Raw genomic sequence first — 144,179 nt, 5'->3', positions numbered from 1 at the left:
TGGCCGAAAAATCTTTTGTTCCGGAATCGATTTGTATGACCATCTCTAGAGTAATTCGACCCCCAGGAACTCAGAAAACACATCAAAAAGAGCGTAGGACCATCAGCAGAGAAATGACGATGAAAATCTGCAGTTTTTCGGCTGTAACTTTACAGGTGTTGCTCGCAGCGCATTGGGACTGCGATCAATCGATTCCTCTCGCAAAATTACGTCGGAATAGTGCCCTAAAGAATTAATTGCAGCACTTTTCAAAGTCGTCGAAATTTTCACCAAAAATGCAAAGGGGTTAGCCTTGGATTTTTTTTGGCCGAAAAATCTTTTGTTCCGGAATCGATTTGTATGACCATCTCTAGAGTAATTCGACCCCCAGGAACTCAGAAAACACATCAAAAAGAGCGTAGGACCATCAGCAGAGAAATGACGATGAAAATCTGCAGTTTTTCGGCTGTAACTTTACAGGTGTTGCTCGCAGCGCATTGGGACTGCGATCAATCGATTCCTCTCGCAAAATTACGTCGGAATAGTGCCCTAAAGAATTAATTGCAGCACTTTTCAAAGTCGTCGAAATTTTCACCAAAAATGCAAAGGGGTTAGCCTTGGATTTTTTTTGGCCGAAAAATCTTTTGTTCCGGAATCGATTTGTATGACCATCTCTAGAGTAATTCGACCCCCAGGAACTCAGAAAACACATCAAAAAGAGCGTAGGACCATCAGCAGAGAAATGACGATGAAAATCTGCAGTTTTTCGGCTGTAACTTTACAGGTGTTGCTCGCAGCGCATTGGGACTGCGATCAATCGATTCCTCTCGCAAAATTACGTCGGAATAGTGCCCTAAAGAATTAATTGCAGCACTTTTCAAAGTCGTCGAAATTTTCACCAAAAATGCAAAGGGGTTAGCCTTGGATTTTTTTTGGCCGAAAAATCTTTTGTTCCGGAATCGATTTGTATGACCATCTCTAGAGTAATTCGACCCCCAGGAACTCAGAAAACACATCAAAAAGAGCGTAGGACCATCAGCAGAGAAATGACGATGAAAATCTGCAGTTTTTCGGCTGTAACTTCACAGGTGTTGCTCGCAGCGCATTGGGACTGCGATCAATCGATTCCTCTCGCAAAATTACGTCGGAATAGTGCCCTAAAGAATTATTTGCAGCACTTTTCAAAGTCGTCGAAATTTTCACCAAAAATGCAAAGGGGTTAGCCTTGGATTTTTTTTGGCCGAAAAATCTTTTGTTCCGGAATCGATTTGTATGACCATCTCTAGAGTAATTCGACCCTCAGGAACTCAGAAAACACATCAAAAAGAGCGTAGGACCATCAGCAGAGAAATGACGATGAAAATCTGCAGTTTTTCGGCTGTAACTTTACAGGTGTTGCTCGCAGCGCATTGGGACTGCGATCAATCGATTCCTCTCGCAAAATTGCGTCGGAATAGTGCCCTAAAGAATTATTTGCAGCACTTTTCAAAGTCGTCGAAATTTTCACCAAAAATGCAAAGGGGTTAGCCTTGGATTTTTTTTGGCCGAAAAATCTTTTGTTCCGGAATCGATTTGTATGACCATCTCTAGAGTAATTCGACCCCCAGGAACTCAGAAAACACATCAAAAAGAGCGTAGGACCATCAGCAGAGAAATGACGATGAAAATCTGCAGTTTTTCGGCTGTAACTTTACAGGTGTTGCTCGCAGCGCATTGGGACTGCGATCAATCGATTCCTCTCGCAAAATTACGTCGGAATAGTGCCCTAAAGAATTATTTGCAGCACTTTTCAAAGTCGTCAAAATTTTCACCAAAAATGCAAAGGGGTTAGCCTTGGATTTTTTTTGGCCGAAAAATCTTTTGTTCCGGAATCGATTTGTATGACCATCTCTAGAGTAATTCGACCCCCAGGAACTCAGAAAACACATCAAAAAGAGCGTAGGACCATCAGCAGAGAAATGACGATGAAAATCTGCAGTTTTTCGGCTGTAACTTTACAGGTGTTGCTCGCAGCGCATTGGGACTGCGATCAATCGATTCCTCTCGCAAAATTACGTCGGAATAGTGCCCTAAAGAATTAATTGCAGCACTTTTCAAAGTCGTCGAAATTTTCACCAAAAATGCAAAGGGGTTAGCCTTGGATTTTTTTTGGCCGAAAAATCTTTTGTTCCGGAATCGATTTGTATGACCATCTCTAGAGTAATTCGACCTCCAGGAACTCAGAAAACACATCAAAAAGAGCGTAGGACCATCAGCAGAGAAATGACGATGAAAATCTGCAGTTTTTCGGCTGTAACTTTACAGGTGTTGCTCGCAGCGCATTGGGACTGCGATCAATCGATTCCTCTCGCAAAATTACGTCGGAATAGTGCCCTAAAGAATTATTTGCAGCACTTTTCAAAGTCGTCGAAATTTTCACCAAAAATGCAAAGGGGTTAGCCTTGGATTTTTTTTGGCCGAAAAATCTTTTGTTCCGGAATCGATTTGTATGACCATCTCTAGAGTAATTCGACCTCCAGGAACTCAGAAAACACATCAAAAAGAGCGTAGGACCATCAGCAGAGAAATGACGATGAAAATCTGCAGTTTTTCGGCTGTAACTTTACAGGTGTTGCTCGCAGCGCATTGGGACTGCGATCAATCGATTCCTCTCGCAAAATTACGTCGGAATAGTGCCCTAAAGAATTATTTGCAGCACTTTTCAAAGTCGTCGAAATTTTCACCAAAAATGCAAAGGGGTTAGCCTTGGATTTTTTTTGGCCGAAAAATCTTTTGTTCCGGAATCGATTTGTATGACCATCTCTAGAGTAATTCGACCCCCAGGAACTTATAAAACACATTAAAAAGAGCGTAGGACCATCAGCAGAGAAATGACGATGAAAATCTGCAGTTTTTCGGCTGTAACTTTACAGGTGTTGCTCGCAGCGCATTGGGACTGCGATCAATCGATTCCTCTCGCAAAATTACGTCGGAATAGTGCCCTAAAGAATTAATTGCAGCACTTTTCAAAGTCGTCGAAATTTTCACCAAAAATGCAAAGGGGTTAGCCTTGGATTTTTTTTGGCCGAAAAATCTTTTGTTCCGGAATCGATTTGTATGACCATCTCTAGAGTAATTCGACCCCCAGGAACTCAGAAAACACATCAAAAAGAGCGTAGGTTCATCAGCAGAGAAATGACGATGAAAATCTGCAGTTTTTCGGCTGTAACTTTACAGGTGTTGCTCGCAGCGCATCGGGACTGCGATCAATCGATTCCTCTCGCAAAATTACGTCGGAATAGTGCCCTAAAGAATTAATTGCAGCACTTTTCAAAGTCGTCGAAATTTTCACCAAAAATGCAAAGGGGTTAGCCTTGGATTTTTTTTGGCCGAAAAATCTTTTGTTCCGGAATCGATTTGTATGACCATCTCTAGAGTAATTCGACCCCCAGGAACTCAGAAAACACATCAAAAAGAGCGTAGGACCATCAGCAGAGAAATGACGATGAAAATCTGCAGTTTTTCGGCTGTAACTTTACAGGTGTTGCTCGCAGCGCATTGGGACTGCGATCAATCGATTCCTCTCGCAAAATTACGTCGGAATAGTGCCCTAAAGAATTAATTGCAGCACTTTTCAAAGTCGTCGAAATTTTCACCAAAAATGCAAAGGGGTTAGCCTTGGATTTTTTTTGGCCGAAAAATCTTTTGTTCCGGAATCGATTTGTATGACCATCTCTAGAGTAATTCGACCCCCAGGAACTCAGAAAACACATCAAAAAGAGCGTAGGACCATCAGCAGAGAAATGACGATGAAAATCTGCAGTTTTTCGGCTGTAACTTTACAGGTGTTGCTCGCAGCGCATTGGGACTGCGATCAATCGATTCCTCTCGCAAAATTACGTCGGAATAGTGCCCTAAAGAATTAATTGCAGCACTTTTCAAAGTCGTCGAAATTTTCACCAAAAATGCAAAGGGGTTAGCCTTGGATTTTTTTTGGCCGAAAAATCTTTTGTTCCGGAATCGATTTGTATGACCATCTCTAGAGTAATTCGACCCCCAGGAACTCAGAAAACACATCAAAAAGAGCGTAGGACCATCAGCAGAGAAATGACGATGAAAATCTGCAGTTTTTCGGCTGTAACTTTACAGGTGTTGCTCGCAGCGCATTGGGACTGCGATCAATCGATTCCTCTCGCAAAATTACGTCGGAATAGTGCCCTAAAGAATTAATTGCAGCACTTTTCAAAGTCGTCGAAATTTTCACCAAAAATGCAAAGGGGTTAGCCTTGGATTTTTTTTGGCCGAAAAATCTTTTGTTCCGGAATCGATTTGTATGACCATCTCTAGAGTAATTCGACCCCCAGGAACTCAGAAAACACATCAAAAAGAGCGTAGGACCATCAGCAGAGAAATGACGATGAAAATCTGCAGTTTTTCGGCTGTAACTTTACAGGTGTTGCTCGCAGCGCATTGGGACTGCGATCAATCGATTCCTCTCGCAAAATTACGTCGGAATAGTGCCCTAAAGAATTATTTGCAGCACTTTTCAAAGTCGTCGAAATTTTCACCAAAAATGCAAAGGGGTTAGCCTTGGATTTTTTTTGGCCGAAAAATCTTTTGTTCCGGAATCGATTTGTATGACCATCTCTAGAGTAATTCGACCCCCAGGAACTTATAAAACACATCAAAAAGAGCGTAGGACCATCAGCAGAGAAATGACGATGAAAATCTGCAGTTTTTCGGCTGTAACTTTACAGGTGTTGCTCGCAGCGCATTGGGACTGCGATCAATCGATTCCTCTCGCAAAATTACGTCGGAATAGTGCCCTAAAGAATTAATTGCAGCACTTTTCAAAGTCGTCGAAATTTTCACCAAAAATGCAAAGGGGTTAGCCTTGGATTTTTTTTGGCCGAAAAATCTTTTGTTCCGGAATCGATTTGTATGACCATCTCTAGAGTAATTCGACCCCCAGGAACTCAGAAAACACATCAAAAAGAGCGTAGGTTCATCAGCAGAGAAATGACGATGAAAATCTGCAGTTTTTCGGCTGTAACTTTACAGGTGTTGCTCGCAGCGCATCGGGACTGCGATCAATCGATTCCTCTCGCAAAATTACGTCGGAATAGTGCCCTAAAGAATTAATTGCAGCACTTTTCAAAGTCGTCGAAATTTTCACCAAAAATGCAAAGGGGTTAGCCTTGGATTTTTTTTGGCCGAAAAATCTTTTGTTCCGGAATCGATTTGTATGACCATCTCTAGAGTAATTCGACCCCCAGGAACTCAGAAAACACATCAAAAAGAGCGTAGGACCATCAGCAGAGAAATGACGATGAAAATCTGCAGTTTTTCGGCTGTAACTTTACAGGTGTTGCTCGCAGCGCATTGGGACTGCGATCAATCGATTCCTCTCGCAAAATTACGTCGGAATAGTGCCCTAAAGAATTAATTGCAGCACTTTTCAAAGTCGTCGAAATTTTCACCAAAAATGCAAAGGGGTTAGCCTTGGATTTTTTTTGGCCGAAAAATCTTTTGTTCCGGAATCGATTTGTATGACCATCTCTAGAGTAATTCGACCCCCAGGAACTCAGAAAACACATCAAAAAGAGCGTAGGACCATCAGCAGAGAAATGACGATGAAAATCTGCAGTTTTTCGGCTGTAACTTTACAGGTGTTGCTCGCAGCGCATTGGGACTGCGATCAATCGATTCCTCTCGCAAAATTACGTCGGAATAGTGCCCTAAAGAATTATTTGCAGCACTTTTCAAAGTCGTCGAAATTTTCACCAAAAATGCAAAGGGGTTAGCCTTGGATTTTTTTTGGCCGAAAAATCTTTTGTTCCGGAATCGATTTGTATGACCATCTCTAGAGTAATTCGACCCCCAGGAACTCAGAAAACACATCAAAAAGAGCGTAGGACCATCAGCAGAGAAATGACGATGAAAATCTGCAGTTTTTCGGCTGTAACTTTACAGGTGTTGCTCGCAGCGCATTGGGACTGCGATCAATCGATTCCTCTCGCAAAATTACGTCGGAATAGTGCCCTAAAGAATTATTTGCAGCACTTTTCAAAGTCGTCGAAATTTTCACCAAAAATGCAAAGGGGTTAGCCTTGGATTTTTTTTGGCCGAAAAATCTTTTGTTCCGGAATCGATTTGTATGACCATCTCTAGAGTAATTCGACCCCCAGGAACTCAGAAAACACATCAAAAAGAGCGTAGGACCATCAGCAGAGAAATGACGATGAAAATCTGCAGTTTTTCGGCTGTAACTTTACAGGTGTTGCTCGCAGCGCATTGGGACTGCGATCAATCGATTCCTCTCGCAAAATTACGTCGGAATAGTGCCCTAAAGAATTAATTGCAGCACTTCTTAAAGTTCCTGAAATACTCACTACAAATGCATAGGGGTTAGCCATGGCATGTTTTCCGCTGAAAAATCTTCACTCTCCGAATCGATCGGTATGACGCTATGTCGATCAAGTGGACTTCCAGGAACTCGGCTTTGACCTCGAAGAAAGTGAAGACCATATCATGACGAGCAAGTCCTCATAGTTTAGGAAATACGAAGCAAATACGGTGAAATTCGATCTTTACTTCATTTCAACATGATATACAGAACCCAGAAACAATACAACATTAAACAAGGTACATGGTAACGTGCAGAGGTGTGTCGCACGTTGCACGCTAAAACCCAAGCTATATCTCAACACCACGATAGTAACAATATCATAAATCACTTTTTATATTTAGCATCTGACAATGTACATACTGCATGCCCATTTCTGTTCATAATAATTAAATCTTCATTGCAGTTACTTACTATGCTTTTATATCTTCGTTTGTCCATGTTTTTATCTCTATTAGTTAACATGGTCAATCACTTTACACTGACACCCGAACACTTGTATTATAAATATGACACAAGGAATAAACTGATACTTTGAGCTACAAATCTGACATTCTTTTCCCCCTCCCTTCCGAGAAGTGGTCACAAATTCTATGCATTACGGACGTATCCTCTCACTTGTTGTTTGTTGGGTGAACCTTCCTGTTTTTGCGATTTCTAAAGACTGCTCGTACACTGAGTCATACAAAATAGATATGCAGAACAGCAAAGTAATAACAGCTGAAGAAATTATTTCTAATATCCTCGTTTTTGAGTGTTACTCTTGATTCCTTGAATTGTTAATTTACGTTTTGCTCTTTGTTTTGTCGGAATGCCAGCTGTCCTGGAAATACTTTCCTGAATAAAAAAGCTTCCAGTTAAATCAATTTCGGCAATACAATTATTCTACTGTGTGATTTATCGAAAACCCCAATTCTGTATACTGATCACTAGTTATTTCAAAATTCGTATGTTGAAAATTTCGGGTTTCTGGCTCGTCCACTTTATGGTCTTTCAGGATTTTGACCCCTACTCAAAATTTATTCAGCCGTATTAATTTCTAGAGACTCACCTGTTCCGTACTAATCTCTTGAAGATTGATTAAAGCACCCCGGTATTTGAGTATTTGGAGCAAAATTATCACACCCTTCGAAAGAATGGCCGTAGATTCTTTCCAACTGCAGTAACTGATAGTAACGTATCTGATCTATTCGACCCGAATTGTTTTCCAGGAAACGGCGGCAATCGTCGCCGTCCGAAGCCCAAACAAGCGTCGAATCGTTGGGTAGTTCGTTCGCCGGAGCTGATGCTAATGAAATTCCTCTACTAGCCTTACGAATGAAGTCGAGGAGGACGAGGGATATTCGCCTCTGTTCAAACGTCACTTTCAAAGTCACTTTGTTCGAGTACCGGGAGGCGATTTGTTTGCGGCACGAGTTGCACTCGTCGAGACGGAATCGTAACACTTTATTAACGATCAGGTGGCGAAATTCTGTACGAAATAATGGGAGGAAAAAAAACAGCAAATCGAATGACGGAGGAAAGCGTTGAACATGGAATCCAAGTTTCACTAACCGTGTAAAGCCCGTAACTGATGGCACAAATCAGCTGTTAAAAATTTAATGAAATTAATCAAAACTGTCGGCAACGATTCCGCCTGGAATCAAATACCCTGAGGACGTCTACTGAATTTTTAAACAGCCAAGCACCACCGTCTAGTTGAAGCCGTGTTGCACCGTTGAGCAGCAAGTAGGGAGAGTCAACCGTTCGGGCGGCCGTAAGCGACTCGTTGGAGTCGTAAGTGGTCAGCAAACTGTTCGCTGTTCGATTGCCTCGTTGCAGTAGAAATTTCGAACTGCAATACCTTGATTTATTCTCAACACGGCAGTTTCTTCATAATTTGTCAAATTTATTAGGTTATTATTAAGTTAGATGTTTGTTTTTAATGTCATATCAAGTACAGATCAGGCATAAGGTATGTGCTTTAAGAGCACTTTTCGCACTCTGTAAATTATACTCTTGCGTTATTGAGAATTCGGTGGACGAATTCTTTTTTCCTCGTCCGTTTCAGTCTGGGAAATTTTTAGGGGGATTGAAAAGGTGACTTGGTGTTTTAGGACTATGTCACATTTTTGTCGACGATGTTTTTGAAATTCCGAATTTCAAAAGTTCCGAAAGTGCGAAAATGAGAAAATTAAAAAACCTGAAACATCGGAAATCCGAATGATCCAAGATTTTCACAGTTCTGTAAATTTCTGGCTCGATGAAATTTCATGCTTTGATCTTTCTTTATTTTGGATTTTCTCGTTGAGTAAACTACGCTGTGTGAGTATATTCCAATTTTCTTAATTTTACTCTATCGAAACTTTATTTCTCGGTATTTTGTTTTATCGTAACTTCTTGCATTTCGGAATTTTGTGCCGTTGGCTTCCCAAGAATTCTAAACTTTGTTGTTTCTTCAAAGTTTGATTTCGATAATTCAAGTTTCGCCAGCAAATAATTCTCAAACTTTGACTCCGCTCCTATGTCTGCAGAATTCTTCGTAACTTTGAGCCACAACACCTTGTCAAACACTGAATATGCGACTATGATAGAAAATTAATCCAAAGTATCGATTTCGATCAAAGCAACGTCTTTAAGAAAGAAGGTCAACGCGATTCTCTGTATCCAAGGCGTCCGTATTGCCTCGATCCTATCTGTTGTAGAGAATGCAAGAGTCTCTCTCCATCTCCCCAAATCTCTGGCAGACCGTTTCGGGATGAGTAAGGGTTGCGCCCAGGTCAGAGGGGTTTGGTCGTCGGTGAAGGGAAGGGTTTTGTAAAATGAAATGTTTTGACACGAGCAATTATTCATCTTGTCCGCCTTTGAGTTGGGCTGCGGCGCGTATCCCGCGTGCTATTCATTAAATGCTAACCAAAGCCCCTCTGACCAACATTTTCTCCCACCCCCGCCTGTCCTCACCTTTTCAACCCTTAGGACGCAGCAGTCTATCCGTCCCGACGAAGACACGTATCTGTGCGAGGTGAATAAACGCGACACGAAACACCCGCTCGATGAAAACGCATAATGCTGCAGCCGAGACGCCGCGGCACGGCGACGAAGACACCCTGCTCCACTCTATCAGCTTTCTATTCAGTTTCAGACTCTCTACAGGTAAGCAACTACGAATTAACAAGGAACTGTCGTCATGCGAAAGATTCTACCCTCCCATTGCGACCTTTCGAGCCACAGAACCTCCGCGCTATTCAATTCGTCCAAGGTTTCACTCACGGTGCAAGCTCCTTGGCTTCCACATGATTGCTCAACTTGCACGGTGTTACTGCAAGATGATGATGAAACGACGACTGTCATTCTGTGACTGTAATGTTGGAGGTGACTGAATTGACGATGATGAACAAGTGGGAACAGAACCTGAAGCTGCAGTTGTGAAACAAGAGGCAACAAGCCGGAAAAACAGTTTTTTCATCACCATGTAAAGCGAAACTTCTGCGATCCTCTCGAAAACAGCCGGGTGAAAAATCTGAAATTGATAGAACTTGGCAGCAAAATGAGAAAGTTTTGGAACGAGAATTGGAAAAAAAACTTCTGAAGAACAAAAAAAAAACATTTTCAAGAATGAATACATAAATTGGGAAAAACATAATCGTTTATTTAAAAAAAGTAATAACGAGGACAAAGTATACATATATATGTTTGTTCTTAAAATATTGGGAACTGATTCATTTCCAGTAAAACCGGAAGTTCGAATTAAACTGTACACGACAATTTTTCATGCCCATCACTTGATGGTAAAATCCTGTAAGTTTCAAATTTTTTCACCCAGACTGACATTCTTTTAAAAGCCTATTTTTCAGATTCCAGATGTAAGAAAACGTAAATATTCGGTTTAATGAGTAAAAGTATTTCTTATCGAAACCAATACGTTTTTCACATCACGAAAGGTGATGAAAGTGATCAAATTTACAAAACATTGAGCATTAATTCCAGACTATTTCTTGCGACAAATATAATTGAACTCTTTTTGTCAAGACTATTTAAAAAATCTGCACAAGGCATTGGCGAATAGAAGTTTCACAGTAAAATCAACTTTGAATATAAATATAATATACATGGTGTTGAAAAAGTGTAATTAATTTTCCTTCGCCCAATTTTCCTCCCTCCCCTTGAAAAAAAGTAAAAAAAGAAAAAAAAAAACCATTTTGCAAAATGGAGAAATATTTTCGGCTATCCATCACCATCCAGAATATACCCATGATAATCCAGCAGGTCTGCAGGGGCCTCGGTGTTAGTTGAGTACTTCTCGCATCGATTAATAACCGCAGCTCTGCGACCTGGACGACGCGAGGTGAATGTAAAAGACGAAAAGCTGCAGGTTTTAGTGGCCATTCGAAGTGCAGTTGTGGGTCCGGGTGTAAAAAGCGGACTTCTTTCTTCTGGGAGATACTCGGATTGACACATGCACCGGAGAAGGGTGGACGCAGCCTTATTCTCTTTTCCCTCGCCCTCACGCGTGCGGCTTGTGGGGGTGTAAAACGCTTAAATGGCACCGTCGGCTTTTTCCTTTCGCCGAACAGTGCACAAGAGGTAACAAAGCTAGGCGACCACTTTGAGGTCGTAAACTCTCGCAGGCCTTCTCAGCCTCGGTGTTAAGACTTTTACCGTTATTGGGGACAACTTTCCTTCCTCCGGAAGAGCTTCTTTGAAGTCTGGCTAATTCTAGACAACTTTTTCGTTCCTTTTTTTCAACCCAACGTCATTTCAGCCCGGCGTCAAGTAGTTTTTTTTACCTTTTTTCTTCTTTTTAATTTTCCTTCTCTCTCTCTTTTTTTTTCCTCCAGTTTACACGTGCTCCGCTTTTTGAACCGGGAGAGCTTTTTCGACTGTATCGAATTAATTATTATTTTAATTACAATCTTGTACCAAGATTCTGACATTCCCCCTTTGGCCTTTGTGCGTTATTATATCATAACCGTGGAACGGGTCTCGGGTATTATAGATTCCTGGAGGGCAACTAGTCCCGGTATATCGGAATAAAAGGGACGCGTTTTAGGCTCTCTCCCCTCTGTTCACCGTGCAATCCGGAACGCGTGGCGCTTTGATCAGGCCTTGCACAACGTGAACAATTTCGGCACCGTCAGGCTCTTTCGCTCTGCGATATTTCCCCCCATCCCCCAGAATTCCTCCCCCTTCCCCTCTACTTCCCTCGAGATATTTTTTTCTTTGTGCCTTGATTTTTTTTATTTTCAGCCTCTGAAATATGGCGCCGAAGACTCTTTCAGGCTTAGACGCTGGCTCTAGGATCGGCTTTAGGGTACGAGGGAATCCATTTTCAACCTTGGTGAACAAAGTTATCGAGATTACCGGTAATGAGAGAGTTTCTTGGCTCGTGTTGGCACTGAAATGCGGAACGCACCTGCATAATTTAACGTCACGGATATATTACACGTATATATATATACATATGTATATGTATATGTATATATGTGTCTACCCTGGCGTTGCTCTATCAGAACCATCAGCTGATTTGATACGCGGCGTTACACACGCAACACGCTCAGCTGACGGAGCTGGGATAATCGCGTACCTATTTCCTGCAATACCATATCCGCCCACCCATCCCCCGTCCTCTGCATCCTGCACCCTCGATCCTGCCGCCCTGCTTCCTGCTGCAGACGCGGCTGCAACGGAACTCTGGAACACTGCTCACTTCCATGCAGATAAATGTTCCCACGGACACGCGAAACGATGTATGCGTGTGACGTTTCACGACGGATCAGCGATAAACAGGTATTACTATCAGGAGTTGTTGGTTTTGGCGGAGAGAGAAGTGAGGATGAAAAAAAAGCATCGGAGACGAGACGTGAGAAATCATTTAAATCCGCTGCTTGATTCCAGAGATAATTTATTTTAATAGACTGCGTTATATAACGAGGGAATAATCTACTTTTAGACCTGTGTTACTTGTTGTATTGACTTTCTTTCTGACTTAACTCTGGTCTAAGTGTGATCTATCGGTCTAAAAACTATGATATTATTGAAAATTTGAGAATGAAAAAGAAAGAGAGAAAAACTAGAAAACTAAACATGATGATGAATATGAGGGAAAAAAGAAAAGTGGGAATAATTTGTGCCATTCAGGTGAAAAAAGGGACCATCATGGTTAAGTTGGGAATATAGTCAATAATCAATTATGCATACCTATATTATTTTATTGATATTTTATTTCCTATTATATTTATTAGAATACTGTACAAATGAAAAATTACCTTTTTATGGACTAATTGTATTCACTTAGGTTTAACGAATTTATCTGTTAATTTATCTTTATCTGACACAGTTCTTCCGGAGAAGAAACTTGAATAATCTTCTACAAATGTTCACATCTAAAAATTTTTTTTTTTCTATTTGAATAAGGATATAACCACAAAAGGCTAATATCAAGCATCTGAAAGTTGAAAAAGCTCGCGATCTAAGAATGTAAAATGACAGACAATCGTCGCTTAGAGGGTGTGAATAAAAAAAAGAAAGGCTACGTCCCGTTCGGAATCAGCAGACGTTTTCGAGGGAAAAAATGTGAGTATACTCGTTGGCCGGTCGGGGGTTAGACACAAGATCGTCGGCGGTTAATGTCCGAGTGAATGTGTGTGTGTGTGTGTGTGTGTGTATGTGAGGGTGCCGAGCACCTGCAGCTGGGGATATCACGACGGTGTTGTAGGGGGAGGGCATCCAAGGTCGTGCACATCTTGTTCCTTGGGACAAAAAGGTTGATAAAAGGTGGGTGGTGGTTCAAGGTGTCTCGGGGTGGCTCGGGGCGTGTCCCGCCAGGATAAAAGTGGACGTCGCACTCCTGCAGGCAGCCGACGGTCTACTCGTCGCCCGGAGAGCCGACGACGACAATAACGTCCCCACTATTACCCAGCCCGTATTAAACACTTGAAAAGCTTTTATGCACTCACCAACAAATACTATTCACCGTAAAAAGTGGTCCTCTGACCAACAACCTCGCGCCCAGGCCGCGTCACCACTCGAGTTCAGTCTGTACCTCGCGATGAAGTATAAGAAATGGGACCGACCGTCGACGTGTACCAAATATCAAAACCCTCACCAACCTCAAGTGCCCGTTTCTCACTTTGCATGGCGATATAATCTTTTCTGTGCCAAGTGTCATGGTGATCTGGAGAAAAATTAGGAAACAAGAAGTTACAGTGTAACGTCCAATAAGAGCTTTTATTTTAGTAGATACCAATGATCGATAGAATTCTGAAAAACAGATTTTTGAGTTAATCAAAAAAGTCGATATTGTGACTCGTCTGTTTTTTAATCTTCAAGTTATATGTATAAAAATAGTCCCAAAAAAATTCTTCCAGGATAAGCGAACAACTGGAATTAATCCCGATACTAGTTTACAGCTACACGTTATCTCACACGATGTGTTATACCTATAATAAGCGGGACACGATCTTTGGGGGGTGGAACGATTAATATTGATGGGGTTTGGAGGTTGGATACAGGCTACATGGTAAACCTGTGTTTGTTGGTTTAAGGAAAGTGAAGGGGATAGACACAGACGTAAATCCCGAATGATATCTACATACGAGGATTGATTGATTGATTGATTTTCGTTTTTTTTATCACGCCACGACAAGCCTTTGGCAAATAATAAAACAGAAAAAATAACACAAAAATTAAGAAATTAACAAAACGGAGCTGTACCTACAGCAGAAAATCATACAGATATAATTAGCAAACTTTTATCAGAATTTATAGTATCGCGTACACCGTAAACACATATATATATATATAAAACGTAAAAAATATTACCATATCGAATTCAATTTACATTAGACAATAATAAACATTAATTCGTATGAAAATGTGCACAAAGCAAATAATTGAGGATCAATCACAGGGCGCAGGGGGAGAAAGCGAGAGTTCAGAGAAGACGAAAAAACCAGGCGGTTTGATGAAAGTAGGCAGAAAGGAAACCGCTCGCGGTTATACGCGGTGTATCAAGTACTTCGGTTTGTACTACCAACTGTATGTACATACCTGTACAGTGTAGGTACACAGATCCAAAAGAGACACAGAGTATGATACGTTGGCTCGCCTCTCGTCTGTAGGCGGATAGCTGGCGGGGTGGGTGGATAGGGGGTGGGTATACACGAGCGCGAAGATGAAGAAGCAATTATTCTAATGGAGGCTTTGGGAGGATTGTGGGCGAGACAAGTGAGGTAATCCATGAATAATACGAACCACCCCCTTCCAGCCCCCCTTCCGAGTACAGTGAGGTCCCCATTTGCACCCCCCGTGTTGTCCTCTTCTACCTGCTAATATTATGCTAAACTCCATAATCCTTAAATACCCTTCTCAGACCCCGCAGATACATTTTGAAGGTCTTGAATAACAACACGCTAACCCCGCCCTCTGCTGTCCGAAATCACCCCCTCATTCCTCTGTCTCTTTAAATAACGTCGAACGTCATCGCGCCGGGGTTAAAATTGTTGTTCGTTATTATAAATCGTCGATTTGTAGAAAAAAATCGTATTTTAAAACGGTTCAAGATTTTCTTTTCATCCGTTTCTAAGAGATTAATATGTCCAGCGTGTTGAAGATAGTTTTGAAACTTTTTTCACTGTCGAATTTCTTCTCAAGTTTTTAGCTCCTATTCGACTGTCGAAAAAGTTGTATGTATACATACCTGCGAGAAGTGCAGATTAAGTATGAAAAAACCTGAAACCTGCATGGTTGTGGAAAAATTGGGGTGAACGAGGTCTCGGGATGTTTAGACGGATTTCGAATCAAGGGTCTCAACTTGTAGAAAATATTTCCGCGTTGCTCGCCGGAGGTAAGATCGGAAGTAATCATAGAAAGTGGTGAACAAAGGGTTTCTTGGTACCGCGCTGCACCCGCACGCGGGAGGGGGGGTAACTAGAGATGCACTTAGCAATATTAGTATTGCTTCTGGAATCAAGAAACGCATTTCCCGTCCGGTCCAGTTCGCAAGCTGCTCTGCTCTATCCTCTCCTCTTATTTTCCCGTTTCGCTCAGACGTCCGACTTTTTAAGTATATGCCAGAATCTTCTCGATGCTCGATCCCGAGCGTTTCACCGATTCTAGGTATGTATATATGTAATCGATGCTCTTGACCTCTCTCTACTGCAGAGTCGAGAGAGAAAGAGAGAGAGAGAGACGAGAGAGTTGCATAATTCGGCACAAAACAGAAGGTTGGATCTCGAAATTAATACCCGGGGCTCAGGAAACTCAGGCAAGAAAGACAATGAACGAGGAATTTGAATTTGGTGTGTAACACGCTGTAAGATTCCCTCATGGCTCCGCGTGTATGTATGTGTATAATGTATATATATATGTGCGTATATATTATACGTTTCATTCGTCGAGGGGTGCGGGGATGGAAAACGGTCATTATTCTAATTGGGTGGGATTCGTCGAGTATAATAGCCCGGACTAGCAGGTTGCCTTAGCTACCACTCGGCTCGAGTAAATTGAAACTTTAATACCTGGTCAAATGTTACCGAAAGCTCGAATATCTATCTCTGTATGGGTGGGAGGCAAAATCTCGAAAGAGGAAAACGTCGACTGATCGAAATCCCGGAATTTTCTTTGACCTACGAATTTTAAATTAACGAATGATAAGTGGATCGAAATTGGGATTTTCGATAAATCCCAATTTCCCGAACGCTCCTTGATTCAAACAAGTATTTTCAGAACAGTCGACATTACGAATGAACAAAGCACAGAATGTGAAGGTATAGAAAAACGGAAGTTACGAAATTGGAAATTGAGAGCGGCTGATACTTCGAACAGCCAAAGAACGAAAAAAATGATCTGTTAAAAATCAAAGTTCAGAAGGAGCAAAATCTCCATTTGCAAAACGCACCAGGCCCAGAATCTGAAAAGGACGAAATACAGAATCACCTAAGAATTGGGAATTTGTGAAATTGGTCAACTCGATGCTAGCTTTATCAAAATTATCTTAATGTATCAGACAATCGTCCGTATCGTCAAAGAAAAAAATAAGGCAAAGGAATAGGCAATATATTTTTAATAACATTTAAACGTTAAATCTTTTCTCCAGCATTCTTACATTAAATCATTTTCCAGATTCTTTTCGACACCTCTTCGTATTCACGATCTTTCTACTTTTTTAACTATCGGTAATTTCGACATTTCGTCCCGTCGAATTTTAGTTCCTTTCCAATTTTCGTATATACGCCACCCAGTTCGTAGAAGGATATAAGATCCGTATATAATATCCATCGTATATAAGAAAAATAAAAATTCACAAAGATTTCTATAAATCGAAGAAGCAATAAACAAAGCTCGAGACTGGCTCCGAGAGTTATTGATGCTTCGAGTGGTACCTTGGAGAGTTGAGAAGCCGGCGAGATGTTGACCGATATACTTATCCGCATTATATGATGCCCCGTGGGGTTGAAACTTTGAGCCGCACTACAAACAGTCCGCGGACTCTGCGGGACTCTGCATCGGTCATAACTCGTTACCGTCAATTCAAAGATCCAAGAGACCCGAAAGGACTTAATACACATCCCGTATACAGGATGGTCAGAAAAGTGGAGGATCTCTCGATCCGGGTCCAGCGTTTCGGTCATATTATATGGATACTTGATACTGAATAGTGGCGCGCGTTTATGACCGTCGACGAGTTGACACGCGAGTTTGCAGACGGAGAGCAAACGCCGCTAATGAGAAAGCAATTAGCTTAATATATCGAGGCTCGGGACCCTGGCGGACCTTTACAAGGGCCACGATCCCGGTAGGTACTTGAAACCCTGTATCAAAGGACGAGGATCGCCGGGTGACCGGCGAGTCTCGATCACCGAAATAAACGGATTTCGCCCCGTGAAGTTCTGGGGATAATTGCCGCGGCCCGGCCGCAGGCCGCATTCGGTCAGTATTCCGCGTTGGGCGCGCCGTTTTCCGTCCTATTATCATCGTCGCGGAAATTTTCCACCCGGAGGAACTCGCCGACACCGCGGCAATATCCATTAGCGGTGAATAAACAGTAAAACAGCGGTGGAGAAGAGAAAAGTAGGAGAATAAGAGCCGGATGCAGACTGCAGCCGTCGCTGCATCCTCGCGGTGTGTTGAATACACGGAAAGAAGAGATTCGCTCGCGTCGAGGACCGAGATACAGAGACGAACAATGACGTCTCCGTACATGGGCCGCATTTTCGACTTGGAGCATTCCCGTTTTTATCTTTCCCTCAGGCTACGGCCATTTCCTTTTCTTTTTGTGTACACACTGCATATTTAAGCTCGCTAGGAATGCTAGATATACATACACGAAACCCACAAAAAAAAAAAACACACACACACACATGTGTAGACATATTATCATCGCTGTATACGGTGATATTATTTTTGAGTGGTTGTAAACTCTCAAAAGAAGTGAAAAATTCTTTTTACACCAATTTTTTAACATCAAAGTTGTGTTAGGATTGAAAGAAAAGGATTTCACTCCACGTTTTTTCGCTCACTTTTCAACCACTTCAAAAGCAAAAACTTTCCATTGTTTTTGATTAAGGTGACTCACGACAGTGAAGTTGCAAACTTTTTACATTGAGGTGAAATTGAAAAAGCTTCTTGCGTTACACTAATTTAAATAAAAAAAATCGAATTAACTACGTATAGTTTATAAAAGCAAATTATGCCACTTGTCTGCGATTGAAATTATTCAGACAAATTTTCGCAATGAATATGGATTTTATATGACTTGGGAAAAATTCAATTTCGGAAATAGTGTTTTCATATTTTCAAATTCTTTTCTTTGTTGGCTGATACCGCGCATAGTTAAAATCGTAGGCGCGTAAAAAAAAAGTTCGAAGTTTCACCGACGCCGCACCTGAAACCTAGAAGACCCCGTGAGACCTTGACCTTCGTTAAATTCTAGGACCGATCGTCCTTTTTGGGGTGAAAAAAGAAAATATGATAAAAATCTTGTCGACTAATGGTTACACCCTGGATCGACGAAGGGCTGATCGATGAGGCAAGAAAGTCGGGAGTGGTTGGTTGGATGGTTGGTTGGATGGTTGGGTGAGCGGAGAGAAATGAGACCCAACAAACGGGCAGCTCATCGCGCGTCCGTCAGCCGTTCCTCGGCAGCACGTTTATACCCAGACACGTTCGGCACACCCCGCAGAAGCACCTCAAAGGTAGACCAAGAAAACCCGAAGACCAAGAGGGAGAGCAAAGGCCCGCGGCCCAGAACTAAATGGAAGCTTCTGTATGGACTGAATCAATGTCAGATCTCGCCTGCGCCCATTTATCACCCCCTTCCAAGCTCACCAAGCTTCTCTCTCTCTCTCTCTCTCTCTCTCTCTCTCTCTCTCTCTCTCTCTCTCTGGCGTTTCATTCTATTTTCCGGGCAAATTTGGCGATGCATTCGAAGTATAGTATACCTACCTATAACCCAAGACGATATCGCTGTGTAGGAAAATCCGGAAAAGAGATAAGCGAGCTCTGATTCCCTGGGAATAAACGACGGCGTTTCAGGATCCCCCGAAACGCTATCCCACGGGTTTATATCCTGCGTCTGTAACTCGTGAAAAGGAACCGAAGTCTGCAGGTACCTGCCATTCGACTAGACCGGGAAATTTCGCGGAGCGTATATCGGCGGTATATTAGCATATTAGTCGCGTCGGTATCCGGCGAGCTCGCGAGCTCGTCGACGGATATATTCACCGGTTAACCGCGGCGAACGTAAAGAGCCGGGAAGCACCGGGTTTCCGGTGAGCCTTGTACATGGAAAGAGGAAAGGTCGGCTACGTGAGCCGCCCTTTTCGTGTCACGCGCTCGACCGACCCTTCAGCTATTCATCCTCCAGGATCCGCTGCCACCGCCGCGACTCCTGCAGCACCCGTCTGACCCGCGTGGCATCCCCCGGGACTATCTGCACCTCGTCGCCCTTAGGCCCCAAAAACTCTCGACGGCAAATCGTTCCGGAATAGATTGCGCGGCTCCGACGGATATGGGGAAATCCGACGTCGCCATTGTCCCGCATCCGAGTATTATTCTCGTCCTTTTGCCACCCCCCACTTTTCTTCAGCCAGTCTCAGTGTCTACCTCGTTGCGTTGTACAAATAAAACTTGTTATGTGTAGAGGTTCTTTATATATTGGAGAACAGGAATAACGATTTACTTTTTGCTAATTCACTCTCGTCTACGTGAATTTTTTCTTCTTCTTCTTCTTCCGTTTCCGTAACTCTTTATATCTCTGTTTCGACTATAACAGAAAAGCACCCGAGGCGTATACTCAGCGCTTTTTTTCATCCTATGACATCACGTATGGTTTTTGCCCTGCCAATTTGATCGTTTAAGGGGTGAAAGACGTTCCGGAAAATTTACCCACGTAAATAGACAAGTACGTACGTTTTTGTGTGTTTTTATAAACTTCTCGGGTTGGATATCCTGTTTTAATCAGAGGGATGATTTTCACCTTTGAAACTACCGATTTGGTATGTAAAAAAAATATTCGCTTGATGAATATTTTCCGCGAATTACACGGAATTCTAATTGTCTCAAGACAGATATAATAATTGTGTGAAAACTGGTGAAAGAAAAAAATTCAGGGCGACGCGTAGAAAGTGAATTTTCGTGGAAGGGATGTACGAAAAGGAAGTAGAATCGACTTCGACGGACTACAAGATATTCTGAAAAAAGGATCGAGTAAGGATGACGAGATGAACAATATTGAAGGAGGGATATTTGACTACGCAGACGGAGGATTGTCATTTTTCAAGCGAGTTTACCGAACCTCGAAGCTCTTGAGAGGGTTCTTGATACACGAACCGACCACGTATGTACAGGACGAGAGAGTAGATACATAAAAGAGAGAATAAAGTATATAACAAAGTGGAAGAACCAACGGTTCGTAATTTTTTTTCCGCCAAACATGTACGGCCGACTTAGACTGCTGCAGGATGCAATAAAAGATTCGAAACTGCATTCACCTTTTCCGTAACCCCGGAAGGAATTAATTACCGCGATTGCAGGATACGTGTAAAATACGGGAAGATATCCTTGAGGTAAGTCGAAGACTAGCTTCGATGAAAAGGCCAAGGAAGCAAGCGATTCCACGGATTGGGATATCCTCAAGGGCGCAAAGGACGAGAGAAAAAAGTCGTGGATTGGATGAGTCAAGTCGCCTCGACTCGACTCCTGCGGGATGACGAGACGTTGGGCACGATGATTTTATTTTGCAGTTCGGTGAAAGAAAAGAGAAGGAGAAAGAGAGGTTACGGATAGCGGGGGAGTCAGGGAGACATTGATAGCCCCCACAAAAAGCTGGAAAGATTGAATCGCTCCGCGGGGAATTTCTGCGGAGTGACTTTCACGCTCCTCTCTCGTCTTCGCATCTTCGCGTCTTCGAGAGCCCGGCCGGTTCTCCTCCTTCGTCGGCACTCCATTCGCCAGGGGTGGAAAAGAGTGAGTGACTGAGCGAATGAGTTGGACCCCGGAATCAAGTGCGCTTAAGACAGCCACCACCCCTTACACTTGAACTTAGCACGTCCCCCTCCCCTGGCGTCCAGCTCTCAAGCTATGACAAATGTTCTCCTCCCTTCCCCTCTCCTCTCCTCTCCTATCGCTCTCTCTGTTTCTTCCCAGTGTTTTCCCACGTTTCTGATCCGTGAGATGGCTTCCGGGTAAACATCACCGCGTTTAATCTTGTCTAATGAATTCGACGATGCGATCCAGGAACGACCCGCCGTCGCCGCCGCCGCCGCCGCTGGCCGCGGTGATCCTGGGAGCTCGATGTAAGGGAAGCTACGGTTACGACCCCCGCTTCCAAGGAGGCCTCGCGATACCGATGAGAAACCATTAATGAAGGCTTGTTATGTAGCTTTCGGGTACCTGGAGAACTTACGGCTGAACCACCAACCAAGCCCATCGCGATTCTCCACACCCACACAAACTCTGGAGGAAATTCCACGGTCCATGCAGACCCAATGAACCGGCCGTTTTATAGCGCCATTGCTTTACGAGCCTATCGCTTAATCACCTAAACCTAGTTCCTAGTTCCAAGTACTAAAATTTCTGCGCTCACCACCTGCCTCAGTTAAATAGGTTATTCAACCTCGATCAAACGAGACTGGCACGTGCGAGGCGATCAACGTGTGATTTAGTTCCGTTGTAATTACGATTTGATTGATTGCGTTTTTAGTTTCAATTAACGCAGGATACAAGAATCAAGGAAAAACAACCGAGCAAGTTGTTCCGCTTCGCGTGCTGGGTCAAACAACATGGCGCCGACAAGCTCGATCAGCTGATTTGTACTTTCGGTAAATTTTTCCTCTATTAGCGCGTAGATAACTTCGTGCAAGCTGTCAGACATCTATTTTCTTGCGGAACATCGATGTGGAGTGGAAAATCCAGTTAATAACGAGTTTTATAATCAAATACGTACCAACAATCCGCCATCTTTCCGAACCACGTAGGTATATTCTCAAATCGTTAGCGATCGGTTTTTTTTTTATCGACTTCGAGAATGTCTCGCCGTTTTTATTATTTCAACTTTCCTCGGCTGTAGGACGGGAGTAAACCAATTTATTCGGGGAACCCGCGGGACTGGCTGCTATAGAGGGACCGGACTAGCTAGTTACGAGAGGAAAAAAAAAAACAAGAAAAAAAAACACAGGGCGCCAGGGAGGGTGGAAAGGGGTGAAAGAGACACGTTTGCGGGGGGCCAGAGTGTATAACCAGAGGGATAACGTATTGGGGTGGCGTATGGGCATCGATTGACAAGGTAATGCAGTTCGCGAAACTAGGAGGGCATAAAGGAGATTGGACGAGGTAGAGCCGGGCCTCGGGGTTGGGGTGAAAGTGAGAAACTGAGAGAGGCGAGGAAAGGAAAGGAGAGAAGAGGTCTTCACTTCACAGAGGTCGCGCAAAACCCCTGCGGATACATCCTCGAGAGCCGATATAGATACAGGTTATCCATATATATATAGAGGCGTACGCAATGTGCCCAATCGGATATCCTCCGCAGGATACGTGAGAATCCTGAGATCCTGTAAGAAGTAGAGAAAAAAAGAAGAGTGAAAAAGTATAACAGGACGGGAAGAAATCAGTCCGTGGGGCGAGATTTTCCTCGCAAAAGTGAGTGACAGAGGTATAGATATCAAACGATGACTCAGATCGAGTTTCATATACATATATATATATATAGATTTCTCAATACAGATGTGAACGAAATTCGATCATTGAATGATTTCCCCCCAAAAAATTTCGATTTCGCGAATGCATACGAATGGCCTCGCGTTATTGTTTGACGAAATTCGAAAAATCTGAGGAAAAACGTACCGAGATAAATAATGATAGAAAAAAAAAGAAGTTGCAAAGAGGGGCGGAAAAAATGTGTTATATACCCCACAGCGACTACTGTTTTTCTCCCTCAAGCGGAAGCGATGAAGATTCACGATTTATCTAACTGTTCGGATTCCCTCCATTATTCATATACCCGCGGTGGATCGGAGTTCCGTATTTTTTCCTCCCTCCGTATATCCTCGCCGTATTTTTTTTTTTTTTTTCATTTTATCCTGGTTCAACCGTCGATTACTCATCAAAGGTCAGAAAAATATCGAGTGTCCATTTCAGGAATTACGTTGCACCGGGATTCTCGGAGTTTACGATTGCACTTCAAGGTGTTGAAAAATTTTCACCCCCGTTTTGCGATTGTATGAAAATCGCCAAACACCGCGCGCATCGACGATTAGCCTACAGTTCCGATCGCCAATTTACCCGCAGGGTGATATTAACCGAGTGCAAATAAGACTGTATGTATCCATTTCCGCCTCCTGGTTGCTGCTGCTGCTGCTGCTGCCACCGTCGAGTATATTGCTCCAGCTCAAACAAGGATATAACGAGCCAACCGGTATCCACAGCCTCCGTTTAGTTTCCACAGATTGTAAGCGCGTGGAAGACCCTTCGGCTTTGCCCACGTGCACAACAGAACCTGAAGCTCTGTGCTGGCAGCTATCTATTCACTATTTGACGCAAATAATCGCGCGACTATCGATACCAACGCAATTAACCGTTCAAGTTCTGCGCACCCTTGGAAAGCACCGAATTAATTTCAAATCTGTCAAAGTACTAAACGGAATTTGATTTTTCCTTTTTTGCACTCAATTGAAACAATATTTTCCTCACGCAGAATAAAATTTTAAACCGACTAATCATTGACTTTTGAGCAATTACATTATTGTATCATTTTTTTATAGTTTATTTATTCATCGAATTGAATTTCGGGTGATTAGCGAAGCTCATTTGCTCGATAAGTAAATTCTCCTCAAATTATCTTTATTGTCAATTATAAAGTTATACTCGATTGAAAAAACCGTCAAACCAAACAGCGTAAAATAGGATTTTGAAGTCTTAAAAAGGGTGCAATAAAATGACACGTTTTTTATTTAAATTTGTCGTTCAGTTGCGTTTCTGATTTCATCGCTCGTTTGTTGCATAATTTTTTTTTTTTGTGTGACGAAACAAAGTTTTAAGCTACGTTTTAATTTTTTTTTTTTTTTTTTTTTTTTCTGCTCAAGATCGTCAGTACTTTGTACAAGAACGAGTTTGTTTAATCGACAGATTGAAAATTCCAGTCTTACTTTCGAAATTCCCTGAGATTTCCAGGAGTTTTCCAGGTTTCCCTGTGTGTACGAACTCTGTAAATATATCCTTGATTTCCCGACTGCCTAAATTCTTTTGTTAAATATTTTTCCTCCCCTTCATCTTACGTTTTTTTCACAAACAGAGTAAAAACCGCGCCGAGGGGGTTGAAACATCGGAAGAAACCTGGGTAATAAGACAACGCGATAAGACGTGACAAGGATCCCTCGCACATCGGCTAACAAGTCGAAAGAATCCTGCACTGTATCCTGGAGCCCTAGCTCGTTGCCAATTAGGTCTGATCGTGAGACCTCTGAACTTTTCTCTAATCTCTTTGCTAGCTTATAGCTGTCCGTTTGCGCTCAGTCGTGCGAACCTATCGTTGTTAAAGTGGACGGATTAGCCGGAAGCGATTTTCTCCCGTACAAGGTGCACACCCTCTACCATCCCCTCATTAATTCCCGTGCACCCCTGTCGTATGATCCCCAATCTACACGCAGGTTACGTCGCATAAATTTCACCCCGTGATGCACGCGCTCTAATTGATTCTCCGCTAAAACTATCTTCTTTTCTCTTACGTTTGTTTTTTTTCTACTCTTTTTTTTTTCTAGGGACGATTGATCCGGGGTGAAACGATTCGGTCGAGTCACTCTCATCTACCGCAGTCTCTCCGATAGAGGCGTAGAATAGTGTCACCGAAGTGAACGTTCTTTTCTATGTTTATACTCGCAATCCTCGTAGAACTTTTATCCTCTTTCGTCGCAGTTTTAACAACCAATTATAGTCTCAGCGTAAAAATTTCCTACACAATTTCCTTTTCATTTATTTTCAGACACTATATTAAAACGGAGTGCAGTTATACGTATATGCCATTCGTGTTCAGGGTGGCGGTAATTTTTCTCAAATAAAATTCCCTGCAGAATTTTCCCCTCAAAACATTCACGATTCTCTGAAGTTTGAAAACGATTTGTAACAAAATTATACCTTTTTCTCTATGGAATATCATATTTCCCTGAATATTTCTGGGTTTCCCGGTCTTTCGCCATCCTAAGTGTTGTATTTTTCATCGCGACAAATGTCACATCGGGCAATAGAAAATAAAAAAAAAAAAAAAATATTTCTCTTCAACTTGGAAACACGTGTCGTTATGCCCGTGTACTAGCAATTTCACGGGACTCTTTCTGGAATTTGACAAACAAGCTTTTGTTTTCAGTTTACTATAATTCATTGCTATAGATATAATTCGTTAAAAAACGTTCCATACGATTGTTACAATTGTTTCTTTTTCGGTATCATTTACTACTTCGAAATTTGAAACATTTACAAACTGAACTGAACTATCGAGGATTAAAAATGCGAAAATCCTAATACGTCGAAATCCTAGATACACGACGATAGCGATAAATATGATTAGCGGGTGGGAAATTATTAGATCTGTTCAGTTTGGCTGAAACGATATTCTCCGTTTATGGAAAGTCAAGAAAAAAATAAAAAGTTGAGAAATTCGTTATGTTGAAATGTAAAATTATGATTTAAAAGAATTTTGAAATGAATTGAAATGAATGAAGGAAAAATATATTTCATACAATTTGTAGATAATTAATCACCTGACGAACAAGATGATTTTTAAATGATTGAGATTGCAACAATATATTACGGGAATAATTTTATAATGAGCTAAAATTTGTAATAATGTAATGATAATAGTAATCGCATCACTTAGCAAGGATTCACTTTTGTCGTATCTTTCAAATCTTCGTTTCCTAAGACTGTTTTCCCCGATCCCGAAAGCTCATGTTTTAGTATTAGCAAGGACATCTGTCAGACGCTGGCTGAACTTCGGGGTGATCCTGATTTTACGAAGGATTGAAGGACGCTGACGCGCGTAATCCGATGAAAAGAAGAGAATATTGTCTATACTATTTACGAGAATAAAACAAATAAATTGTTTCAATACGGTTTTTTTAGAGCTGGTATGGAGGCGTTTATTATTTATCATGCGTATTCATTATTATCCATTCTGTATATATTGATAAATGATCGTTAGACTAAAAAACCTCCCGACTTTTAACTTCCTAATTATGAACTTTAAATTGGAACGTAATAAACACGATCGATTAAATAATGCTTGTGTACGAAACATGAAACTATCGTTTGACGTAGAAAAAAAGAAAACCATTTACGGATCATTAAACGTTTGAGTACGGACGGATAGCGTCTTATCTCTGTTGATTTCTCAAATTTTCTAGTAAATGAGAAAATTCGTAATCAAATTTATGATCTCTATGATTTCTAAGAAAATCTTTTACCTGTTTCGCATGATCACGAATTTGGTAAATACCGTATAGAACTAAAATCGATAAGAGTTTTACGAATATTCGCAAAAAAAAAAAAAAAAAAAAAAAAAAAAAAAAAAAAAAAGACAGATATGTAGGTAATATAACCGTATATAGGTGCAATTATGAATGATGATAATTACAAATTGTTATTATTATTATTTTTTTCAACGAATAAACCGCTACACATGTAGTCTCACACAAATTCGCCGGATTTTTTTGGCGATAATTAAAAAAAGTCGCTATAGGATTTGTTTTTTTCATTTTTCCGGACTAACAATATTGATAATATATTTCTATATATACGACGATTAAGTATTCGTGTGTAATGCAATACCTTTTTTCTTTTTTTCTTTTTCAATTATATCAATAAAAATTGTATCCAGAAATTATTTCAGAAGGAATTCTCCTCGTTCAGCTCTGCCGATTGAAGATTTCTATTCAATACTCGAGCAGAAGCATTAGTAGTATAGCCCTTCTGTCGACGTTGTTACGTGAACTTGACAATGAAGGTTGAAGACAAAAAAAAAAAAAAAAAAAAATAGAAGAAAACAAAGAGGAAGAACAACAACGATTCTGCTCAATTACAACATTCGCCCACTATTTAACTAGTCCCATTTTTTTAGCCTCAACTTCGTAGATCAGTAACCTCCACATTTTTACTACGAAAACTTCGGCCTCTTCGTCTAGCACCTGTAAGGAGATAGTTTTTTTTTTGTAATTTTTTTTTTTTTTTTAAATCCTCTTTAACAAATCAAAATTTGAAAAACGAAAATATTCCACTTCTCACCATTTGTACGTCATCCAGTATTCCCTGAGGAGAACTGCCCGCCATTACTTTGCTACAAATGAAGTCGACCAGCGTCGGTTCCGGCTCTCCAATATACTCGATGATTTTTTTGTTTATCCACGGTCGTATTCTCTTCTCCATTAGCATCTGAAAACAGATGTTTTTTTTTTTTTCAAACATGTTTAAAATTGAGATACCATTGTCGCACGCGATGTTCTTTGAATCGATTCAATTACACAACTCACATTGTCAATGACAGCCCAATCGAGCTGATAACCGAACAAAGCATTTTTGTCAGTTGGTATTTTGTCTATTAGTGATTTAATGTGCTTTCGTTTTTCCTCCTGACTCTTGGTGCTCTCTTCTTTACCACCAGCCTTGGACGCGTCCTCGGTACCTTTTTTCTTCTTCTCCTCGCCATAATCTACGACAAATGTAAAACAAACGGTCAAACATTTTTCTGGTCTTTGTTTTAAAACGACAATTTATTCCAACACCTAATTCGTCCTACCCAGAGGAACTAGTTTCCGTTTCTTCGTGTTGTTGGTACCGTCGTCGTCATCGTCATTGTTGAAAACGTCCTTAACATCTATCCGCCCCTTTTTCTTTGGCTGATTAGCCTGCTGAGGATTAGGATTTACAGCGGAACTTGGACTAGCCGGAGTTTTGTTTCCCGGAGTGTGATCAACTCCGCCACCTCCTTTCGCCCCTCCGCTGCCCATTGCAAAGGGTACAAAGTTTCCTGAAAGGATGCGAGATGCTCATGTGAGGATTATCAAGAGCCAAAATTTAACTGTGCCAAAATCGAATCGAGAATGATTTAGTATTTCTTACCGCCGCTCGACTTCTCCGGTTCACTGACAAGCGACATGCGAGAGTCTTCGTCATGATTAACGGGCAAAGATTGAGCAGTATTTGGCTGAGATTGCAAAGACGGTGAGTTGACTTTGTCCTTAATACTATCCCTGTCAACTTCACTGATGTCGTCGTCGTTTCCGTCGTCATTATCATCGCGATGATGATTCTGATGATGGCGATGATGACGTCTGTGGTGATGATGATGACGGGGAGGTGTCCTCGAAGGAGCCTCGGTAGGCGGGGCATCGTCAAAGTGAACACCGTCGTCACTGTCACTGTCGATCGGTTCCGTTTCAATCGGCGGCATCGAGGTCTCCTTTTCCTTTTTCACCGACTTGTCATCATCCTCGTCGATTATTGTTATTACAGGTTTAGGCTTGTACTGTTCCTCTCGCTCAGCTTTTAACTAGAAACAAAAAAGGACAGATTAAATGTCGTCACAATTGATACAAAACTGTTTAATAATGATTTACCAAACAAACAATTCGGTCGAATAACTGTAGACAGAAATATCATATAACAAAGATTTGTTTGTGCAACTGAATGAACTAATATTTGTTTGACACAGTCGTTACATTAAAATCAGTCAAGCGACGCGATTTTTTCATTTAGAAATTTTTCAATCATTGGATTTCTTTCAAAGTCATAAATACTTGTGCTACTGTAGCTGAAACTGGTGATTTTAAAGAAAAAGTTTTCGAATTAAAGGAATATTGTTTAAACTAACTTCCACTGGATCAACTTCAGTCACATTTTCAAACCTTCGTTACATCATATTTCTCACTTGACAGCTTTTTGACTGGACTGGAAACTGTGCGTGTGTTGCATCCTTAAACGTAGCATAAATCAATCGGTTCCTTTACCCTCTCAAATTCAGCAGCCGGATCTGTGTAGGTCGAATCGGCATAGAGCTTGTCTCTGAGGCGCTGGAGCTCCTGGCGTTCGGCGCAACGATCACGAGAGTCAGCTTCGGCCTCAAGAGCGCGCTCCTCAAGACGTCGTGACAATTCTTTGCTCTTATAGTATTTAGTGTCGTCGCGATCGTCGTCGTAATCCTCCAAAAATTCTTTTAGTCGTTTCGCCTCTCTCTCCCTCGCCTCTTGCTTCGCCCTATGTTTCTCCGCCTCCTTTTCCCACTCCTTCTGCTTCCTGCGTTCCCTAGTTTCCCAGGCGCGCAACCGTTCCTGATAAGCTGCCTCCTTCTCCCTTGCTCGTCTCTCGTTCTTTTTCCTTTCCTTGGCCTCCTCCTCTTCTTCTCTCTCCCGCAATATTTCCCTTTCGCTTTTTCGCGCCTCCTCCCTCTCTCGCTCTCTCTCCCTTTCTCTGTTGTCTCTGTCCCTTTCTCGATCCCTGTCTCTCTCCCTTTCTCGGTCTCTATCTCTGTCCCGCTCTCGCTCCCTTTCGCGATCCCTGTCTCTATCCCGTTCTCGCTCGCTTCTTTGACGCTCTCTTTCCCTGTCGCGTTCCTTCGATCTGTAAATTGATTGGCAAGAACGGAGTTAGCTTTGTGAATTGAGAAAAAGAAAAAAAAAAAGGTAACAAATGCTCTGATTTATAAAATATCAATTTTACCTGGACTTTGAACGACGTTTGTCTCTCCTACTGCTGGCGCTGCTGCTGCTGCGACCTTTTGAAACAGCAGAACCAGATCCACCGGTCGGAGGTGTGGAGGGACTGCCAGGTTCCAATCCGTCATGATCATCCTTGTTGTTCCCAGCCTCTTCTTCTTTCCTGTCCTTGCGTTCCTTCTCTCGTTTCTCCCTTTCCTCCTTTTCGACAGCTTCCCGCTTTCGCTTCACTTGAGCCTTCTCCTCTTCCTGCTTCTATAAAACACAACGAAAGAAAAACGGCTGAGTTTTTGAAGCCAGAACAAATCTTTAGAATTCCGTGTTGTTAGAGAAAAAAAAGATCAAAAAAAAAAAAAAAAAAAAATTATTCGAAAAAAAAAACTAGAAAATTAGCAATCGCGTTTTATTTTTCTCTTTAATTTTTTCGTTTCGCCAGGAAAGGCAAATACCGCTGTACATTAGATAAATTATAAACTGACAATTATTTATCCACCCGTAAAGAACCATTAGCGAAAATACGTGCCCAGAAATTTAACCGTAGAACCCGGCAGCACATGTATTTGAATATAAAGACAAGATTACGGTCCTTCAAGGGTTGATTTTTTCAGCGATTGCTAATTTGTTTTTATGTACAGTAATGAATAAATATCATATTATACATATATATATATATATCTATATATATAAATATTGTAAGAATTTTTTCGTGTCGATGAGGTATACTCACTCCGCTGGAGCCTGCTGAACTCACGGCATCTTAACACGATATCTCGTTAACATATCAAGTACCTAAGTGCAGGTACAAACTTTTGGAGACAACAATTTGTGAGATACTAAACTTACGATAAATCTTACAATCTAAGCCTTCTTTCTCTTTATCTGTATGCTCTATTTTTATTTTCAATTATCTGTTTGTACTTTTACCATATATCCCAAGAAAATAACGCAACAATATAAAATGACACCCAATGTACTCACAACATTGCATATGTGCCAGTTTGACTATTTCAATACTTTCTACACAATAATCATTGCAGTATCAAAGAGGGTGATAATAAAAATAAATGCTAGCTGACTAACATTTAGAGAATATTTTCATTTTTTGAGTATTTACAGGTAAATGATATGTAATAATTGAAATAAAATAATTATGTATTAGAATAAAATTTTGATATACCGATCAGAAGCTGAGTTGTCGCAATGAAGAGAACCATCCGTCAAAACGTCAATCATTTGATTTTGCTCTGTATCTGTCGATCAGTGACTCTGTGTCTCACGACTCTTTTTCTCAACACTGAATCCTTCTCTGGCTATTGGCTATACGCGGCAGCTGATGCAGCAAACTGTTGGATATCAAATGCACAATAGTTTGCCCACCCCCGTAACGCCCCCAATCTCTTACCCTATCAACGCCGTTCTTAAATTAATTTATCAACATTTTTTTTTTCCTTTTTTTTTTTTGCTCTTTTCCACCTTTCTTTAACACATAGGGAGAGACCAATCGATCATGGGTTACTGTTTGGTTAGTTGCACCAATCTTATCTTGACGAAAAACTGTAAATTACTATTGAATATTTTTTTTTTTTTTGTAAAAGCTTATACATTGAAACAGAATATTGTCGTCACAGATTAGAAAGTACTTTCAAGTCTTTTAAGTTTGTCTTTATTGTTAGAATAATTAGAAAAAATGAATACTAAGACCGTCGATTAATTTGCTTAGAATGACGGCAAACTATCCGCGCATCCATACAATAACCCAAAATATTAGGCTAACGATAAGAAGACAGTAATTGTGCGAGGAGATGATGATATGGATATGATGAATAGCGGTGGAATTTGGATTTATGGGGGGAAAAACACGCGAGAATTGAATATTTTAGGATAAGGCTTGCAGGGATTGGCTAACAGAAAAACTACGAGAACCGAATGATTCTGTGGTGATTCATGGTTGTGTACTTTTACTCACGGTGTGAAGTTGACACGGTCGGTCAGTGTGGCGGTACCGAAGAACGTAGGAGCGCGTACCTAGGTACTACGTACATGTCTGATCGCAACGTTGACAGAAGCTGTTTACACAAAATAAAGACAACAACTGAACAGTCGCCACTTTGATGATAGAGAATTATTGTCAAATGAGATTTTTTTTTTTTTTTTTTACAATATTTATAGTAAGAGAACAAGTAATTGAGACAAAACTCTTCAGTTCGATTCGTTCCCAAAGCTTGTATCCATCCATAGACTGATACAAAAATTGTGGATAGAGAGAGAAATAGAGAAGAAAAAAACAGGACAAATTATATCAAAACTGAATATAAAAAAGAAATAATAACATTTCACGCGACTATAAAACAGGTGATTAAAATTAATTTCAATCCGTGTCGATTCAAAGATTTTTCTGTATTATATTTTGAATTATTTACCTATTTTCAATCTACAAGTTCAATAAAAATGTGCAAAAGTCTATGCTAGAATTCAGCTAAGACTGGCGCGCTAAGTTTAGCTTATCTCGTCTACGAGACGATCACATGTTGGATTTTTTAGCTGGTTTTAGTTTTCTTTTCTTTTTTTTTTTTAATTTTTTTTCATCATGGTTTGTTTTTTGTTTGGATATGCACTGACTTACCGACGAGGCTGAGGCTGCCTGCGAAAATACGAGGGCTGTGCTGTGATTAGCTCCCTTCAGAGCCAATGAATGAGCGAGTAAGAGGGTGGTCCCCACACACAGCATTCCTAGACGTACGTGTGCTTTTGCTGTGTGCGACGCACGCTGCCTGTCATTATAATATACAGCAACGAGTCACGGCTCCATTTATTCAGAGCTAACGTACCACGCATTCATTCCATACATCAATTAAAAGATTTACTTAATTACTCACGAAAATGAAAAATAAACCAACTCTCCGATATCATTGATATTCAATTTATTCACCCACTCGCGCCAAATTTCAGTCAATCAATCGCTCAACTATTAACTCGTCTCTGTTTCCATTGAACTTGGGTACTGCGCGTGAAATAATCAGCCGGGGGAATGTAATCTTCGTTTTCTTTTTCTTTTGCTTCCTTTATACTTTGACATCAGATCACACATAATTCATTGTTTTATTTTCAGATGAAGCCCAATACTTCATCGCTATTCAAATATCTATAATTTTGTTCCACCGATCAATACCAAATGCTAAGGGCACGCAGAAATATAATTTCGACTGGATATTTCCGAATTCTGAATGTTTCCTTCTGAATATACTTATATGCACCTTTCTACACAGTCATATCACTTTCATTTCATCAAAATCACGCATTACCAAAGAGTGGTCAATTTGTGGAGCAAACAAGCAAGAGATCAGGATACGACAGGCTTGGGATCGTTACTTGCAACAATAATTCTTAATTACCTTCATGACTTCCCGAAACTTGCCAATTTCCCTCGTTATCAGGTCCCGCTTGCTTTCTTCTATTTCCGCGTCGTCAAGATTTAACGATTTTGCCACCATTTTCGTTTGATGCTCCTCTGAACAGTCAAAACAGTGTTAGTTCAAATATTTCTAAACAACTGGTGACGTGATGCCGATCTTTATATGAAGCAGACAATTAAATTCCGAGTAATTCATCACCTGGGGCAACTTGAGCCATTTCAAGTTCTGTCGCATGCTCGGAAATGATTTGGGAGATGCGAGTGGTTGCATCCGCATCCATGACCCTCATTCCCTCGTCCATGTAATCGTCACCCTCTTCACCGTCCAGACCTTCACTAGGAGTCTCATCTTGCAGTGGTGATTGTCCACCTCGTAATTTCTTTCGCCTTTCAGCTGTGAATCGGTATTATTCGATTTTGTCAATAAAACATCCAAACATTGAGCAAAAGGTTTCAAACACATAGTCAAATAAGTGATTTGAACTTGGGAATCAAACATTTAACAGTTCCAAAGAATTTCACGGTGTGTAAAGACGCGAAACAAATATTTCAGCAACTTTTCCGCACCTTTGAACTGGTCCAAGACAACCTTAGTCTTGGCGTCAACTTTGACGACTAATTTTTTAGTTCCAATTTCCATATCGTGAAGCAGTCTGACAGCCCTGAGTCCAGCATCTGGTCCAGCATATTCGCAGAATCCAAATGCTTGGACTCGTTTCCAGGAGAGAACATGACCGCATGCACCTAGTATATGACGTATCATAACATCGGGTGCTCTGTCCATAATGTTACCAACGAAAACGGTCACTGGAGGTCCCGTTTCTCTCTCCCGCCGACGATTATTGTCGTGCCGGTTTGGATTTCGAGCATAACGAACGGCAGGTGCAGAGGTCTGCATCGCAGAAACTGGTGTCGGAATCATCTATATAAGATTTGAGAAAAAATCGTGACGTATAAATATTAATGAATCAACACAAAAATGTGTAGAAATTAGTTTGAGGCCTTTAATGGATTTACAAACTTACATGAGGCATTGGCATAACACTTCCAATTATAGGTGGCGGAGCACCGACCATATAGGGCATCGGTGGCATGCCTGGGATACCCATAGGCGGTTGCCCTGGGTACGACATTTTCCAGCGTAACCGATCAGGTTGTGCGTCAGCTGAAATGGATAGACTCTACTGTTATTGCAGTTGTTATGGTCATAATAATTGGTAAATATTTAGCATCGGCTGCATTGGTCGATAAGTACAATTGATAAATTGATCTCTTTAAGCAAAACTTGTTAGCTTCACTCAATCAAACGTAGCAGATAGTTGTATTCAAGTGAAGGTCGATGCATGAGGAGACGGTTGTCGAGGCAAGTATGTGGTGATAATGGATGCAGTAAAAATTTAGGAGGATGAAAATACGTGGAGAACGAAGAAAGTCGTGAGATGAAAGTGAAAAGTGTATTTAGTACACGAATGTATGCTAAAATAGTAAAACTAGGGGGCGGTATTACGTAGAGCAATGCCAGACATAAAAATCAATGGAGGACCAGCGACAACCTAACCACGAAATTAGACAGTGTAATGAAATTATTTCTGTCAACTTACCGCTTCAAGTTATCGACTATTATTAATAATATAGGTATTTATCATCACCGTAGAAATAAACTATATTCAGCAAGTTACGTCATATCAATAAAACTGGCGATATGGAGATACAAACTTTACCGAACTTCACCACACTGGCAATTATCACAGTCGTCGACCATTGTGGCTTTTAATTCAACGATCTAGATGGCTGTGAAATATGTCTATAGCTCTGAAGTGAGCGCGACTCCCGCCGGCTGTTGAGCAATTTTTCGGTATGGCAATGGCATAAGCAGTTTAAGCAGTCGGCGTGGCTAGAGGAGGGGGGGCTGACGACGGTTGAGTCATAAACCAAACAACATCAATAGACGGCAGCCTCATCCAAGCAAGCCACTTGAACATCACACGAATGAAAAACACGCGGAAGGCAGTTCTCTTTGTTATATTTTATTCGATGGCGTAAGGCAGCTGCTGCCAATCGTCGTATCGCCATAATTTCATTCTTCCGTACGTATATATATATACGTTTTGAATTGTTGATGAGTGAAAATATGCAGAATTTGAATACCTATCGTATAATCGCTGTGACGATAATGCTACTTTGATAATTATATTGCGAAGATATAAGAGGCGAATCGGACGCCGCCATTTTGTCATCACTCTTGTACGGTCGTCGGTTTTCGCTTCTATCGTCACTGCATTTCTATTTGGTTTAGCAGAGGGACGGCCAGGGGACTTTTCGAGAGAATTTTCGTTCGATAGTCGAATCACGGGACTGACTGCTGGCGTCTTTCTCTGATCATGGGGATGTAAATGGTGTGCTGCCCACAAGGAGGAGGAGGTTGTTTCTCTGATATTTTTGGTCGCTGCCAATCTCTGGGGTTGACGAGAACTAAAGTTACAAGTCAGTGCTGGCAACTTTTTATATCTTCATTATAAACTTGCATGTAATTTAACGAAGCTAAATATATTTTTTCGCACGAAATTTACTCCTCTAACACCACGTACTTCACCCGATATGTATAAGTCTTTCGATCGTAGGGTTATTTCGTGCTCTACGTTGCACTTTGCGATTCCAGTTTCTCGCTTTACTCGCTTATTTACACTAATCAATATGAAAAACCCGAATAACCTCAATGCGTTCCACTTCCTAATACCTCGTTATTTATCAAAGGTAGAAATAAAAAATATCACCGAAATGAACCGCACCTTGACTGAAGTCAGGTTAGCTAAAATTTTCCTAATATTACATATTTCCTCAGTTTCATTTAACGATACCGATTTATTCCTAAAGAATTATACACAATTTGATACTCCTTATGCGTTAAATTAAATTTTATATCTCCTCTACGCTTTTTAGCAGCATCAATGATGACAGCCGATGGGGAAAAAGATTGTACACACTGTTTGATATGCAACAGCAAAGTTGGAGTATCGACAAGAAACAGTGTACGAATATTTGGATCGACGTCAGTCGGGTCTACAGAGAAGCCTTTAGTGGATACGATATGTTCCGTACTCGATGTAGAATTAACCGAAGATACGGCGCATTCTCTTGTTATGTGTAAAAAGTGCTACAAGTTATTTAACGAGGTGAGTATAATTAAGCGATGTTAAACATAAACAATATATTAGTGAGGAGGTCTTTCAATGATTAAAATTATTTATATTTACTACAGATTGATGAACTAGAAGGCAGACTAGCAGAAGTAAAGTTGGAAATATTTACCAATTACAAAAGAACAATTGGGAAAGTGTCAAATATAATTTATCCAGAGGAAGAAGATTTTAATGACCATGATTACGTTGAAAATCCTGAAACACAGAGCTCTGAGTCACCGGAGAAGATTAAAGTCAACCAGAAATTGAAGAAGAAAGATATCAGCGTGAAAAAAATTCTCGACAATGACGACGTGGATAAGGTATGCGATAACAGATGCGAATTAAATTCTTGTTTGTATTTTAAAAAGGAGAATTCTATTCTTCTTTGAAAACCAATTGTTTTGTACTCGCAGGACGATGAGACGTCCAAAGATAATCTGGGAGATTTTGGAAGCGAGGATTTGACGACCGATCAATGCAGCGAGGTCGACCCTATAGCCATAAAGACTGAAAGTGAGGAGAATAGTGAGAATACGGAAGGGCGCAAAGCTAGTTCGAAAAAAGGCAAAAACATCAACAAGTCTTCAGAGTCTGTTCAAGAGCCGGTAAGCGATCGATGAATTGAATCACTGGTTTAGTTTTTTTATCGAGTATATTTTTAGATGGTGGTAAGAGTCGGCAGTGTTTACACGTGTTTACTGTGTACAAATGACGATGAACGAGGGACTGGTGACGCGAAATCAATCATGACGCATTTGAAAAATGTACACGACGCGCGTTTGTACATCTGCGACATATGCAGCATGGAATTTCGAAAACGGAACGAGCTTTCGGTTCACCTTGATGATCACGTAGCAAACGAGGAAGGAGACTTTCAGTGCGAGGTCTGCAATAGAATATTCAGCAATTTACGGCTCTTCAGGATACACAAACGAATTCATTATCCTCAATCTAAATCTTGGCCCTGTGAAACATGCGGAAAAAGATACAGGTCAGATCTTTTTATTTTTTCGCGTAAGCCTGCACAATTTTACTCTACACCCTTTTTACTTTATCTTCAATTCGTTTACAGTTCGAGAAATTTACTTGAGGAGCACATCAACACTCACACTGGAGTTCGTCCTTATGTATGTGAAACTTGTGGCAAAGATTTTGCCTCAAAATACACTTACAAGGCGCACGTAAAGACTCATGAAGTACGGCCAAGGCCTTTTGAGTGCAGCCAGTGTAGCAAGTCATTTTTGAGCCAGCAGAACCTCACTCAGCACGAACGAACGCATAATGGAGTAAAGGAGTACGTCTGTCATCAATGCGGTGAGTTTGAGCAAAAAATAAGACTGACGTTTCTTACGAAATACCAAAAGTTCAACGGTTCCAATAACTATTGACCTGATTTCATTTGTCATCAGGAAAAGCGTTCGGCTCACCGCATAATCTCGAGGTTCACAATATAGTCCACACCGGTTATAAGCCATACACATGTAGAATATGTAATAAAGCTTTTGCTCGCAAGGCGGAGATACGGGATCACGAGAGAACACATACCGGAGAAAAACCATACCAGTGTGAATTCTGTGGAGCAACGTTCAGGTGATTATTAATGAAAGGAATCGGTTCGGAGATTTTACTTTCACTTAGAGAAATGTGGAGAGGAAATAATCACGAGCTTCATAATTGAATTTCGTTTTCAGTCAAAGGTCGAATCTGCAGTCTCACAAACGTGCAACGCACTATAACGACAAAAGATACAAGTGTAACGATTGTGGGAAAGGATTTAAACGACGTAGGCTTTTGGATTATCATATCAAAGCAGCTCACACAGGAGAAAGACCGTTTAAATGCCCGACTTGTACAGCGACGTTTGTTTATCCTGAACATTTTAAGAAGCATATGCGCATCCATACAGGCGAAAAACCCTATCTCTGCGAAGTGAGTTATTCAGTCAGCGCATCACTGCTCTTTTTATTTCAATAGCCTAATATTCATTTTGACATGATTACAAAATTCCAAATGACCCTTTTCAGGTGTGTGGAAAAGCCTTTAACAGTAGGGACAACAGAAATGCGCATCGATTTATACACAGCGATAAAAAACCGTATGAATGTTTAGTGTGTGGAATGGGATTCATGAGAAAACCTTTGCTTTACACCCACATGCAAACACAGGTAGAAAATAAATTAATCTATATTCTTTCGGGTATTTTGAAAAATGAAAAACCTTTCGCGTTAATTACATCTGACATTTTTCCTCCACTCAGGGGCATTTGAACGATACGATTGTCGTGAATCAACCGCGATTAACAACAGATGACGACCAAGTTATTACTTTACCCGATGCCGATGTGGAACTCTTGATGGAAGGCGATGACAATGAGCAGGTGTGCTTTTTTATCTTTATAAATTATTTATCTTTATTTGACTTCTTCATTTCATTCCTAATCCATCGTCCATTAATATCTTCCTGATTTCCTATCCTGACCTAAAAACAACTACCCCTTTACTTTATAGTTTTGATAATAAGATGAGACTGATCCATGCAACTTTGCTTCCGTGACGCAGGAGACAGAATTGTATATAACCGAATTGAAAGATCACGTGATCATACAAGACGGTCCTCAGATATATCAGGACGAAAATGTTTTGAGCATTCCATCGGAAGAGAATATTGCTGAAGAGGCAGTTGAGCACCTTGTCGTTGACGGGCAGGTAATAAAAGACTTATGATTCGAAATGAAAGCTTAAATCGTATTGAATGATGAAACACGATTGAATTTCTTCTTTTCATAGATTGATTTCGCTGAGAGTGACGTAATGGGATGCAAAACCGAGGCAGCCGAACATATCGAGGAAGTTTACAGTTACAACGACGGTGAAGATGGTCCCACCATAGTTGTACCCACCACTGCGGAGTACGACGAGATGGCGGAGGATAATAAAAATTCCGTTCGGCTGGTCCAAATCAGAATCCCGGCTTCAGCGGCCGACGATGGTCGGAATTGGTTGAACTTAGTACAAAATACATGAAGAATGTAAATTAACTTTTATAGTACGGCGGCGAATTAAAATTGCAATGTCAATAAACTGATATAAATGTTCTTTTAAAACAAAGATAATATACCACTATCAAAATAAATCGCTTCAAACAATATTGTAAAGTTTCTTTTTCATTCAAAGCCTTCATCCGGAGTTAAAGCGACAAGAAAATTCTTTATTACCGATAGGAAAGTCGGAAACTACTTAAAACGAACCTCCGTTCACCTCCGTTGTTCTGTCCTGAAATATTGCACTGTACTATCTGTAATCTTGAACGAAATTTACTCCATCAATTGCCGGTAAACTAGCTTTTCTTTCATCGTCCGATAAACCGATGATCATGTTTTGGTAACTCGCATGCCAATATTGAAAGACATGTTTTAATAATTACTGATTATGAATATTATCAACTTGTATCAATACTTGAACCTTCAATCATTAGCTCTTGTCACAAACATCGTCTTTATATTAATTTTAATGTAGAATCTGGTATCCCGATAATTTTCGTTCTACAATACGGTTTGTAAAATCAAATATCGAAGGATAGGTAGTTTAAAGCTAAGAGTTCGACATTGAAATCTGTAAAAATGATAATTGGGATCCAAAAAAGAGGTGTATTTAATCATAAGCAACATGGCATCGAAAAGATAGTAAAAGGTTTTAGCTTTAGAAAAGGTTTATGAGTATCAAGGTACGGTAAACCAGGTGCAAACTGTCAGTTTCATATTTTGTAACATTAAATCGGTATAGAAAAAAAAAACGAGAGTGACAAATGAGTTTTATAATTAAATAAGATTCACTTGTAAGTTCCGATATAGCAGATGTTGACTTTCAATAAACATACGTGGATATTCGCGAATGGTATTCGAATCGAAACTATATAAGGGAGTATATAACGAAGGGTTCGGTGAAATAGCATAGCTAGGGTATGAAAAACGTGTTGAGAAATCCGAAGAAGAAGAAGAAAGAGAAGGAGAATGAGAAAAGGAGCGAAGTGCGGAAGGTTGGTAGGGTGAGTTTCTATTCAGTGATCAATTATGCCGAAGGATGCCTTTATGCCTTTTGGACGGGTAAGAGACTCGCGTTGGCGGGCGTCTCTATAAGTTAAATTGAGCGTGAGTAATAATCAAACCTTGGGAAATTTCATGTCACCTCTTAATGTCTTTTGCGATGGCGTCGCCGGCTTCTTTGAAGAGTTCGAAGATCTTTAAGACTTTTGGACTTTCCTCTCTCTACTGCCGGCGGAATTATTATCCGGGGAAGCGTATTATTCGCCCTTATGCCCTTATTATCGAGCCCCGGATGTATAGAAATTATCCAGATAGATCCGCAGGCAGCGCATCGCTCTTCAAATCGAGGAAGAATCTTCCCGCCCAGTCTTATTCCACTTCAACGGCTCCCACGTCTTCAACAATGAGCAAATTCTGGTCTGCGGACATAATACGCGACTAATGATCAAACCACAATCGCGGTCACCGAGCACATCAACCCTTCGCTTCGCCACAATCCGGTTGTCTCCTCGAAACTGGTCATAATTAGCGAAAACTATAGAGAAACCGAGTGCGGCTGAAACGTTTGAAATTTAAATCTTATAGAGAGAAGCAGAAACTTCTTGTACCTTTGGATGCTGCAGGATACCGCGAATTACGAAATTTAATGAGCTTAAAAGTCAACCTTAATATGCACAACGTATAGTACATCAGTGCATGATGGCTCGCTCGAACGAGACACAGGATTTTCAAAGTCAAATTCTACGCTCGCAGGCTTACATAGTGCACGAAAACCACCGATAAAATATTCTTGCCATTATTTCTTTTCCCGAAAAATAGCGCTCGTTACCGAGCAAGTTCTAAATATTGTTGTACAGCTGAAATAAAACTTGAAACGGGACGACATCGGCCATATTGATTCTTCGAAAGCGATCAAATTCGTTCGGGAATAATTGGAAAAATAATTTTCTTACCGTTTTCAGAGATTGAGATATATATTATTATGGTTGATTACGAGTTCGCAGAATAAAAAATTCAAGCAAAACAATAACTTTCTGTGATAATAATATGTTATCTCCGTTAGTATTACAGCGTTGTGGTTTAACGATTTCACAGCGGTGAGTCCGTATTATTATTAGTTGGAGTCTGGTTTCCCTTGTTATAACTAACTGTACGCTTTTCTAGTCACTAACAGGAGGTCCAACAGCGATAATTAGATTATCGCACTCCGGGGTACACAGTGAGGTTATAAGCGTGTGTAATTGTTCTATAAACGGGTGGGCATACCACACGGCCACTCACCGTTTCTGAATGTAAATTTAAACCTGAATTTATTCCTGACCCTTGAATGCCGGACGATAATTCCAATCTATTTCACGTTCAGTCGAAAGCACAACGCGGGCATAATTCCTGTGATAAAAGAAAGAAAAAAGTGAAGAGAAAAAAGATGCAAAAAAAAAAAGAAGAAAAATAAGCAACAACAACAGAAAGAAAATAACCGTCGAGGAAACGCTGACGAATTGTTTCCGTGGGTATCAAGTACAGATTATCCAAACGTTTGTACGCGGCAGGGTTAAAAGATGGATATTCGTACCTACCCCTGCATTCGTCAAGCTATGAGGTCGAGTCAAGGGATCGCAATCATTAGTACACATCACCGTTTGATTAATGGCGGCGTATGTATAGTTTTTATCTTGAATTAATCAAAAACGTTATGTAAATAAGCTATTAATTAAGAGAGTAGGGGAGATCTTTCATTTTCTTACATCTCGGTATGGGATGCCAGTTTTTCCTTAACATCCCCCGCCAGCCCCTGAACCGTTAGTTTTTATGATTGTTCACGACGGGTTCGCCGGCTCGGAGGGCTTCGGTATAAGCGAACCCTCTTTCGCTTTTTCAAGCACACTCTCTTTCCACCCTTGCTCGTCTTGCTGACTGACCCTTGAAATTGATGTACTTTATGGACACACTCGCCTCCTCGCATGTATTGCGCATTTATTCGCAGATAAATATGTATAGAAGAGTTAAAAAAAAAAAAAAAAAAAAAATTGCCGGTTAAAGCTGACAACATTGAGTGAAAATCTTCGTTTCAATATTTTATTTTTATTTTTATTTGTAATTTTTTTTCTAGCCAACGATTCGCTCCTTCAACTTCCAACGATCGATCTTAGAAAGATTATAACGATTAAGAGCCCCGCGGAGAAGAGTGATTAATTAATTTCAGATCACGACGAGAGTTTATTATACCTCTAAGCTATTGCCTTTGTAAAAGTTTGAATGATATAACTCGGATATCTGTACATAAAATTCTACGTTCATGCGGTCAAAGTTAGACGTCAGACGCGAGATTATAAAATGCGAAAGACACGATTACGGTGTTCTTTTTCCTCTCCATTTTCATCTCGATCGTATTTCCTCCCCCCCCCCCCCCCCCGCGCCCCTTTTTTTTCCTCTTTCACTTCTTTCTTTTTATCCGTGTTTCTTTTGCCATTTTTCCTCCCCGTTTTTTTTTCGTCTTCATCGCTGGCACGCGGTTCATCAGATACAGTGCAGAAATTGCGTGGACAGCAGCTCGCTCAACTTGGTGTGTATAACGCGGTTATAGGTATGTAGTCATACCTACTATGTACACGCGTAGGTACAATAACTAAGTTAAGTTGGGATGTCTATTTTTTATTATACGGTTAGTGCGAAAGCGTGTTACATTGTCTGAGGAATAATATTAATGATCCTTCATGATGTCGGTGATAATGAATCATGCTGGAGAGGGGTTTACTGGCATTAAACAAGGGATTGATTAAAACCGAACAATTTATAACACGTATTGAAAATTTTTGCCTATACCGCCGCCGAAGTTTTCACCCCCGTGAATTATAATCCGTGGATTATTTTTACCACGAAAAAAGAAAACCCGTTTCGAATAGAAAAGATATTAACAGACAGAGATGGGATGAGATTGAAAAATAAGACAACGAGATGCGCAACAATTTATTAATTCTGGTTTTGCAGACATCTGAAATCCGCACCAAGCTGTTCTCGATCTTTAATTGAACTTTAATCTTTCCCTTCTGCAGCAATAAGAGAAGAAGCAATTTACAGTAAGAACTATATATTTTCGACCGGCTTTCAACCGGCTTCGCCAACTGGGAAAAATAAAGAGCGTCTCCTCCAGATGTTCGGTCGCTTTTGATATTAAACCTCCTCAATTTTACTGCGTCCCGAACTAACGTAGATAATTATTAATACATCCGATAATATCTTTCATAATCCATAATATCCAAGGCAGCACGTTATTCGCGATATATTTTTTAAGATTTTTCAGATAAACTTCCTTTTATAATTCCACTGTATTTAAGATTCTTTATTTTTTTAGACAAACATTTGGATAAATATTCAATGCGCGATTATCTTCTAATAAAATGAATGAAAGCTTAAGTCCTAGAGAATCGAGGCGTATCTCGGATTCCTTCGAAAAGCTGAAATTGTTTTTCAGCCTTCACCTCGGTGCAGCGAAGGCTTTTAATTCTCTCTTTTTAAATAACAGATTCCTGCATTAGTCCGCTTCCGCGACGGATTACGTAGAAATAGGAGCAGCCTCTCAGAAGTGGAGAGACATCGAGGGTGGATCGAAAGGGGGATGAGGTTCGGGGTGCAGGTGGATTAGCATATTATTTACACTCATCTTGCACGGAGCTGGTAGCGCACTTCGCCAGCTTTCTTCCCTCGAAGGGGAAGGAGGAAAACTCGGACCAAGTTCGTCGAATCTTCTTTCAAACAATGCTTATTCCCTGCGTCGAAACGTCTCATTTTATTAAGTCGGCACACGCTGTGCCGAGATCTTCTTCTCACTGGAATTTCTCCCACGCGAGTATCAAATATATAATTTAGCGTACGAATAATGCCTGAATCAATTTAGGATTGTCGGAATTCCCGGATCTTGATCATTGGGCCAATTATCAGGGATGTATAAACCGATAATTGAGATAATATATCTTCCATAGAAATTATCACATGTACCGAGAAGTCTGGATAATCAGTCCAATTAGCTTTGGCAATTGGTTATGTTACCTTTGACATTTCACATTTGTGTATTCTCAGTAAGATTTCATGCCTCGATCCCAGAAGGAAAACGTAGTTGTTCGAAATTGGCGCCAGTTATTTATTTTATCGAGATTTTTATATAAGACTGAAAAAAGCAATATTTTGTTGAAAAATTCGTTCTTCTTTCACTTTGATAAATAAAATTTTTTTTTGTTACACTGGTTATATTTGAAACTATTTACCTCCTTAAAGTACAACAATAACATAAAAATTAGTCTTATTCGTAAATTCTACGTTTCTTTTTTTTTTTTTTTTTCGTTCTTCTTTACCTTTGTAATCGCAAATGCGGAATTTGACCTTTTTTTTCCTACAATAATTTTCTATCTCATTTTTTCGTTCCTACGCATAACTTCTTAGTTATTTACACATTTGATGATTTTAGATTATTTATTTATGTTGTAAAATATTTCATTTTATTATCCACAAGGTGATTTTTAATGGGGAGATGGAAGGTTCGGAAACTTAGGTTCGTAAAAAAGAAGTTTATAATCAATGAGTGGAGTATTCGGTTCTTAATTTTCCCTGATTTCGCATACCCGTATTGTACCTCAGTTTGTTTATTGCAGAAAACAGAGCTTAAGTAAGCTCAACTTGGATTTCTCCGCTGATCCAGATTTGATACCTTAATTGAGAAAATACCGACTTGTTATACGCGAACTGAAGCTATAACATTGAATTTAGCGAAAGACTTGATGAGACTTCATGAGATTCTAAAAATACTCCACCAAACCCAGACTTGGTAAGAATTTATAAAACTCCGTAGGGTTATAGAAAATATTTTCCGAACTTCGGGGGATAAACTCGACCTGATTTAAAAATAATTTAGGAGATCGAATTTAAAAAACAAAACTTGTTAGTTAATTAATAAAGTGTTATAACGAGAGAGATTAACTCTTTGAGTCACACATTATTTTTCTGAGTTGAATTTTATAACAAGATAGTATTCTATGAATTTCTAATTTCTAATTTGAAATTTGATCGAATCCAGTCAAAAAACTCTATTTTTCTCCGGATTCGACCGAACTTGAAATCTGCGTCCGCCATATTGAATTTTTAAAATCCGATTTCAGATTCGCAATCATCGACCCCGAAAACTTAGAATTTAATAACTTCCTTGGAAATTATTTATTCCTTAAATTTTCACGATTTGTTTTTAACAACAATAATTTACATTATATGAGAATAATTACCCTCGAGTATTAAAAACAAGAATATTAAAAAACGGCAAAGAAATATGTTTTCAAACTTGTCCAAACATAAAAAAAATTGCTATAAAATAGGTGGTAAGAAACTTAAAATTATGACTCGGAGAGTTTAGAGATTCGAAATTCTCAAGGCGAGGTGCCAGGGATTAGAAGTAATTTCCGGATGACTTTGGAGAATATTGTAAACCGCGGGTGCAATTCATCAAATCCGTAAAGTTTTCCCCAAAAAAGCGAAGACGAGCGGCTCTTCACCCCTCGGTTTTCGAGCAGATAGTTAAGCGGGGTAATTCTCAAAACATTCCGATACGGATGTCGAGGGAAGGTTGCAGCCCGGAGGGTCCTTGGGCAAGGACGAGGACGAGGGGAGGAGGCGGCGAGTCCTGGCAGTGCTTCAACTTCCTCTCTTCTATCCGATAGCTGCTCCAGGTGCAGAAGGTACAGCACGAGGGGGCTCAGAACTTTCCATGAAAGGTACGTCTACAGTGGAATGGCAGGGAGATCCTTGGTTCTGACGGCCGTTCCTTCGCTTTCCGTCCTCCTCCTCCTCCTCCTCTTCCTCTTAGGGAAACAGGCTTACAATTAGAGAGGGCCGAAGGATCAATGCGCATGATGTATGGCTGGTAATTTTTTTTTTTCCACCACCAACACTTGCAAGCCTGGGGAAAAGTTTTTGTTTAAATTTGAGATAAAATTTTCTTTCATTGTCGAAATACAATATTATGTATGCAGTAGAAGAAATGTACATACAACTTTTAATTGTGAAATAATACGCTGTTTTATAACGTTTTGATTTAAGATCGATGAAGCGATATTTGGTGCCTATTTTTGCGGTAAAATCTATTCGGTAGAATTTGAGAAGTAAGGGTAGTTTTTTGGTTTTCTGTAATTTTTCAAAATCGAGAAAACTTGATCAACTTTCATTTTGTGAAAATCGTGTCTTTTTTCTTCTCTTCAATTTTTCAAAATCGAGAAAAACTGATCAACTTTCATTTTGTGAAAATCGTGTCTTTTTTCTTCTCTTCAATTTTTCAAAATCGAGAAAAACTGATCAACTTCCATTTTGTGAAAATCGAATGAAACTTCGATTACTTTGAACAAACTTTTCCCTCCAAACCGAACTAAGGGATACAAAATAAAATGTTATTTTACACAAAATAAAAAAACTTTTTATCTTCTCTCTCAGTGAATCACAACTAAGTTATTTGTGTAATATTAACGTTTTTAACACATTCTTATTTTTCTCTCACCGTAACGCTTTCTTTCCCGAGGTTAATCTCCCCTAAATTTTCCCGAGCTTCGCGTCATCCCTTTTCATTTTATTCTTACATTCTGATTATTATTACCGTCATGATTACTCTTTAATAATTTTTTTCTTCTTCCTTATTTTTTTATTTATTTTTTTTTTCCACCGAGATGGAACGAAACGAAAGGTTACCAATGAACTGGACCCAGGAAAAAATAAACATAATGCACACTCGCAGGGGAAGATTAGAGGTGTGGTGTGTATATAATAATATAAGTATTGTTGTAGCTAATAATAATAGCTGAATAAAACAGAACCACGAGGAAACTCCTTCAGCCGGCAGTTATTAGCAGAGTTTATCGCCATCTTAAGGAAAAGGACGAACCCTGCCGCCAAAAATCGCACCGCGCTTCGCTGCCGCCTGACAAGGGGTGGGAAAAAATTAAAAAAAGGAGATAAAGTGAGAAAAAAATAAATAAATAAATAAATAAAAAAAAGAAAAGAAATGAACACGGAGAAAACTTTATTCTTTTCTCGCCTTGGCGCCTGCGGCAACTTTTGAAGAAGCTTTGCCTCCTCGGTTTTTACGCTCTTATAAATACCGCCCCCTTCCAATAATTTTTCAATCTTACGGGAAACCCGTTCGCAATTTTCCTCCGTATCAATTCATATTTTCACACTAATTTTACCGCGATTCGATGCAAAAGAGAGTAGAAAAAAAAAGAAAGCGTTTCGCAATCCCTTGGTCAAGTGATTGGTTTAATTAATAATTGCCTCGAATCACGATGACTTGTTGATAAAATTGTGTAAAGTAAATTTCCTTAGAGCGGTTTATAATTATTTTTTTTTTCTTTTTTCTGTTTTATTTTATTGATTAATTTTATGCATAAACATAATATTTGTTTAAGGTGATCAGAAACTTGAGGCAACCACTTTGCAAAGGATGTATTTATATGATAACTACTGTCTATACAACAACAAATGTGTTCTTTTGGTAAAATTGATTCTAAACAACAAATTGAATAATTATGAAACGTTGAATAATAATGTTGGCAAAATATATAACGCAAGTGATTTTCGTACCATCGTAATTACGTTGACGCCTTATTCAGAGAGATAGAAATAGCGACGGTCGCCAGACATGAATCTGGTTAATTGATATTACGCGATATGTAGATTCCACCATTGTTTATAAATGTACGTCCTCATGTATTATATGAATTTATATGGGTTAATCCACGCCAACTCGACCAGTATTAAAAAATTTAAAAAAATGAGTATTCGCAATCGACTTGAAATATTTATAAAAAATAAACGGTTTAATAAAAAAATTTGAAAAAAATTCAGGTCACGTTTTTCACCGAGTAGAATGTTAGAAAAAAAAACATGAAATGATTTTGAAATGGTCGGGGCTCAAGACTGGTCGAGTTGGCGTGGAATACCCCATACACATGTATGTATAGCTATTCGTATAATATCGATACGTTACACAGTGCATTACGTCGCAGGATTGTGCGCAACCCCCGACTACCTAAATTTACATTAATCATTCCAGCATCTGCGGTCGTACGCAGCTCCTTCGTTGAGGGATAAATTTTCGTTTGTCAGAAGCAATCGAACAGTCCTTTATGCCTACAGTTAATTAAGTTAAATTCCGTATTACATAACACGCTCGTACGAATCTCGACGGTGTCATACCAGAATTTACTCATACTGATATCGATCACCGTCCCCAATATTATACACTTTATAAAATATAAATCTGACTACATTATTGCTTCGGGTAGTTTAAGAACGACGATAGAAACGCACCCTGTGTCCTAAGAACTAGAACTTTTATTAGTAAAAATTGGATTGACTTTGACAGATATTCGGACTATTCTATTTTCCAAAATTTTCGCTCATCCTCAAGAAGAAAATAATTATCAAAATTCAAGACGACAAAATTAACGAGATGGAGAAAAATATGAAAAACAATAAACAACAAACGGAAATAAAAATCGTTCTCACATCTGTTTTTTTTTTTTCTAAAGACAATGATTTTGGCACGCGCACCTTGTTGTCATTGAAACTGGCAACCTGCAGTTTCCAGATCGGCGCACACGTCTAGGGGTGGATGTATCGTGTATAAGGGTCGTCAAGGGTGCGGAGAGAAGCATGTACGCGGATTGAAGACGCACTGGTTGCAGTATATTCTTATAGAGAGTGAGCTAAGGGTGGGGGTGGATGGTTGGAAAGTGGGATGGGGATGGGGATGGGGATGGGGGTGGGCGTCGGGATGGAGTCGGTCTCGACCTGGAAGGAAAGGAGGTCCGGGGATGGTGCGGAGTTGAGTTTCGGCAGCTCCTTGAAATTTACGAGCCTTGAGGTGATGGGGTTTCCATGCTGCCTCTACCTAATATCTTTACACGGCTCCTGAATCTTTCGCGGTATCCAACCGCCCGCCGAGGTATGGGTATAGGTCCTATAGGTACCTACCTCCGTCGGTATACGGCGACGACCCCAAAACCGGGTCTCGTTGCAGGGCGGAAAAAAAAGAGAGGAGAAAAAGATCAGCGGCAAAAAGCGTAATACAATGGGAAAACAAAAAGGGTAACCCGCAGCCGGGATCCGGCGACGCGCAGGCAAAACGGAAAGAAATGAATATACAAGAATAGACCAGTGAGTATAGGGTGTAGAAAATAACGCAAGTGAAATCGATACGCCGGCCAGTTCACTTCTGCGTTTTATAAATATTCCCTTCACGGAATAAGTACCTGAGAAATTTTTTTTCGCGCAGTTTAAACGCCCGAAACAACGATATTTCAGTTGCAGGTGGCGCTGCGCGCGTGAGCTCTGACGTCATAGGTGCACCAGCGAATCGCTGCCCGCGCGGGAAATTCGAACGGTGAAAGGCTAGTCCGGGAGAAAAAAAATCGACGCTGGTACGGCTGGAGATTAACATATTTTTCATCCGCGCGACTAAATCGTCTTCATCGTTTGCCTCGAGACAGAGAAAGAGAGAGTGAGAGAGAGAGAGAGGCGCGGGATGAAAATAAGGATCAGAAATAAGCGATGGAGTGGAGTGGAAAAAAATTCGACTATCCTATTACCTGCCACGTTTTTTTAGTTACAATTGTCTATTGTCCTTGGAGACGGCAGGCGGTTCTCCCTTTTTCAAGACTTGAATAAACGCGATTTTCTCTCTCCCTTATACCCTCCCCCCCCCTCGCTCTCTCTCTCTCTCTTTCTCTCTCTCTCTCTCAACTCGCCTCGTCGAACAAGATCGTTCTATACAGTCGAGTGACTTGTAGTGGCGCCAAAGGATCAAATTATTGTCGATTTCGTAGCCCTCAGCTCGCGCCGTGGAGACCCTACTTAGATTTGAGGGGTGGTCTGTATTCCATGGGCCTATAGTAGAAGTTATATACACGTGTAAGTATGATATATATTTTATTCGCCTTTTTTCCCCGGCCTTTTTCCCTCCTTCATCTCTCACGGCCCCGCACACTTCTGGAGGGAAAAAACTTTTCTCCCCCTCTTTTTCCTCTCCGTCTCCCTCTCCCTTCCTTCTCCCTTATTATTGTTCATTGCTCATTTTTGTTCCCATTTTTCTCTCCTTCTTCTTATCATCCCTTTTTTCTCACTTCAGCACGCGGGGCTGCTCATTATTATATTTCCGTACCGTATACATATATATATATTAATATATAAATATATTAGGGTAGCGCAAAAAAAATCGGCTATTTTTTTTTTCTTGAGTCTCGTGTGACAAAATGTTAGTTTTTCATGTTTCAAGAGCCCACTCCAAAGGACAGCTCAAAAATAAAAAAATTTTAAGAGGTCGCTTCGAATTTTTTAAAATGTAAAAAATCGTCAAAAAATTAAATTGAAAAAATTATATTTTCGGTATTTTGTTTGATTTTTAATTCATGTCGTGGTGTATTGTTATCGATTCTTTCTTACTAAATTGAAGAAAAAATGTTTATTAAATTTTAATATGAATATTAAAAGGTCGCTCGAAAAGATCTAAAGAAATGCACCAAAAAATTGAAAAAAAATTATGAGCGACCTTTCAAAATTCAAATTTTGAACTGAAACTTTCGGAAACTTGTTTTTTTTTTTTGTCTATAAAATTATACCGTAACGAGGAAGAAAATTTAAAAAAAAAATCGATTATTGACGATTTCTGACGTTTTAAAAAATTTGGAGCAACCTCTTAAAAATTTTTTTTTGAACTTTCCTTTGGAGCGGGCTCTTAAAACATCAAAAACTAAAATTCTGTCACACGAGACTCGAAAAAAAAAAAAAAAATCATCGGTTTTTTTGCGCCACCCTAATATATATATTAATCCGTACTTTCGCTGGCTAGATAATTTAGTCAAAATTTTTCAACCGATCTCACGTTGATACAACGAATGCAATTCTACATCCCGCCAAACGTGTTCCCTTAATTTAATAAAATACCAAACCAATTTCTTATTAGCGGGGCGTAGCGAATACACATTGCATCTATACATACCTTATACCTAACTCCACCTCTCCACCCCTCCACCCAAATTACCACAAACAATTTCGGCTAATATGAAGATTATCAAGTAATTATTATAAAAGCCTCGGCTCAATCAATCACGGAGTGATAACAACGATAGCCGGCTGATTGGCCGCCCTCCTCGTTGGCCGTACCCAAGCCACCACTTTTACCCACTCTGCGCCCATCTTCTTTCCTTCCTTCCTTCCTTCCTTCCTTCCTTCCTTCGACGTTAAACCCTATTTTCAGAACTCGCCTCCCTCCCTGCCTCTCCCCTTTCATCCCTCAGAACCACGCCCATTGGGTAACAGAAAAAAATATTGGAAAAAGAAGCGTTGACTTCTTTTTGTTTTTTACTTCTATCTTTCTCTTTCTCTTTCTCTCTCTCTATTTCGCTCCCTGAGCACGAGCTTGCCAATTATAAAATTTTTCAACAAAAAACCATCGAGTTTCATCGTAATCCCTGTATAAGCTCTCGTTCATCAGTCTAATTAACGTCTGAGCATCATTAAAGCACTTCCGCCAGCTGTTTACATAGTTTATTTCACGCCCGTTATAGCTTGGCAATAAATTACGAAGTCGATTTGCCGATGAGTATGGACAATGATTTTCAAGTTTCACAAAGAAAGACAGAGAAAATCTAGAATCTGAAAATATCTGATTACTTCAGTCTTCCTCTGTAAAATTCTTTAAACGCACGGTAAGAAAATATCGAGCTTGCAGGAATAGAGTTTGCTAGATATTGTTCATAAAAGAACAATAATTTTCTCCAACCAAATATCACCTTAGAAATTTCTCCAAGAGCTTTACTGTACCGTATTTAAAAAAAAAAAACCGCACCTTACGCTGCTTGAAAAAACTTCACTTTTGTAGAAATTTTGACGATTGAAAATTTGCGGAGTAAAAATTTTGAGAAATAAAAAGTGGAGAATCTAAAAAAAAAAAAAACGAAAAAAAAAACCAGGATCATTTTCAAACAAATTTTTATACACGTCTCGTATTTGAATTTGTATTAAAAATCGTATCGAAAGTTTAAAATAACGTTGCTTGAAAATTTTTACATTTGTTCATATTTCGATGTTCTCAATTAATCATTCGTTCTTTCTCACGAGGATACGAATTCGAAAATTCTGTAAAAATTTTCGAGCGGAAAAATTAAAAAAAAGGAAGAGAACAGTTAAAAAATGAACAAAACCACGAGAGTTTTTTCAAAAAAAAAAAAAAAAAAACAACCAACTTCTAACCGCAAGACTTACGTAATTAATATTAAGAATTTTCATCGATCCTTTCTGACCTTTGTAATTCCTTTGACAGAGATGAAATTAAACTAACAGATAGAAAAAGAAAGTTGTTCAAATGTGACGACGACAACGACGACGGGCTGTAGCAGAGATTGATTGACAAGTCAAGTCAAGTTGGTGGAAAAAAGTTTTCTCCTTGGAAGTCGAGGAGGACGTCACTCTCTCTTTCTCTCTAAGGGTGGGTTTCGCTCGCCCTCGTCGCCGAGAGTAGCTGGTTGGCAGGCAGGGTATATAATTCGCGTGATCTGGATCTGGATTCAAGATTCGGGATAAACAGTGTGAGGGGCGTCGTGACGTCGGGGGTGGGGGTGGGGGTGGGGGTGGGGGTGGGGGTGGGGGTGAAATGGCTCACTGCGCGTCGCCCGGCGTCGCTACACTCGGCTACCGGCTCATTGAGACTCGAGATAAGCCCGTCGCATCGGGGCTGCGGAGACGCGTCCCGATCCCACCCCCAGATAGCTGCACGAGGATATTTCTCAGGGGTAGATTTTGCGTGCCTTTTTGAGACTTCGGGACATCACCGGCTCCGCGCCTTTTTCTTCCCTTTACATACATATAATACACTCTCACAGCTCTGCATCCCCCTCACACACCAAAGGGATGGGTGATTCCCACCCCCACCCCCACCCCCACGCACACAGGTACCCTGACTGTTCATCCACCTTCGACCTCTCCCCGTGTATCGACGGGGTTATTTAACCACATCGCTTTACGGATGCGGGAAATTCTTGTCTTTTTCTACCCCCTCAAAGAAAATCTTGGGAAACCTTTGATTTTATAGTCGATTTTTGGAAATATTTAACGAAGGATCAATTTTTTTACTTTGCATCATAAGCGTCGGTGATGTGAGAAAAGTATTTTGGTTTCAGGCGAAAATCACTTTTTCGAATTTCGACGAATCTTTACGTTTTCCGAATCTCTGGAATACGGGAAATGGATTTTTCAGAAAAATGTCAGTCGTTCTGTCTTCTCGGACAAACTGCTGGATAAAAAAATTCGAGACTTACAGGATTTTACTATCAAGTATAAAAAATTGTCATGTAAGTACCGTTTAATTTGAACTTCCGGTTCTACCGGTAACGAATCGATTCTCAATGTTTTACCGACAAACCTATACTTTTTCTTCCTTATTACTTTTTCCAAATAATTAATTATATATATTAATTTTTAAGAGAAATTGTTTGTTTTTTTTTACAATTTTTCTTTAAAAACATTTTCATTTGGCTACAAAGTCCAATCAATTTTACATTTTTCATTCGGTCGTTTTCGCTATCATTGCGGAAATTTGTCGGACAGACCGACAGACTCTTTTCTTTTGACAGTGATGTAAATTGTTGTGAAAAAACTGTTTTTCATGTAAGAAAAAAAAAAAAAAACACGTAACGTCGAACGTAAATCTTTTCTCAGACTCTGTCTTTCAACCTGCAAGTAAACCCTGCAAGATATGCCACTTTGGAAAATAGGAAATTATATTTTTCTCATCACCACTCAAATTCGCATATTACTCCCGACATTTTTCGACTTCATCCGAATAAAGCTAGTAAGATATGAAAAAAATAAATAAATAAATAAAACAGAAAAACGTAATACCTATCAGTACACGAATTTTCTTATGTACAAGAAAAGAAGAAAATGATTTCAAAGAAGCTCGATGAAATTCTGTTGCGGGAAAAAGGGATTTCCAGGATAGGTGGGTACCTGAGGAGGAGGATAAGGGATGGGGGGGTGGATGGGATGATAAAACCGCGGATGCACTTCGCGTATCCCGATAACGAACACCCTGTACAGGTTCTACTATATATAGAAGGGGTTGTAGACGCGAAACTAGACGACGACGACGAGGAGGAGGAGGAGGAGAAGGAGGAGGAGGACACGTACCTCTACATCGTATACCTATACCTACACCTTCATAATATACTTGCATGTGTGGACACAACACATAAGCGTAATACACGCAGTTTATATACACCGTAAAATGTATACGAATTTGGGGGGTGCGAGCTCCCTTCCTTGCTGTGATCCACCCCCCCCCCCCCCCCCCGATCCCTCCTTTCTCTCTCTCTCTTTCTCTCTCCCTTTCCCTCTCTTTCCGCGAGAGGGGATCCCCCAAACCCATTCCCTTGCACCTTTTGGGGGATGTGACGACTAGATCCGCGAGAAGATACGACGAGCCGCGTTGCTTTTCCATCGAGACCCGGCTATCTGTGCCCCAGGCTGAGGCTTAGCCTCGGCCCGTTCCTTCTTCAATACATGCGTAATTCGTGTACGTGTAGATACGCATGAACATAGGAAAAGCGTAGACACATTCGTATAGTATACGTGGAGGAGGGCTCCTCAAACGCGCGGATAAAATTCTCTCACATTTGCAAGATTAGCTTAGAAAAACGCACAGAGATTTCTCTCTCTCTCTCTCTCTCTGTCTCTTGCTTTTAAACAAATGCCTGCTATTTCATTTTCAGGATTTTCTCATTGCGTCCGTTTTTTTCCGTTCTTATAAGTCAGTTGAAATCGTCACGAAACTGTTTTGCACAGTAGTCTGAGTTTTTGATTATTATCAGTGTGATTGGATGGAATTGAGTGAAATGAAATTTTGGTTAATGAAAATAACTAGCTTTTGGCTTTTTCATCATTTTTTTATTCGTAGAATTTATAAATGTGGAAAGTTCAGGCGTTGTAAATTGAAAACACAGAAAGTGAAAACGTGGAATAGCAAAATCGAGAATCTGTATACGATTTTATATTATCGTACGAAATTCAGACGATTCTAAAGTTTATTCGATATTCTGACTTTTCTAATTTTTTACTTTTCCATACTTCGACTTTCAACATGTTTTTAAGTTCCAGCAAATTGCATTTTGCGTTACTTAAAAATTCGAAATTATCCCTTTTCGATTTTTTGATCATTCTATTTTTTTACTATCCACTCCTACTTTCACTGCGCAGTGTTACAACAACACAAGTATTAATTTTGAAAATTTTACTTTTTTCTTTTCTTTCTAGAAAAAAGTATACACTGTCAAAGTTTTTACGGTAACAACAAAGAGGTGAGCGTGATAAAGTGCACGGATGTAAATACATATAATCGGTTATAGGTAACACGTATAATATATATATATATATATATATATATATATATATATATGTATAACTACGTACATAGAATCGCACAATCGGCAAGTAAGAATATATAATTTTCTCAAGCTGTCTGGATATTATTTAAATTGAAATTTCTTTTCTCATTATAACTCAACCAAGGAGAAAATCTACTCTTCTCTTCTGTCGTACTTTTATCATTCTCATTCTCCGTCCGTCTGCGAGTGTAAAAAGTAGAAGAAAGAAAGAAAGAAAGAAAGAAAGAAAGGAAGTGAAGAGTTGCAAAGAGAAGAAAAAAAATTTAATCTTTGACAGGGTGACAGGTAAGCTGTATTATAATACGCGAAATATAATCATGATCCTTTTATTATCCAACCCGCCTCCATACCATAGGAAGAGTATTATTAAACCTGTGGAATAAATAATTATTTAAGCGTACAAAAATTTTACATATATAATTTTTATGCTACCAGGGGTTAAAAAACGCTTTCAAATTCATAAAAAAGAATTTCCTGAAAATTTGAACTCTCTATGTCGAGTGTGTTTGTTGTTGTCATTTGTTTCTTTAATAGCTATAATAGACAGAATGATAATTTTATGTAAACTAATAATTTGAGCTATTTTTTCTAGAGCATTCAATTTTTGAAAAAAATACGTATTTTCCATTATTATTGGTATATTCATCGAGTTAAAAAATTTCAAAGAGCAAAACAAGTTTTTCTCACGCTGCTTGTCAAATTTGAAGGAATTTTTTTTTTTTTTTATCAATTTGAAAGCGATCAAACCGCTGCAGGAAGGATAATAATTAAAAAGCGACTCCGTCAACGAAATACACTATATATTACGTATAATGTATGTACAAACTACTTCAAACAGTGTTGCAACAATTATTATTCACGAGACTTGTTTTTCTCTGTTTTTTTTTTGCCCTTCATTTTCATCTCCCTTTTCCGTATTTCGAGCTTAATTATCACCTCATTCTACTCTCCCCATCTGCATCGGAGGCAAAAGAAGAGAAATTTCCGTGACACAGGTACCCTCTTGCCTACCTTGTATTATATCTATATACACTCTCGACGACTACGACGAGTTTGGAATAAAATTATCCACATTTCTAATTAGTTTCTCTCGCGTATTTACCGCAGCGACGTTGTGCAGTACAGGAATAAGTCGCATCAACCGGCAAAACTCTAAGTAGGTATGTAGGTAGATAGATAGGTAGATACCATTCAAACTTTTATTTATTTATTCATTTATTTATTTATTTATTTATTTACTTACATTTTCACCCCACTCCGTAAAATTTTTACCCGCGGCTTTTCGTCTCGCTCCACGATTATAGTTATCTAAATATTTTGTTTGATTTTTAATTCATGTCGTGGTGTATTGTTATCGATTCTTTCTTACTAAATTGAGGAAAAAAAATTTATGAAATTTTAATATGAATATTAAAAGGTCGCTCGAAAATATCTAAAGAAATGCACCAAAAAAATTGAAAAAAAATTATGAGCGATCTTTCAAAATTCAAATTTTGAACTGAAACTTTCGGAAACTTATTTTTTTTTTTGTCTATAAAATTATACCGTAACGAGAAAAAAAAATTAAAAAAAAAAAAAAAACAATCGACTTTTGACGATTTCTTACGTTTTAAAAAATCTGGAGCGACCTCTTAAAATTTTTTTTTTTGAACCGTCCTTTGGAGTGGGCTCTTGAAGCATCAAAAACTAACATTTTGTCACACGAGACTAAAAAACAAAAAAATACACGGTTTTTTTGCGCCACCCTAATATACATATATATATATATTGAGAATAATAATTTAAAACAATAAATAGATATTATAGAAAAGATAGAATTTCCGATCGAACTGCAGTGGCTTGGGGTTGACTTTGTATTTTTTTTTTCTTTTATTTCTTATCGTTTTGGTTTTCGTCTTGTCCTCGTCGTTTCGTAGCAGAGAAGGAGGGGAAGGAGGAAGAGGAGGAGGAGGAGGTTTTAACGTAAACTGGTTCGTTCGCTCAGGTGAAACGTACGTCAAGTTTATTTTCTCGAAATATGCGTCGTGCGAGTAGAGCGAAAACGACAGGGATTCACCTCTCCCTGACAACTTTACTAATTGGAACTACGCGCCCCGAGTTGTGTTGTACGTACCTTTCTACCTACTCTCTCGTTGCGTTGTAGGTATACGAAGTTGGATATAACTTTTCAACCAGCAACAATAATTAAATCGAGAATTGAGAAGGACCGAGTGTGAGGGAAAAAAAAATTCACCTTCGTTGCGTCTTTTTTCTTTATCTTATTTGCTTTGCTTGCTTGTTTTTTTTTTTTTTTTTTTTTTTTTTACTTTCGTTTTTGTATTTTAAAATTCAAAATTTAAAACGAAACTAACACAGAACCTCGCGTTAATCCTCGACTTGAATTCAATGCTGCGAAATTATTTTTCATAAAATTTTTTATTATATTGTTAAGTACTCGTGGAGGTGCTAGTTTAAAACAGATTTATCTGACACAACTAGCCTGAAAAAAACTTTTCTTTATAACCCTGTGATTGGTGGATTTTATTTACCCCTGAGATTTGTTATATTATGTAAAAAATTCATTCAATCCACTATGAGTGATGAGATTGGAATGAATTTTTTTATTTTTTTTTTTTTGAATATCAAAAATTATTTTCAAAAATGAATAAACTCGAAAAACTGGATTCTCGAAATGCGTTTAGTGTAATAATTACGATTCTGGCGAGGGAACGATATCGGGCCTCGTTTCTTAGCACCGGTCCCGAGTCACTCTTTCTTTCTTTCTTTCTTCGTTCCCCTAAATCAGGGAGGCGCCGGGAGCCGGAAAAGATAAGGGAGCGAGGCAGGGAGCAAAGAAATCCTGACCATACAGGGTGAGGCCTGCGAAATTCGAATCGAGGGATGAAGTAATCTCCCTTACACGAAACCGCGTTACATAAGCTCTTCTGCTCGTTTCGGATTTTCTTTTTGTTTGTTCGTTAGTTTCTTTTTTTTTTTTTGGTTCCTACTACTTAATTCATTATTATAATTATTTGTTTTCATAGTTGAAAAAAAAAATCACGAAAAATCGTGGAAACTGATTTTGCGCAATCGATTCGGATATTCATAACCATAGTTAGGAAATATTCAGATTTTGATAATAAGCCAAGGGCTGTGTAAACACCCCGTGAAACGAGTGGCGTTCTAAAAAGTCAAGGGATTCGTTCAGTTCACGAAATTGTCCGCGGGATTCCGAATGGCTAGCAGAAAAAAAAAAATTTCCACCTCAATCTGTGAGGATCGTCGCCTTCGTCGTCGTCGTCGTTGTATGTACGTTAGAGCTGCGTTTTTCCCTACCTTCGAGGTAAAAAGTCGGGAGGAGAACGGATATTTTTTTTTCTGTCTCTCTCTCTCTATTTTTTTCCGTCAGACAAACAGTTGCGTTTATTTTATTCTTCTTCTTGTTTTTTTTTTCTCTTTTTTTCTTGCTTGGATTTTCTTTTTTTGAAAACAATTTTCTGGGGATAAATTGTTTCGAATTTACTTCAAAATAGCGAGGGGTTGGAAAAAATTTTTGTTTTTCTCTTTTCTATTTGTTAGTGTAATCGGAATTTATCAAAGTCACTCGAGGCAATTGGAAAATATTATCGGAAAAACTAGAAAATTATACAACTATTGACAAGACTTTCAGTTGATTTGAACAGTTTTTTATTCCGTGTTTTTCTTGTGTCGAATTCAAATTCTCATCAAGTGAGTTTAGATTGAAATTTGGAATCGTTTATAAGTAAAAATATTCACGTATCGATTTACGATCGAAGCGTAAAAGAGATTCTATAAATTAAAAAAACGCTTCGATATATAACTTTTTGGATCCTACGATCATTTCAGTTTGCATTAGTTTATTGTAAAGCCCCTCCCCCCTAAAAAAAAAAAACAAATGAGTCAAGCTAAAGTTTCTTTGACATATTCCATCCAATGATTTAACATACTGCGAAAGTCGTTTCAGAATCGCTTTGTCGCAGAGATGATCCTGTAAAAGCCTGATCATTGACGGTATAATTTTCGTAGATTCCATTACCGAGATTGAAAAACCACGGCATAAAAAATATCGTCTAAAAAGTAACAGAATCTTTATTAGATGATTAACGATTAATTGTAAGATAAAATTGAGTCCGGAGCTTTATAAGATCAAAAGTGTGGGACAAGAATATCAAAAATTGAGAGAAAGAAAAAAAAAAAATAGATGATAGCATTGAATTTATTCAGAGTGTGGATTGTAGGGTTTCGGAAGCCAAAGTAAAAACCCATCAGTTTAAAGAATGAGAATATAGCAAGCAATTGCAAGGATTCTGTATTTTGGTTTTCAATACTTTATATCGTTCTACATTTCGATTTCTCCATACTTCACACTTAGTAAATTTGGAAAGTCTACGAAACAGAAAAATTCAGTGTAGCGATGCTACTAAATTTTAAACCTCGTACAATTTAACCCCAACCCCGTTTTTTAAGATTCTTAATTTTGGTTTATCATTTTTTGACCCCATAAAATTTCGACTTTTCCGTACTTTGACTTTCTACATATAATACAAAAATTCTACGAAACGCGTTTCATTATAATATTTAATAATTTTAGTCCCACATTTCAACCCCCACCCTAGTTTCAAAATTCTACATTTTGTCTCTGAACATATTCTCCCCTTCGTTACATTCGGAAATTCTGCAAAACGGATCATGCCAAGTTTGAAAATCAGACATCGCGTCCTTCCACATCCAACCCTTAAACACATCAACCCCCTTCTGCCCACCTCCGATCAACGAGCATCAAACAAATCGGCGATCGAATATCCGGTGATCGTTACTTTTCCGCCGCCGTGTACAAGCCGTGAAAAGGACAGGAAGATGACCAAATACCGTATAAAAGACAAGACCGTTCTGCGGGGGTTCGGGTTTCGGGGTCGTTGGGCGACCGCGTCTTGCAAGAAGTTGGAAGATAGTTGGCGGGGCGGCCAATGTCCGCGAGGGGCAAATGTAGCGCGATGAAATCGCTGACTTATGGGTTTTCTGGTGGTAGGGGATGGTAGCCGTCCTCACCTACCTTTTTCATAAACCGCACTGTGTGTGGGTATAATAAGTAACCACCCCCAACTAGGCGGCTCAAGCTGCGCTGACTCTTTTACATTGTCCCCGGAGATTTCAGCGATTAATTTTTACCCATTGTGACTCGAACTCTCCCACCCCCACCCCCACCCCAAAAAACCCCCGGCGCATTGTCATCGGCAAACAAATCTCAATAGCAGTATTATAGCTTCGCATCCCCCGGTCTGCCTAATGGAAACCACCACCCGGACCCCTGGTGTCATATCGGTGACGGAAAACAACCCGCGATTCCCGAGTTCTGCACACACAGTCTTTGCGGATTCTTCACCGCTCGTTTTAGCACGCGATCGTTTTTGCAAATAGACTGGAGAGTGAGGGGGAGCATGAAAATTGCTCGAGGGGACGTCTGCTTTTCAGCTTTATATGCCTTATACTGTGTTTTTTCAACCTCTTTCCATCGTTCGGTGAAAAAAAAAAAAAAAACAATTTTTTTTTAGTCGGTTATTTGGCAGACTTTGATAGGCCAGACTTGCGAATTTACTGCTGAAATATATTTCTCAAAATCTGAATTATTAAATACAGTCTGTTCTTTTCTTTTTTTGGGGGGGTGGAGGGGAGGGGTTGTAATTCATTTTCTGATTCAAATAACCCTGAAACTGTTGAATCTATAATTTCAAAACCTCTTTCGTGTTACGCGAAGAAAAACTTCATCGATTTAGAGGAAAATTCTTAAAAACCCTTGTAAAATTGATCTTCTCATTTTCAGGGATATTAATAATAACTTAAATCGTTTTCTTTTTTCGAGAGAAAAGTGGAGATACGGTGAGTTCAAGATTAGAAAAAATATCAAATTTTATGTCGAATCTATCAAAAATATTATACACGATGATATAAAAAAACTAGATGTTAAAAATTATCACATTTATTTAACATTTTTTTTTTTGTACTTTTGAAAGACTTTTTATCATCTTCATTAGATGTTTAAATTTTGACCAATACTAAAAAAAAAGAAAAAATTTTGTCAACATGATAATGAAAATCGTAACGAGCTTGATTTTATAAAGAATAAACATGTTGATGTATTAATTTTTTTATTCAAGTTAATCGTGTTCGTAACTGTTGCCACAGTTTTTCATTGAAAAGCCTGAACACTAATATACAATCCGATAAATTTTTGTTGCTCCAAATTTTTTGTAACTTAAACAAAGAACTCTTCAAGAGTTTTTCAATTTGTTATACGATTTTTCCAAAGTCCTGTATCAATATTACTTCGATAGACCGATTTTTCTTGGCTGTACAAAAACATCGGAAATTTAACGACGAATTAAAAGATATCAAAATATAATAACAATTAATTTTAGCTTCCTCTTTTCGCAAAAAAATCACAATTTTCTCAAACATTTCTACTTATCACATCGAGTTTAAACCCCTCGACGATTTTTTGTGACTTTTTTTAAAAATAATTAATAAAAAAAAAAAATTTCTCATCAATTTCTGAAATTTCTCTCAACACAATATTAATCGTCCATCAAAGATTTCCCAACATTTTTCAATTTCCTCCTCCTCACTTTTGTTTATCCCTCAAAATTTCTTCTACCTATACCTACACAGATAACTCAATTCTCTCAATTCTCAGTATTTACGTAATTAAAGACGGTATGGATACGGCGTTCTGTAATATATATCCATACACATGTACATCCATTTATATATACATATATATCTATATCTATATATATATATATATACATACACATCTTGGAACTACGGGAGAGGACGGCCCAGGGCGAAGTTCGTTGGGAGCAATGTTTAATATCTAGCGATACCGAATGCGCGCCTTCGGATATTAATATCTATAAAACAGCAACAACATACCGTGGCTGGATGGCGGATGATCCCGTAGGGCGCGAAGGGAGAGGGTGTAACCTTATACACCCCGAGGGTGCAATACTTCGCCTCGGTTCCCGTTGTCTCCCGAAGATCGCTATTCGCGACGGATTTCTCGCGCGAGGTAAGACGTCCAGAATTTTTCCCCTTCCTTATTTTTCTTTTTTCTCCCCTTCACCCCCCTCATTTTCAGACCGCATTGTTCGGACGATCCTCCTTCATCGTCTTCCTCTTCTTCTGAGAACGCGTCGACCGAATCGAGACGAGGCGACATGTTTTTAGTTTTTCGTTTTTTTTTTACCTCTTTCTTTTTCATTCGATATTTTTTAGGAACACGCTCAATCGACGTTATGGTAAGTAAATATTATAGTTACCGCGAGATTCTATGCTTTTCAATAAACAGTCTGTAAGAAGAGATTTTCGTAGAAATTATCGGAGAACGTGATTGAACCACATCTCAGACGGTTTTCTTGGAAGGAAATAAACCACTTTTGCTTTGCTTGGATTACCGTATTGTCTGAATTTTTGCGGAGTAATGAAGATTTGTGAATTGATGAAAAAAATTCGACATGTCTGATATTTTACGTCACTTACCGAATGCTTATTAATTGTACGATGCTTTTAGTGAATAGAATGAAAGAACGTCGTAGTTGTTTTTTTAAAACTTTTACAAAATGATTTGAAACGAAGCGTACATATCAAAGTTTTCATTTTTGACGAGATATTTGTAGTTTGCAAATTTAATATTAATCTGATGAATCCTTAATATAGGAATACCTGGTAATAAAATTAATCAACCATATCGATTCTTGCAAATCAGCCTCTTCAAATTAAGGGTAGAAATTCTCTAACATCTCGAACGTTTGAGAGTAAAAAAAAAAATAAAAAAATTTATTACCTTCTTGTTGAATATTCTAAGTATATTAGAATTTCTAAGTTCTTCGAACAATACACACAACGCCGAAATAATTTATGAGCGATTTCACATCCTGAACATGAATTTTCATCACCAGAGTTTTTCGACTTTTCATGTATTAAATCTACGTATTAAAATTTTTTTTTTCCGTTCATTGTACGCACAGTAAGTTATATTTCCATCGTTTTTTGAAAAATTTCTTATTAAGAAAAACTTCGATTCGATCGTGAAAAGTATCTCTTTTACATTTCGCATTTCTTCTTTACTCGCTTTTCAAGACTACAGAGTCAAGCTACGAATTATATATATATCTATATATCTATATATGTATATAAATACACTTTTGAAAAGTTAATTTATTTCCGGGAGTGGAAAAATTGTTATCTCTCTCTCTCAATCTCTTCATCTCCGAACGTTGTTTCTAATTTTTAATTTCGTTTCTTTTTTTCATCCATCGGTTCAAAGATCCATCCCTGATGAATCTTGGAAACGAAAAAGTTTTCAAAAAGAGAAAAAGAAAAACTTTGATTTGATGTCGCGAAATTCTGGTGAAGACTGCATCTCATACCTGATTTTTATTACACGCAGAAAACAGAATTCTTTTTCGAATGAATAATTTAAAAAAAAAATGTAGGATTCAGTTTATATATATTGTGAAAGAAAAAAAAAAAAAATTTCTTTTTCTAGTAAACGCGACAACCGCAGCGAGTAGTAATAACCGAAGTGACGGTAGTAAATTATAAATACGACGTGAGCTTTCATCACATACCGAACAAGTTTTCATTTCAAATTCTGAAACGAGCTTTTAGACTCGGCGGAATTCCCACTCCAATTCTAATTCTAATTATAATTTGAATAATCCTTACTTCACCAGGGGCAAAACTCTTCCCGACGAATTCTCAAGACCTTCAACCCCTGCAAGACCTACAACAAGAACGCCGTTCCTGCAGCTGCTGTTAAAAAGGTCGATCATTGCGATTCTACGACATAAACGGAAATTTCAAGAACGTGTAAAATACAAACGAATCACGTGGCGCCGACCTGTAACACGTGTTCGACCGTCAATTGTGGGGCGAAAATGTTTAAGGGTTAGTGCCTACCCCATACGCCGCGCCGCTGCTGCTTTTTCATTCCCTTCCCTTTTCGTGCCTAAGATTTTTTTGAAAAAAAAATTCTTTTAAGTCGTAAAGTGAGTGAACAAGTTTTACAATTCGATAGATTTTCGATCTTCAATGATTCTCTATTTTCAATTTTCTTTATCCCTCTCTAAGTAGGAGAGGGTGGGGCAAAGTGGGCCCCCTAAATTTTTTTTTTTTGTTAATTAACAAGGGATGAAATGAACAAGAAGAACTTTTTTCAAATATGAATTATTCGAAAATCATTTACTCGAGTAATTGCACAGCTCATAAATCGAAAGGTTTCAACTTATGTTTTACTCTCGACTCGTCAAAGTGAAATAATGGAAAGTATACATTTCATTCTGATTTCCGGCAATATTTTTTTAAGGCTCCCACTTTGCCTCACCATCCCCTACATCAAAAATAAAAACCACCCTTCTCCGTATATTTTTTAAGATCTCCGGAACTGCTAAACCGATCGCAGCTGAATTTCGATTACGATTTCAAGTAAAAAAAAGTGAAAAAACTAGAACTAGTGATTGATACCAAAATTTGACTTCCAAAAAATTTTCAAATTCTGTCCAACAAGTTTTCGTTTTTTCAAAAAAATTCGATATCGTGGCCCTTCAATTTTTCGAACCTTCTATATTTCCACCCCCACCCTTCCAACTGCAAACTCTATAAAATAATCTTTCAGTAATCAGTATAATTAAAATATCAAAAAAAAAAAACGGAGTAAAAAAACCACTAACAACAACAACAACAACAGTGTTTTTAATAAACAGCAAAGGTTTCAAAGGCCAAAAATTCGAGCCTGAGAAAACTGTGAGAAGGGGTCGCATTTTCTCGCGGATTGATGGACCAGCGAAGTGGCACGGCGTTACCCTTCGGCAGTCGTCTAGTCATTCACTCGTCGCACCCCGACCACCCCCACCACCCCCACCCCCTCGAGCCCTTCTTCTTCTCTTTTCACCGCCCGTCGTCGTAGCCGCCGAACGTCATTGAAGTTTGTATCTGGGCGCACATGACGCACATGGCGCCGTCGTCGTCGTGTATCCAGGGTTGAGTAAGTGACGGGAGGGCTGTCGCCGTGTGTGCCAGCTGTTCGACTACTAGCCGAGGAGTAGCCGGGCCCCTCAGCCACCCCCAACTCACCCCCAGCTCACCCCCACCCCATCGCCGCCAACCTGAGCCTTAACAATCTTGTATGACGCGGCGGGGGTTGGGGGTGGACCTTTGCTCGTGAGTCGCAGCTGTGTTCCCGCTCGGCATATCATCGAAATATTATTTCCCCGAATTTTAAGTTTGACGGTTCTCATCTCGTGCTTTTAAACCACCCTCTTCACCACCCCCTTCACAGGATTCTTCTTTTCGCAGTCCATCCCTGAGGGGCTAATTTATTTTCAAGTTCCTGATTTTCAACGCGGGTTGTTTAGAATCTTCAATCTCTTGTCCTCAACTGGACGGTTTCAGGGATCGTGAATATTTATTTTTTTCAGACTCATTTTTGACAAATTAAATTCAATTCAACGATGGTCATCGGAGTTTCGACGAATCGAAACTTCAACTTCCTCCAGGGGATGCAATTCGTCGAGATTGCCTAGAATGATGATTTGAATTTTTTTTCGAACATTTATACTTTTAAAATAAAAAAAAAAAAAATAACAAAACAGTTTAGTTCCATAAATAACTTCGATCGCATTGCGAACTATCTTAAAGCTGAAATAAAATTCTGAAAAAATTGGAGGCGATGGTTTTTCAATAATTTTTGAGGGCAGAAAAAATTTGTCAACACCCTAAACAACGACCACCCTAGTACACATGTTTTAATTTAAACCGATTTTTCGGAATGGATGACGGATAGCGAGATCCCCCCTCTCCGTTCTTAATTTTTTCCTTTTTTCTTCTCACAGGAAAAAAAGCTTGCAAGCTTCACCCGGTCCTCCATGTCTATACGATATATCCACGGTCACTTTCCATCCCTCGAGAACCCGTAACCATAGCACTATATTAAATATTTCCTAGGAACAACGGCCGGGATGTTGAGAATCGCGAAGGGTTGATGGGACCACCCCGATTTCCTGGTTCCACCTACATCTACACGAGAGACATACGTAGAACAGACAACCTTCGCCGGCTACCTGCAGGATGTCGTCCTATTGTTCGACGTCTAGAAGGCCTCAGGTTGACAACCTCGAATTCGTCTTTTATTTTCCACGATTATTTTGTTATAGCAAGGGTAGTTTATTTTCACGTTTATACGGGGTACCGACAACTCGTTTTCATTGATATTGGACCCGGTTTTACCTACCCCGTTTCCTTTTCTTTCTCTTTCGAAAGAGGAGGGGGTGTCAAAGTGTGAAGTCTGGTGTGGATTTTTGCCGGAGATTTTTTTGACTAGAGAAACAACCTTTCGTTCACTTTCGATAAGGTAAAACAATTAAAATTCAACGTGAATCGTCCGGTGACTTTCTCCGTTAATCGTGAGGTGAAATTTGGTGTCAGCGGTGGGATAGGAAAATTAATTTCAATCATAACCGTGACGAATGGAAAAAATTTTTCAACGAATCAGCCGAATTCTCAAGCTTGAAGAATAGAATTCAATTCAATTCAATCCAATTCCATTCAATTCGATTCAATACAGCTTTAATAACAAATTCACCCCAAGTTCTCGGCAATAACTGCATAAAGCGTTTCGTATCGCAATGCAGTCCGGATGTATCAAGACGAGCAGAATGGTGGTTCAGAGTCTGGATAGTTTTATCTGTATCTATATACCTTCGAAGGCCTAAGAAAGCGACGCGTGAAGCTTGCGGAGAAACAATGCCAACCAGTTTCAAGACATTACCATTTTCGTTTCGATTTCCGTTACCGTTACCGTATGGCAGGGAGTCCAGGGCCGGCAGTCAGAGCTTCGCCCCCTATTCCCACAAGCTTTTCTGCACTATCCCTTAGACTAGACTGCAGAAGTGGATTTCCGCGCTCAGTTAGGACCGGAATGACTGTTCTTCTCTTTATTCCCCACTTATTCTTATTCTCCTCACTGCCGTAGTCGTTTAGGCCGGGATAAGTTGACAGGATTGAGAATAAAAGTATAATACCGCGTCTCTGATGGTGTATAAAAAATTTTCTATTCCTTTATTTTCTTTATCAATGTCGCTGTAAAATGGTTTTCAAACTATCTCAAGATATCCTTATTGATTGGAATTTAATCGTTGAGAAAAATTTAGCAGGATTTTTAACTTTTTAAGTTGAATAAGATCTTCTTTTCACATTTGTCATTTAATAAGATCGAAGATCTAAGACCCAAAATTGATAGATTATTTCGTATTTCTTTTTAAACGGGGCTTCAGAAACCAAAATTTTGTAAGAACCAGGACGTAGTCTTAATGGCGGAAAAGTTTTTTGATTCTTCTTTCGCTAGTTACATCAAATAACTACTCGGTAAATAAAACAATGATAATAATTGACACTCTGATCGTAAAAATTAATACAATATTGCGTCGTTTGTGCGTGAGTAAAAAAAGAAAAAAACGGATCGCGATGAAAAATAGTCGAGTCAGTCGATTAATAGACTTCGAAAAATAATCGATTAACAGGTAAAAAAAAATCGATTTAATCGAAAATCGATCATCATTCTTAAAACGTGGAACCTTCACTCGCCGTGTATCTACACGTAACTGATATACCTAATATCACGTACGAATAGTGCAAGCACCCTGAAGTCTGATATTAAATTTTTGACTCGTCGGTGCCGAAACGCAAGTCGTCAGTTTTTGATCTACGAAGCTGTACGCTGGTGTCCATTAAACTTCCGGCTGTGCAGTTTCTTGCGATCGTAAGACAGCGGCTGTCGGTGCACTTCCATGGGAAGTTATCAACTCCACATCAGTCGAAGATCGCCCCTCTACTCTACTCGTCGTCATTTCACCCCCTCACCCTGAATAAGCCAGGAAGAATCCCCGCGGGTGCGATCGGGAAAAATCTGTCTCGGAGAAGGGTGCGGAGGGTGTGGAGGAGGAGGATGAGGATGAGGAGGAGGAGGGGTTGTGGTTGAAATTAGCCGACACGTCTTTTCCCCGAAAACGCACAGTGCCGCGATTAAATCAGGTCGGTGCAGGGTGCGCTGGAGATTCGGAGTCTGCGCCACCGCCGGGGTGTAAAGGAAGAGAGGAAGAGAGGAGAGGAGAGGAGGAGGCACCCTCGGCGATGCTGAGGCTCCGACAGTCGAACGGCAAACCTCAATGCAAACGCACCGCTCAAACTCGAAGGGTGTGATTAGAGTCACGTGCGCACCCTAAACCGGCAACTTTAAGCAATTTCGAAGCCCCAACGAGAGGCAGGTTTAACACCCGCAGACCGCTGAAATGATTATCGAGATCGTAATCCCACGACATGTAAGTTCCCTCGACGATCAAGATCGCTTCGTTCATTAATTTCGGGTTTCGTTGATTGTATTCTTGGTCGAATTTTCTTCCATTAGTGATCAGATTTCAGCTAAAGTGCGTAAAAAGCGTAAAGTGACGAGTGTTAATTTCTCCCACGAATGTCCACGTATGAAAAAAAAAAACAAAGAATCAGTGCAAAAGCGAAAGCTTCAATTAAATAGGGGAAAAGTGATTTCACGTTTTTCGTTTTACAGTTTGTTCTAAAAAACCACAGACAAACCAGAAATTTTCTTTTTACATTCTTTTCACCTTTCGCACCTATCTTCTGCTTCTTCTTTTTTTTTCTTCTTGAAAATCATTCGTCGCGCATATTTCCCCGCCAATTTCACGCTATTAAAATATTCCTTAGGTTCGCAGTGCAGAGGGTGGCATGTATCTCAGACGTATAAATCACGCATCCGATCCTCTTTCTCTCGTCCTCGTCCCTAAAACCTAGCCTTCCTTCCATTCCTTTTCACCCAAATTTTCACCCGTCGTACCTACCTCGTCACGTGAAATTTCCTGCTTGATCCCAGTTTATCGGGGTTTAATAACATTAATAACACCCGAATAATTCAGAGTTTCTAATTAGATTGTAGAAAAGCGATCGGAAGAAGAAAAAAATAAATAAATAAATAAATGAGATCAGTCATATCAGATCGCAAAATAAGGAACTAACTGCATGTATATGCGAAAGCACCTCGTACGATCCTGTCCAGCTAATTAACCGTGCGGTAGATACACAGAACTTTACCTCGTACTTCATAATTACGAAAAGAATGAAAAATAATGGTCAGAATAGACTTTTCCCGCGAGGTTATATATATAAATTTTTTTCTCTCTATCTTTCTCTCTCTCTCTCTCGGTCTGTTCCGCAACCGGCCGAGATACAAACCGAGAGAAAGAGAGAAAAAGAGAGAGAGGGATGGAGGGAAAGAAGAGTAAGGGAGATACTTTGAGAAAAGTTTTCTCTCTACCACTAAACTTTTTCAACAACATACGAAACGAAACGCGCAGCTAAGCATATGTGTGTGTATGTGTGTGTGCATCCGAATTCCTGTATGTTTCTACACACACGCATGCATACATATATGTATATAGTACATAAAGGCGCGGTGAAACCAACGGAAATTTCTCGTATCGTCGTCGTTGCGACCGATTTGCAAACTCGTTTTCTAAGAGACGAATGGATAACAGTTGCCCGGATAAAACGACGTCTGGAGTAACGGAGCGGGCGAAAGATTCCGTTTCTTTTCTCTCCTCGACTCGCACGTATCTCTGCTGCTGTATACACTCTGTCTATGTATGTGTGTGTGTGTGTATATATATATATATGTATGCATGTAATATAAGGGAGACAGACGTTCCGAAGACGATATCGTTTCTTCAAATTCCTTTCTTCTCTTCTTCTCTTTATTCACCCCAATTTTACTCTCCTCATTGGTTCGAATATTTCAGGTAAACCCGCTCGCTTTTCATATTTTTTGTCGGTAATTTTTTCTCCTTTTTTTTCTTTCTTTCACTCGTCATTATTCTTGTTTTCTAATCGTTTTCACCTCGCTTATCGAGACCTAATTACGATAAAAAGCAAAAGGATGAGAAACCGAAAAAAAAAAGAAGAATAAAAAAAATAAACGAAAAACCACTGACTTTTATTTTTGCATCGTTTTCAATCGCGGAATTTTCTTCGAAAGAGAAAAAGAGATTAGATTACATTAGATTAAATTAGATTAGAAAGAGAGAGAGAGAGAGAGAACCGGATAAAATTGAGAGAAATGAGGAATAAAAACAACAGAATTAAGGGGGAAAAAAAAACTCGATTAGTCGGTACGAGATTATTTTTATTTAAAAATTTATTTATTTATTTATTTTCTTTTCGAAGCCCGGAAAAAACAGTCTGAAATTCGCGGTTCTTCTCAAAAAAAAAAATAAAAATAAACTTGCTAATTAGTTTCAGCGTAACATCGTTATTATTATAGAAAACTCTGTCTTGCAGAAGCCTTAACGTCATAATATTTACCCTCGAAGCGAGAAGTAAGCGATCCCCTCACCACCTTATCTCTCCGTTTATCCGGATAAATATCTGCACGCAACGTTATATATATATATACATATACATATATCTATATATTATATAATATTCTCGTGCAGAATTCACCCCTGGAATTTCCTTTGAAATTTATGGAATTGAAATTCTCTGTCCTCTCTGCTGATTTGAATAAACAAAAGGAGAGAGAAAAAAAACAACAACAACAACAACAAAAAAAAAGAACGAAAACCAGAGAACGAGAAAGATCCGAAGTAAAAGAGAGAGAAAAATAAATAAATAAATGTCGGTTAGATGAAAAATATTTTTCCTCATATTTTATAGGTGGATAATTGAAGTTGATCCGATCGTCGATTTTTTTTTTTTTTTTTTTCTATTCGTTTATTTTTATTTTTTTTTTATTATACAACAAAAACGCGTTTTTGGAGAAAAAAAAACGAGCTTAAACGTTCCGAGATTGAAAGGTTTTTTTTGTTGTTTTTTTTTTTTTTTTTTTTTGTAGGGAAATCTAACTAAGGGTTGATCTATTTGAAGAAAAGAAAAAAAAAAAAGAAAAAAAAAAAACGGTACAGAAAAATAAAAAAATAAAACGCTCGTCAGAGAAACAGGTTTTTTCTTTTCACCAAAGATCGTTTTCGCGATCGAGTCTTTTTCCCATTCTCCCCCCTCTCGAACGGATTGTCACTCCTTCCCCTCCTCTGCCGCCCTTCTTATTTCCGTTGTTTTTGCATTGAAACAGTGACGAATCGAGAGAAGGGCTGAGACGGCAGGGAGATAATCCTTTAAGAAATTACAACGTCGGGTTACCGAATGTTGGGGCAGCTGCTTCCCCGATCGACACGACGAACCGCGCAGTAAATTTTGATTCGTTAATAAATTCCCACTTTGATCGTCATCGTATCAGAGGGTGAAGGGAGGGGGTTGAGAGTCGGGGGTTAAAAACGCGCGTCAAATTTCTAGTGTATAAGAATAAAAACGCGAGTGAATGAATGAAGCAAAAAAAAAAAAAAAAAAAAAAAAAAGAAAAAGGGAGGAGATAATGCAGAACGAACGACTCAGGGTGGAAAATCGAGGAGTCGCGGCTGCGTGCAGACGGCGAAAGGGGGTGTGGCAAAATAGGGGTGCGGACGTCCCCGAAGTTATCCGGGATCTGACGCAGTTACTGAAAGTTAGACGTTAGAATGCAGAATCCGAGACAGACGACCGGCTAAGACAGCCGGTAAGCTGTGGCTGTCTGCAAAGTATGCGAGGAGGGAGGCAGGCAGGCAGGCAGGCAGGCAGGCGGGCGAAACAACCCCTAAAGGAGAGAAACCGAGGGATGAAAATTGCGGGACGTTCTTCATCGCCGGTTCGAATTCGTCAGATATCGGTTTTCACCCCTCCTCACCCTGATTTTCGATAACTTGTAAGTAGGCGTGCAAGCGGAGGGAGGAAGAAGAATAATAAGAAAAAGAGGAAAAGGAAATGGAGGGGGTGAGGGAAAGGGGCAGCAGCATCTGCTTTCAATCAGACAAACATATTAAATTAATTAATCAACGTCTCGTGGCGTCGCTTACACAGCCAATCTTGTGCATAATCGAGGAATAATCCCTCCCCTCTCCACCCCCCACCCCCTCGCCGCGCCCCGTCCGCCAGCCGTGTTCACCCCATTTCCGTCATCCTTATATACTTCCTCGTTTCAAGCTCTCGTTCGCTTTTCCGCCACCGTCTCTCAGGAACGATTGAGACGTTCTTTATGCCTAAGCTTACACGTTTCTGATCGAGGAATTAGTAGGGGGCAAGAAATTCGTTGAATGAAATAAGAAAGAAACTACGTGCCTGAGAAGAAAAGAAAAGAGACGAGATTCGGAGGAATATGATATTTTCGAAGGGGTTGAAAAAATAGTAACTAATCAAAAAAAAAAAAAAAAAAACAAAAAAAAAAAGAAACGAGCAACAAGGGATAAGTGAAGTTTGAAAAAGTCGATTATGGGGTAGAATTCCGAAGTTGAAGACACAAGGGTTTAAGGGAATCGGTATGTCCTGGAAACCGATTTGCAGGATGAAAACGTCGATCTTGATTCCTTTGATCATCGCTAGAAATTCTTGGAGGTTTTGAAAAATTTGTATTTTAGTTTTTTTTACGTTTGTAGTGATTCTTTGGTTAACCCAAAGTCCTTGGCTGTATATGAGACTCGGGCTGATTTTGTTGATAAGCTAGAAGCGAATCCCGTCGTTGGATATTAGAACAGATTACCGAGCAAAAAAAAAAAGGCGACAACGGAATTTTGAAAATGGGATTTTTAATCTGAAAAAATGAAAATGAAATGAAATGAAAAAATGAAATGAAAAACTACGGACAGAACTTAATTGATAAAATTATAATAAACTGTAATGAAAAATGTTCTCAAAATTAATGATTTTCAATTTCGTATATTGTTCCAAAAATTTTCAAAAAAAATTGACCACTTCTCACCTGCGATAAGCAACATATTCAACTATAGCCCTTGAATTTTTGTAAACGTTTCGAAGAATTGTTTTAAAAAAAAATCAGGTTCTTTTTTAACGTCTCCGTTTTTTTTACGCTCCCTTCTTTCATTTCTGTTTCGGCTTTTCCGCAAAGCATCAGCCGTTCAACGGTTGTAATACAAGAACCGTATTCACGTTGAAATACAGGTAAACCTTTTCGTAGATTAATCACTGTCAATTGTGGCTTTGGCTCTTGGCCTTGGTGTACGAGCAGAATCTTTTATCTCCGCTCTTCCTCTCTTCTTCTCTTCCTCTCTTCCTCTATTTCCTCTCTTATTATTTATCTTTCGTCAGTCAATCCCTGTCTCAAACTGAGATCAACAAAACTGAAAACAGACGACGCGTGAGACGCGATTTTCAACAATATGAACAGAAAACTTTTCGCCTCTTGATGTGTCTGAAATTTTTTTTTTTACTTTTTCCGTCAAGAAATAACTTTGCAAATATCCTTCTACGTTTATTTTCAGCTCGATCGATGACTGGATCAGCAAAATGGTGGAACGGAAGAAGGGACTGATCGCGATGCTAATAACACTCCTCATCTACCCGAAAGATAATTTTGGTAAGTGCGGATTATTAACAAAAAACCTGGAAAGACGCGTCGGTTAACTTCCGGTCAAAAACAAAAAAAAAAAAAAGGAACAAAATAAAAAACAAAAAAAGAAAAGCCAAGCTGGTACGAAGAACAAGAGTAATTCTGCGATACCTGCAAGTGCCGTATACCTAATTTCCTGAAATATGAGTAAAACCGGAAATTGGGGAAACAGCAAACACTCGAAATTCCTCTTTATTATTCGCCTTTCTGCAACGGCACGCGAATTCTACAATATTTATTATATATACATACATATATATATATATATATATATATACATGTATTCCCTGGAAGACTCGATGTGCCCTCGACGTCCCCGTCGCCTCCCATTTCACCCTCATTTTTCCTCCCCCTCCCCCTCCCTCTCCTCCACCCCCTTCGCTTCCATTCCTTTCCTGCTACCGCGCGTCCAACTGACGTTTGACAAATGATCATTGTGCTTGAAAATATTTCTATAAACTCGCTTCTGTATGTATGCATGTATGTATGTATACATTATACATGTACGTATATACATACAGTTATATATATATTGTATATATATGTATATATTTATATATTTCAATACATAACGCTAAAACGTCGCGTCGCGTCGCGTCGCCTCGCGGCAGCTGATCAATGCTCTTCGAAAAGTTTTCACTTTCATTATTTCTTTTTTTATTTTCATTTTTACTGTTTTCCATCTGTTGTTTGTTTGTTTTTTTTTTTTGTTTTCCGTTCTTCCATCCGTTTGCGGTGGGTTTGCTTGATTTTTTTTCTCTTTTTTCTTACTCTTGTTCTTTTTCTCTTACCGTCCGACAGAACCAGTCTCGTTTGTAAAAAAAAAAAAAAAAAAAGATGTTTTCCCAACTTTTACAAAACGTCGATCTGACAATCCGCAAAAGTCTTCTTGTCACCCAACGAATCTCATTCGTTACATTTACCTAGATATGTTCGTATCGTGAGATTGTTTGTTTTTTTTTTTTTTTTTTTTTTGTTTCTTTACGAAAACCGAATGATAGAAAGAGAGAGAAATTTATCGACTGATCGGTATCGGCTGATTTTTATAGATGACGATTCATTTGTAGAAGAAATTTACGATTATTTCTTTTTTGTTTTTTTTGGAAAAATGATCACTTTGTTTTTGCTGTTCAGGAATCGTGGGATTTTTGAATTTGTTCAATATTACAATGATCGGTGATTTATCGGCGGAAGTATGATAATAATTTTACAACAACAACATCTGTTTTTTCTTTCTTTAATTTACGTATCAACACGTATCCAAATCAAACTTTAACGCCGATCGGATAAGAAGTCAGAATTAAGATAAAAAAAAAAAAAGAAAAAAAAACAGTTCAACGATAAACTGAGATTCACAGAAAATCTAAGCCTATCATACAATCACCAGAAATTTTCCCAACTACCGAGATTTACATTCGATGAACTCCATTGACGATTTTTTTTTTCTTTTTTTTTTTTTTCAAAACATTATCGTCAGAATTAACGGTTCGTCATTTTTTCTGCCATCTTTTTACGCGACGAAATTCAGAAACGTATTTTTAGTTCGAACGCTGTTCGATTCAACAGAAATTGAATAATATTTTATGAAATTGATATTTAGTTAATATTTTTCCACGTAAAGGAAGAAAAAATTATTCTCAGCTAAAATCTTTCTCTATATATAGACAATAAAATCTTCTCCAGAAAAATATTCCGTAGAAAAATTCTCCGTTTAAAATAATTCACGCATTATTATTTCAGACGCAAATCTCGAAATTCCTTTAAGAATTCATGAAAATATTCCGTGTAAAAAAAAAATATTTCCCTAGTATAATAAGTTAAAAATGTTTCCCGTAGAATTTATTAAAAGCAACAGGAAATAACAAATTTGACAAATATTTGCGATTGATCGATGTAAGAGAGTAATAGATAAAAAAAAAAGAAAGAAAAAAAAGAAAATGAAAATTGAACATGCACGAACGAACGCGTTGATCAGAGCCTGTAGAGAAATGTAAACACATCGAACGATTTCGGTCAGGTATCGAAATTAAACACCGTACGCGATATTCGTCCGCACACATTGAACTTGTACACGTTAAACACACAGTAGAAACTCCCAGGAATACCAACATATAGAAACGATATTCTCATTTTAGCAGGCCGTGGATGTTGCTGCTGCCGGTGTTGCAACAGCGTTATAAGCACGTAGGCAATTATTATGGCACGCGTGTGATCGCGCGAGTTGCACTCCGGAGTAAAACGGGTTCGCACAGCGGGTCTCAATTACACTTACGAAGGGGTGGGGGTGGGGGTAGGGGTGTAAAAGGGGCTGGTGTATGCACGTCCCGATTGAAAATTGGCGTAGAATTACGCCGATCTACCGTTTGGATATAACGAGAGTAAAAGAGAGGAGAGAAAAGAGGAAGGAGAAAGAAAATAGAGAGAGAGAAGGAGACACCCATCTGTTATATTTTTGATCTCGTTCCCACGCGGTCTCCGATTAAATTTAGTATTTACTCGACTCTCGGTTGATGTAGCAGCACAAAGCTCGAGTGAAGAAAGCTCAAGTGGAAAAGGAGGAAAAGAAGGTGTAAAAAAAAGATGAAAAAAGAAGAGAATAGAAAAAAAAAAAAAAAAAACGGGGCGGGGTGAGCCGTAGCCCTTCGCCTGATTTTTTCATCGCGTTTATATATAAACGGACGTTTCAACTTACATCCCCATTCAACGGGGGATGAATTTCTTTCCCCGAATAACGGGTCACTCGCCTTGTGATATTATCATTGTCGGAGATTCCACTTTCACGCGGGATTTAACCGAGGCGATGTGCCGCGCGCAGCTTCGCGGTTTGAACGAAAAATTAGAACCACCCTCCCCCCCCCCCCCCCCCCGCCCCGCCGCCTCCTTCGAGACTCCGAAGTTTGAAAATTGACGAATTTTTGACGATTAGTACAGTTTTTTTTTTCTCATTTTTCATAAAAGAAAAATTTAAGATTCAGATTTTAAATTCACATTTTGAATGAAAATTTGTATCAAACATTAGGTTGAATTAATTGAAGCGGACAAAAATTTGAGAATAAATTTTACTGGATATAAGTAGCGAAGTTTTTTTCCAACCTTTTTTCGATGATATTAAAAAATACTTCTACAGCCTTTGAACAAGCTTTTTGAAATTCAATATTCATTCAAACTTGTTAAATTTACTTATCGAAAAAAAAAAAAAATGTTTGTTTTCAAAAACACTAAAATGTACACAATAACTGGTTCATATAATTTTCAACAAAAACAAATAAGTTTCGAAACAAAATTCAATATGTAACCGTAAGATCGAGTGATTAGATTTTTGCTTGTTGCTTGAAAAAATCGTTTAATTTTTGAGTCAAGAAATAAAAAAAAAAAAAAAAAAAAAAAACAACACAAACAAACAAACAAACAAATCGATCTCTCGAGCTTTCGGCTTCCGTCGGACATTTCTGAATTCTCGGCTGGTTTGCTTCCAGTCCCACGGTGATTATCGCTTAAGCGTGTTTTCTGTGAGACTGTCTGAAGTCTGAACGTAGCTTTTCTCCTAGTCGAGCGTCCCGCTTGAAACGCTTCGCCGAATTGAAACATCTCTCTATAGTTATCTTTTTTTCTTTCCTTTTCCTTTTTTACTTTCTTCTTCTTTTTCCTCCCGTTCCCAGCAGCGGCTAATCCGCAAACAATATCGTGCCCGGCTTATTTCACGCATGTCTTACAGCCTGCCGTGTAAAGTTCCTCGCAAGCTCAAGATATCGCGAATTTCGTCCTTTAAGCCGGATCAATTTTTGCCCCAGGAGACCCGAGTTCTTGCTCGTCTAACCATCTATTTCCCTTCGTAATCTCTATTCAATTGCCGGATCAGCCAATTACACGCTTAACCTTTTAACAAGTTAACGTTATATTGTATATACTAACAAACGATTATCACGCGAAAATTTTTAAGAATTGTCGTTTAATTATTATTCTAGTCACAAGTAAGGTATCTCTTATCAATTATTTTTAAAGTAGACTAGATTTTTTATAGAAATTATTTATAATTAATTATTACAACTAACGATAAACTAGAGTCTAAAATTTCTCGTGAATCGTTTTGCCAAACATAAGACCCAAAGAAAAAAAATAAATAAATACTGTCAGGAAAATTCTTCTACTTGTCACATTTTTCCAAGTTTTATAAATATTATTTTCTTAATCATTCGATGATCCCTTGTTTTTATAATATCGTTACGGATACTTTATAAATATTTACACGCTTAGTGTAAAGAATTGTTCATTTATACATAAATTATTAGACAGAAATGTAAGCAGCCATAAAGTGCCGTAAACATGAACGATTTTTAAAGTCGCCATTCTTGGATAAACGTCCGGTTAATTTTCTTAAAAATTTTCCACTCCACGACGTGTTTGTACCTAATTGTTGGACAAAATTGAGTATATAATTGTAAAATATTTGAGTTCATGGAAAGAAAAAAACCCTTATTATGATCGTTGTTCCCTTGCCCTTTCATATTGAAAGTTTCACTTCCACAGATGAGGTTTAAGTAATTTAATTTTTTTCTAAGGAGGGTCCCTTCAGCGCTGAAACGTCAGATCTAGTCTCGACTTTTTTTTTTTTACACAATCTACTTATGACACCAAGAATCCTTCTTCACGAGGAGGACTAATATCTCCAAATAAAAAAAGTGTCCGTAAAGTAAATGGAAATAAAGATGGCGCGTTGCTGCAGCAAAAGTTCCGCAAAACGCCAATCAGATTGTTATCTTACTATCTGCTCATGAGTGTCATTCTGCTGACTTGTTGGATCATCACTTCCTGATTTTTGACGGACACTTTATCAGTCGAAACCCCATACGAGATACTTTGGCTTACATCTATCCTCCATAGTCTCGGAATAACTGCGACTGAAAGATAAGAAAAGCGAGAAATCGCAGCGACGATTTATACTTGACGGGGGAAAAGGTTGGAGTTCGAAATCTTATTTCTCGTTTTTACCCACAGGAGGCGCATTTCAACCCGAATTCTTGAAGCCGATTACCAATGTCACCGTTCCGATCGGCAGGGATGCCACCTTCACATGTCACGTCGGTTACTTGGGTGGATATAGGGTGAGTCGATAGATTTTTCACTAGGGTTTACATTTTTTCCCCCTTTTTCATGGGGGTTGAGACACGCTTTACGTGGTTTTATAATTGGAGAAAATCGGTTCGTCGATTGGAACGATCGTTTTGAAGCGACGTTTACTTCTTTTCTTAACGCATTCTATCTTCGTCCAGTTTTTACTAGAATCTACATTTTTACGGGATTTGAAACGCACTTTATGTGATTTTGTAATTGGAGAAAATCGGTTGGTCGATTGGAATAATCGTTTTGAAATCGGATTTAGTTAATCTTTAACGCGTTTGAACTTCGTCCAGTTTTTGCTAGAATCTACATTTTTTATGGGGTTTGAAACGAGCTTTATGTGATTTTGTAATTGGAGAAAATCGGTTGGTCGATTGGAATAATCGTTTTGAAATCGGATTTAGTTAATCTTTAACGCGTTTGAACTTCGTCCAGTTTTTGCTAGAATCTACATTTTTTATGGGGTTTGAAACGAGCTTTATGTGATTTTGTAATTGGAGAAAATCGGTTGGTCGATTGGAATAATCGTTTTGAAATCGGATTTAGTTAATCTTTAACGCGTTTGAACTTCGTCCAATTTTTGCTAGAATCTACATTTTTTATGGGGTTTGAAACGAGCTTTATGTGATTTTGTAATTGGAGAAAATCGGTTCGTCGATTGAAACGATCGTTTTGAAGTGGCGTTTACTTCTTTTTTTAACGCATTTTAATTCCGTATAGTTTTGACTAGAATCTGCATTTTTTACGGATTTATTTTGATGTTCGATTTTTTCAATCACTCACTCAAATTTGATACGCCGAATATAATTTGACTGAAAGCTCGTTATCGAATGATTAGATAAAAAAATTATCATCATCAATCGATAATCATTAGCAAAATTAATTATTCAATCGTTTTTCTTTTCACAGAGTATTCGTGTCTTGTTTAACAAACACAGTTATGAATTTTTCACTTTTTTACTTATTCCTAGATTTTCTACGTCCTAGAATTAAGAACGATGACATTTTTTCAAATTAGGACTTCAAAATATGTGGACCCGTAGAACAAAAGCTTCACCAACATAAAAAGTCCCAAAAATTTCTTTACAAAACTCTATGAAAACATCCTACACATACATACAACAAATTAAATTAAAGATATCTATTTTTTTTTATCATTCAAAAATTAACGTGTTTTGACTTCTTTGCTTTTCGCATGATCAACTGATCTTCAAAAATGTACGATCACTGTGATTCGTTACAAACAAACAACAACAAAACAAAACAAAAAAAATCTGGGTAAATTTGAGTCTCTCGTTAAAGAAATGATATCAGATAGAACGCATTCGCTTTGCATCGACAGCCACGGTTGAGTAGTCATGCTGAACAAAGTTATCATCGAATATTGTCGGTTAAAACGGACATCGTGGTGACAGGAAGTGGAAAACAATTGACAATGCTCGCTCCGCGGTGGCGCCTATCTCGCTAGTGGGATTGAGCCTCTCCCTCTCTCTCCCCCTCTCTCGCTTTCTCTCTCTCTCTCTCTCTCTCTCGCTCGGCACGTTCTTCCGGTGTTGGGCGTTGGGGTGGAATCGGGATCGGGGTGCAGAGTAAGGAGAATACTGCAGCTATCGGCCGGAAATTCCCTGCGCCATTGCAGCGCGATTCGCATACAACGTTTAGAATATATTTCTCATTGCAAAAATTAAAAAATAATTTCCATCAACACTCTCGACTTTTTTTTTTAGTGAATTTTTTTTTTTTTAATTTTTCCTGATTCACTTGATTCTGTAAACATAATTAAGCGGTTCAATTACGGCGTACTGAAATGACAAATAAATTTTCAAGGATCAAAATGCTTGTTGTTCTCCATTAAATATTTTTCATTTTCACGATTTTCACCAACAACAAGTAAACATCGTCTTATAGAACTTTTCAATTAATTTAACTCTCGGATCGTCAAATATTTCACGAAAATATAAGTTTAGGTTCAAAGTTTTTCCAAAGAATTTGTGTAGCGTGATATAAAAAGAAAAAGGAGTATATAAGAGTGTTTTCAAAGAAACGTCAATTAGTATGTTGGATTGCCTATCGCAACGGGGAAAGAAATATCGGTACGAGTTGTCGTCGGTAAAGTAGCGCGCTGAAACTTCTCGCAAGTAGACTGAAACTGTCCGTGTTTCCAAGTTGCGTGGCTTTGGCCAAACGATTGTTTCGTTGCTTGTAACCTAAGCTGACAACTTCAGTGATCGCGTTCCGGATAGTCACGTTAAAGTGATTAGATATAATTATGACTTTACTAGAGTTGACTTGAAAGTGATAATATCACTCTGTAGGTCTGTTTTATCGATAATTGTTCCCTTTAGTGGTAGGCAACCGAACACACCACGGTGTTTACTTGGAAACATCCAGTATATTAATGTCTGTGAAAAAAAAATTGGTAAAACAATGAAAATAAAATCTTTAGAAAGTAATTAAAAATAAATGGATTCCGTCAACTTTATTAAATTCAGATATACGTAGGTTCTAGGTGAAAAAATGCTTTCAAATACTCGATGTTTCAGCCCTTTGAGTTATCAAACGAACTAACAAGTAGAAGCAAAAATTCGCAAAAAAAAAAAAGAAACCATAACAATTTTCAAACTAGTAAAAAAAAAAAAAAACGCCAGAAAAATAAAGTAAAAAACCGTTAACAAATGATCGTGTCAAGGAAAAAAAGAGAAAAAAAAAGTCAAGCATTCGACATCGTTTTCTATTCACCTAATACGACACCGTTGATCAACAAACGAAGAATAATTATCCAGAGTATTTGAATGAAGCGGAGTGAAAACCCCTTTTGAAACTCTTGACAAATTTCTTTACGCTGTGTATAGAGAGTAATAACGATAATAATAATAATAATAATAATAATAATAATAATAATAATAAGGAAAGAATTAGGATAGATATTTTTTCTCCGTGTTTCGCTGGGTAAAACCGAAGCTCATTGATAAAGTCTCGTGTGTGTTGCAGGTGGGCTGGGTAAAGGCGGACACGAAAGCGATTCAGGCCATTCACGACCACGTGATAACGCATAATCCACGCATATCCGTGTCGCACGGCGATCATTCAACATGGAGCTTGCATATAAAGGGTGTACAAACGGAGGACGCGGGTCTCTACATGTGTCAAGTCAATACGGACCCGATGAAAAGCCAGGTAAACCGTGAATCCCGTCCCTTTCCTCGTCCCTTAACTCGGCCGGCACATGTAATATCATTCAATAACGCTTAATAAGGTTTAACGACGCCTAACGACGCTTAACGACGCTTTAACGCCGTTTAACAAGGCCGCGCCGCCGCGTTTTGATCGTTCGCCTCGTGGTTTGTGTATTTTTCTAATAACGTGGAGCGCAGCTAATCTTCCCTTTGTCCACGACCCTGTATCCTATACCCTCTGTATAATGTTTTCGACATGGAGCATTCCAAGTGAAATCGAGGAGTCATTAGCCTCATGTCATCAGATCCTTGTATAATTTTTTTTTTCGTATTGATTCCATTTAAAAAGAAGCCAATTTTTTTTTTTTAAGAATTTTCTCGCCACTACTTCAGGTGGCGCGACGATCGTTTTTGTGTAAAAAAGGGATAAGAAAAAAAAACACGATTTTCAAAAATCTGCAATCTTTTCCACAGATTCTCGTTTTTTTTCTCGCTTTTTTTTTTATTTTTTTCAGTTTCCAAGATAAAAACATTTATTTTGAAAAATATGCAAATGGAATTCCCCATATAAATTTTTTTTCACACTTTTTTCTCTCTCTTTCTCTCTCTCTTTACGTCGCCTTTTTTGTTACTGTGTTTTTTTCCTCCGACTCGTTGCCGCTGATTTTCATCCCTCTTTATCGGAGCGTTTTTTTTTTCTTTTTTTTTTCTCCTCTTCTTTTTCGACGTTTCGAAAACCCAGATTGTCCAGATATTTTATACATTCCCGGCTTACGTACGTAGCGTCATTTATCCCTGTACAAGGGTGAGGAGAATTCGATTTTTTTTTTTGTTTTTTTTTTGTTGCACGATTTCTTATTTCCTTGTCTCTTGAATAATTCAGAAAACCCAAATCGTTATACATCGCAGCAATTCAAAGCTCTGTTACACCGTAAACAACGAATAAAATCACATACGAATAAGTAATCACATTCAATTGATTCTACCACTCAACGATATTTGACTCGATCAAGTGATTTATTTAAACGGTTCGAAGGGAATTTTTTTTTAAGGAATATTAGTTCGGAATTCGAGTCAATCTCTAAGGCTTAAAACATTCTATCAAGTTTAATAAGTATCGGTTTGATTAACTGAGTTAAATTTAATTATTTAGTTCAGTGGAAAGTAGATCTAAATTTTTTTTTTTTTCCATTTCGACAAAACTACGTTAATTATTTAAACGGTTTTTGGCACTGTTGTATTTTCGTTTTTAAAGCGAAGAAGAAAAATATTTTTATTTTATAATTTTACTACCTGGTGTGCTGTAAAATAATCGATGCGAGATCATTGCTGAATAAAATTTTGAAGAATAACGAAACTAAATAATTAGCAACGCGATTCTGATGTTCAATTTAAATGAATTCACCAGCATGTCAAAGTACGAAAAGCTATCAATTCACAGACGGTATCAAGAAACTGGTAACGTTTGGCTAACTTTGTTTGTTGTTGATTTTTTTTTTTGATTTCTTATTTCAAACGTTTTTCTTAACCAAAGTGATAAAAATCGTAGGATCGTAAAAATGAGTTGTAAGTAATACGACGTTAATAAAATTTATGGAAGAGTAATAACAATAATAATAATAATAATGTTGATAACAGGGTGGCAACAATTTTCCTCAAATAAAATTCACTTCCTCTTCCTCGAGTTTTCCCGTAAAAAAATTTCAGAATTCTCTTACTTTTTCCCTCGAAACTTAGTTAGATCATGTTTTCAGGCAGTTTTTACGAGCAAAACCTCCAGCAGTCGTGCACCTTGAATATATAAATTTGGATCTAAAAAATGTACAACATTGCTTCGTTTCACACGGTGAATAATTAAAAATTGTTAGGAGATCAATTGTTACTACAATATGACTATGAAGGATTTATGTTTCACTTAGTGGATGTTAATAATAACTACAGTATAAAAAAACACCTTTTTTAGATAATAAAAAATAAACAAAAAATGAATTCAGAGATGTTTTTTGGATCGCTCATTGCAAATTCGAGCTTAATATCCAAAAATTCAAAATGGCGGACTAAATACATAAAAATTGATCCGATTCACTTGAAATTTTTTACTCGGGGGTTTTCGGGGTTGCTGAAAACGAATCTGGCGTCAGAATTTCAAAATTCAAGATGGTGGATCCAATATAGCAGACTGAAAATATAAAAATTGATTCTTTCGCTCATATTCGATCCACCGTTTTGAATTTAGAAAATTTCTCTGATCTGACCTTATTTCTGAGATCAGCGACCTCGAGAACCCTTTTGCAATAATATATACCCAGTTTCAAAGAATTTGATTGCAAGAAAAAATATATGCTTCGGAGGGTTAATTTCCTGACTTCGTGACGATCGAAATTCCCGGTTTTTCCGGGTTTTCCGGTCTCTCGCCACCCTAGATACTAATAATAATGAGAAAATGAAAAGGAAAATAATAAGAAGGTCGGCGATTAGTTATTTAACGGTTTGCGCGTCCGCGGTTTCGTTGCAATCTATCAACCATCGAGGGCGTCTAAACCTCGGTTTCACGGTGCTCGTTGCCTCGGGCCAAGACCATGTCTTTCTCTGCACCAACAGCACTACCATCAGCAGCACCAGCAGCAGCAGCGACCAGCCCAGCGATATCGGAAATTTAGCTAGCGGGGTGGTAACGAATGAATCACCCCCTTCGATATAGCCAGACAACCACCCCTGCTCGTAGGTTACACTCGCCTAGCCGCGTAATGTCTAGGGCAACGCGTAAACTCCATCGAGCCTTGTTGTTTATCGGCTGTGTCACGAAGTCGAACTTATGCAGTCCACCCACCCTTCCCGAATCCTAGGCTCGTTCACGGAGAGACCGAAGGAGCAGGAGAAAAGGACGAGTCAAGATTTTTTTATTTTTGACTGTAATTTTTTAATTGTGAATTTAGCAAATTTTCTTCTAATTTTTAATTAAAAACTTTTTTTTAGCTGTCCTGACAAGTCCTGTCAGTTTTGGATTTTTAATTTTTTATGTTTTTGGGTTCATTCTGCATTGAATGAAGTATATTTTAACGAAAACCTGACGTGTGTTAGATTTTTCGATCCAAATTCCGCATCCACTTCGCATCCTTTTTAAAGATCCTTGTCTTTTGGAACGAATTTTTTTTTCAGAATTCAAAGTGGGATTCAAAAAAATTTTTAACCCTAGTTTTTCTATCGCAAATGTACAGATACGTGAAATTTCGATTGATCTAGAAGCTTGATACACAGAACTCAAAATAATTGTTGAGGAATACGTCGTACGATGTATATGTGTGTGCGTGTGTATGGGCGAGACAAGAAAAGATTGGGGCGTTGCCTAATTTTCTGTGTATAGCACCCGCTTATTTTGTTTATATCGCGCAGTCGAAGCGTGAGGCTCACCGAGAGCGTACCTTTATTCTAACTTTGTATAATTTCATCAAATAAATAAAACCAATACACGTTGTATATATATAACTCGTTTTTCTTCATTTATGCCAATAATCTAACAGGTTATGGGCCCAGAGCGCGGAGTATCTCTGGAGTGCATAAAATAAAGAGAAACGCGCAAAGTGAGTAAAATCAGTGCCCGTCAAAGTCGGTGTGACATTATTCGCGTGAGAAAAATGGCTGACACGGGATCGATCACCATTGCTCACAAGCTCAACGAGAGCAACTATAAACTGTGGAAATTTCAAGTTGATGCTATATTGCGTGGAAAAGGGCTGAATAAGTATGTACGTGAGGTGATTGCAGCAGGGGCGACTCCAGAACAAGTTGATGCCTTTAACGAAAAAGATGGCAAGGCGATGGCGATTTTGATTGCGTCATTAGAGAGCGATCAAGCAATGAACGTGCTGACATGCAGCACAGCAAAGGAGATCTATGAAAAACTGAGTGCTATTCATCAAAAGAGAAGCGAAGTGAGCGTGATGACTCTGTACGAGGAATACTTCGCCCTACAAATGGCCGAGGACGAATCTGTGACGACATACGTCTCGAAAGTGATGAAAATCGCGGCAGAAATTGAGGATCAAGGGGAGGAACTATCCGACAATATTAAAATGTCGAGAATCATCAGTAGTCTCACGCCAAAATTTCAAAATTTTAAGACCGTTTGGTATAATATAAAAGAGGGCCGAGATCTTAATAGCCTGTTAGCTCGCCTACGGCAAGAAGAAGATCAAATAAACAAGACCAAGACCACTGAAGACGGAGCCTTCGCAGTGAGAGGAAAACAAAAGCCATGGTCGAAGCCGAGAGACAACAAATTGATCGCACAAAAAAAAAGGGAATCACAGTGTCATAAATGTGGACAGACCGGACACTGGCAACGCGAATGTCCAGAGAACGAAGATGTAAACAACGAGGGCAGAAGGAATTCCAAGAGCTACACGGTTTTTCGAGCTTGTACTTTTCCCAGGAACGACACGGCATTCGTAGTACTGCCAAATGAAATTAAAAGTAGCGCGCTGAGAGATGTGTGGATTGTTGACTCGGGCGCGACGCAGCACATGACGAGTAGAAAAGACTGGTTCAGTGAACTCGACGAGACACCGACCGGGAGATTTGTGCGTGTAGCAAGCAATGCAAAATTACCGATACATGGTGTAGGCAATATTCACGCGTCAATGTGGAACGGGTCTCAGTGGGAGTCGTGTGTGTTGGAAAAGGTGCAATACGTGCCCGGTCTAGGACCCAACCTTTTCTCGACGGGGACAGTAACGTCACGCGGGTTTGTTATTATCGAGAAAGAACGCGAGTGTGAAGTGCGATTCGCGAACGGAAAAGTGGCGGTCATTGGTGTAAAAGACACCATGAATCAATATCGCCTGGGTCTGCGAGTTAATCGAGCATGTGAGGCATATAACACGACCACTGAATCGTGCTATAGGTGGCACCAGAGACTGGGACACTTGGGTTTCAAGATGATGCAAAATATGGTGAATAAAAACACCGTAAATGGTGTATCATTCGCTGCGGAAAATAGATTCTTTTGTGCAGACTGTGCTGTGGGAAAGATGCATCGCATTTCCCACCCATCTCGTGAGATTCGTCAGTGCCAACCCGGAGAAAGACTCCATGCGGACGTTTGTGGTCCGATGCATGTGACTTCAGTGGGAGGCTACAGGTACATCCTGGTGGTAAAGGACGAGGCCACCAGTTTTCGATACGTGCATTTCTTAGCACAGAAGTCTGACGTCGTCAGCAAAATAAAAGAACAAATCAGTGCAGTCGAAACTATTACTGGAAATCGGATAAAGTCGATCAGGACCGATAATGGTTTAGAGTTCGTGAACGAAGGCATGTCGAAACTACTGCGAGAGAGAGGAATAATCCATGAAAGAACGTCGCCCTACACGCCTGAACAAAACGGCCGCGTGGAACGTGAGAATAGGACCATTCAAGAGTCTGCTCGGACGATGCTGTTGGCCAGTGGTCTGCACGTGAGTTTGTGGTCTGAGGCTGTTCGTACAGCGGTGTATATTCTAAATAGAACCCCGAATGCCAAAAATCCAATAAAAACTCCTTTCGAGCTCTGGTTTGAGAGTAAGCCTGACCTCGGTCACGTGAGAATCTTTGGTTCGGAGGCTTACGTACACGTCCCGAAAGAGACTGGTCAAAAAAAGTGGGATGCCAGGGCTAGAAAGATGTATCTTGTAGGATACGAGTCAAGTGCGAAGAATTACAGACTCTACGACCCAAGCAAGAGGAAGATAATTGTCAGCTGCGACGCTGTGATCAACGAGGACTCTATTAAAAAAAAAAAGGTCCGAGGAAGAGGACTTACCTGTCGTTGTCCTGGCTGACGAGGATGCCACAGACGGAGAAAACTTCAGACCAGCAGACGAGCGAGTGGACGATAATGAAAATCTTGAAGCTTTTGTCGACGCAGCTGAGAATAGTGGTGAAGAGCCACGTTACAATTTGAGACCATACATTTACGAGCCGGACAGATATGAAGAAAACGGTCACAGCGCAATCATTGAAGAAGTCAGCACGTACGAGGAGGCAATTGCTTCCAAAGATGCTGACAAGTGGCTACAAGCCATGCGTGAGGAGCTTGATGCTCTCAAAAAAAACGAGACATGGGAATTGACTGCGAGACCGCCACACAGGAACATAGTGACGTGCAAGTGGGTGTTCAAAGTGAAAAACGCACCCGGTTATTCAGAGGAAGTGAGAGCAAAAGCTCGTCTCGTGGCGAGAGGATTCTCACAGCGGGAAGGAGTTGACTATACGGATGTTTTCTCCCCCGTGGTGAGATATGACTCAGTGAGAATTATGTTGTGTATCGCCGCGCAAGATGACCTAGAGATTGTTCAGTTCGACGTTAAGTGCGCTTTCCTGAACGGAGAATTGGAGGAAGAAATCTTTATGGAGCCGCCACAAGGGCTCGATATAATTGACAAGAACTCGGTGTGCAAGTTAAAGAAAAGCTTGTACGGATTGAAACAGGCCTCGAGAATGTGGAATCAGAAATTTATCTCGTGTTTGCGAAAATTCAACTTCGTGGCCAGTGCGGCGGATCCATGCGTGTTCAGTGGGAGAGTCGACGGACACGACGTGTTTCTGTTATTGTACGTGGACGATGGACTTATTCTGTCAAAAAATGGCGATGTTTTGAAAGACGTGATTGATTACATGCAAAGCTGTTTTGAAATGACCGTCGGAAAGTGCCGGTATTACGTCGGAGTTGAAATACTGAGAGACAGAAATAACAAAAAAATCAGTATTGGACAAAAATCGTACATCGAAAAACTCATCGCAAAATTCGACATGACAGATGCTGTGCCGTCGAGTACACCGTCCGATGCGAATATTCGTCTAACTGCCGCAAGGGAGACTTGCGCCGGCGTTTTTCCTTATCGCGAAGTGGTGGGGTCGCTGTTGTATGCCGCGATGGTTTCAAGGCCAGATATTGCATATGCCGTGGGAGTAGCCAGCAGATTCCTGGAAAATCCTAGTACGGAGCATATAAATGCAGTAAAAAGAATCTTGAGATACCTCAAATCGACCTCAGAGTTTGGCATCACGTATAATTCCGTAGCAGCTATCGCGGGATATACTGACGCAGACTTTGCTGGCATGGAGACTCGACAATCGACGACAGGCTTTGTCTTCACCATGGGAGGTGGGGCTGTGACTTGGAAGAGTCAAAGGCAAAAGAAGGTGACACTTTCCACTACTGAAGCAGAATATGCCGCTAGCTGTGAGGGTGCGCGTGAAGCGTATTGGCTGAAGCAGCTCCTGAAGGACGTTGGGAAGGAGCTGAGAGATCCTATTGAGCTGAACATCGACAACCAAAGTACGCTGCGACTAATCAAGAACCCGGAAGTGCACGCCAGGACCAAGCACTTCGATGTGCATCTGCATTATGTGAGAGAAGCAAATAAAGAGAAAATAGTGCAAGTGCAGTATGTGTGCAGTGATGATCAATTGGCCGATGTTTTTACGAAGGCTCTCCATCGCGAAAAATTCGTGAAAAATATCGAACGCTTGAATGTTGTGAAGATATACGAGTAGCATGTGGTAGCGTGAGAAGAGTGGGCTATGGAAGTATGACGATATGTACATTGTACGCCGAGTGGGAGTGTTGAGGAATACGTCGTACGATGTATATGTGTGTGCGTGTGTATGGGCGAGACAAGAAAAGATTGGGGCGTTGCCTAATTTTCTGTGTATAGCACCCGCTTATTTTGTTTATATCGCGCAGTCGAAGCGTGAGGCTCACCGAGAGCGTACCTTTATTCTAACTTTGTATAATTTCATCAAATAAATAAAACCAATACACGTTGTATATATATAACTCGTTTTTCTTCATTTATGCCAATAATCTAACAAATTTGGTCAAATTAAACTTCGCGAGCAATCCAAAAGCCCGAAATATTTCACATTCGTTTGTTATTAGGACTGAGATTGACTAAAAACTTGTGCTGTCCAATTTTAAATTCACATTTTCTTGACACGAAGTAAAATTAGAAAAACAGAAGAAGGATTTCGTTATTTTCAGACTATTAGAAAAAAAACGCATCAGATGCATCAAAAAACATTGTAACGGCAAAAAGAGTTCTTTCACTCTAGTCCGATTTGCATAAATATTATTGTTGTAAAAAAAAATGTAACTCTATCCGCTGCAATGATAATTAAAAAATTCTCACACCGAGAATGAAAGATTAATTCCAATTAGAACTGACTGCCATGCAACGGTTAAAACGAAGAAGAATTTTCTCTCGTTACATAGTAAACGATTTATACAACCGAGTGTAGATTTGATTTTATGCTTTCGCTTTCAGAGTAGCGTTTATTTCCTGTTTTCATTATCTCCGCGTCTCTGGCGTAGCAGCAGAGGCGTAGCGTCAGTCTCTAACTTCCGTTCAATCGGCCTTTAATCGCCCTCATAACAGTCTCTTATTTTCCCTCCGTTAGACATAAGTTAAAGCTCAGCCTTCAGAGCTTTTCAACCTTCGTTTTTCGCCCCTCTCGTCGTGATTACCGATTGTCGACGAGCGTTTTTCCGCACCCCTTGTCCCTCCCCTCCTTCCCTCCTTCATCCCTGAACCGTTTACCACGGCGAACATCTCCAGGTTTCCCCGCGAGAGAAAGCTACTCGACGATTCACCCCCGGTGAAATCTCTAGTCGAAAAACCTCCCCTCGATTCTCAGTTTCGCGTTAGAAAATTCTACACAAAAATTCTACAACTACGTTGGGTGGTGCGATTAGACGAATCACGTGACGGTTTAATTCCTGTGCAATTTTCACCACCCCGTGTGTGCAGTGCAATACTTAGCTTTTTTTCCCACCACTCGAGAAGCACACTCGGCTCTAGTGGTTCGTCGACAGGAAGTGAGCACTTCAAGGACTCGACTTGTGTCTACAGGCTACGAGAGTTTGGTTGTCAGAGGGAGGGTTGGGACTTTTTCCTTTAAGAAATCTCGAGGGTTTCTTTCACCCTCCCCGCTTTTCTCGAATGAGAAAGAAAGAGGAGGGATTTATAAATCCCGCTCTTTGACGCTTCCCCGGAAGATTCGTCGACGGGGTGAAGAATTTTTTTTTTTTTTTTTCAACAAAATTATTTAACGACTCGGGCATACACACTTAACCACGGAATGGACACTTTTTATCAATATCATGCAGATATAATCGCACGTCGAGCGGTGTTTATTCAATCGTTTTATTCTTAAGGGGTTATTCTGATCTAGAGGCCTAAATTTTAGGCATATTTCTTAACGAGATGAAATGGAAATAAAAAAACATTTTTACCATCCATTTTTTTTATCAGACCTTTATTGATGTTTCAAGAATACAAAAAAAAATAAATAAATAAATAAATCGAAAATACAACAAGTCAGGGCTCCGAAAAAAAAGGGCTGACATGTTTTTGACTCTTGTAGTGATCCGGAACAAAAAAATCAAAGAAATTCTTTATTAGTAAAGAGGTCTCAATAGTCCGGAGCACGGAAAGAGTAGAAAATTTTTTTTCACAAAATGATAACGATTTGGTGGAAAATTTTTTAATTTTTTAATAAAATTAGAAATTTAAAAATATCGTCGATTCTTGACTAACCTCATAAACATGCGTTTCATTCAATCACGATTTCGATTATCCATTTTACACATATTACCAACGTGGTTTTCACTCACCCATAATATCCGTTTCTCTCAGACAGGTGTTTTGAACATTGTTGTTCCGCCGGATTTCGTCTCGGAGGAGACTTCGGGTGACGTCATGGTGCGAGAGGGTGGACAGGTAAGGAAACACGTCTTCCTCCAAATTTCAATTTCATTCTGTAAAAAACGGACCCAATAATCATTGAAATACTTTGTTTCACTAATATTCGATTAAATTCGTCACAACGATTCACGTTTAGCGTTTTCTTCGATTTTCCTATTTCATTCACAATTCTATAACACTGTTCGAAATGTTTCATGGTTTTTTAGTTAAATTATGTACAAAATTTCCCTGCTCAACTTTCAGCTTTTACAAATTTGTTTGTATAAGGGGCTATTTGTTAATTACGTAATGGTCCCAAGGGCGGTAAGGGGGTTTAAAAAATCTATACATGACCTTATCTCATGGGAAGGGTGGGTAAAAGTCATTCTTATGTAATATTTTACAAGTCGGAATATGCATAATAGACATTTTCTATTCAGACAAAATGTCCGTACAGAGCAATGTCTCAGGAAAAAAAAAATCGCGGAGAAAATTAAAGGGCAGTTTCAAAAACTAGAAAAAATTTCTATTCAGACGTTCCACAAACGATGAGATCTGTTTTTTATTTTTAATATACAATTTCAATTATATATTGTTATTTTAAAATTTTTATTTCATTATAAGTTTTTAAAATCGTTAATTTCTTCATATTTTCACACACTTTGAAGCTTATAAATTAAAATTATGGGTAAAATCTTACAAAAGAAGTGGGAGAGGGAGTCCGAGAAATCTTATGTGTTATTACAGGGGGAAGGGGGGGGGGGGGGGGGGGGGGTTAAAAATGGCTAAATTCAACCTCACATAATTAATTAATGGCCCCTAATTTCTCTAACAAGATTGCAAGGGAGGTTATTTTCGGTTTTTCAATCCCTGTCCAAACCCTGAATTCAGTAATATGAAGTTAAAGTTCCAAATTTGATAAAAAATCCGAAAGCACCGAATATCGAATAATTTGGTGGTGAAATTTGAAATGAAACAATCAATCTTTGACGAAAACTTTATATTTCGAAACTTTGCTCTATCTCAACTTGAACTTTCAAAATTTTGCATTCCGGAGCTTTCAGCCGCCGGGCAAATATTCCGACGATCCGATACTTTGTTTATTCGTAAAAGTTTGATTTCTTTACTTCAAGTTTCGCGACCAAATAATTCGGAATTAAGCGCTTCCAGAGCTTTTCAAATTCGGAACTTCAGCCCCGCCCCACTCGCATACATGTATAACCCACATATACATATACTTACACACGTACACACTCTGTGCGCAGAAAACAGCTGTCACACATGCGCCACGAAGTAGACAAACTCGGAAGTAAACACCCGCGAAAACGATTTATGCACATATACGTACACAGAGAGACACGGACACGGACAAAGTGACAGAGAGACGATTGGCAGAAGGAATTCAGAAGAAAATAAGGAGAAAAGAAGCAAGGAAGGAAGAAGGGAAGGAAAATGAAAAAGGGAAGTAAATTTAAAAAAAGAACAATATAGAACGCGACGACGTCTCGTTTGCACACCTCCTCAAGTCCTGCGGTTTCCGCGACAGAAATACACCAGAAATACACACACCTATATGAATATTAGATATATATATACAATACATATATATGGGGTATTCCACGCCAACTAGACCAGTATTAAATCCTGACTATCTCAAAATTATTTCATGTTTTTTTTTAAGATTCTACTCGGCAAAAAATGCTACCTGAATTTTTTTCAAATTTTTTCATTGAATCGTTCATTTTTTATAAACATTGGAAGTGAATTGCGAATGTCAATTTTTTTAAATCTGAAAATTTTTTCAAAAATCCAGCGAATGACGCAACCCCCCCCCCCCCCCCTCCCCGTTAAGGAAAACGTGGGTCAAAATTTTTTTTCTATTTTTTTTTTAATCACCTAACTCGGAAATTAGAAATTTCTGATCCCAAAAGACCGAAAAGAAAAAAAATTTGGCCCACGTTTTCCTTGACAGGGGGGTTTTTTGTGTCATTCACTGGATATTTGAGGCTTTTTTTAGATTAAAAAAAATGGCCATTCGTAATCGACTTGAAATATTTATACAAAAAAATAAATGGTTCAATAAAAAAAAAAATTCAAATCGCGTTTTTTACCGAATAGAAGGTTAGAAAAAAACATGAAACGATTTTGAGATGGTCGGGGCTTTCAACACTGATCCAATTGGCGTGGAATACCACATATATATATATATATCTATATGTAAAAAGAAGTCTAGAGGAAGCGAGGATCGAGTGGCGAGAGGTGTACATACACGTATACCTAATAGAAGAAAAAGAAGAAGAAGAAGAAGGAACGCCTCGCATGGAAGTGAAAAGGGATGGAAAATAGAAGGAGCCGCTTCTGGTCAAAAAGAAAACTCGCGCATCAAGAAGGTGGTAAATTCGTACCTGCGTAAACGTCGCTGCTCTCGCTGTTCATGCCTTCTTTGTAAACGAGTTTAAAACCCGGTATCGAACACAATTTCACACATTTCCGATCTCTCTTCGAGGACCCTCCGCATCCCCATTTTTTCCTTATATTTGAGAAACGCAAACGCGCGGAAACGTCACGGTTTTCTTCTAAATTTCCTCAATTTTCTCACAGTTCATACGATATCTCTCTTTCTTTTTCTTTTTTCTTTTTTTTTTTTTTTTTTTTCCCCTCGATTCATTTTTATACATTCTTCTGATCTTCCGAGCTATACAAGAGGAAGACAGATACACACACAGAGATAGAGAGAGAGAGAGAGAGGAAAATAAAATGAGCAAAGAAACGAAACTACAGGTTTTATATATACATATACAGTTTATAAAGGGTAAAAATCGGAGATATTTTTAACGACGATGAAATAAGAGCGATTTTCGAACGGAACTCTTTGCTCCTTTTCTTTTTTTTTTTCTTTCCTAGCATATTACGCGTGTTGTTTTTTTTTTTGTTTTGTTTTCCTGCTTATTCGCAAATTGAAACTGCAACGCAGAAACGATTGTTCTATCGATCTGATTCGATTGACGTATCTGTGTATGTTTGTTTCGAATCGAAGGTAAAGCTGACTTGCAAAGCACGAGGAACACCGAATCCAAGAGTAATATGGCGCCGGGAGGATGGCCGGGATATAATCCTTCGGGAACCCACTCCTGGCGGTATACCGATTCAAAAGACGCGCAGTAAGTACCACCGATATATATATATATATATATATATATATACATATATAGATATATGTATGTATACATGCCGCATTGTACAGTGCAATACTTGCGTATGTATTAGATATACGGATACTAGTCGTATTTACATATATATGTGTGTGTACGGGGTGGTGGGTGGGGTGGAGGGGGTGGGGGTGGGGGGGCATAAGCTCGCTTTCTCCCTTTGTTGCGCCGCATGCAATACACCTACCGTAGAGCGGTAAATGCAACGGCACGGTTGCGACATGACACCACCCTTTCCTTGATCGTGCATTCAAAATCACGTGTAAAACGCAGGAGCCAGGAGGAGGATAAGGAGAAGGAAAAATACAAAGAAAGTATGTGGGTGCAGTAATGATAAAAAAAAAAATCTTAAACTTATCCGGGAGGATAAATAAAATTTTAGAAGCGAGTATAGTAGATATAATATAGGTATATCGGTTCTGGGATGTGGTTCCGATTTACGCACTGCACCAGAGTTTCAGAAAATTAAATTCCCCTTTGATTAAAACGTAAAAAAAAGTTTTCGGAAAACTCTTTTTTTTTTTGCTTCTAACCAAAGAAAATAAAAACGATTTTCAGACCGTCTGGGAAGAATTAAATTTTTCAAAATTTTTTTTGTAAATAGTCGGAAAAGAATTTTTTTGAAAATTACTGAGCATTGTTTGGAGTGTTCGAAAATTTTCGCAAATTGTTTTTTTTTTTTTTTTCATCTTCTTTGCTTACAATTAAAAACGAAATCTTTTTTTTCAGCGTGTTCGACTCCTTGAAAATTAAGTAGGTATTTCAATAAGTACCCCGTTTTGCCCCTCCCTGCTCTAATGATTTCGTAATTTATAATACAAATGAAAATCCATTCGCTTTCAACATTCCCCATTTTTCGCAACACGCGGCTGCTGAAATTCGAGCGTCTTTTTTCACAGGCTGAAGAAAAACGTCGAAGAAAAAAAAAAAAAAACTAAAAAAATCTTTCCCTTCCAAAATCTATAATCTCGATTAAATTATTCATATCTATACCAATTTTCAAAAAAATAAGCCAAAATCTTACAAACAAACAACAGGACACTCGGTACAACATATTATACACCGACATAGTTACGTATCATAATAGCGTAAACTTTGGCGGTTATTTGGTTTCGAACTTGGTTTGGAGGGGGGGTAGAACTGTTGCTAAACAGTTGCTGAACAGTTTCAGTTTTCATGATTGATAATTTGCAAGGTTGACTTCGCTGCTGTACCGCACACGCTCGCCTTCGTATCCTCCTGAGACCTGTTGGAGGTATTCCTCCTCCTCCTCCTCCTCCTCCTCCTCCTTCTCATCCTCGTTCTCCTCATCCTTACCCCCGATTCGTTGCAGATATGCCAGTGAGTCAATACGAGGGTGAGATTCTGAAGCTTTCTAAGGTTTCAAGGGCCGAGATGGGCGCCTATCTCTGCATCGCGAGCAACGGCGTTCCTCCAACCGTCAGCAAAAGGGTCATCATAAACGTTCATTGTGAGTAAATTCATCAATAATGAACCTGAGCTTGATTATCAGCCACAATATATGTATATTTTTTTTTTTTTTAAATCTCCCCTGACAAAATTCAACCCCCCCCCCCCCCCACCCATATAGAATTTTATAAAATCACACATTTAATCCTCAATTTCGTACGTTTCGATTTAATTTAATATTATTTAATTTATTTCATTTCTATTTTCATTATTATTATTATTGTTTTTCTTTTTTTTAACCGATCACCGTGAGGTTTCGTCGTCCGATTCGAAATTCGAAAAAAAAAACAAAAAAAAAAAAAAAATAATACTAGAGAAAATTTTTTTTTTTTCGAAAAATCTTCAAAAATATTGTATGCATATATTTGGATCGATGACGGTGAACTTGAATCGAACGACATCCTTACATACTTATACGTGTATCGTATATGTAATAGAAACGAATCCGAACTAATTCGAATAACAATCGAGGCAGGAACGTTTAAAATTATTAAATCCCTGCGTTTTTGGTTCGATTCAAATATTTTTCAACTAATTTTCTTCACTGTAAAAATTTTTATAAATCGTGTGAAATCGTTTTTTTTTTTCTTTGGTTTTTATTCTCATTGGTTGTCTCGAAAGTGGGTAAAAAAATGGATTTTTTTTCAGTATCGTATAACAGATATTTTTTAACATTGACATAAACATTGATGTCCGATTAAAAACATCAGAGTTTAATGATTTTGAACGTCCCTTGTACGATATAAACTTTTTTCAAATTGTCGATTAGTATTTTAGTTTGTGTTATTAAAAATTTGTTCAGATTTATTTCCATCACTCGTATTAAATAGGGACATTGTTTCATTAGTGTTAATTATCAAACTGAGAGAAAAATAACATCGTTCGATATTTTTTAAACAATTATTTTCCGTCATTTTTTTTTCCAACTTCTTATAATTCTATTCATATATCCTCAACCGCAAAGTGTTTGCTAATATTTCATCGATTTTCACATTTAACAATCCTGGTATTTCTTTATATTATAAAGGGTAATTATAATTTTAAAGTAAAACGATAATTAGCCAGACTGAAAGCTTGCAGCGTTTTTTGCTGTGACAATTGTCCTCGGTTTTTCCCGTCGGTTATTTAAAGTTAACTCGGTCGGTCGGTTCTCTTTAGCTCGTAATGTGCCAATTACCTCTCTCTCTCTCTCTCTCTCTCTCTCTCTCTCTCTCTCTTTATATCTCTTTCGGAATGCCGCAAGCGCGTCTGTGTCTCCGAGTACCTTCATAAGTATATTTAGCTTTGAATATTATTAAATTTCACTTTTACAATTAGTTGTACAATCTCCTTCGCTTTATTCATTTCCAAGACTTGCCGTGATGGTGGTGGTGGTGGTGCTCGTTAAGATCTTATGTATAATAGATATATGTATACAATGAAGTTCCGCAAGTGCCTGCAGTGCAGCCGAGACGTTGCAGACTCGTTTAAGGGGTCTACCTCCAACTGACGAGCAAGAAAAAGGGTTTTTTCAAGAATTTTTTCAATCAGTTTTAACTGTAAATGTTCATACAGACTTTGTTAGGCTTAATAAAGACACTTTCGAATTACATAAGAAATTTTTTATTATTGATTTTCATCACTTTTTATACTCGAAAATGGTAGTTGAAAATCATGTTGTTGATGATTTCTCGGTGATGGTTAACCTGAAATTAAAAAATCAAACGTTTTTAAATTCAGCATGTTAATGGTATTGGAATGAATCATACGATTTTTGAAATTTTGATTTTAATTATATTTTCTTTGCAAGAAATTGCAAAACAGCGCTCTTTTTCAATATTTTCGAAAAATAGTCGGCATTTTGTTTATTTTGCAAGTATCAAGAATCGTATGATTCATTTCAAAAGCCATTAACATGCTGAATCTGAAACCGATCAATTTTTTGGTTTCAGGTTAATCATATCTAAGAAATCATCAACACGATGATTTTCAACTACCATTTCGAGTATAAAAAGTGATTAAGATCAATAAAAAATTTTTTAAGCCACCAAGACCCAAGACAAAAATAACTCACGACAGAAATAACCGAAGAAATAAATAACAAGATTGAAATAACACGACCAACAACAACCCAAAACGAAAATAACTCATGACAAAAATAACACAAACAAAAATATCCAAAGACAATAATGATTCGTGAAAAAAAAAAAAACAACCTGTGACAAAAATAACCCATGACAAAGATAAAAGAAAAAAAATAACAAAAACAAAAAAAAAAAAAAAAAAACAACAACAACCAAACACAAGTCGATGAAATTTAATTTGATTTCGAACGTAAAATTTTCTTCGCGGGTTATTTTTTTGAATGTTATTTTTCTTACGAGTTATTTTTCGTTCATTTGTTCCCTATTACCCTGAAATATTACGTCGCAGCGAAACCTTTTTCGGAAATGCGAGGATGTGTTAAAAATTTTGTAAAAACAAACGCGTCGCAGAAATAACTAATTCTTTGAAACGTTTTCCCGCCTGCAAGCGACTCGCAGCTTCATTCTATCAGATCGCTTACTCACTCCTGTATTCGACCTCACTTTTTCATCAGTTCCCCCCGTGATACACGTGCCGAATCAACTGGTTGGTGCTCCGCTCGGAACCGACGTTGTACTCGAGTGTTTCGTCGAGGCCTCGCCCAAGTCCATCAATTACTGGATCAAGGACAACGGTAAGATGATGGTTCAGCTAATTCTGTCCACCGTATTTACCCGACAAAATTTTTCGCAAACGAAAATCGAAACTGGATCTTGCACGGACAAAAAAGGTAAAAAGGGAGGAAAAAAAAAAAACAACTTTTTTTCTTACTGTCGCTGAAAATCTTTGGTTTTTCTTAAATGAAAAAAATCGGTTGCCTTAAGTAGACTGCACGAAACTATTTTTATTCGAAAGATAAAATTTTCGTTATCCATTTGCAAAATCGGAAGGATTCAGTTTGACGATTTCCTCCCCTTCCCTCCCTCCCTTCCTTCCTTCCTTCCTTTCCAAAACCTCAAGGAACCCTCAATCCAAGTACGATACAGTTGTTAACTGGGTCGGGGAGCGTATTATCTAAATTCGTATTAGTTCAGCCTCAGCCTCTGGTGCAGTTCTCGCAGAGCCATTAGATACGGACTCTCCTCGCTCGGAACTTGGCGGACAAGTTACAGTTGTTATCGTTAAAAGATCGGCACGGTCGAAGTTTGCTGCGGTTGATACTAGCGGCAGCTTATATCGAGAGAGTGTTTATGCACTTACGAAGTCGCTGGTACAGCTGCAGTATATTCCGATCCATTATTCAAAATCAACCAAAATCACTCAAAATCGGGTTCAAAGTGATTTTAATCGCGGTTTAAATCGGTAGTTAAAACGATGGAATGAATTATTATCTCGAATCATCCGAAGACTCGAGTTGTTTGATTTTCAATCAGTCTTTTTGACGCGATCTCAAGTTATATTAGATTTTTTGAAAAATCGGTACTTCGATTTTCAATTTTCGATTTTCATCGGCATGTCATAGAATCCTTCGAAGGACGTCGTTTATTGGTACGTACAGTTTTAATTGTAACCGTAAATGATCAAGCGATCGTTCATCAATAAAAAATGTAACTTTTACAGTTTTTTTTTTTCTCTCATTCTTTTTTGGAAAAATTCATTAACGAATAATATCAGCATATCATCGAAATAAGAGAGTGAAAAAAATTTTATAAAATGACTAAAATTTTTGTTGTACAGAACGAAGTTTCGAAATTATATATATTGAAAAATTTTTCTCTTCACATCGTATGAGAATATCATCTTCGGTGAAATTTTTCGTAACTTTTCTTAGCCCCTTTGGTTTTTTTCTGTTTTGACAAAATTTCCGCCCAATTATTCAACGCCGATTTCCATTGTCCAGGGGCGATGATAATATCTAGCAACCGTCACGACGTGCAGACGGTGGCAAAATCCGCATTCGAGATCCGGATGACGCTGACTGTGCGGAGTTTCCACCACCAAGACGTGGGATCCTACAGATGCGTGGCTAAAAACTCGTTGGGAGAAGTAGAGAGCAGCATCCGGTTGTACGGTGAGTGACAGGCGATATCCGGTCGCATAATATTCGATTCAAAGGAATCAAATACCCAGAAAACCGAATGAGATGAAAAATTAAAATACAACCACCCGATGAAATCATCAAGATACACAATTTTCAAAGACGAAAAAAAATTTGTCCAAGTCGAAACAAATGAAGAAGAAAAAAAAAAAAAAAAAAAAAAAAAATTTTGGTCAAATTTACAAATTTGAGATATAAAAAAGTCAAAAGTACACAAAAAAAAAAAATAAAAAATCTTCTTTTCTCTATACAAAGCTTCGTAGAACTTGTTTTAAATTTTGAATTTTACACTTACTTTGCTTTACCATATTTTCAAAATTCTAGTTTAAATTTGGATCGACGTGTATTTGAAAATTCAGTATTATATAATTTTGACAAATCTATTCCGCGTGATTATTCCACTTTACGATTGCACGCGCGATGATAAAAACAAAAAACGAAAAACGAAAAACGAAAAAAGAAAAAAAAAAAAAATTGTAAAAAAAAAAAAAACAACCGAAAATCGGCAATTTTTCGCAGAGATTCCGGGACCTACGAGAACGCAAACGGCTTCCTGGCCTAGCGGTTTTATCGACGAGGACGAGGAGAGCGTCGACGCCTACGGTTCGGCCGAATTCGAAAAGTCGGACGCTAAGCAGTTTCAGCCGATCGACAACACGGTTTACGGCCAGGCGGCTCATCCCACAGTTTTTTCTACCTCGGGGCCGACCGTCAAGCTCGCCAAAAAACGGCCCAACTTCATCGTCGGCTCCTCGTCGACCGTCAATCGCGAGACCTACGTTCTCATGACGGCGACCCTACTCGTTCACGTGTCTGCCACTAATTTCCAGTGGCGTTGACGCTGAATCGGGGTGGCGAGAGGAAAGAGAAAAAACAAATAAATGACAAGAAAAAAAGAAAAGAGAAAAATAATCGGAAAAGGAGAGTAAAAATAGGATACAAATATATATGTATAAATAAGAGCCTTGGATTACGTGGTGAGAAAGTGAGAGATAACAATAATATGTATAATCTGTAAAGTTTCGTTTGTTAATTATTAATAATAATAATGATAATAATAACAATAACAACAATAACAATAATAATAATAATAATGATGATATCATTGATAATGGTGATTCAAGATTATTCTCATATATATTCATCATCATCATCATCATAATCATCGTCAGCGTCGTCGTCGTCATCGCTCTCTTCGTTTATCATCATCATCGAATTTGGGAAAATTAATTACAACGTTAGCGCAGTTTTTTCGAAACTAAAATTTATCGGGGATTATAGATTTGCAAAAAAAAAAAAAAAAAAAGAAAAAAAAATCGTATCTCAGAAAAGGAGAGAAAGAGGAATCGTTACGATTTAATTGGAAAATAGTAGATTTTTTGAAAAGCCTTAAATGATTAAAAAACATTCTTCCTTAATATATAATATGAGTGTTCGATATAGTTCAATAAGCAAAAATCGAAGAAAACAAAAAAAATACGAAACAAGGAAATTACGTGTAAAAGAAAAAAAAAAAATCTGCAAAACGAATCGTGAATCGGCGTACCTAATTGAACGGATAGATTTTTTTTTCTCGTTCAAAGTCTTGGAGTAAAAGCATCACTACAGTGTATATAATAATGTTTAGGTTAATAATAACGAATCCGCACAATTATACATACACCATATATGTATATATATACCTATATATTAGGGTAGCGCAAAAGAATCGACTATTTTTTTTTTTTTTCATCGAGTCTCGTGTGACAAAAAGTTAGTTTTTGATGTTTTAAGAGCCCACGCCAAGGGACAGCTCAGAAAAAAATTTTTTAAGCGGTCGCTCCACATTTTTTAAAACGTCAGAAATCGTTAAAAATCGATTTTTTTTTTAATTTTTATCGTTACGGTATAATTTTATAGACAAAAAAAAAAAAAATAAGTTTCCGAAAGTTTCACTTCAAAATTTGAATTTTAAAAGGTCACTCATAATTGTTTTCCAATTTTTTGGTGCATTTCTTTAGATCTCTTCGAGCGACCTTCTAATATTCATATTAAAATTTCATAAATTTTTTTTCTTCTATTTAGTAAGAAAGAATCGATAACAATACACCACGACATGAATTAAAAATCAAACAAAATACTGAAAATATAATTTTTTTAATTTAATTTTTTGACGATTTTTGACATTTTAAAAAATTTTGAGCTACCTCTTAAATTGTTTTTTTTGAGCCGTACTTTGGAGTGAGCTCTTAAAACATCAAAAACTAACACTTTGTCACACGAGACTCAAAAAAAAAAAAAATAGTCGGTTTTTTTGCGCCACCCTAATATATATATATATATATATATATATATATATATAATATATATATATAATCTCTATCGCACGTATAATTGCGGTGAAATTATGGAGCTTGATAATCCCATTCGAGAGTGGATGTACAAGGGATTCCAAGTGTTAAGTAGCTTGTCGTGTGTGGCAACTAATTAAGGGTGAGGGGTCTGGAGGCGGAATTTCGGGGCAATTTAAAATCGATTCCGTATAGCCTTTGGGGCGTGCGAAAAGGGATGGGGGTATTTGAACCCCCCCCCCCCCCCCCCCCCGAGGGCTTTCTTGGCGGCGTGGCGTGGCACCAGTTGTAAGCTGCTCGGGTAATCTCCCGCCTAATCTGCTTAGTTATCCGCCATTTATCAGTTGGCCTGACGTTCCCGATGACTGCCCGCCGATCAGACTCGACGGTGGAAAAAAGTGGCGGATAAAAACGGGGATGAGAGAAAACCGTTTGATTACCCGACGTTAGTTTTTTCTGTTTCTTTTTTTTTTTTTTTTTTTTTTTTTTGCTTTTTCTCCCGTTTTCAGAAATAATCTCAGGGGTGAAAAATATACGATTTCGAAGGATAAACCTTCTTCCAAGGATACCCGAACTGTATCCTGCGTGCGTGGGTTGTTTGATTTTTTTTCTTTTTTTTTTTTTTATTCTCTGAATTTGAATCTGATAAAAATTTTCGAGTTCAACGATTCGCATGAAAATTTCAGACGAAGAATCAACAATACGACTAAGATTTGACAACGATTGTTTTTAATCTTTGACATATTTACACGCACGATCGTAAAGTGGCGAAACTATAAACTTTTGTAAAACTGACGCTTATTTCATGATTTTTATATATATATATATATAGAATTCAGAGGTGATTTGGACGTCAAAATGAAGCCGTGAAACTACAATGTTGTGATGGAGACATTTTTCAAGACATTTATATTCACAATGTCGAAATCTGTTGAGAAAAAAACCGGAAAAACAGGTTTTTTCTGATTTTATTTTTTTTTTTATTTTGGCAATTCCAGAGTTTCGTAAACCCTAAAAATTCGTTGAAATTAGAAAAAAGTGATTTTAAATCGAAGCTAATGCTATTCTTATATGACCAAAGCTCGTGAAAAGGTAAAAAGAGATTATTGTCTCACGTGTACAAAAAATTGTTGACGATTAAATTATTCCTGACTAAAAGCTTACATATAAGGTCAAATGAAAAAAAAAATGTTCATATATATATATTTAACAATAAGCTTCGAAGCTGTTGCGATTATGGATGAAAAATTATGCCGATTACTCGCAACGCCGCTAGTTGCAAAAAAAGAAAATGAAAAAACGAAACCAAACAAAAACAAGAAAAAAAAAAAAAAAAAAAAAAAGAACAACAACGAGCGACGAAAGCGTAAGATTATAATGTATAATTGAAATGCCGGTGTAAAATTTAACGTCGGCGATGCGAGTTCGAGTTCGAGTTCGAGTTCGAGTTCGAGTTCGCTTTGCGAAAGAAGTAAAAAGGCTAGAAAAATGCGAATAAGAATAATAAAAAGAGGTGGTGGTGGTGGTGGTGGTGGTGGAACGTATATATAAGGCGTTCGAGAGAGGAAGATTTTCCACGGAGTGAAATCTTAGTTTCCCTTCATAAATAAACACAACTGCTCGAACATCTGGCGCAGACGTAATTCATCGTGAATTAATTTAAGGGCCTATGCTTTCGCCGCCGCACTAGTACTTTCATTAAGGTTTAGACCCGTGGCGGTGGTGCCTTACGGCTGCCTTACGGCGCCATTTGGCGGCTCACTTTATGCTGATTTTATTTCCTTTCTTTCTAGAACTTGGAGAGAGAGAGAGAGCGAGAGAGAGAGAGAGGGAGGGGAGGGGGGGGAGAGAGATCTTAGCAATTATGCGGTATTATTACTCCCGGCATGCAGCGGTAAAGGGGGTGAGGAGAAATCGCTACCCCTCCAGCTCTTTTTTCCCCGCGAAAAATTGTCGTCGAAAATTTTCCTGGAAAAGCAATTTCGATTTAACCGATTCGCCAACTCGCCTCGCCTTTTCCTTTTCCTTTTCATTTTCCTTTTCATTTTCCTTCCTCATCCCTGTTTAGCCACGAGCAGCAGCCTTACTCGCGAATATTCGCGACTGCACGCACGTGCTTCTCGCTCTTTGCTGAAACACTTCGCACCACCCGGCGCCCCGTGTGTGACATGAATATTTGTTCCTAATAAAATACGCTTCATCACCCATTGCGGCACGGGTTTTGCCTCTCCGTAGGTATATATCTCGCTTTCAGCTAGCGCGCGAGCTTCGAGAACAAGAAAAAATTTTTTTTTTTTTTTAAAAAAGCTCACTTATTCCGACAAAATATTTTATCCAAATTCCTGATGAGAACATTTCTTCAAAGTAAAATTCGATGAAAATCGTTCTATTCTATTCTTTTTTTTTTTTTTTTTTTTGGTTTGTTCTTCGCCGTTTTTTTTCAATGGATTTATAGCCAATTGTTTGAAAGAAAGAAAGAAAATTTGATTTTCAGATTCAAATATGAGTCGATTTTGTCTTAAGAAATAATTAATACTTAGCTGGGACGCACGGTTGATGTAAAAGCTTGGTTTTGTCTATTTGAAGCTTATACAGGTTTACATCGTTTTCATAAAATGTTAAAACGGCTTTTCGCTTTCAATTTCAAGTCTGTATTTAAGCTTATAATAAGCAAAAAGTTAAGTTCGTTAGATATAATTACTCACCTCACTGTCCAAACAATATTGAAAAAAATTACCACCGTTAATTGAAGAAGCTTTAATGAAACGGTTGAATTTTTTTTTTTCTATTCTATCCCTAAAAATTCTACCTCAGTGAAATCGAATATTACTCTAGTTTTTAAAATGTAAGTTCATTTCCCCCCCCCCACCCTTCGAACAATCTTTAATTTATAATTAATACCCGACGGGCTCACGTAAAATAATTGTTGTTAACGAGAACGAGAAATGTGAGACAAAGTAATTACTGTGGTTACTTGTTGTACGTTAACAATAGTCTTCGTTTGTATTCGTGTTAATTGATCATCAACGTGAACCAAAGTGAAAACAATCATTTTTGCAAATAATTTATATCTCTTTTCCGTGTTTCTGTCTCAAATTTTAAGAAATCAAATCTTTCGACAAAACAATTAGTTAATTGTAAGAAGAATTTTCATTTCGCCTGCAGTCACTCGCAGCGCAAGTTTCTTGTTTGAGATGTTATTGTTGCGAAAAAAAAAACAACAACAACAGCAACAACAACAAAAATACCAACGATGACGCCAACGAAAACAATAAAAAAACAACAAAAACATCAACGACGACAGCGAAAACAACGAAAACAACAACAACAACAAAACAACGAACAACGATGGCGACGACAACAACAACAAATAAAAACAAAACGACAACGAATGTCAGTTTCAATAGACGATTTTTTTCTTGGAGTGTGAAGTAGAAAAAAAAAAAAATGTACGACTTAGCGAATTCGAATTGTGTTGAAATATAAAATCTTATCGAAACTGCTTTTCTTTTTTCCCCCGTTTTTCTCTCTCTCTCTCTCTTTCTCTGTCTCTCTCTTTTATTTCCGGTGAACACCGAGGCGGAGTTAACAAGCGGTTAAGCTTCTGGAGACGTTAAAGGTGATAATTAGCGGGATCGGAGGGGTTGCAGGAAGCGACTCGTGCCACGGACTGAGTAGTTGGTGGCCGGTCGGTCGGATTTCGCTGGGCAAAGTCGCTCGGTCCTTCCCTCGTTTGCCGTCATTAGCCCCGATGTTTACCAAAGTCTCTGGCTTTCCTCGCTTTCCTCGTTTCCTGCGCGTACCCAACTGTTGTGTCTCCGATCGGCGTTACATCTATTCACCACTACATCCGTACTTTCCCATATCCCGCCCCTATAACGTCCTCCGATTTCACCCTACCTACGGCGCCTACTTCCACCCATGGAGTTCAGACGAAACAATCCTCATAGAATTTTCCCGGTGGTTAGGTAAGTTTATCACCTCGGCTCGATCGATTTCATCTATTTTCATCCACAGGTGTTTCGCTGATTTTTTTTATTTCATATATAACGGCCAAAACTATACGCCCATCGAATTGTATTCGCACGAAATTTATATACATATATATATTTATATATAAATAAATATCTATGAAACTTGTAAATTTATTCTTATTGTTCGTTTATCTTTCAGCGCGATATTATTCTTTGTTGACTTGATCGGTGGTTTCCCCCCCCCCCCCCCCTCTTCTTTTGCAATAAAAATCGAAACGAGTTTCCTTTCTAATCAAATTCTATCTGCTAATTCATTTGTCTTAATCTGATGTGTTAAGATTTCTATATAAAAAAAAAAAAAAACAAAAAAAAAAAAATTTGGAGTCACTGGGATTCTATTAATAAACATTACTGTACACAAGAGTAACGACTCGATTACTCGAATTCACCAGATGCGGTACAAGAAACGTTCTTGTTGTTGTTGTTGTTGTTTTTTTTTTACGATTAAATCGAAAATCGCGATCGAATCATGAACCGATTTCAGTATTATAAAGTAAAATTGCAGGTATATTCGAATGGTGGAAAAAATTTTGTCTGATGAAAAAGAAAATTTTCTTCATCGGTACGCAAAAAGTTTTATTAAAAGAATTAAATACTCTGTATCGCATATATAATAACATTAATAAAATACGTCGCAATTCGTCGTTAAAATATTCTAATAATTATGCGACACGTGTCTATTTTTCTTATTTCGTAATATTTAATAGAGTCGTAATTACAACGATTCTGATTTTTCTCAAGCCCTGTTCTTTCCTTATAGTGCTTCGCTGCTCGCTCACAGTTCAGTCTGTGGAAATAAACCGTAGATGAGTGAGAGTTTATACCTTTCTCACTGTATGTGCTTTAATTATTTTAGTTAATTATAACCTGGCACGACAATAGCAGGTAGACCTTTAGCTCCTGTAATTATTATTGCGTAACCGTTTTGCTCTACAACAACGATATAATAATAATAATAATAGAGCAACGATTTATTATACCCATTTCGTTATAGGTACGCAGGTACGTATGGACGATTCAATAACCTTTTCAAACATTCAAATCCACGTTCTGACGCCAAGAATTAAATTATCGTTTCCCATTATTTCTTCAAATCGTCCCGGAGTTTTCTATTCTTGAAAAAATTTCTTCACAATACACGTTATCATAAATTCACCACGAATCGGATAAAAAAAGCGATTCGAAAATGAATTTTTCTCTTATCTTAAAACGTTTCCATTTCCTTTCATTTGTGTTATACAAGGTAATCTTTTTACTTTTTGTTTTTTCTGCATTTCTATTTATTCACTAGATATCATATCAAACGATAATAATCATCGTCGTTATTTATCCAACAACTGTTTAAAAAATTGTAAAAAAAAAAAACAAAAAAAAAAAAAACAAAGAAAAAAACCGAAAACACTCGTATCGTTACAGGGTGCAAAATCGTGTTTAACAAACGATTAAAACAAAACCCTGGGAGAGAAAAGTATCGGATAACGGTAGTAGTAGTAGTAGTAGTGAGTTAAGCCGTGTAAGCAACAAGTGTTGCTTCTCTTTATCCTTAGCGAACCGAGAAGATAAAGAAATAGAATAAAAAGAAAAACAAGGCGAAGAAAAACAAACGAACAAGAATCGAGAAAAAAAAAAAAAAACTAACAGGGTTTCACAGACAGTGGCTGTAAGTAGAGAATCGAAGGGTTGAACATCCCTCGTACTTTTTTCACTCGGTTTCACAAGCAGCCGGGCTGGCGAATAATGAAGGCAAAGAGAGTCAAATCAAATTCTCGTGCAGGGCGCGAGTGAAGATCCGATCGGCGTGAAGCAAAAAAAAAAAAAAAAAAAAAAAAACCAAAAAACCACTAAAAAACCAAAAACAAAAAAAAAAAAAAACCCCAAAAGAAACAAAAACTGAACTGTATTTTCGCCGCGTGTCGGGTTTGACGCCAAAAAAGAAACAGAAGAGAGAAGAGAAAAAAAAAACGGCGCGAAAAGCTAAAAGATACCCCCGTGAAGAAGGGGTGGGGGTGGGGGTGGAGGGCGAGGATCCTTCAACGTTTTTATGGATACGCTTTGCACGTCACTCGGCGGTCGTCAGTCGGCCGTGTCAGTCACATATCGCCACCCATCTCGCTTCACATTAACTGTGAAATGGATCACGTATCTTCCCGATCGTAAAACGTCCGCCGCCGCCGCCGCCGCCATTTCTACGATGCGGACGACGGTGAGAAGCCGCTGAGAATTCGCGAGCTTTCCACCCACGTCCTTCAAGAAGGTCATTGTTTACTCCACTTTTTTCTTACCCCGAAAACACCCTGTTTTATACTTTTCACCCCGTGAACCCCTTTCTAGCCGCCGCCGCCACCCCCACCCCTGCCGCCAACTATTTTATTATCATTATCACTCCGAACCTTAGCCGAACGATTTTTTTTTTTTTGTGGTATGTCTTTTTTTTCATTTTTTTTTTTTTGGTTTCCACCCTTTTTATCAACCCCCAAAGTTTCCACGAATCGGTATGAAAATATCAGGAATATTATCTTTGGGTTCGTTTTGCTATTTGCAATGCCTACAGATTTGTATACTTGTTTGTGTAAGCCGTTTTTGATTATTTTTTTATTTCTCTGTTCGTCGAACCTTTTGTCAAAATTATTTTTTATTCTTTGCTTCGATCGCTTGTAATTATTATATGTATACAGGTAGGCGGGTACGTTAATTATATTGTTTAAATAATTACTGATTTTTAACTCGAGCGAATTTTTATCCGTCAAGTTTTGACAAGCGTTACGCAAAAAATTAATTTCATCGTGCTTCGTTCTTATTAATTTTCTTTGATTTTTTTTTTTTTTTTTTTCTTTCAATACACATACGTAAGATAAATTTAAGAAAATATCCTTGTAGTCTAATTGCACGAGTTTATTTTCTATTATTTTCTAAAAACATCGTTTTTGTTTTACTTTAACTTTTGTAGACTGGAAAGAAAATAGTTGAAATTTATTCACCATCCATTAGAAGAATGAAAAAAAAATTGTTATCTGAATTTTTTTTTCACCATTTCTTAGAGGGAGGTCGTTATCCATCAGATTTTTTTTTTTTTTTTCAGGTTTTTGGTGAAATTTCGGTGAATTTGTTCAAAATAGAAGAAAAATAAATTAATTTTATTGTAGAAAAGCAACAAAAATTAATAAACGTCGTGCCCCACCTTCCTGTACCTATAAATTACATGTATAAGTTACAAGAAAAGATAAACGTATGTAATTAACAATAAACTGAAAACGATATTGCAGGATAATTATGTGTAAAAAGTGTAAAATATCATGAATCAAAATAAACAATTTCCTAACAATTATTATTACTCACTCAAGTCTTGACACAATTTTCTTACTCTCCATCACCTTTGGCGATATAAGAAAAGTATTAGTCTCGGTTTCAGAGGAAACGGATTAATGAAAAAGTTTCAAACTCACAGGATTTTACAATCAAATGGTGGCTATAAAAAATTGCTACGTCCCATTTAATTTGAACTTCCGATTCTACCGGTAATGAATCGATTTTCAATGTTCCACAGACGAAAACATCATTCTTTCAAATAAACGATCAAATTTTTCTCAATTTATATATATATATATATATATATATATATTAGGGTGGCGCAAAAAACCCGACTATTTTTTTTTTCTGTGTCTCGTGTGACAAAATGTTAGTTTTTGATGTTTTAAGAGCCCATTCCAAAAGAAAGTTCAGAAAAAAAATTTTAAGAGGTCGCTCCACATTTTTTCATATTATAACATTTCGTCAAAAAAATCGGTTTTTTAGCGCCACCCTAATATACATATTTTTTTTAAATGCATCAACTTTTCTGATGAAAAGTATCTCTCAAAAACTGTTTCTCCGGTGTGTGTGTGTTTTTTTTTTTTTTTTTTTTTTTTTTTTTGCTTTTCAATATCGCATTTGTCTCGTAGGTACGTCGGCGGAAGTACTTCCGGTTATCGATTTCAACCGATTTCGGCTAGATTCAGAGCAAACTGCATTCGGCCCACGAACCTTGCCCGCACGTATGGGTGGTAGACTTGCCCAGAGAACGTGTCCCGACAACGTCCCACGGGTTCCGGACGGCGAATCCCAATTGCCCGAACTGGAACCGAACAGATGGCACCCGCGAGTCCTTTCCCTTCCCTTCCCTTCCCTTCTCTTCGCCGAGTTCAACATTGTTTAACTGTTTAGCCTACAAATGTGTGTGTTTGTGTGTGGGAAATAGGAAGGAAGCCGCGTGGCTTCATAGAGTTTTTGAAAATAATCCGGGAATGATTTCGAGTCCTTGAATAGTCAGTCAGCCGGCTTTCAGGAGAAGGATATTGGAAGGGATGAAAAACGGGATCAAGGACCGGGTGGAAAAAAATATTGCAACACATTTTTGAGAGCGGATTAAAACTGGAGGAAAGAGTTGGCGTATAACTCGCAATTCCAGAGTTTGATAATCGCTGCTCGCGAATATAATCTCTGCAGGGGTAAAGAATTTTTGTAGTTTGTTTTTGTTAATCTTCTTTTTCATCGCAGGTATTACAACCCTGTGCGGAATTTTACAACATTTTATATCTATCACTTTATATTACGTTTTGCAATTTGCAGCTAAACCTCAACGTTTCCATTTTCTATTTTTCTCCCTTTGTGGGATGTTAATTAATGTAGAATTCATTAGTGACTTTTGTTTTGACAATTTATTACTGCGATTTTCAATAATTGCAAAAGCGAAGGGTCTTTCATCAAGCTGAATACCGAAACGTTGAATATTACCAACGAACTTTAGTTATGCCCGCGGTTTTATTTTCGCAGAAATTATTATTATTTCTTTACACCGGACACACGGTCCGAAATTTTTTTTTTTCCCCGCATTTTATTTAGTTTGACGCACGGATAAATATTTATTCGTTAGTCGAGAATTTTCAGAGTTTTCTATTTTTCGAATACCTACAGTTTTTTTCTACGCAGGAATACAAAGGATTACAGGTAGGTGTGTATATATATATATATATATATATATATATATATATATATATATATATATATATTTTACGTATACAATCTGTTTCGATGTCACAAAAGATTAGAGAATCAATCACCGAGGCTGGAGTAAAAATAATTTAAAAATTTCACATTGCGTAAGAAATTTTTGGTAGAATTAATTGTCGATCGTAATTATGAATTGACTCCGTTTCTTATTTTTTTATTTTTTTTTTTTTTTTTATTGAGAGAGAGAGAGAGAATCAAACGTATTTTTTTTTATTTTTGCTTCTATCTACGCGTATTTAATAAATTTATAACCGAATGTTGTTTTAAAACAAATTTGAACGGTTATCGTGTAATAACAACGAAGAAGAAAAATCGATCAATGATATTCCACAATGTCGAGAAAAAAGAAAAAAAAAAAAAAAAAATGACGCACAGTTTATTACTAAAAATTTAAAAATTTCGAAATTGTCTTCCGAATTAATTCGATCCCTAAAAGTAAAAATCATTTCGAAATAAACGCTCTCTCGATCAAAACCGACTAAAATCTAAATTTTTCTTCGGTTCAATAACAACGCGGTTTCAAGTTAAAGGAGAAAAAATTAGTCGTAAGGAGGGAAAAAAAAAAAAAAAAATTTGCAAAATTTCGAAAAAACAAACAGAATCTCGCGCCGAGTAGTTTTTCGAAATCAAACAACGAACCGCATGATTTTGGCGAGACTCGTTCCAGAGAATCTGAATCAGGAAGATCGGTCTCCTCAGGGGTCAGATTATATATTATATATACATACATACATATACATATATATATATATATATTCGAATAACGTAAAGAGTAATATTTTCCCATGGACGAAGGGGACCGTCAATGTAAATATCAGAGATTGGCCAGTATCTGGCAAATATTTGACTGCAGCCTTCATCGGGGGCGATATGTATACGTTGTATCGTGAGCACACAAAACGCGTGCGCGCCACGTGGGTATAACGCACCATGCGCTTCTTCTATCTATGTCGTATACGTTAATATACATATATGTACCAGGGTGGCTGAATTTTTTTTTTTTTTTTTTTCCGCTCGAAAACTTTGCGACAAAAATCTGAAAAACGAGAACAAAAGAAACCTGGAAGAGGTAGGGAAAATATTTATAGGTCGTTAACGATTGTTGTAATATTTTTTTTTTTTTATACATTTTTATGCGTACAACTTACGGTTGTTTTAGTTTTGGTTTACTTTTTTTTTTTTTCGTATAGTGGTCTAATTAATTCATTCTTCATAAAAGCAATAATGCAGCAATGAAAACGAAATATTTTTCCATCATTCAACATTGTCGAATCTGCACAGGTTTATATTGTATATATATATATATATATATATATATATAATATATTTTTTCGAGTGTGTGTGTATGTGATATATAATGCATGAATAGCTATTCACGTATCTCTCGGTCAGATTGAGTTTCTGTTTACCTGCAGCACGGAATGCCGGATGTAAATCGTCCGACACGAGCCAATCTGTTATAAACATATATGAACTTGAGATTGAATCGCTTCACGGATTCGCGGATCAACGATTATAATAACTTTTTTCGTTTCGGTTACGATCAGGATGTGTAGATGATATATATTTTTTATAAATACGTGTACGATTTTTATATTGGGAAAGATTTTTTTTTTTTTTGATTTTGTCAATTTTTTTCCCCTATGTGCAAAATGACCGCATCATTTTCACAAATGATCAATATTGGGTAATCGAAAAATTATTTAATTAGAATTTTTTTTCATCGAGAGATCGTATTATAGAAAAGTCTGAGCGACAATGAAACCGAATTACTTAGGGTATACATATAACCAATTCCCAGTTTTAATTGATCACCGTATTCTATGAAACGGTTGAAAAAAGAAAGAAAAAAAAAAAAAAAAAGAAAAAGTAGCAAAGTTCACCCTAAAATTCAACGAAACACTTTCCTCCCCCGACAAAAAAAAAAATTTCTTACTTTCTGTTTTCCGCAAAACGTAACGTGCAAAGATATTCGACCCTGATTTCTTGCTCATATCTTTATCTGCTTAATGAAAACCAGAGAAGAGAAAAAAAAAAAAAAAAAAAGAAGAAACGAAAAATGAAAAGCAGAAAAAAATGAAAAATCGCCACTCGTTTCACTCTAAAATTCAACGAAACGCTTTTCTCGTAAAAAAATTAAAAAAAAACTTTCTTCGGCTTAGCTATTATTCCACGAAGTATAAGCGCGTGGAAAATTTTCCACCCTGAATTCTTGCTCTTTCCCTTATCTAGTCGACGATAAAGGATAAAAAAAAAAAAAAAAAAAAAAAAAGTGGTAGGGAAAAAAGAAAATTCCCTTTCCCGATTATCCACCGGAATTTCCCTTCACTACGAAATCAGCGGTTCGCTAACAATTGGATCGTTCTCGACCGTCGTTGTTCCCTGGGGTATTTCTACCCCCTCTACCACCTCCGCCCCTCCTCATTCCCCGACGGTGAACAAGGAACATATCCAGAAGCATGGCAGAGATCTAGGGTGTTAAACGGTCTGCCGGGTTGGTGGATGAGCAGGGTTGCACCCCGGAGTAAAGGTCGAGTTTCCCTCTCTCCTCTCTCTCTCTCCTTCCTCTCTCTCGCTTCGCTCATTTGGTCACACGAGCTCGACTCACTCACCCCGAGGTTTTTCCCGCCTCTTTTTCTCTTCTTACTCTTCACTTTCTTTCTCTCTCTCTCTCTCTCTCTCTCTGTGTTATCGGGGGGTGTATCATCATCATCGTGTCGAGAGTCCGCATCAAGCGGAGACAAGCCAGGCGACCTTAGTTTGGGGGTTGGGGGTGTGGAAGGAGGGCTCGTGCGATTAGGGACGGTAAGTGTATAATTTACCGTCACCATTTTATGAAAATATTTCGAGCCCCCGACCCCCGTCGAGTCGAGCACCAGGTCCCAGGTGGAAACCGGCATTCCCCTGTCACGCGGCGTACTATTAATTTCGCCTTACTAATCTCCAATTTGTGTCTCCTTACTTCGCAAAGTATTACCTACTACACTCACCTTTTGCCCACCCCTTCACCCCTCCTCCAACCCCCAGTGTCTCTCAATTCGAAAGAGACGCCGATTTATATCCCCTACGTGGGAGGGAGGCACGCGACCCTCACACACGCTTCGAATTATACCACGCATGGATCTTGCGCTACATCCCCCCACCCCCAACCCCAACCCCAACCCCAACCCAAACCCAAACCCTGGCGGACTTTCTCTCTCGGAACTCTCTCTTCACCCTCGCCTCTCCGTCTCCTAAACCTTGCTTTACAAACCCCGCAAGAAAACCACTTTCCAAACTTCCAAACCCTCGACCTATGACCTGCAGCGTTTCTTGCTCGTCCTTCGTACCGACTACGCTTCTGCTGCTCCTGCTGCTACTGCTGCTACTGCTGCTGCTGCACCCCCTTATCCCTCTAATTAAAATTGCCCCAGAGAATATTCGCCGGGTGCTCGAAACGGTCAAATTTCACTTTTCCTTTACCACGATTTCTCTTTTTTTTTTTTTTTTTATTATTATTCAAAGGTAATGGGAAAGTTTGAGGTTAAATTATTATTCGTATTTCATACTATCGGAATTAGAAATTATTTTCTAGAAACGGTGTGACGGTTAAAAACGAACGGAAGAAAAGGATGGCGATCAAAGTTTGAATGGGACAGGGTTCAATTGTTTTTGGGAAAATCGTAAATCCTTCATTTTTAATCGATACAAATACAACTAATCGATGCAACAGTTGCTGGTTATAATCTTCGAAAAATTCTGAACTAAAACTCGAATGAAAAAATTTTTATTCAAGAAAATGAAACCAAAATTTAAAAAATTCAAATTAATTGTATAATACTAAAGTACGCTTGAGAATTGTTGATTACTCATTTTCAATCGATACAAATCATCGACAAACGGTTCTGCAATATTTTTCATCAAAAACTTTAATCCAAAACTGTATTTTCATCTCAAACTCTTAATTTTTTGATTTTTACAGATTTCCTAAACTTACCCCAAAAAACTTCTTTAATTCTCTTACGTCGAATGGATGACAATTTGACAATAAGATAAAAAACTGAAACTGTTTGTATTCGGGGATAGATTTTTTTCTCTCTCCTCCTTTTTTTTTCTTTGCATCAGCTGTAAAATTCTAATGTCGATCAGACGTGGAACGTCCCTTACTTTTCCCTCCCTCCTTCGCTCCCTCACCCCCCTCCCCATCGCCCCATTGAATTGTTAGAGCTGGAGAGTTCCGGCGGGTGTGTGTTTGAAAAGTTTTAAATAATTCCAGTTTCATAAGATTTCGCGTGTGCGAGTTTTATCCGCTCATGCGCCATTCTTTTCTTACAAGATCGATATGCAGGGTGGTTTCCGGTATGAGAAAGTGCCCAAAGTGCGAATATATATATATATATATATGTATGTGATCTACTTGAGCACTTTCTCATACCGGAAACCACCCTGCATATCGATCTTGTAAGAACAATATATATATGTGTGTGTGTGTGTGTAACCGTTTAGCTAATGTCAATATTTTATTAAAAAATTATTTTTCTTTCTCCACGCGGGAGAATCTATTAATTAAAAAACATGCGTTCACCTGTGCGGAACAATTTGGAAATTTTTTTTTCCCCCGTATATTCTGAGAAATAATAATGCAGGTATATGGAAATTTTTTCCAAGACCGTTTTTCACCTGGAGATCCATTTTCGCAAAAAAAAAAAAAAAAAAAAAAAGTCTACGAAGTTGTCTTATTTTATTTTTCCTTCCCCCCCGCCCCCTCATTTCCGTGATTTTGCTCCCCTCGTCTCGGTTCTATTTTCGTTCTTTATTCCTTGTTGGTTTTTTTTCCTGTGATTTTTTTTTTGGGTTGTTTTTTTTTTCTAAAATTTTTTTTCTTCATTTCATCCCCTCCTTACAACTAATGAAAATGAAATCGTTCTTTTTCTTCCACGATGAGTCTCCGCGCCCTCGGGGGCCATTTGCTCCCTTGGGCTGGTCCAACGACTCTCAAGTTTAGAAGAAGGATTCACTTCGTTGGTCGCCTCTTTTGTTGACGATATGAAATGTTTTCAGTTTTCCACGAGGGAGACCAAAAAAGCTTAAACAAGGGGTTAAGAAGACTCTCGAGTACCCCACGAGCTTCCACCACCACCACCACCACCACTACCACTACCACCACCACCAGCCAGCCGCTTTCCTCAAATTCACCCTAGTTAACAATATTTCAATTTTTCTCCCACTTCCCCCTTCTTCTCGGCCATTAAACTTGCGTTTTGTACTTTTTATTTTTATTCTGCCCCCCTCTTCACCCCTCTCCCCACCCCCCTCCCCCTCCTACCGCTTAACTACCCCATTACGCAACTTCACTTGGGAAAACTGAAAGAAGTGGGTAAATTAAGCGAAAAATAAAATTACAAAAGGAAGAAAGAAAAAACAAAAAAGAAAAAGAAAAGAGAAAAAACAAAACAAGATTGAAAGAAAAAGGAAGCAAAAAAAGAAAAAAAAACGTCGAAAAAATCGTGTAACATATATATATATATATATTTGCACACACACGCGTGCAGCGTGACGCATGCGTGCATTCACTAATTAACCAACCATCGTCAATCGAATAAATTTCACGCTTCTGTTTGCTCAGAGCCAGGATCTCTGCCCCAACGGCTCCAAAACTGCGGGCGATGATATAATTCGTTCTCAAAAGAAGCAGATTTTTGAACCGCTCGAAAAGTACACATTTTTGGTGGAAAAATAGAAAGAAAAAAAAAAAAAAAAAACCAACTTAAAATAGGAACAATCGTATAGCTTAATTGTGAAAAAAAAAAAAAATACCTGCACGTTGGTTTCTTATTTCTTTTGGAATTTATGCTCGGTTCATTATTGCGGGGTTAATTTTAACAAGCGGCTTTAGACTGGCCGTGAACTGCCCCTCGAACTTTCCGTTTTTACACTGCAGGTTCCAAGCTCGTAGAGAAAATGAAAGAATCATATCCAATTCGAATTTTGAACTACAAATACAGATTCGTGATTGATGATTTTATTTATTTTGAACCACTATAATGGATCCATTGATAGAAATTTTGGAAATTTGACTTTGGATTCGTTACGGGTGAACAGAAAAACCTCGGCCTGTACTAATTTATAACAAAATTGGAATATTTTGAAAATCCTTTCCGTTACGTTGGATCGCCATTTTGTATTTTGCAATCTGACTTCAGATTCGTGATCATCAGAACACGAATGTTTTTAGTTTTTTTCAGCTTATTAAATATACATATATGTCAAATTCAAATTTTGCAAATCTGACGTTCATCCATTCGCAAGATATCATCACATTCATTTGATATTTTGGAATCAATAAAATCGAAACGGGAATTTATAAAGAAAAAAGTTCAGAAAGATACTTTTTTTCTACTTTAGTCCCGAAAATTCACTCACGGCCCGCATTTCGAAAATTCCCCGGAGATTCAGGGATGCTTTTTGAAAGGGGAGGGGGGTAGCCACGCTCGTTTGTATAATTGCCTCCCCTCCTCCTCCCCCCCCCCCCCCCCTCGCTCCGGGAAAGATAACGAGAGTAGGAGGAGTGGGCAGCAGCTCTTTTGGCAAAATGTGGAGGGACAATTACGAGGGAAGATGGAAGCATGGTTAGATAAGGGGAAACAACAACAAGAACAACAACAACAAGAACGCGAAGCGAAGGAGGAGACAACGGCCAAGACGATTCTGGGACCATTTGACTTAGAGGACGGTACTTTAGCCGCGAACCGGTGTCTGCCTGCTTGCCTGTTTGCCGGTCGGCCCGCAGACGACTTCCTCGGATATTATTATGCTACCTATTCTAGATTCAAATAATCTCCCGGGTAAAATCTAGACTGGTTGGTTATGTATATGTATAGGTATGCAGGATACGCAGCTCTCCATTATCTTTATTATAGCCGAGCCTCTAGACTCGCGGTGACGCAGGGGCTGAATGTCAAGGCTTAAGACTTAAGACGGCTCTGGTTCGTCCTAGAGAAATCGATGATTCCTAGTCATTCTGGGAGAAAATAATCGTAGAATCAGAATATTTGTGGAATTATCCTATTCCTGAGCTTGCGAGGATCGATTGGTGAAGGAAAAAGTGTGAGAGAAACGATCAACGAAAATTCTGATATCCTTTAACTATCCTGTAACTTTGATGGAGTTGTTTCTAGAGAAATCGATGATTCCTAGTCATTCTGGGAGAAAATAATCGTAGAATCAGAATATTTGTGGAATTATCCTATTCCTGAGCTTGCGAGGATCGATTGGTGAAGGAAAAAGTGTGAGAGAAACGATCAACGAAAATTCTGATATCCTTTAACTATCCTGTAACTTTGATGGAGTTGTTTCTAGAGAAATCGATTATTCCTAGTCATTCTGGGAGAAAATAATCGTAGAATCAGAATATTTGTGGAATTATCCTATTCCTGAGCTTGCGAGGATCGATTGGTGAAGGAAAAAGTGTGGCAGGAACAACCAACGAAAACTTTGATATCCGTGTTTCGTTTCGAATCTCTATAATATTTTGTTAAAAATCTATTAAATTTCAGCGTCAATTTTATATTTTATACACGATAAACCGCTGAATAGGAATGAAATTTATCTTTTTTAGTAAACGATTCAACACTCATCGCAATTAATAATCGATTTCCGGTATTTATTATTAGTATAAATATCCTTACGTTGTGTGAAAAACGTAAATTATATCAAAAAAGTGTTTCTTTACTCAAATCAAGTAATTTCGAGTCGATATTTTCATCTCAAAGTGAATCACGTTAACATATCAAATTCTGCCCAATTAAAAACTCATAAAATCGGCGAAAAGTGTAATAAAAAAGTGACGAACAAATTTTTAGATTCTAATTCCCCCCTTTTTTCTCGCTGAATTCGATCCTCGACCTGATCTCCTCGAGCTATTTGACTCGTGCCTCCCTTTCCTTTTATTTTTTAATCATATCGCTTTTACCGATTTTCTTAGCTGTTCCCATCAAACGGGACGGATGCGATCGTATTCCGTAATTAAGTGAAATTACAGCGTGAGCGGCTAATTACAGAGAACCAAAGGCCGCCGGCAGGCCTGGGTGGGCAACCTCTCGTCTCGTCTCTTCTCTTCTCTTCTCTCTCCTCTCCTCTCTTCTTGCGTGTCGTTGGGTTTCAGGAAGGCGTTTTATCAGCGAGCCACGGCCCGAATTGCAGGGCCGACATCACCCTTCTCAAACCCTTCTATCGACTCCTCCGGAAATCAAATTTCCAAACGCGACCAAACCAAACCTCCTAGAGAACGTCCGTTCGTTAATTTTATTTATTTATTTTATTTCGCGATTCGTTTCGACGAGATTAATCATTATCGCCATCGCTTTGAGTCTTTGAGCTTTGAATTTGTAATTTTTACATTGAAGTTTTTTTTTTTTTCTTCCCAAATAACATTACTGTACGATCAATTTAAATTCCAGAAACTCTGACTTTCGACACAAATTTTACAGGATTTTGCGTTAATTTAAAATGATTTATCGATTCTTGGAAAAAAAAAAAAAAAAAAAAAAACGAAAACAAAATATACTGTTACAACGCGAAATAGAAAAATTTTCATTCAAGAGAATAGAAGAAGAAGCAACGAATTTTAAGCAAAAAACGTGGTAAAATTTTCGTACCCAAAATCTGTGACAAGAAAGAAAAACCGTTCAGCAATTTTTTCGAGGAATTTTATCAAGAGTTGGAAATAAATCGAGAAGCACGATCGAAATATTTTCTCAATCGCAAAAAAAAAAGGAGGACAAAAATAAAATAATAAGAAAAAAAAAAAAAAAAAAAACACTCAATAATCTCAGACTTTGGTTACATCTAAGGGAAGAGATCGGTAAAACTTTGCCGAGGAAAAAAATGCCTGAAAAGCGTCCAAGAAGAAAAAAAAGCTGAGAGCAAGAAAATTTAAAAGAGGCTGGCGATGAAGAAAAATAAACTCTCGTGAAGAGATTTGCGGGGCAAGAAAAATGTTCCTCGATATAAATATTATCGGTATATAATATATATATATATATATAAATATACATATATATATATAGATATGTCTGTTTGTGTGTGTATAAACATACAATATATAAGGTAATTAATTATTATTTTTACCCCTTAAATTTTTTTTTCATCCAATTTCCATACAGCAATTAGTCCCATGTACAACCTAGCGCACGGGGGCAGCTGATAATTGATTATAATTTCCCATATAAATCTGTCTGGTATTGTACACGAATATATATATATATATATATATGTACATAAATAATATATTCACCTTTTGCGGGTTGTGTAAATATTATTTAGAATCGTGTATATATATATATAAATATATACCATAAGTATATCATGTATAGGTATATATGTGGTATTTCATGCCAACTTGACCAGTGTTATTTTATTAATTTTTTTTTTTTAACGTTTTACTCGTTAAAAAACGTGAGCGAAATTTTTTCAAATCTTTTTATTGAACCGTTTATTTTTTTTTATAAATATTTGAAGTCGATTGCAAATACTTATTTTTAAAAGTGTGAAAAGATTCTCAGAAATTCAGTGAATGACACAAAATACACCCCCGTTAAGGAAAACGTGGGTCGAATTTTTTTTTATACATTTTAATCACCTAATTCGAAATTTAAAAATTTTTAAACCCAAAATTATCTTTATTATTTGGTCAAACCAAAGATTTACAAGTAAATTGACCCTTTTTTGACGCTTACGATTTGAATCTGTGTTAATTTTGGGTTTAAAAATTAAAAAATTCGGGCTACGTTTTCCTCAACGGGACAGTGTTCTGTGTCATTCACTAGATATTTGAGAATTTTTTCAGATTTCAAAAAATGGGCATTCGCAATCCACTTCAAATATTAATAAAAAAAATAAACGGTTCAATAAAAAAATTTGAAAAAAATTCTGGTCGCGTGTTTAACCGTTAGAATGTTACCAAAAAACATAAAACGATTTTGAGACAGTCGAGTTGGCGTGGAATAGCCCATATATAATGTACTATATCACGAACCGTAATATAATCTTTCGAAACAATTCAACATACTTGTGTAAAACAATATAACAAAGTATGTAGTAATTATAATTGTTCGTCGACGATGCAGACATCGGTGAGTGGTTAATTTCTACACATCTTATAATACATATAAGACGTGGATTATAGGCGCATACTTGAACTGCAGGCGAGAGTAAGAGGCGTCGCGACGCCGAGGCAACTTTGAGTTACGGCTTCTCTTCTCGCTGAGTTTTCGTCGTAAACGTCTGTGCAAGTTGCATCGACCATATATCACACATATATATATATATATATATATATATATATATATATATATATATATAAATAAATAAATATATGTGTAAACTCAGTGGAAACAGTAATTATACAAGTTACGAGGCGTCTATAGTATCGGGGTTTCCTTAACGAGGTGACATGACGTAATAATTCCTCGATATTTCCACATCGGCTCTCCAGCTCGACTTCCGGTTCACCCAATGAGAGAATCGCGGAAAGTATTTGGTATTAAGGTGATTATAAAGACTCGTTGTACACCTGGAAAACGCGAGGATGCAAAACTCCTATACCGCTCAAGCGATCAGCGTGAAACTTGGGCAGTTAATTCCTTATTTTGGCAAAAAGTGGAGCATCTTTTTAGTTTTTCAAAATTTGGTAAAAAATTTTACAGATTGGTTACCACCACAGAAATTGGCCAAATTTTCACAATTGCACTGAATGGATCGAACTATCCGGTATGATGCCACTCGGCGGTGATAAAACACACATTTTGAGCCCAGTCCCATGAGATTTGATGGTGAAATGACAAAATGGCAGCTGATCTGGTTTTCGATTACGAAGTACACCGAAATCTCATTTTGGCGACATTTGTTACCGACCTTTCACGCATGTCGGTAATTTTTTACCGACATTACACGCATACATTACCGGCATGCGCGTAATGTCGGTAACAAATGTCGCCAAAATGAGATTTCGGTGTTCTTCGTAATCGAAAACCATAGCCGCTGCCATTTCGTCATTTCACCATCAAATCTCATGGGACTGGGCTCAAAATGTGTGTTTCATCACCGCCGAGTGGCATCATACGGAAGATCTCGATCCATTCAGTGCAACTGTGAAAATTTCGCCAATTTCTGTGGGTGGTAACCAATCTGATCGTTCGGCCACCCTCTTTAGACGGGATGCGGGAGTTATTGGAGCTCGGGCTACTTAGCTTGGGCTAAAACTCGAAACCGAAGCCCAGGAATCGGTCCACTTTGTCCATAATTTATTTAAGAGTCATGCGTGTGACGGGTTTGGTATAGAATTATAGAGCGGCCGAACAACCGAGCCGCGAATAGAGCTGGCGAGGAGCCAAGTTACCCCCGTGACTTATTATCCCTCGCTTATGTCCATTACCGACCGTCTGCCATTTATTCGTTATGGGGTTGACTATGTTCATAATATACCTCCCCCTGATACCTCGCAGGTACCAGGACCTGCATCTGCGCCTACGCCGATGGTGATTAGCCCGGATATTTATACAGTCTCTTTCCAACAAGGGACTATTCCGCGGCTGTTATATGGATGGGGTTGACGTGTTGCGGACGTTGGGGAGGTTCGATGACGGAGTTTAGAGTCGATGGAAAACGGACATTCAAGGTTTTAAAATTCATTATGGAAAATGAAGTTTCGATGCAGCAGTATTCGGGAAATTGAAATGAAGAGGTACTCATGCAGCGAGGTTTATGCGATGAGGTGGTGTGAAAAATGAGAAAAATCAAAAATCGATGGGATTAGGATTCCGCACATCTGGGAATATTGGAAATGCAAAGATAGGTTGAAATTGTGAAATTTCAATGAGCCAGAAATTTATGGGACTGAAGATCTTGGATCAGTCGGGATTTCGATGTTTCAGATTTTTTGATTTTGTCCTTTTCGGAATTTTGGACTTTTGCAAGTTTCCTAATAGCTTGAAGTTTCACTGCCAAAAAATTCGGAATTTCAATACTGTCTCACGTTTGTAAGATTTAGATATAATTTTTACGCGATTATTAAAGCCTCGATTAGTTCCATGCGAATCAAAACTATTTCAGATGATTTCAACTTTGAAGGTATCCACCGATTTCGAACGACTTTAAATAATTTCAATTTTCAAGATATTCGCAGTCTTTGAACGATTTTTATAGAATGAATTTCGGAGATATTCACATTCAGTGATTTTAAACGATTTCAGGCGTTTTTGAAACAATTTAGGTTGATTTCAATTTCGAAAACTTTCAGTGTTTTCAAACGATTTCAATAGATTTCAGATGAGCACAATTCCAAAAATAAATTGGGATTTCATATGATTTGAATTTCGATGATATTTAGTAATTTTAAACGATTTCAGGCGTTTTTGAAACAATTTAGATTGATTTCAATTTCGAAAACTTTCAGTGATTTCAAACGATGTCAATGAATTTCAGATGTTTACAATTCCAAAAATAAATTGGGATTTCAAACGATTTCATATTATTTCAATTTCGAAGATGATCAGTAATTTAAAACGATTTCAATCCACCCCATATCATTCCAAGTGATTGAAATTTCGGAACTAGAGAGTGATTTCTAACGATTTTGGGAGCAAATAATTTTTTGTTCGAATTTCAAACGATTCGTGCTCATATTTCATCACACGATCGCAAGCAATTTTGAATCGAATTATTAGAGATCTCTTTACATAAATCATCGCTTACGATTTCAGCATCACAAATCACCGTCGTTCCTGCACACATTTGATCAACAATTTGATGGTTAATCAATGCAATAACGTAACAATGTATTGAAAAAAGTTGAAAAAAGCAAACAATCTTGCAAACCGATTCATCCAATGTTTTACCCTGACATTATTGAAAGAATTTATTGTTATCGTGGATAGTTGGATACTCGAAAATCTTATTTGAAATAAGAAATGATGCAAAATTTTCTAATAAAAAATTCAACCTGTTTCAGAATGAAAATGATCGATTTCCAAAACAACTGAATTATAATTTCTTTGCACGATGGTCTTTTTTTTTTGTTATTTGATTTTTATTAATTAATTCAACGTTCATCTATCCTACGGAAAAATTCTGAAACTGCTGTGTTTCCATGCAATATAATAAAATTCCGCGACTCTTTGTTGCGAGCAAGAAACAGCAGAGCATGCAGGTATGAACGTATGAAAAATTGGCGAACGAAATGAATTTTCCCTACGGTCGAATCGCCGCAGCTTCCGGCTGGTCAAGCTGCCTTAAACTGCATCATAAGACTGAAAATGGAATGGAATGTAAAAGGAATTACGTCAAGATCCATGAATTTTTATGGAAAGATATTAGTTTTTCTCCGTGTACGTAAATAGAAATTTCAAAAGATGATGCAAGTTGTTTTGTTTATTAAAAAAAAAAGAGAAAAAATTATTAAGTCAATATAATTTTGTTGAAATTATCGATGTCAATGACGAGGTTTAATATTATTCTTACTAAATTCGAATCGTATTTTTTTTTCTGGTACTTGTACTTTCGGTGATTGGACATGCAGGGTGGTCACAAATTTTTGGGGAAAAAATTGAAAAAATTCCGATCACTTTTCCGGGTTTTCCAGGACTTAAACTCTAGTTTTCCCTGAAATTTTCACACTTCTAGTGAGTTGTTATCAACTAATTTATATTCGGTTAAAGTTTAATTCGAATTGAAGTCAGTTAAAGCCAGTCCCTTATCTCAACAAAACAAAAAAAAAAAGTAAACTTGTCAGTTGAAAAAATCATTTCTAATTCCCATGATAGAAACTTGAATATTTTCAGTATTTTTCATAACAAAATAAAAATTAAAAACCCCTAAAAATTTCCAGATTGTCTAAATACGTGGGGACGCTGATTTGTGCGATTTGGCAAATCAAATAAATGAAAAAATAAATAAATAAATAATAAAAACTCGCAAAGAGGGATGAGTGGTGGTCGTATAATATATATATATATATATATATATACATATAGCTAATATACCCGAAGGTGCAGATGGATATATTCCCGAGGTACGGTTGTGGCGGAGCGTGTAATTGGAATGAATATTGAGAAGTTAGGAATGGAGTTGTAAGTAAACTTTGATGCCCGAGGCTCTAAGGCTCGCGGCCTAAGAGCGTAGACGTGTTGCGGACGCCGTTCCGCGCCTCGCGCCTCGCAGCTTCCCCCCATCATCGGGATCCTGAACCCACGACGTCGACGACGTCGACGAGGTGGAGCGTCGCGGCGCCCCGCATCGAAAGGAAGGTGGTATCGCTGGTTAGTTTCCCGAATTGTGACCGCGGTTCGAATCACTTTTCATAAACAAGGACTGAGCTTGAAGTTTTACCCCGATATTCTCTAAGGCTGGGGATAAGGAAGAAAAAAAATAGAAAATGAAAATGAAAACCGATTTTCCACGCGCTCCCGATCTCGACGGGAAATTACCGGAAACTTTTATATATATATACATATATATGATATATGTATACGGTTTGACTTGAGGAAATTTCCTGCCGCTTCGGGAAAATGATTTTTGGAAAACAAGGAAAAATGAGAGGAAATTCTTTCGCGAGAATTTTAAAAGTATATTGCGGGTAGTAAGGAGAGTAACTCAGTGCTAAAGACTCGATGTTTGAAATAAAAGGAGGAGTGAATAGAAAATTTCAATCTCGCATGGCTTGGCGTGAAAGGGTGCAGAGGATTGAGGAGAAACAGAGGGGATGAGTAGGATGAGTAGGTATCACGAGAGAAAGCTTATAGAAGAATTCATCGGTGCGTTTCTTTATATTGTTTTTTCCTTGGCTTACGTTCCTTTTCTTTCTATTACCTTCGATTTTAGGTTAGGTTGGATTTTAAAGTGTCCAATAAAAACCAGTTGCCTGATAATATAAAGATGATTTGATAAATCTAGTCACGTAGATGCCCCTCTTGCCGGGATATAATATATGCGGAGTAAGGAGAGAAGAAAAAGAGAAAGAAACAAACAAACAAACAAACAAACAAAGAAAGAGAATATACAAGGAAAGTGCGAAGGTTTGATGTTGAGGAAGGAAAGAGAAAGCCTAAGGAAATAAAACAAAATATACTTCTATACCAAAATTGAATACAAATTTCACTTTTGATGTAACAATTTTTTTATACACGGTAGACGATAGAACACATGCATATACCTATATGTATAATATTGTACAGATGTGAAAAGAAAAGAAGAAAAAAAATTAAATAAAAATGAGAAAACCACCCTCGGAATGCGAGAAAATAAACGGATGGGGAAAATGAAGAGAAAAACTTCAACCGGATATATCACCCAGTTTCGGAGATATGGAGAAGGGGGTGAAAAGGATGGAGGGGGGGGAGGTAGGGGAGGTAGGGGATGAAGTGTGTACAGTCGTCAGCCAATATCGGGGTAAATAAATAATTGCGCGGCGTGAAAAAGGGAGAGGAATAAAAAAAAAAAAAAAAAAAACCGACGGAAGGAAGAAAAAATAATGGCAAGGAAATAACTAATTTCTACCCACAGGTGATATTGTGTATATATATATATTACGTACATTATGTGTAAATATTATATATACGTATATATATATGTATTATACAGTATAGAGAGTTAACCTCGAACGTGAATTCACAAATTAACTAATTACACTCGAAATTGCACTCGATCTATTGCACACACTGCTGCTGCTGCTGCTGCATTGAAATTCGTATTTTGTTAAACAACAAAATAATAACTTAACAAATAACCAGTGACAAACTGATCTACGGCTTTAAAATTACGCTAATTAAACAACTCGGTAATTACGCGCACACTTTACAAATATCATCCCTTTTATATATATGTATATGTATATACACAAATTTTGTGCGTATGAGAGAGTGAATTTAGTGTAGACTATTTGTTTCTGTTGGTGAAATTTTGCGGGCATGTATTATGGAAATTGTGAATTTTAAATAGTCATTAAAATCGGTGAAAAATGTATATATTCCTCAACTGATTAATTTGTTGGATTTAATTCAGTTTCAAATGTTTTTCAAGGTAAATTTAGGTTTTTTAGTAAGGCCTGTAGATCTTGGTAAAGTTGTTGATAATGGTTGAAATTTTCATTATTTTTGGAATGAGAAAATTAATTTTTTTCTTTGTATACGTTTTTTTTTTTTTTTTTTTTTTGGTAATTTTCATTACATCAAGTTTTTCATTACACAGAATAATCAGACACTAAAAACTATGAATGTTTCTACAATTTTTGAAAACGTGTAAAATCGAATATTCCGAAAATTCGAAGCACTCGAATTGCGAGAAAATGTATTTGATTTTTACGATTATTTTTTTTTTTTTATTTCGCTGAAAAATTATTACCAATCAATAATCACGACGCAGGTATATGATTATATCGAAAAGAATTTCGCACATGCATAAATTTTGATTTGCTCAAAAGCTATTGTTCGAAAGAAATTGAAGCCTGAAAATGTTCTTTTTTGTAAATTTTTGAGTGATTTGAATAATTATAAGTAAAAAGTGTGTGTGTGTGTGTGTGTGTGTGTGTGTGTGTGTGTGTGTGAGTGAGAAAAGTTGATTGCGTAAGGAAATATTTAACAACGCGAAGACGATGAAAGGTTATTAATTAATATAAAGCAGAGTGTGCGAAGGTGGAAAAGTGGATCAGGGATACGGAATCCTGGTCCCTCAGGTATGGTTATCGGTTTCGGGAAGAGGAAAACGGCGGGATAAAGAGAGAGAAAGAGAGAGGAAAAGGAGGGCGGAGATTCGTCGTCGTCGTCGTCGTCGTCGTCGTCGTCGTCGTTAATGCATAACTTTATTCTATTCCTCGGAAATTAGTTGAGCCGTCTTGGCACGTCTTTGTCGAGCTGTTGGTGATAAGTTTAATATGCTAATTTTGGAGAACAGCTGCGCAACTCCCTCTTCCGAGCAAAATACCAAAATTATTGAATTTAAATTGGCATCATTACAATTTCTCACCGCGCAGCAGCCTGGCCTCGTGGAATTTGGAATCTCGTCCTCGGCCGCGCGAACCTGATCCTTTAATTTCAACAAACTCGCAAGAAATCAATCACCTTTTCCTCTGTTTTCCTTTTCTCAGCTTTATTTTTTTTCCACATTCGATGCTTAAAACGATGGTCAACGTAAATTTTTTGCAGACTGGATTATAGACGTCAAATTTTCATTTTCTCCATGTAATTATTAAACGAAAGAATAAAACAGATTTTTATTAAACAAAGTTTAATTTTCTTGTAGAAACTCGACCGATATTTTCGATTTTAAGAAAAATTATAGATATTTTTTCAAACATTTAACGTAAATAACAATTAAAACAAATTTTAGTTTCGTATTTAAGTTAATTTTATCCAAAAATTTAAATGCAAGGCTGGAGTTTTCTTTAACTGTTATTGACTGGTAAATGTTTGAAAAAATCGATAATTTTTTATGAAAATCCAACACGTCGTTCAGGTTTCCACAGAAGATTATTTTTTCTTTCACCAATTACGAGGAAGAAATCAAAATTTTACGTCTATATCCCTGCAGACTCAAAATTCGTGTTGATCGATGATTATTTATCGATGTAAAAAATGACAAAATCATACTTTCCAAGTAATAAATAAAGATTTTGATTATTTATCGATGTACAGAATCAAAATTTATTAGCTCAATTATAAACTCGGAATAAAAAAAAAAATCTCAACCTGTGTTCTTCTTCATCAAGAGAACGAAGTAAAGATAGAATAATTTTTTCTATTCGGGCATCTACAGAAGCAGAAAGAAACTCTTCAATTTCACATCGATCAAATATATTTCAGGATTGATCTGCGTAATTAGGATAAAAAAAATCGTTATTCCTTATTCGAAGACTTTGCAGCTGGGGTTTTTGAGTTTTTCGAATTTTTTCATTTGGCGTAAAGCGATCGAAAGAAGGACGGAAGACGATTTTGAACCGAACCGTATTAGCGGTGATGGAAAAGCGCGGCGACCTTTCTGTCCGCCTAAAAATGCGAAAACGAGTCCCATTAGGGGCGCGGTAACGCGAATAAAGAGGGTGCATGCAGGGTGTCGGCAGGCGGTTCTGTCATTCGCTTTAATCGCTTCCGGCGGCACTCCGGCATTCCCATTGTCGGGCAGCGCCTCTCTATACTGTAATAATTTAATGCCCGAATATATGTAGTCATACGTAATAAGTCGACCTGCACATTCAAAATCTGGCATAGCGCCAGAATCTATTATATATATATATATATATGTATTCGTTCGAATTTAGGGGTGGAGAATCGCAAGTGCAAGTCTTAATTATCCGTCCATTAATTGTTTAAACAAATTACCGATTATATCGATAAATAATGACGAAAAAAAAAACTGTCCGAATTATTTCAGATATTCTAGCTAGATTGTAAAGGGTGCCGAAATCAATTTGATACTGTCAAAAAAAAAAAAAATAAGTAAATTCTTAATTTACGAGTAAATAATTTCGAAACTATCTTTCACATAATTTTATTCGGTTGAAAGCAGAAGGAAGGATTTTAATAGACCAACTAAAACGAATGAATTTCTTTTTTTTCTTTTGTTTCTCAACTTCAAATTCATTTTGGATCCCTTTCCAATCAAGCTCAGAATCTGGAATAATTCAGACACAGTTTTTTTTATCATCATTCTAAGGGCGAGAAGTACAACCTGGAAATTAACGACCACCTCACAGTGTATATGATTGGATTGCGAATGAATTGGGATCGAAAATGAATAAATCTCTTCTATGTATTTTAGCCGTAGTGAATGAATACTTCAGCCGGTGTTTAAACGCAGAAATTTCTGCTGAGATTTAAGCTCAGCAGCCGGTATTCCAGTGCAGTGAACGTGATAAAACCAACCGCATATTATCTGAGAATAGTAGCTGAATCTGAACTACCCGTCTTTAAGCCGCGGTGCACTTTACGTGCAATAATAATTTCTAAACTATTCTGACTGCAGCGAGCTAAAATAATGCCGGATGAAATTCCTAAACGTGAGTATCGAAGTTCAGAACTCGGTCGATAACTTTTTTGGTTATTGGATTTAGGTAGAACATGCAGTGAAATGAATTTCATTGCATTTATTTTCAACTATTCGCGCCTCTTCGACTTGCGACTTATTTGGTTCGCGAATTTTCCGCAAGCACAGAGTCGACCAGTCACTAACGCTATCTTTTTGGAGTTTTTTGTAACCGACTTACGATTCAACGAAGTGAAAGCAGCGTCAGGGAAAAGCCCGAGAGAGCTGTTTTAAAAAACAGTTTTCGACATGACTGGATGGTAACCGGTTATCGGTAAGCTATTCTTTTTTTACCTACAGTCGGTAACACGAAGTGCAGGGTGTCTACGGCAATCGAGAATTTAGATTTCAGGACTATCTTAGGAGTTTTCGAAATAATCAATTGTAAAAATCCAGGACCTTAATTTCGTTTTTTCATGAAATATCAAGGTTACGATGAGTTGGTTAAGTGTTGAACAATAAAATCAGTAAAGTAGTTTATATGCACAGTGAATCGGTAACGACTGCATGGTTCGTTGCCTGTTAAAATTTAACGGATTTCCGTCCCTGTATTACAAATGAAATATTGCAGTTTTCAATCAAGAATGTGTTACGTCAACTCTTCCAGGATATTCTAGAATATTCCAAGAACTTTCCACGACTTGAGAGGCAATTTTTGATTTTCAGGATAATTCTAGGACTTAAAGATATTTCAGGATCAGAGGAGACCCTGGGAGTCTCAATGTAATAGTGAAATAATAACAATCGCAATCATTAACAGTTTATGGTGTTGCATCACGAATGAGGAATTGAAAAACTTTAAATGCTCAAAATTGACTGTAAAATATTGTTTATCATCTCTTATATCCCATTCCAGGGCATAATTTGAATTTATACGATAAAGTTACATAACAATCCGGATGCAGATTTACAAAAAACAAATGAAACAAAAAAAAAAAAAATGAATAAAAATGTGTTGATGCATAATATGTTCATTCCAAAAATCTGACCGAAAGCGTTCAACTTTTTTTTACCCCATGTTGAAATTTTCTCACATTTCAGTACAATGTTTACGAAGCTGATCATGGAAAGCCCTTCAAAAATTAGCTTGGTTTTTAAAATCATGCTTGTGTGGAGGCGAAAATAGACAAGAATAACCAATTTAAAAACTCTGAATAAAAACTAGTGGCTTATTTTTTAAATGAAACTCTTGTTGAAACTACGCGATTATTTAAAGATTGCTTTTCGATATAAGGGTAGATCAATCGTCACGAAAGAGAAGTGGATAATAAAAAACTGCTTCTGTTATTCCGTAGTGATGGATACTAAATAAATCACAAATATTACCGATTGAATGATGAACGTCGAGTTTATATATTTGCGTTACTTTTCATAGACTCTAAATCGCTGTGATTACATTCCTAATCATTTCACGTCCGCATTTGTATAGTCAGTTGAAACTCTTATTTGCAATAAACACGTCAATCTTCATAAATTTGTAAAAAAAGACACTGAAGTCAAGCGAAACGAGACACACTTACCCCTTTACGTCGCGTTTCCATTCTCCTCGGCTTAGCGTCCGGCGATGGGTGAACTGTGAAGTACGCCGCAACTGCATATCGGCCAACTTCACGTCGTCGTCGATTCTATCCTCCGCGGTCCGAAATCAGTAAACGTACGTAAACCGAGCGTTCTCGCATCTTCGAGAATCTTCTACGATGTACGAAACGCGATTGACCAGTCTGAAGTCGTCTGCCGAACGAAGCGGCTGCCCGAAGTAAGCAAACTTCTAGTTCGTTCACGGAATGCAACCCTTCGTTCGATCCGATCGTCAGCCGCACTACTACGCAAGGCACATAATCATATTCTAAAACAAATGACGTTGAAGTTAGAATTATCACGTGGTTTGACTGATCGGTCAAGTAAATATTTGTGTATAATATACGTGCGTACATACCTGTGATGTTTACGGCAGTACTGCCGTGATCTGCTTGCTTCGAGTGGCGTTTGAGTCCAAGGGAAATGCCGGCACACTAACAAAGAAACAGAAAATCTGTTACTTGTTCACTTTTTCACGTCTTTTACACCGAATTCCGCACATTTTAGAAGATTCTGGAAGCTCCCATGTGATCTTGCGACCCTGAAGCAGCTCAACAACAAGTGACGATCGACCGACTCACTTCACTCAACACTGGATATCGGAGACCGAAAAGGAGGACGCGCAACGCTCCGAGACACGTCAGGACCTGTGTTCAATGGCAAAATGCCGAACGGACTGTTTATGTATTTATATACGTACGTATTTAGGTACAAGACCGAGTCAAAGCGTGTGATTTGACCAATTTCAACGATACATCGCATCGACCGTCTTTCACTGAATAACAACGTGATCTTCGTTTGTTTCAGAATCTGATTACAGCGCGACTGACAATCGAATCGAACGGAGAAAGAAGCTGTATAACGTGGACGAACTAACAATAAGAGTTTGTTTACTTTCGGCAGCCGCTTTGTTCGGTAGTCGACTTCAGACTGATCGACCACGTTTCGCACATTGCATCGTAGAAGATTCTCGAAGGTGCGAGAACGCTCGGCTTACGTACCTAAATTTACTGATTTCGGACCGCGGAGGATTGAATCGACGACGATGCGAAGTTGGCCGATATGCAGCTGCGGCGAACTTCAGAGTTCACTTGTGGCCGGACGTCAAGCCGAGGAGAATGGAAAAGCGACGTAAAGGGGTAAGTGTGTCTAAAGTTTTGAATATTATTGTGTTACGTCGATGTGTAGAGTTGCGGTTTTCTCATTGGATTCAGAAACTATTAAATTTTCACTTAAGATTCGTGATCAGCGACCTCAAAGACCTCTGCGTAATAAAATTTACGCCAAAATATTGGGTTGAAAAATTCGTGACTAAAAGGTTTAATACGCATAATAACCAGGGAAACAGACTTGAGATCCTCGATGATGCGTCGACGTTTCTCTCGCTGTTTTTTTAATGCTTCCAGTTTTCGATACGAGAATATCGGCTACTGACTTCAAGTCGTCTTCACGTCGTGGTTCACGTCGAGATCTGCGCTGTACTAATAGCCAGCGAATTTTCAACCTCCACAACCTGGTGTTCCAGTCTGATGCTTTTTCGCCGAGGACGATGTTCTTGATCGAGTCGTACGAGGAAACGATCAAAATCTCTGAACATCGGAGAACTACTTTTCCCTGCAGTCAGCGATTGCAATTTTTTGCAAACACCGACCAACAAACCTTGTCCAAAATTGCTATTTTCTTCTGTGCAAAAAAACTTGTCTTTTTTAAATAATGAAACTCCTTGTTCTTCTTCATCAAAGTATATACAAAGGTGCCCTGTAAATGAATCATGAATCTACAATGTCTGATCCAATTTTGTGCTTTCCACAGAGCAGAATAGACACATCCGGCCTCAACTTCCGGAGTAAAGTGTCGCCTAATTTAGGAAGAGGATTTGCGGTCTAAGCATTGTGATTCGGAACTTTTTCACGTCGCGGAATGGCGCCGGAATCGAGACTCTGGATGCAACCTGCGATGTTTCGATTATTTCAACGCGGGAAATTTTCACCGTAGCGGCGATCTTGGTATGATTTGCTTATTCTTTTCATTAAGATATGATATTTCGCATAATTCTTGCTCGCTCGGTCTGCTGCAGCCTTATAATTGGCGCTGAACCGAAACTGCAGTTAAGCACACACACTCTGTTTTTTTTTTTTTCAAACAACTTAGTTAATTGTTTTTTAACATTAACGTTACCCTCACTTTTTACTTTAATTTTTAATTCTCCTCACGTAGCAGAAACATCTACTGTTTATAATTTCTACGTTCTCGATTGCTGTAATGAGATTCTTGCCACGGTGAATGCACTCTGTATTATCGACTGCTTTAACTGAACTGATAACTGACCCGCAGATTCCCCGTTCATATACCTTGGGAATGAGTTTTTCAAAACTTTTTTATCAACGCGTCCTACCATAGATCATACCAACCTTCAGAATACCGCTGGATAAGTTACCGATGAAAAAAGTTTTTCCGGTCGACAAAACCGGATTCAGAAGATTTTTCCAACCGTCGCATCACTCTTAGTGCAATAAATTTTGCACATTTTAGTGGGACTCGAAAGAATACAAATTTATGTCTCGATTTCTGGTTAAAACTGCAATGTTTGCGAAAATCAGAGACTTGTAAATTGTTGCGAATTTTCAGTCCGCCATGATTTCGCCAAAGTTGGCTTGTCACACCGAGTTTTCACGTCGGTTTGACGGGGCGAAATTTCCGCAAACGTAAACGGCGCCAATTACCGCTGATGAGATCTCTCGTGAATAGCTGAACTCGTCGTTTAATATCACACGACATTAATTAACCGAATAAACTTGGAGCACTTTTCCTAAGTTCCGATAGAAAATTCAATGGATTTTCTGCGTTAGAATATCATTCGGAAAAAATGATTCTTTTCCAATTGACACGCTAATTATGCAACAATTATTAAGACTTATTTTTGCACGATAAATTACACGAAATTGAATTCAGTTGTTAAATCGACAGGGAATATAACAGTCGGAGAGAAAAAAAAAATTGAATCAATCTCGTGGATTCCGCAGGTGCATGAAGGAGAAATTTTCATCGTAATCGTGTCGAGCTGCTTTCTTATTGCGCAATTTATTCAGGTATATGGTCTCATTGTTACATTGGGATCTGACGTATTCGATCTAGATTACATTATATATGCTTCATACGATGCACAACGCGAATATCTCCAAGGTTCCCAAGTATGAAATAACAACTGTATATATAACTCAGAAATCGCCCGCCCGCGTAATATTGTATATATGTATATATATAAATAAGTATCTTGCATCTCGATTATGCCTAGTATTTCACACTTTCCCTGTACGGTGGCCCTATTTATGAATTTGCATATTTTATGTAAGCCAGGATGGCTAAAAAAAAATTGATTATTTTCTTCTTGTTTTTTGTTATGTTACACGCTTACTATAGTTGGAGAAAGAGTATTAATATTTAGTGGTACTTGAAGGCAATTTTCAATTTTTCAATGAATTAACGTGAGAAAAAAATTTCAGTTATTTCTGAAATTTTATAGCTTGTTAGTAACGAGGCAGTGTGCATGAATGTACGATAAATAATTTTGTAGGGAATTTAATACTGTTGTACGTACAAAAAAAGATGTTGTATAATTTTTTTGATGATTAAACTCTTTCGAAAGTTGTTTCAAGGTTCAAGTTAAAATTATGTGAAAATGAACTTTCATTTAATATTGAGAATTGAAACGGCTTTGCTGTATCACAAACGATACAAAATTGATTTTACTAGATTAAGAATGTTTTGAAATTCTTAAAACAATGATACAGATTTTTGTGTACTTCTATAGAAATTTTTGATGTTAAAATTGTATCAGTTTTTCGGATTCAAACGTGAAAAAAAATGATTCCTTGGACTGGAAAATCTGAGTGCCGGTACAGTCAGAGCGAGAAAATTTGTAAAACCTTTGCTGTTGCAATGGAAATTGTTTGAATCTTGCTTTGAGTTTATTAACACTAAAATTTACTGTTTATATTCACTTGAAATTAATTTTCAATCACAATTTTATGCTAGTTTATCGATAACGATTTCTTATTTCAAAATTTTTGCGATCAACTACACGTATATAATCGTCTTTGAAAAAGAATTGAAAAAAAAAAAATCAGCCACGAATCCAATCAACTGACCAAATTCTGGAATTTAAAACTATTATGAAAAACCGCATTCGGTATTCTAAAATTATTGCAAACGTGCGGCGTTTTTTCTTGAAATTTGAGATATTTGAAAAATGATTTTTTTCGTCAGTGATACATTGTTTTGATTTTTCGTTTTCGTTTTCGTTTTTTCGCTTCTTTGCGCGGACTGTATCATTAGCGAATGACATATCCTGAAGGAGGCGTGATTTCCGGCGGTAAAAGTTGGGGCAAAGGAAACAGACAGCGCCAGTCTTGATACAGAGGCGTGGGACTCGACTGAATGCGCGCTAAGTTTAATTGCCCTGCTGCCTTCTTCGATTGCGCCGTCCCAGAATGCTCTGCTCGCATTGTTTCCCCTGCACAAGTACGCATCTGCACGAACCTGAAGAAAACCGGCTGGAAGTTTTGTATATATAGGGTATTCCACGCTAACTCGACCGAAATTAAACCCCGAAAATCTAAAAATCATTTCGTGTTTTCTTCTAACATTTACTTTTTATAAATATTTAAAGTCGATTGAAAAACGTGGGTCGAATTCTTTTTTTTTATTCTTTTTTTTATCACCTAATTTGGAATTTAAAAATTTTTAGACCCAATTCGTAATCGACTTGAAATATTTATAAAAAGTGAACGGTTTGATGAAAAAAATTTTGAAAAAAATTCAGGAGGTTTTTTTTTACCGAGTAGAATGGAAAAAAAACATTAAATGATCTTGAGATTGTCAGGGTTTAACACTGGTTGAGTTGGCGTGGAATACCCTATATATATATATATATATATATATATGAGGAATATTAAATTGCCGGAAGACATCCTCTCGCCTCCGATTCCCAACGACTGTCTGCATGTGTGTGTGTGTGTGTCTATTGTTGCGTAGTTGAAGCGTAATTCTTGAAACTTGACTTTTATTAGCAAGTAGATTAATTTTATGTTAGTTTCCGACTTTTAGAAATTAGATATGCGGATGGAGAAAAAATTGAAGAATCGTATAAATCGAATATTCACGACTGTTTGGGGCGGGGTTGAAATTGCGAATTTGAAAAATTTTTTGGCTACGAAACTTGAAGCGAAGAAATCAGAAAATTTGAGAAAACAAAAAAATTTTGAACATTTTCATTTCCTAGAATTTCTTGCTCAGTGAAATTTCACCCTTTCGATTTTTCTTTGTTTTGGATTTTCCATATTTCTACATCCGGAATCCAGTTCATTCCGATTTTCGCTTTTTCTTATTTTTTAAACCCACTCGTCGAGTAAATTTCGTTTATGCAAGTATATTTTAATTTTCTGATTTTTTCTCTATCGTAACTTGAATTTTGATAAATCTTTCGGTCCTGTTGAAAAAAAAACAAAAAGAAAAACACAAAACAAACAACCGAAGCAAAAAGTATTCGTTTTATATTTGAGGAACATTTTCTATTCAACGTTCGTTAAATTTTTTAATTGAAAATTATTTAAATTTTCTAAATTCCGATTTCATCGATTAAAAAGTTTTTGCTTTTTTTTTTAAATCCCTATTTTAGAATTTTACGACTCGACATAAGCCGCGGAAAGCGATGAGAGCCAAGGAGGTCAGTCAATTCAAAGGATTCTATCCTCCTCCTCCTCCTCCTCCTCCTCCTCTTCCAGTCTTCCAGTCTTCCTCCTCCCGTTCAGCTTTCATTTGAATCTTTATATCGGGATAACCTTTGACCCCGGGTCCCTGAAGACGAGGGACTGGATGTCGCTGAGGTTTTCCAGTTCCGTTATCCGCGTCGCGACGCTTCGCGCCGTCTAGAAAGTCGGTTAAAATCACGCGTTCAATTCTCGGTCAATGAAACTTCAATATTCACGGTCGTCTCCCGCTTATTTTGCAATAATTCTTACACCATTACTTTTATACACTTAAATAATTATCCAAAAATATTTGAATAACTTAAATATCATATTAATTAAACACACACGAGAAAAAAATTTTCATTCTTAAAATATTACAATTCCAACAATTACAAGTAGTTCCTTAATTAAATAACCAGTTTACATGCGTAATGAGTTTCTATGAATTTTTATCATTCACGGTAGAATTTTTATTCGCTATTTTGTAATTGGCACAGATTTCGTCACGGTGGCGTCATTTTTTAGATTTCAAACTCATATTTTTTTTTTTTCTCTTCAACGCAGTTGACAAAGAAAAAAAAAAGAGATACAGATAAACAAAAACGATATCCTCATACATGATTTATACTTTGATTTTCCGTACAGAGATTCTTATTATTTTCCTTCAATTATCTTTTCTTTTCATTATTTTATAATAAAAAAAAAAAAAAATCACATCATCACGTTTTCATCAATTAATCGATGACATATCCGGTGTATACTTATACAAGTTAATATTTGCTAAAATGACAAATATATACATTTTTTTTTCTTTAATTCTGCAAGTGATCGGCGAATACCGTGCAATAATAATAATAATAATAATAATAATAATAATAATAAACGACAAGATGCGCAGGAATGAAAATGTCGACAACTTTCTCTCGACTCATCTCCGTTTCAATAGACTAACACAAACTACATATGTAGGTATATAATATTCGTGTTTATTAAACGATCGCGAAGGAATGAAAAATCGTCATCGATCCGTGAAACCGATCGATCTTTGTATAATGTATACATAAATGAATAACACGTTAAGACTTTCGTTTGATTTCTAATAAATACACGCTAAAAGGTATATTTTATATATATACATATATATATATATATATATATATAAATAAAATACACGTGAATAAAGATTTTTTCAATAAAAATAATTATAAAAAACAAAAAAAAAAAAACGAACTAATTAATGCTGCTAGAGGGGTGGAAAAATTTATAATTTCGATATTATCAATATTTAGATCGTCGCGATTGATCGAGGATTGAATATCGAATATCGAAAGCACAGGGGGGTGCAAAATCGATTTAAAACTGTCAGAGGAAAGAAGCTAAGCGAAGCGGAACCTTGAATGATAATCTTGTAAGACAATAACCGCAGGTAACCTCACGTGACCCTCGAGAAGCGCCGTATTCTCGACATCCTTTTTTCAATTTCGATCTCCGGATCGTAGATCACTAACAAGATCTCGGAAGAGAGTTAGTTGTTATTATTATTATTATTATTATCATACAACTTGCGAAATTGAGAAAGACTTTTGTTTTTTTACGGAACACGAGTTAGATTTTTGTGAAAAATTTTCGATTAATATCGTTTTTCATCTTTCTATACAGATTATTTTCGTGATATTATTTGTGAGGTTGTTTTTCAATCTCGATAAAGTTAAACTTTTTGAGCAAATATGACGACAAAAGATAAATAAAAAAATATATAAAAAAAAAAAACAAAAAAAAAAAACAGTCGAACCGGTATTCTTTGATTCTTGAAATGGCTGTTCAAGTGTCTGCAGATCAATATTGTAAAAACAAAAACTAAAAATAGAGAAATAAATAACTAACTAAAAAAAAAAAAAAGGAAAATTCGATGAAATATTTTTACTTTGATGCAAAGCGATATTTGTGGCGCTTGAATTCGTGTAAAAATTGGTAAAAGCCTTTTTTAAATCTCGTTTTTGATGAAGTGTAGCAAGATGAAAGAATTTTTTTTTTATAATTGGCAATTCAATCGAGGCGCAAAAAATTATCCAAACTTATATGAATCGAATCGGAGTTTGGGGATTTGGCATGGGATGAGGTATATTATGCGGTGGCAAAAAGTAAGAGAGAAAGAAAGAAAGAAAGAAAAAAATGAACGTTGAGATCGGTGGTAAAAAGAGGATGTTTGGAAAGTCTTTCTTTTTGGTCGTGCGAAACTTAATTAGCGCGTGAAACGTACATGTAAATAAATAATATATCTATATGTATGTATATGTGTACGTAAGGTATTGTTTAAGGAAGGTATAATGGGATTCGGTTTCGTGTAAGAGAACGAAGTGAGGTCGGGCGAAATGCGATGGCAGGAGGAATGTAATTCCTCTAGTACTCGGTTTGAAAGAGCCACGCCCACGGAGCTCGAATCTTATCTTTATTAAGAACGGATAATTGTTGTTTCGCAAAGTAGGGCGTAACTAAGCCGAGAAGCCAACAAACTCGACTCGTAGTTGTTGTTGCTGTTGCTGTTGCTGTTGCTGTTGAGGAAATGAAGAGAGACTTAAATTTGGTTATTTAAGAATATTGCGCAACGCGTCAATGTACAGTAGATTCAACTTGTGCTGTAAGATGGATTGTACTTGCTGCTGCGAAAATAGAAAATATTGAAAATCGTCTTTATTTTTTTACAACAAATGTTTGCAAACGTGAGGAGTAAGAAATTAGCAAATAGAAACATAGAGAGAGAGAGAGAGATTTTGAGATTTGTTTTATTTGGACTTATTACGTCTAAATAGTAAATGACAAAACAGCAAGAATATGACAAATAAAGGAAATAAATCCGGCAGAAAGACAGTAAAACAAGCAAATTATAAGATAAGATAGTTAAGGTTAGGTTGTGAATATGATAAAGTAACAAATTGTGAAAGGACTAAACAGAGAGAGAGAGAAATTATAGAAAAAACATCGCCATCGTCGAAATTAAGCGAAAAACGTGAAGCAAATTGGTATTCCTCGCTTGCGGAATCTCTCTTAAAAGCACTTTTTATTCAAATAGTATTTACACACGCTCATTACGAATGCGACAATTGAATTTTCGCTGTGCAATCGCTTCACGAGCAATTAATCGTCCTCTCCGATTTATTGGATACTCGTTTTATCCGTTATCGTCGTCGCGTGTCGACGGTGAAAATTCCTTTCGTCATTTTTAATACACAAGTTAAACTTTGGTTATTACAATATTGTCTTAAGTGTCGAATTTTGGCGATAGGCGAAAGCGAATAATTTGACAACGAGGCGTTTTAAACAGCTAATCTCGTACCGATTGCAAAATTTTTTTTATACACTAACTGCATAAAGTTAACAGCGTGAATCGTCTAAAGAAAAGTGCTAAAATCACACGTAAAGTCGATCTCTCGTCATTTTTAGTTAATAGTATTGCGAAACAAAAAAAAAAAAAAAAAAATATTTCAAACTCAAAACTAAAAAAAAAAATTGAAAATCGCTTTTGAGACTGGCTAAATCGGTTCTTAAGGAAAGTCTCGGCCTCTAAGATCGTTGACACGTTACAGCGGTGAAGGTTAATTTATTCAGTGGCAATCTGACGTAGCACCTGGAGATTCGAATGCATAAATACGATATATATATATATATATATATATATATATATATATATATATATAGGCATGCATTAAAATATCACGTTTGAGTGTGTAATATATATGTATAGATTATATTATACTCTCACTCTCACTCTCTTTAAGGGGACACGTCAGTGAAACTCTAATCTTTATAGATTTGCTTGAAACTTGAACTCGTAATAAAGCTCAATAAAACAAGTTATTATTCAAAATAACGTGAAAAAGTTATGTTTTTCTCACTCAATTCTCATGGTAAAAATCTGATGAAATTCCACCGCCATTAGAGGAGAGTAGAGAACAAAAGTTGCCATGAAAATTGCAATACGACAAGTTACCACCTAATTGTCTCAGTAATTGGTAATTGACAATTTTTGTTAATTTTTATGAACATTGTCAATTACGTGATAACTCGTCGGATTGCAATTTCCACGTTAAATTTTATTCTCTACGCTTCTCTAATGGTTGTGGAATTTTTTCAGATTTTTACGACTAGAATCGTGACGCAAAGAGCTTTTAGAAAAACGCCACTTTTTGTCATTATTTTAAATAATAAGTGGACACGTGTGAAACGTAACACTGATTAAAACCGAGTGAAAACTACTTGTTTTATCAAGCTTTATCATAACTTTAAGTTTCATTGACGTCTCCCCTTAACTTGTAATATATCCGAGAGATTTGTATAAGAATAATAATAGTATCGATAATAATAACAATAATATAAGAGTACTAATAATTTGATTAGATTATAAGCTCTGAGTGAAGGGTTTCCGTGAAGTTAATTTTCTTTCTTTCTTTCTTTCTTTCTTAAGAATGAGGTGAATAAATGATTTTTGTTTTTTGTGTTATTGTTATAAAAGACGGGCTGATTTGAATCACAAAGTCAGGGAGAAAGTGGAGCGAAAAAATAGTCGCAGGTTTTTGATTTCCGAAAATGAGAATGGGAGACAAGCTGATATTATTATACGTAAGTACACACACGAAAGTATATTCGCGCAGCTTCTCTTTGCTTTTGCCGTAGAAGAATCCTACGCGCTCGCTTTTGTCTAGGATATAATAAACGCCGTTTCGAACGTGCAAAATGCGTCCGTTAGTGCAGACTGTGCAGATAATATTTATTCAAAAACCATGACCGCGGCTCCTTTACCGACTCTCGGAATTCTCTTCGGACACTTTCGAACTCTCATTCATTACCAAATACCAACATCCTATCCAGGCTCAGCTTACAATTAACCGGCTCGCAATGTCAAACGGCCATTCTTCTCTTATCCTGTAGGCGAAGCAAAATTCTATGGACGATTCTTAAAGCGACACCTACGTCTACGTACGAGAATAATGTTTACACCTTTTTTTCTCTCTCTTTTTCTTTTTTTTTTTTTATTGTATTGAGATTCCAAATTTGCGCAATAAATGAAAAGAAGTGGAAAAAGAATCGCTTATTTTGCAATATAATGAATTTAGAAAACTTGGTCCGAAATTGACTAATTGCGAAAGTATACTTGTTGTTAATAAATTAATTGTCGAAAGCCGACGTGTGTAATTGAGCAATAAACTTATTATCGTACAAAGAGTGATTTGATGTTGCGTGTATGGACTTTAAGTACAATGAAATAAAAATATTTGTAAATTAGAAAAATTGTATGTACACAATTACGAGAATTTTAATCACGAGACGTAAGTATAATATAATAAAATTATACCCGTAATTTTCGTTTATTAACCGAGAAAGTCATACGCATGTGTA

At 37.9% G+C, this 144,179-nt stretch overlaps 4 protein-coding genes across 8 annotated transcripts in view; 3 read left to right on the top strand and 1 right to left on the bottom strand.

Moving 5' to 3' along the window:
- Positions 1-26,419: 26,419 nt before the first annotated feature.
- On the bottom strand, positions 26,420-92,272 carry LOC124414746 (RNA-binding protein 25). Of its 2 annotated transcripts, none has more exons than XM_046895796.1 (12): positions 92,147-92,272; positions 33,976-34,115; positions 33,518-33,872; positions 33,150-33,344; positions 32,931-33,046; positions 29,543-29,793; positions 28,834-29,443; positions 27,947-28,376; positions 27,624-27,854; positions 27,358-27,536; positions 27,113-27,259; positions 26,420-27,015 (listed from the first exon to the last, which is right to left on the bottom strand). In XM_046895796.1, exons 1-12 carry the CDS (start codon positions 92,148-92,150, stop codon positions 26,923-26,925), a joined length of 2,751 nt encoding a protein of 916 aa, XP_046751752.1. In that variant the 5' UTR covers positions 92,151-92,272; the 3' UTR covers positions 26,420-26,922. The 2 variants fall into 2 exon arrangements, with proteins under 2 accessions (XP_046751752.1, XP_046751753.1); XM_046895797.1 differs by lacking the exon at positions 92,147-92,272 and adding an exon at positions 34,552-34,775.
- On the top strand, positions 35,183-39,279 carry LOC124414748 (zinc finger protein 300-like). 3 transcript variants are annotated; one of them, XM_046895802.1, is made up of 12 exons: positions 35,183-35,434; positions 35,894-36,123; positions 36,210-36,452; positions 36,546-36,737; positions 36,795-37,123; positions 37,205-37,446; positions 37,542-37,722; positions 37,824-38,061; positions 38,157-38,297; positions 38,390-38,509; positions 38,691-38,837; positions 38,919-39,279. In XM_046895802.1, the coding sequence occupies exons 1-12, from the start codon at positions 35,344-35,346 to the stop codon at positions 39,153-39,155; spliced, it is 2,391 nt and encodes a 796-aa protein (XP_046751758.1). In that variant the 5' UTR covers positions 35,183-35,343; the 3' UTR covers positions 39,156-39,279. The 3 variants fall into 3 exon arrangements, with proteins under 3 accessions (XP_046751758.1, XP_046751756.1, XP_046751759.1); XM_046895800.1 differs by having other exon boundaries at positions 35,184-35,434; positions 35,891-36,123; XM_046895803.1 differs by lacking the exon at positions 35,183-35,434 and adding an exon at positions 35,502-35,754 and having other exon boundaries at positions 35,891-36,123.
- On the top strand, positions 68,861-113,486 carry LOC124414756 (lachesin-like). Its single transcript, XM_046895816.1, has 11 exons — positions 68,861-69,017; positions 74,070-74,164; positions 79,193-79,299; positions 82,307-82,492; positions 92,169-92,252; positions 95,254-95,377; positions 96,759-96,896; positions 99,474-99,593; positions 100,800-100,970; positions 101,517-101,848; positions 113,475-113,486. Exons 2-10 carry the CDS (start codon positions 74,095-74,097, stop codon positions 101,834-101,836), a joined length of 1,320 nt encoding a protein of 439 aa, XP_046751772.1. The 5' UTR covers positions 68,861-69,017; positions 74,070-74,094; the 3' UTR covers positions 101,837-101,848; positions 113,475-113,486.
- A 21,470-nt stretch (positions 113,487-134,956) lies between these two features.
- The window catches only part of LOC124414520 (mucin-5AC), a 95,554-nt gene continuing 86,331 nt past the window's right edge, over positions 134,957-144,179 (top strand). Inside the window, exon 1 of one of the 2 annotated variants that reach the window (XM_046895476.1) lies at positions 134,957-135,041. The gene's annotated coding sequence lies outside the window, so the exon portion shown is untranslated. The remainder of the gene's footprint in view (positions 135,042-144,179) is intronic. The other variant, XM_046895477.1, reaches the window with a different exon arrangement.

The sequence above is a fragment of the Diprion similis genome, chromosome 14, assembly GCF_021155765.1.
Source record: "Diprion similis isolate iyDipSimi1 chromosome 14, iyDipSimi1.1, whole genome shotgun sequence".
Lineage (NCBI taxonomy): Eukaryota > Metazoa > Arthropoda > Insecta > Hymenoptera > Diprionidae > Diprion > Diprion similis.
Note: the sequence above shows the minus strand (reverse complement) of the source record. Positions and strands in the feature narration are given on the sequence as shown.

What these genes read in the sequence shown, in the direction of transcription:
- LOC124414748 (XM_046895800.1), top strand. Translation starts at nt 35,344, where the DNA reads ATGGTGTGCTGCCCACAAGGAGGAGGAGGTTGTTTCTCTGATATTTTT. An exon ending in TTCTGTGGAGCAACGTTCAG is followed by an intron (nt 37,723 to 37,823) that starts GTGATTATTAAT and finishes TTTCGTTTTCAG; the next exon opens with TCAAAGGTCGAATCTGCAGT. An exon ending in ACCTTGTCGTTGACGGGCAG is followed by an intron (nt 38,838 to 38,918) that starts GTAATAAAAGAC and finishes TTCTTTTCATAG; the next exon opens with ATTGATTTCGCTGAGAGTGA.
- LOC124414756 (XM_046895816.1), top strand. Translation starts at nt 74,095, where the DNA reads ATGGTGGAACGGAAGAAGGGACTGATCGCGATGCTAATAACACTCCTC. An exon ending in GTTACTTGGGTGGATATAGG is followed by an intron (nt 79,300 to 82,306) that starts GTGAGTCGATAG and finishes TGTGTGTTGCAG; the next exon opens with GTGGGCTGGGTAAAGGCGGA. An exon ending in CGGACCCGATGAAAAGCCAG is followed by an intron (nt 82,493 to 92,168) that starts GTAAACCGTGAA and finishes CGTTTCTCTCAG; the next exon opens with ACAGGTGTTTTGAACATTGT.
- LOC124414746 (XM_046895796.1), bottom strand. An exon ending in TGTCTTGGACCAGTTCAAAG is followed by an intron (nt 33,345 to 33,517) that starts GTGCGGAAAAGT and finishes ACCGATTCACAG; the next exon opens with CTGAAAGGCGAAAGAAATTA. An exon ending in ATTGGGCTGTCATTGACAAT is followed by an intron (nt 27,260 to 27,357) that starts GTGAGTTGTGTA and finishes ATCTGTTTTCAG; the next exon opens with ATGCTAATGGAGAAGAGAAT.